The following is a 144,179-nucleotide window of genomic DNA, read 5'->3' on the forward strand; positions in this document are numbered from 1 at the left end:
TATCTTAAGCCATACAAAAAACTTAACTCAAAATAGACTGAAGACTTGAAAGTAAGATGTGAAACCATAAAACTCCAAGAAGGAAATATAAGCAGTACACTCTTTGACATCAGTCTTAGAAGAATCTTTTTGAATACCATGTCTACTCAGGCAAGGGAAACAAAAGAAAAAATTAACAAATGGGACTACATCAGACTAAAGAGCTTCTGCAAGACAAAGGAAACCATGAACAAAACAAAAAGGCAACCCACCAACTGGGAGAAAATATTTGCAAATCCTATATCCAATAAGGGGTTAATCTCCAAAATATATAAAGAACTCATACAATTCAACAACAACAAAAATAACTCGATCAAAAAATGGGCAGAGGACATGAAAAATTTTCCAAAGATATACAGATGGCCAATAGGCACATGATAAGATGTTCAACATCACTAAACATGAAGGAAATGCAAATTAAAACTACAATGAGATAATCACCTCACTCCCCTTAGAATGGCTATAATTACCAAGACATAAAACAGCAAATGTTGGAGAGGATTTGGAGAAAAGGGAACCTTTGTACACTACTGGTGGGAATGCAAACTGGTGCAGCCTCTATGGAAAACAGTATGGAGATTTCTCAAAACATTAAAAATGGAAATACCATACGACCCAGCTATCCCACCACTGGGTATTTACCCAAAGAACATGAAATCAACATTTCAAAGCAACTTATGCACCCCTATTTTCATTGCACCATTATTCACAATAGCCAAGACGAAGCAACCCAAGTGCGCATCAACTGATGACTGGATAAAGATGTGGTATATATATATACAATGGAATACTACTCAGACATGAAAAAAGACAAAATCGTCCCATTTGCAACAACATGGATGGACCTTGAGGGTATTATGTTAAGTAAAATAAGCCAGACAGGGAAAGACAAACAGCATATGATTTCACTCATATGTGGAAGATAAACTAACACATGGACAAAGAGAATTAGTGGTTACCAGAGGGGAAAGGGATTGGGGGTGGGCATAAGGGGTAAAGGGACACATATGTACGGTGACTGACAAACAATATTGTACAACTGAAATTTCACCATGTCATAAACTATTATGACCTCAATACAACTTAAAAAATAAATAATCAGCCTAAAATAATCCTCATGTTAAAGAGACACATTTTGGGGTGGCAAATTTTGATCCCCTTCAGTACACTCCATGATGTTCACACGACAGTGAAATCGCCCAATGACGCATTTCTCAGAATCTATCCTTGTTGTCAAGCGACTCATGACTGGAGATCTGGGGTGAGTCCCAGAGAGCTGTATTTTATTGGTCCACAGATTTTTTTAAATGAAATGGAATTGAATGAAATAGAACATAATAAAGATATTTTCCTCATGAAACTTGTTTTGTAGTCACGTGTATTGGGTGGCAAAGATAAAATATATTTCTTACGTTTTCCAGTCAATGTTTGAAAGCCCTCCTCTAGGAAACTAAGAGAAACTCCACTTCTGTGGAAGTATTTGTTGTTAATGTGAGCCTATTTTCTCTTTTTTTTTTTAAATATTTTTAGAATAGTTTTTATTTTTTTTTTAATTTTATTTATTTATTTATTTATTTATTTCCCCCAAAGCCCCAGTAGATAGTTGTATGTCATAGCTGCACAGCCTTCTAGTTGCTGTATGTGGGACGCGGCCTCAGCATGGCCGGTGAAGCGGTGCGTCGGTGCGCACCCGGGATCCGAACCCGGGCTGCCAGCAGTGCAGCACCCGCACCTAACCGCTAAGCCACGGGGCCGGCCCCCTCCTATTTGTTTTCAAATACCACTTTCCTAATTCTATCTACCTTGAGCTCTAGAGAGTCATGAACTGTGGAGACACATGCTTTTCCTTTTGCCATAAGTGGCTAGTCAAAACTAATGTGGATTATTTGAGATAGACCTATTTCTCTGCCTGTTTTCCGTAAGTTTGAGGCTTTTTTGTTGTTGTTGTAAGAATGGCTGTGGGAATAAGATCAACATGTACTAAATCCATCCCCAGGCAATAGGTCCAAAATCTGCATTTTAACCAACTTCACAAGTGACTTTTACGGGTTTACATTTTGAGCACTACTACAAATCATCAAGCCCTACATCCTAATCCCCTTGGCCCTCATAAATGGAAGGCTCCAGGTACTCAAGTGGTACTAGCATATGCAGGGCAAATCACACACACAAACACAAGAGACAAGTGTTCAAAGGCACACCAAAAATTAGGCGCTATTTCATGGATCACAGGTCCTGCTTTCAATGGTTCTTTTATTTTCAAAGTTCTTGAATTTGAAAGTACTTTTAATCATTAATTCATTCAACAACCATTTCTTAACATCTAGTATGTGCCAGGACCTTCTCTAGGTGCTTGGGATACAACAGTAAACAAAAAAAAACTGCCTACCTCCATGAGCTTACATTCTAGTGAAATATATTCTGCTCTTGCAACATGGTGGCTGATGAAAACTCTATCAGTTTAACACCAATTTAAACTGAAACTGAATTGAAAAGACTAATAACCTTTGAGAGCCTTCAGTGTGGTAGACGTTCACTGCCATTTTCCAGTCTGCCTCTCTCTCTCTGCATCCTAAGAGCGGTTGGCACCTCTCCCTTTCCGGAATCCGAACTGGATTGGTGTAATAGAGAAATCTGTAACTGCAGTCAGAAGTCAGAGTTAGGCTGAGAATACGACCTCGATAAATTACCTGACCTGAGCAGTTTCTTTACTTTATAATACAAGTGATCGTGCTCACTAAGGCCTAAGTCTCTATGTTATTCTGACATTCCATCACACTTTCATTTCTCCCCAACTAGACTAAGTCTTTGCGAGGAGGGCCTGGGTCTTATATCCTATTGTGTTCCCAGCACCTGGCTTAGTGTGCCTGAAAGAATCATCACTCAAATTTTGTTGAATGAATAAATGATTGGTTCCATGACTTGACTGCAGCTATTCATAAAGGTGTATCATCTTCATGTAAAATAATGATGCTACAAATATTGAAGCAAAATGGAAAGTAAAAGAAAGCAGTTATTTTTAAGTTTCAGAATTCAATAATGGTTCTAGAACTGCCATTTATATATATGCCTGTTCTATGCATCCATTGCATTTTTCTTTGTATCAAATATGCAAATTTTACAGAGACTTCAGTTACTCTACCAAAACTAAGCAATAATAAAGTACTCGACATTTTATTAGAAGGAAAATACCAGATCTGACATTAGTTTTTACTACAGGTCTGCAATTCCTGTTAACAGCAATTCTGAGATCTAGAAGTCTGGAAATCTAGTTTTTCCTGTTTATGACAAAAACTGATCTGAACTATGTAAAGCTTTCTCTAGCCATACATACTTTACCCTAGTTACTACGAATATCTGATTTATTGCTGCAGAAATATTGTTTGGTGCTACCCCAGGCCCCATTGAGGGTGTTATGTAATCTACAAGCACATATATTTTTGAAAAGAGAAAATTCTGAATTCTAAAACCCCCAAGGACTTCTAAATGATAAAGGATTATAGTATACTTACATAAACAAAGAGCAATTGAAGTCTTGTGCTGTGTACTATTGCCATCTGCTGACATCAATTTAGAACTACAAATGTATTCTAATGGAAAGCTTTAATCTTGCTTATACGGTTAAGAGTAGCACACCCATGAGTTAGAAAATATTTCAGAGATTCTATTTTCAAAAGCAATTGCTATTAAAAAATCCTTAGTGGATAAAGTTTTTAAAAACATCCATAATACATTGGACCTTGCATGTTCCATCCATACCATATAACCTGAAAGTTGAATTACTCACCTTGATTCAGTGTGGTTTAATACCTTCTAGAATCCTCTCTAATGCATAGTGAGGGTACCCCAGCTACCCCTTTGGGTGCTATTTTTAACTACTCTTGTAATGAGTTGGTCTGAAAGCCAGAGATAAGGACTAATGCCATCAAAAGAGAACCATTAAAATAATCAGAAATTGCTCCACTGACCATTTCTAACAGAGCTAAAAGCAATGTCAAGGTTACAAGAATATGTTTGATAAAACCACAGGTGATGGTAATTCAATGAAACCTACTCTAGATCATAACAGCCTTTTACAGTATTTCTTAGTGTCCATAGTCTTCTCTGTCATCATCTAGTATGAATATACTCTCTATATATTCCCTAGGAGTTAAATATATGTACAGCAGGATATCTTGTTTACTCCCATAATTTTAAGCATTGGAATACTAATGCCTTCTTAATCTTGTCTTTTCTCTTCCTCCCTAACTACCAGGGTTGGCAGTGGTTCTTTGTCACGAAGGAAATATGTAACAAAACTTTGTTAAGTTTTGTGATAATGAATTTTCATGTGCTGAGTTTACTTCTGAAGAGTTATCTGAATAGGACGTACAAAATTAGATCTAACACTCTCTGTGTAAGGCTATTTTAAGAAAGATTTTTCCCCTCTCCAAGAAAATGTTTCTAAATAAATAAGGACTCAGACATAAATCTGCATAATTCACTACGAAGGATCTTCAGTATAATATCAACTGTGATTAATTTTAAACTCCAGAATCAGAAATCAAGGCAATGCCTTCATTTTACAGATGAAGAAACTAAGCCCAGACAGAATCAAGTGCCTAGTCGCAAGTCCCAGGAAGAGCTCTAATTGTTCTTTCCATTGCACTACAATAGTTAGGATTTCCACCTCCCCTCACTCAATGACTCTGACATGGACCCACATGGCCTGTGGCCCTCTCTTTGGTTCTATTCTTAATATTTTATTTTACAGATTAAATCTTAGCTTCTCTTCAGTTCTTGTTTGTCAAAAGGCCGAAATTCGTGAACTTGCTTAACTCAGTAATTAATTAGGACATTATCTGCCCAGACTTTAGGAACAACTTTCTCTTGACCAGTTCATTATAAGGCAGAGGATCACAGCAACTCATTTTGGGTATTCCTCTAAGATCTAGCTTCTAAGTAAAAACAAAATGGTACAAATTGAGAAACCCCTTTAAGTGTTTCTACTCTCAGACCCAGAGTAATACAGTTAACCTGTGCTGGACATCAACTTTTAAATTTGTAAGATTTTGTTAGTAGTATCATTTTCAAGTATGATATAGCAAGAAACAACAAAAAAGTACTTAACACTGGAAAACAGCATTAAAAATGGTGTATTCCTAAGAACACAGTAGAATGGAATAACTGAAATTCAAAGAACTTCTCTAAAAATGATTAAGGGGACTATTAAGGGGGAAAATCCAGAAGTACTGTAATTTAATTAAAGAAATTTATTCTTTAAAAATATTTTCATGTACACTTTCAGGACTATGTTGTTCGAGGGGAACAAGATTATCCTACAGCCAATGTTAACTTAGAACATAAGTGACATATGTATAACAATACATTTTGGAAATAACTGGCAAAATATAAGTGTAAATTTTTATAGTGATTTAAGACTGCAAGATATTTAAGATCTCAGATTAAATGGACCCACATTACAGCAGTACAAACCAAAAAGTTGCAATTTTATGACTTCTCCATTACTGTAATCCTTGATACTGTGCATAAAAGAGGGACCCTTCCCAAATCACAATTGGCCAGAACAAAGTGGAGTTCATCAGAAAAACAGTGATGAAAGTTTGAATGCATAGTACAATATGCATCCTCTTCTGATCTCCATATGTTTAACACGCTGCTAACAACTGCATATAATAAAAGAAACAGTTGAACTACTACTTAAACAAAAACTATTTTTATGGCCAAAAAAAAAAGTTGAGCTTCTTGCCTAGAAAAATCCTTTAATATCTTATACGTATTACCTAATACAGTTAAAAGCCTAAAAAAATGTGTTAACGAAGATTCAATTTGCATGGGAAATTCACTATTCTCAACATGGATAAAAACTTTTTCATTGGTTCACTTTAAACCGCAAAATTGTCTTCAGGAAAAAACATATAGCATCTCCAATACACATCCAAAGATAATGAAGTTATATTTACAGGATGCTATAACCAGAAATCACTAAGAAGCAAAAAGAAACTGCTATCATTTTACTGTCCTTTTTCTCAGCAGTTAGCTACGACCACACAAACTAAGGAGACTCAGGAAGTATAAACGTGTATTCTAGGCGAAATAAGCTTCACAGGACAATTAATTCTCATAAAATAGTATCTTCTTTTTTCTTTTCCCCCTGAGAGTCAAGTTTATCATTCCTTGGATTGCAATTAAGACAAAGACAAGAGCTCTAAATCCTCACTCATGTCAAGATCAAAATTATGTAGCCATTTCTGTTTAGAAAAGTGACAATGTACAATAAAGGAGCTGTAAATACCAAGACAAGGTGCTTAACAGTAGTACCATGGCAGAAATGTATGGTTTTTGGTAAAATATACAGTAAGTGACATTTGGGAAAAACTTTATTGCTCTCGATGGAATATAATAGCACCATTTTGAAGAATAAAAGACGGTTAGGATTAACCACCTTTTAATCAACAATATGCATTTATAGGAAAAGTGCTTAAAGTAGTAGTTCTGGAAAAAGGTAAGTATGTGGAAACTTTTGTGTTACATATTTTAAATAGACAATGAGCAATCTATTTTAATAAAGTAATATCAGATTTGCTACTGTCAGTCTGATTATCAAATCAACAAATATAAAATTAATTAAGGGACAAAAACATTATTCAAACTTATAAAACAAGTTAGAACATTATAAAGTAATTTTTATGCCAAAAATATTTCTGATAATTATTGCTTAAATATACAGTGATTACACTTGTGAAATTTTCCAAACCATGATTGAGAAAATTTTTTCTGAATTTAACATTTATCCTAAGGAAGAGAGAAATATCTAAGGGATGGGTAGACATTGCCTAACCCCTGTGGAAAATAGCCCAATTTCCCCCCAACAATTATAAAGACTAATGTCACCATGGTGATTCACAAATTAGAAACAAGAAAACAATATGATTACACACATGCCATATGAAGTCAGCCAAATTATTTACGGTAATTTGCAGCTAGCATTTTGCTCATGCTTTACAAAGCAGAATTTTAAAGTTAACTTCCTTGTTCTAAATGAAAAGGTCTGAACGGATAAATTGCTATGCAGAAGCAAAAAGTTTTTTAAATGTAATCTTCTATAAGAAGTAATTAAATTTTAAAAGCCAAACAATCTAACAACAAATGTGATTTCCTTTGAGATATAATTTATCAGTTTCTTTCCTTGTTTTTCAATCATCTGAAATAGCAGAATTACTACACTGGTAATCTTCATGGTAAAATGTGATACTATCTTATTTAAACTAGTTTGACTTTCTATAACAACTATTTCAGGAGTGACATTTCTAAAAATAATTTTATCCAATGTATGTATGCATCAGTCATATTTGAGGGCAGGCACAAGAATTCTAATAAAATTGGTAAAGTTTTAGAGTACTACTCAGGTATTACAACATGATCTGTATCCTCGTGTGGGGGGGATCAAATTTCTATAAATGAAGGGAACTTTGGATACTTAATGTTTGGCATAGAAAAGAAAACAGGATTTTATACTCTCAACAGACATTTTTACAAAGAAAATGTCTCGATGTTTTCAACATTCTTCATATATATATGTGTGTGTGTGTATATATACACACACACATATATACATATACATATATATATATATACACACACACACATTTTATTATTGACTGGGGTAATGCAGAAAGCCACAAATAAGAAAAGGACACTAAGGTTTTAATAAGGGGCAAAAAAGTTGTTTTCACCAGTATAGATTCACATTACAGTACACCAATATCGACAGCATTCTCTTGTCTATTTTGGTACAGAAGATGGTATCTCTCTACATAATCTTGTAAGGCTTCAGTAACTAAAATGTAAAACAAAACAAACAAACAAACTCCCAAAAAACAAAACAAAAAACCCAGCCTATTAGTTTACAGTTTATTTAAAAAATTCTGAAAGACACTGCAAGTTCTAAACTTTTAGTAGTGCTACCCATACACAACCATCTGGTCAAGAACCCAGTAAAAGAGTCCCCTTTTCAAGGAAGCTTTGCAACAGTAAAGTTGTGCAATATGGATGTTTCTTACTACAAGAAAAAAAAATTAAACATGGCACATTCTCATTCATATTTTGTAATGTAAAAAGTTACAAACATACCTAATCAAATAAATAATAATAAAAAAAGAATTTGAATGTATTTGTTAAGTATCCTAAAACCACTACATAGAATAATGGCAACTTGCACTCACAGATTATTTACATGGTAATACCCAGTGTGGGTACACTGCTACAAAACTCAAAACAGAAGGAGTAAACTTGAAATGTTTTCTGTAATAAAGATCTAGCAGCATGACTATCTAATGCTGTTTTATCCCGATTGCTTCTGAAACGCTCCTTTTTAGTCTGTGTCTTCATCCAGTTCATAATTGTCTTTATCATAAATATCTTTTACTAAAAGAACCCGTACGAGCATATTTTCCAAGGTATTTCGGTCCAGTGAAGTAGATGTATACCAGACAGGGCTATCTGTAGAACCAGAGCATTCTGGTTGCAAATAAAAAACATCCATTCTCTGATTAAGATTCTGTGGACTTGGGGAGAAAGGAAAAAGTCAATTTCACAGTATATATACAAAATTCCCCAAAACTTTCTTTTCTTAAGAATAATTCCACTACCACTAACAACATTATGTGGTCAGACTATATGCCCCATTACCTACATTAAATATTCTATCATAAAGATATTTTGAAAGTTAATTTCTGTGATAAAAGATTATTTTCCATCCATAATTTAAATTCTGTATTTCTCTGAATCCAAGAAACTACCAATAGAAACCTTTTTTTTTTTTGGTGAGGAAGATTGGCCCTGAGCTGACATCTGTGCCAATCTTCCCATTTTGTATATGGGACGCCGCCACAGCATGGCTTGATGAGCAGTGTGCAGGTCCGTGCCTGGGATCCAAATTCGAGAACCCCAGGCCTCCGAAGCGGAGTGTGCAAACTTCACCACCACCCCACCAGGCTGGCCCCTAGAAACATTATTTTTAATCATTATTTTAATAGTGCCATAAACGAGTAAAATGCTGCCAATTATAATTAAAGATGCATCAACTATAACATCCCAGTCAACTGCATCCCATCAGTTATGCATCCCAGTTTCAGAGATAGTAAAATGTGTCTTAGAATTGATGAAATATGGTAGCACATGAAATAAAAATACTTAATAGCATTACACAATAGAAACTTAATTTTTAAAATACCAACAAGATAATATTGAGATAAGGATTTCCAACTAACAAATAGTTACTACCATTGGAAGATCCTGATACTGTTGCAGCCAAATAGCGCCACCCCAAACCATCCTCAGAAATATTACTATCATCCTATAAATGACATTGTTTTTATGAGTTCTTGAGAGCTAACCTGATAATATATAAAACTGTTTACATAAGAAAATGCATTCTGAGTTCATGCTAACCTTTTGAAAATTACAGAGTGCACTCTTAAAATAACGGACAAGCATAAAATACTTTATGGTCTAAACATTTCACTAATTTAAAATTTTTTAAAATGTCTGTTGGTATCAGATTAAGGGAAAAAGCCGTGGTATAGTTCAAAAGTATGGTATTTTCAGAACACTATTATCTCTCTCAGACCTTCTTAAAGGGCTATTTTCTCTTAAATGGAAGTACTTCATTTTCATCCTCACCTATCTATCCTAACTTTCAACATACCTTTTCATCAGGCGGTGGCAAACTATAGCCTATTAACTTGTTTGTGTAAAGTTTTATTATAACACAATCATTTATATATAGTATATGGCTGCTTTCTGGCTCTAAGAGCAGAATAGAGTAGCTGTAATACTCTATAGCCAAAAAGCCTAAAATATTTACTATCTGACCCCTTACAAAAAAGGTTTGTGCCCCCTGCTTTAGTCATTGGAATTGCTATAATTTATAAGATGACAATAATAGTAGTAATTTCATTAGAAGAGAGCTATTTCTTAACATATGCTTGAATCCTAAAGCATGAAGTAGAAGCTGGGTATTTTATAAAAATGAGACTAAAAAAGTTATAACTGAATGGACTTAGATATAAATGAGCATGAGAAGAGAGAGAAATCTAAAAAAGGATCAGTAAAAAAAACGTCACCTCAGGGCCAGCCCCGTGGTGTAGCAGTTAAGCGCGCACGCTCTGCTGCTGGCAGCCCAGGTTCGGATCCCAGGCACGCACCGATGCACCGCTTGTCAGGCCATGCTGTGGTGGCGTCCCATATAAAGTGGAGGAAGATGGGCACGGATGTTAGCCCAGGGCCAGTCTTCCTCAGCAAAAAGAGGAGGATTGGCATGGATGTTAGCTCAGGGCTGATCTTCCTCACACACACACACACAAGAGTCACCTCTTGATAGTGTTAAATTCAAGGTAACTAACTTATACTACCATTTAAAAAATTAAATATCACTAACACTTACCTTTTAGATAAGTAGCATTCAAACATTTTCACAGGACATCTAGAAGGATTGGCTGTATTTTCAATTTGTTCAAATACTGGCTCATCATCTTCATGTTTTCTTTTTCCAGTAGTAATTTTATCTTAAAAAAATATAAATTACATAAACTTCCTAAGACCAATCTTGAAGATAGACAGTACTTTTACTCTATTCACTCCTAGTATCTGCTACACCAAAGAATGGGACTAGGTGTCCTTCAGAGTTCCAAGCTGTGGCTTCTGGTAATTTATAATTTTTCAAACAAAATGAACTGATATGTTTTAAGAAGATATAAGTTGTCTTATTTTATGAAAATGACAGTCCTTAGGTTCTTAACAAGTGACCCAGGTGGTCTTTAATAAGGCAAGGTTTGGCTAGCCCTGCCACAGACAATCTCAAAATAAAAACCTGTTACACTACCTTCATTGTCTGTTCCACATAAGGAAGACACTTGGTATCGAAGACATGCTTTGTTTTCCATCGTTAAAGGATTTTTTTTCCAATGCCTAAACACAGTGCCAAAGGAAAGTCTTAAGTGTTGTTCCACTGTTTTCAGGCCAAAATACTTAGTGTTAAAGTAGAACAGGGTGTTCAGAAGAGCTACTGGAGAGTGTGATCCTAGTTGTTTTATCCTCCAGAGATAATCTTCTTCAACTCGAGAAAATATTGACCCTTAAATAGAGAAATATTTTAAAACAATTATAATAAACAAAGTAGTTTTCATTTAACCATCTAGAAATAAAGTTAATTCAAGAACAAACCTATTCTAATCCTCCATTCACATTAGGTCAACTGGAATGAATTTCAGAATTACCTATGCAGCTCTCTAACAACACAGAGGCTAGCGAACACACTAGATTAGGGAACTAGCATCTCTGGAGTAAGGGACTAGATGTTTGCTTCTGTTCTTCTGCAGGACAAGCAGACAATGGTTAGAAAGGAATTTAAATCTGTAGAATTCCTGAAAAAAAAAAATAGGTGATTTCCATTCACAAACACATTTTCTTTACACATATAAAACAGAGGTTTCTTAGAGAAATTTACATCAGAATCTCTACCAGAGGGCTTAAGAAATAAACATCTAGTTTCTTACTCCAGAGAAAGTAGGACACATTTATTACAAAGTTCTTCATAAACACTAGTTATCAACCATATTCATTTCTAGTTCAACAAAAGATGAACAGATGAGTTCATGAATAAGTACTCTGAAAAATATGCTAATTTAAATTATTTCTTAATTATTTTTAATATACTTTCTGTAAAAATAAAAATTCCAGCAGCAAGTTAGCAACATTTTCATTTAAAAGAGCATTACCATCTGGAAGAATGCTTGGTTGCCAACTTCGGAGTATTTTATTCAATTCTTGCTCAAATGTCTGGTATCCTGGATCAATAAATATGTTGTCTTTTCGATTACTACCACACAAGTACTACAAAAAAAAAGAAATTCTTGAAGGAAAACCAGCTAATTATAAATAGTGAATATATTACTTATACTCTGTATTTCTTAAGAAAAAAATAAAGCTTATGTGTAAGAAAAACAAGCATACTAATATAACACGAGAGATTATTGGCTTTATCTATATATCTAGAAATCATAAAGAATCATGAATTACCAATTAATCCTTTGCTTAAAAAACTCAAAGCTGAAATACACCCAAGAACCTAGAACGTAAGAACTGGATGAGAATCTTCTCAAAAAAACAGAGTATCTGGCTCCAGTGTTCACTATATAGTACATGGAGGAAATAAAATTAAAATTTAAAGTAAGAATAATTAAACTATCAATAATTAAAGAAAACTTCTGAATGGTAAGGATGGGATGAAGTGCTCCTTTGTAGCTGTCTGAAGACCTCTTCTAGCATTCGGATTTTGTAAGGCTAATGCTTTTTTCCTTATTGCCTCTCTATTCATAACCCTCCTGTGAGTCATACAATTTACCAATCTTATTACTATGACAACAGTGCGAGTTGTTAAAAAATGATTTAAACACTAAAGTTTGCAAAGTCTGTCTCCAATGGATTTAAAAATAAAAAAATAATGTAAAAATAAAATGTATGACAACACTAGCACAAAGAATGGGAGGTAAGAATTGGGAATACATCGTTGTAAGGTTCTTACATTATACATGAAGTGCTACAATAATATCTGAAGGTAGATAATGATTAATTGAAGATGCATATTGTAAATCCTAGGGCAACCACTAAAAAAACATTTCAAGAGGCATAAATAATAAACAAATAGTGGAGATAAAATGGAATCACAAAAAAATAACTAATTCAAAAGAAGGCAGAAAAGATCAAGAAAACAAAGAACAGATACAACAAATATAAAACAACCAGCAGGATGATAGATTTTAATCCCATGATAGCAGTAATTATATTAAATGTAAAAGGTTTAAACCAGGGTCAGCAGAGCCTGGAGCCAAATCCCCACTGCCTTTTTTGTAAATAATGTTTTCCTGGAACACAGACATACTTGGCATTTGCATATTGTCCAAGGCTGTTTTCATACCACAATGGCAGAGTTGAGTGCTTGCATAACACAAACAAGTATGAGTGTAAAGCCTAAAACATTTACTATCTGGTCCTTTATTTTTAAAAAGTTTGTTGGTCTAAACACACCAAGACAAAAACAAAAAAAAAACCAAGGCCCAACAACATGCTGCCTACAAGACATCTACTTTAAATATGGAGACACAGATAAGTGAAAAGTAAAAGGATGAAAAAATATATACCACACATACACTAAATAAAAAATTAGACTAGAGTATCATCATCTGAGTTGACCTAATGTTACTCCTACTAGTCAGAAGGAAGATTAGTGAGCATAATTTCAAGATGATAGAAAAAAAATCCCTAACTAATGCCTTTCAAAGAGAATGTCAGTTAGTCCAATTGCCTGACAATCAATGAAGTGACAATGTTAGATCTCTCTTCTGCTTTTGGGTTAGTCAGAGGGCAGAAGTTCTAAACATACCATTTCCTAAATTATCTGGAAATCCTCAACGTTATCATTGCAGCATTAACTGGTTAAAATACAATACCATGATCCAATTATTTAATGGGACTAGAGATAGTTGTGTGTTTTTTTTTTTTTTTTTTTGGTGAGGAAGATCGGCCCTGAGCTAACATCTGCCAATCCTCCTCTTTTTGCAGAGGAAGACTGGCCCTGGGCTAACATCTGTGCCCATCTTCCTCCACTTTTTATGGGACGCCACCACAGCATGGCTTGCCAAGTGGTGCGTCAGTGCGCGCCTGGGATCCGAACCTGCGAACCCCAGGCTGTTGAAGTGGAGCTCACGCACTTAACCGCTTGCGCCACCAGGCTGGCCCCAGAAATAGTTTTTTTAAAGTTGGGTTCCTAGGTTTTTTTAAAATGTAAACTTAGTGCACATTATATCAAACAATCACAAAAATGAAATCCTCATGTTTTGAACAGTAATTTCTATTTTTGTTCTTACCATAAAGCAACACATAATAAAAAATGAGGGAAATGATCCTGAAATAATTTTCAGCTACAAATCTAACAACAAGGGGAAAATCATTTCCATGGACATTCAGAACCATAACAATAACAAGCCAGAACTACGAAGCTCCCAACACAGCTCTACTCAAAGCAGGTCCTAAATGAAGTGCCACACTCGGTCCTTCTGAAAAGGTTTCCTTAGCAATTCAGGATAAATTAAAAGATCTGCTCCCATTATTGTTACAGAAGGAATGATGATAATATGCTTTATTAGTCGTTGTTGTAGTATGAGAAACAATACCATATAATTATTGTTGTTGTTATTTTCCATTAAAGGCAGTCTCAATTTATCAACACCTAATCTGTCCCATCATTAAAGCCCTGCAACCAATGGAAATCTGGTGAAGCAAAAAAAAAGCTGTGGTTTCAGAAGCAGAGCAAAGGAGAAGCCATCAAAGACAGCAGCACCTTATAGGAAGTAACCCTGGAGAAAACACTCTGACAGAACAGGCCTGTCTGAATAGTAGTAATCTTAAAAATTTTTTTTTTTTTAAAGATTTTATTTACTTATTTTTTCCCCCCAAAGCCCCAGTAGATAGTTGTATGTCATAGCTGTACATCCTTCTAGTTGCTGTATGTGGGACGCAGCCTCAGCATGGCCGGACAAGCGGTGCGTTGGTGCGCGCCAGGGATCCGAACCTGGGCCGCCAGCAGCGGAGCGCACGCACTTAACCGCTAAGCCACGGGGCCGGCCCTTAAAAAATTTTTTATCTTCACAGGAAGTCTTTTATTTGAAGAAATAAGTATCCTCTTTCCAGAATATAAATTCCTTTATAAAGGTTCCGGTCTCTCATTTTACTTAGATTGCTTTGGAACAATATTTGAGAGAACTAGAGATCCATAGATAACTTTGGAACCATTGTATAGAACAGCATTAAACAATAAAAATATAGTGGGGTCTACACATATAATTTTAAATTTTCTAGTAGCCACATTAAAAAAAAAGAAAAGGAGGAAAGAAACAGGTATAATTAACATTTTACTTAATCCAATATATCTAAAACACATAATTTCAACATATAATATAAAAATTAATGAGATATATTTTTTTAAATACAAATTCTTTGAAACTTGTATTTTATACTCAGAGCACGTCTTACTTTGGACCACCTGAAATTCAAGGGCCCTGTTTTCTTACAGATTAAAAATGCAAAGCAGCACACTGGTAGATATCTATTTACTTAAGTAGAAATTCCGGTATTGGGATTTGAGAAGTAGAATGAAAATCTCACATAATATAGTTAACAGGTAGTTGGAAAGCGAATATTTTAGAAAATAAAAGACCATTAACATGTTTGTCTGCACATGTACTGTCACCAATATGGGAAATATGTAGTGTTTCAAAGAATATTTTGAAAAGCTAGCTAAGCAAGAAACCTATTATGTGTAACAATATGCATAACAATTTATAAAATAAATGTTGGCAATATAAGACACTCATAATTTGAGGGCTATTAGATATATTTAAGAGATATATTTAAGAGATTCTACTTATAAGTCTCTAAAATTGGTTTTTATTAAATGCTATTTGCATAAAGCTTCATTAAGAACAATGTAAAATAATCCACCATTAATTTAGCTACAAATCAGTAGTTCTGCGCAATAATTTGCTTCAATGATAATATTCCAGCCTTCAGCTGCCTACCTCCAAGAAAGAATACCGAGTATGATCTTTAAAAACGCTTAAAACCTTTTCATGTTTCACCCTGGATAAAAGATGAGATCTAAGCATTTTATCAAGGAATACACGACCTTTGTGACATGACTCTTACTTACTTCATACCCCATCCCACCCCCAAAGCTCTCTACACTTCACATTCTGTATTCCAGCCATGCCAAGCAGTTCCTGGAAAACTCTGCCTTTGCATATATTTCTCTCTTCTTGGAAGGCCATTGTTCTTCCCTCATCCTTTCTGCCTAGTAAATTTCTATATATACTTCAAACTGAATTTAAAAGGTCTTCTCTACTGTTCTATTTTCTCACATTACATTCTTAGGTAGAATCGATTAGTCTCAGTTCTGTGCCACCAACACACTATACCATGAGTACAGCACTGTTTAAATATTACTTGTCCATATACTTCAAATCCTTGAGCAGAGCATATTATAGTGGCTTTTAAGTCAAACTGCTTACCGGATTCAAAATTTATGAGCTACTGAACTCTGCTTCTTCATCAAAAAATGGTGATAATAGTAAGGTTGCTAAGAGGATTAAATGACATGTCAAGTACTTAGCACACTGCATGGAAAACAGTAAACAGTCAAAAACTGTAATCTCCAAAGTCTACTCCAATGTTCAATGTTCAGCATAAAATAAGCACTTGACTAACGTTTCCTGAATGAACCAATTAAAGAAGGATTAGCAAAACTCTGAATCCACCACATCATTGCTATGAAAAATAAGGCAAATTTAAGGCCCTTCTCAATCAAAAAAAGATTAAATAAGTTTTAAAATGTTATATGTATTTTAATAGAATTTAATTATCAGAAAACTATTTACATAGAACTCAAATTAACAAGCCATATAAGTGAGCTTACCACATTTTTTAATTTGGTTAATGGAGTTGACACTCTTCTTAAAAAAAAAAAAAAATTCCTCCAGATAAAAGACCCAGCACGTAAAAAAAATAAAAAATAAAAAACCTTGGAAAAAATGTGGGGATAACAAAGAATTACATCTAGAATAAACAAGGAATTCTCACGAACTGACAGGGATAAACAACCTAACAGACAAAGGAATAATTCACAGAAAAGCAAATCTAAATGGCCGATAAACATCAATAGATCCTCAATCATTTTGGAAAGCAATCTGGTGATATCTTTTAAAATAAAAAATACCTGTTTCTTATGATCCAATAATAAGCTCATAGAAATAAAGGCACCAACTCTTTAGGATAATTATATAAGATTTGAAGGAGAAGGGGAAGGAGGGTGTACACTGTTTTTTTATATCAGCGAAATTTTATAAAACATGCAGTTAAGTCTGTTCCAGCTGACTCAGAGGGACTGTCACAATGTACTGGGAAAGAGAGGGAAGGAAAGTAAGACACAAGCGTGTATAACATGGTTCCATGTCCTTAGCTGACAAAACTTCTATATCTTTTGCCATGTTCATAAAAAACAGAGAAGCATACACATCTAGCTAACTGTGATGGGGTAGGGAAGATTAAGGAAAAAGGGTATCCACAATTCCACTTAAATTTCATGTGAGGGGCAGGTGTTTACATATGTAAGACAGTCTATGAAAGAATGATCATGATTGTGGGATCTCATATAATTTTCTTTCTTTCTTCCTCAAACATTTCCATATTATGCGAACATTTAACAATAACCATCATTCCTTACGCAATGAGAAAAAAAATGAGCTATTTTGTTTGTAAAGGAGGGAAAAAAAAAAGCTCTGCTCCCCTTTCATATGGTAGTAAATATACATAATTACGTCTACTTTCTCAATACACAATTGAGTATAAGTGAGTACAACTGAGTATAATACAAAAGGCAGAAGTGGCTACCTACTTCCATGTACATTCACAAGATCTAATCCTTACAACTAAAGATGTTATTCCTTCTACAGACATATCTAATAAAAGCACACTTCTTCTTCAACATTATCTTATTTTTATTGTCAGATGTGGACAAAATCAATAGATGAGACAGAAAAATATGCACAATCTTCCAAAAATAGCTTCTGTTTCTGTACACACCCTTGAAGTAACATTAAACAGCAATGATTTCTGGAAAGTTTACTTTATCTTATTTTTATATTGAGTTTTAGGATTATTTTTAAAGCTGCTTATAAATACCACACAGTCTTCTACAAAAATTAAATCAAGTCTCTGAAAATATGTCTGATGATGAGAACAAATAGTAAAACAAGTTTTTTCCAATTGTGGCAAAAATACACAGAACATGAAATTTACCATCTTAACCATTTTTAAGTGTACTGTTCAGTAGTAAAAAAATTTTTTTGAGGAAATATTTTTTTAGTACATAAAGAACCTATTTAAAAAAGGAAGGAAATTCTGACATATGCCACAACATGGATAAACTTTGAGGACATTATGCTAACTGCAATAAGCCAGTCACAAAAAGAGAAATATTGTACGATTTCACTTACATGAGATACCTAGTCAAACTTATAGAGGGTAGAATGGGGAGTTACTGTCTAACGGGTATAGAGTTTCAGTTTTACAAGATGAAAGAGTTATGGAGATGGATGGTGGTGATGTTTCCACAAGATTATGAATGTACTTAATTCCACTGAACTGTAGACTTAAAAATAGTTTAAGATAGTAAATTTCATGTTATGTGTAGTTTACCACAATAAAAAACTGGGGAGAAAAATCCTATTTAAAGACATATCTTATAATCATTCATTATGCAAACCAGTTAGCTCTGAAACCTCTAATATAATTTAGAGTTCTAATATTTAAATAATCCATCCAATAAAAAGCAATCCAGAGATTCAACTTCCTGTAATAGGGTTATGAGGAGATCAGCCAATTCCCTTTACTTAAGGAAAACGAAAATACAACATATAAAAATTTGTGGAATGCAGGTAAACTAGTTCATAGAGGAAACTTTATAGCTTTAAATGCTTTATTAGAAAAGAAGGTCTAAAATCAATGATCTTAAACTGGAAAAAAAGAACAAATTAAGAAAAGAAATAGAGATCAGAGACAAAATAAGAAGAGAAAACAGAAAAATAATAGAGAAAAATCAATGAAACCAAAAGTTGGTTCTCTGAAAAGATCAATAAAATAAAACCAATAAACCTTTAGCTAGATCATCAGTACAGGCAAACTACAATCCTAGCTCCATTGGGCCCAATCTCACTAGCCATTTGTTTTTCACAGCCTGTTAACTGAGAACTGTTTTTTCACATTTATAAGTGGTTACATTTTAAGTTGCTATCTATATAGCTACATAATATCCTAGATTGTTGCCTCTTGGCCTGCAAAGCCTGAATTATTTACTAACTCACCCTTTAAGAAAAAGTTTGCTGATTTCTGATTTCTGAGCTAGACTGTTCAAGAAACAAAAATAAGGCACAAATTACCAATATTAAGAATGAAAGAAGGATAAGCACACCCTACAGACATTACAAGGACAATAGGTGAGGGGTTGGCCCGGTGGCATAGTGGTTAAGTTTGCATGCTCCGCTTCTGGCGGCCCGGGGTTCGCAGGTTCAGATCTTGGGCGCAAACTACGCACTGCTCATCAAGCCATGCTGTGGTGGCGTCCCACATAAAGCAGAGGAAGATGGGCATGAATGTTAGCCAGGGCCAATCTTCCTTAGCAAAAAAGAGGAGGACCGGCAACAGGTGTTGGCTTAGGGCTAATCTTCCTCACACACACACAAAAAAAGATAATAAGTGAATATTATCAACTTTAACAAATTTGACAACTTTGATGAAACGCATAAATTTCTCAAAGGACAAAATTGCCAAAACGGACTCAAGAAAAACAGGAAACCTAAATAACCCTACACCAACTAAAGAAATTGATTTTGTAATTTAAACCATGCCCTAACTCTGCCAAGAAAAAAAAAAAAAACAAAAACCCCAGCACCAAATGGCTTCACTGGTGAATTCTATCAAACACTTAAAGAAATAATACCAAAACTCACAAATTCTTTCAGAAAATAGGAGAAAGGAACACTTCCCAATTCATTTTATGAGTCCAACACTATCCCAATACCAAAGCCAGGGAAAGATAATACTAGAAAACTATGGACTAGTATCCTTCATGAATATGTGCAAAAAACATTAACAGTAAATTAGCAAATCTAATCAGCAATATATAAAAAGAATAATATGTCATCATCAAATGGAGTCTATCCCAGGTATTCAAGGTTGATTTAACACCTGAAAATTAATTGATATGCCATTATTAATAGAATAAGAGAGAAAAACCATATGATTGTCTAAATAGATGCAGAAAAAGCAGTTGACAAAATTCAATAACATTTAAGATAAAAACTCTTAGCAACAAAATAAAAAGTTGTTAGCCAACTAGGGATAGAAGAGAACTTCCTCCACCTGGTAACATGATGCTGCCGAAAAACCTACAGGCAGCATCATAGTTAATGGTGAAAGACCTTCCCCTAAGGATTAGAAATAAGGCAAGGGTTTCTGCTCTCACCACTTCAATTCAAAGTTGTGTGTGTGGGTGGGGGAAAGGTCCCTAACCAATGTAATAAGGCAAGAAAAAGAAATCAAAGACATGCAGATTGGAAAAAAAGAAGTAAAACTGTGTTTATTCATAGATGACGTGATTATATATGCAGAAAATTCTAAGAAAAAGAAAAACCTACTAGAACTAATAGTGAATTGGTACACACAGAATATAAGATGAACGAATATACAAAAATCAGCTGTGTTTCTATATGCAAGCAACGCCAGAGGAAACAGCTAACAGAGCAAAAAACATCTGACTTTAGGGCAAGCAATTAGGTAGACTAGAGATGGGTGGGGCAGGGAACCCCCATTTTGTTGTCTTTTATTACTCTTTAAGGTTATATTATCTACATACTAGTTTTTAAGCTCAATGTCCAGCAGAAGCCATTTTTATATGAAATTTCATACAGAACTCCAAAACACATCAAAAAGTAAAGCTGGATTAAAACAACAGAATAAAAGCCCAGAACTCAATCTCTCCTTCCTGCTGAGTTAATTTGGCAGAATCTTAGTGCTTTCTTCAACATTTTAAAAAACGGTTGATCTAGACAGCAGAACTATTTCTAAAATGATGATATAAATGTTCTCTTTTATTTATTTTTTTTAAAGACTTTATTTATTTATTCCCCCCCCCCAAAGCCCCAGTAGATAGTTGTATGTCATAGCTGCACATCCTTCTAGTTGCTGTATGTGGGACGTGGCCTCAGCATGGCCGGAGAAGCGGTGCGTTGGTGCGTACCCGGGATCCGAACCCGGGCCTCCAGCAGCGGAATGCGCACACTTAACCGCTAAGCCACGGGGCCGGCCCTCTTTTATTTTTTAAAAAGGCACAGAGTTATTCTTTGTGTCCCACCATGTTATATAAGTACACACACATGCACACACACACACACACACACACACACACACAATAAAAAGCAGTAGAAAACCAGATCTATAAGTCTACTGTATAATAGTCATGAGAATCGTCCAAGTCAATGAGTGCCTACTATGTGTTCAGCATGGTGCAAGACACAAGAGTAAGACCCAGCTCCTATTTGCTCTTAAGGGGATTTATATGTAATAAATAACTTATTCTGAAACCAGAGGATTGAGATGCTTTCACCTACAGCCAGCATTGTATTTATAAATGCTATTCTTGCTCTTTTTTACTACTAGGTATAATAAAACAGAAAGGGGAAAAACACACAGGTCTACAAACCCTGAGACAGAACCACTGAGGCCAGATAACGTTTTGCAAATCATAATGTTTTCGATTTTACAGAGGAAACACAGGGCATGTACGTAATTATATAACATTCCTAGAGTCTTCTAGGGAAGGGCCCTATACTTGTTTAGAAACACTAACATTTCTCTCTCCAAGAACTACCACAACAACCTTTCTTATTAACATTATATATATTCAAAAGTAGCCATTAAGTTACTGACCTCCTGTATTCCAAGGCAAAGATAATAGATGCTGTCAGGAGCATAATTCTCTCCATTCGGCCGTCGGATCTCATTGACAAAATGGGCTAACCCATAGTTAAGCTCAGCTGTGGTGTGAGAGAGTAGATCCTCTTTTAACTTTACTGATTTAGCTAAAAAGAAATTAAAAACTTAGTAATTATTATTATTCACTGTCAAGATTAAGAAACTTTCTGAAATTTATTCTACATAAGAACTTAGTAAAATAAAAGCTACATTTAAATGTACTTAAAATGTTCTAACCTACATGTATTTTTTTTAGTTAAAGGTAGTTAATAAATATCTTGATTTTAAAAATGACGTAGGGGAAACAAAATCAGAATACTTACGAGATTTTAGCTCATCTAATACCAGAAGATCTTCATCAAGTTGCCTAGTTTTGACCCAGTGTTTCCACGCGTTTACACCATACGTATATTTGAAAGGAAAGCTGCATTCTGAATTGTCAGAACTATCATCATGAGACTGGTATCCTGATACAGCTTTTCTCTTGGCTCCCTATTAGTAAAACACCACTGTAAGATTTTCTTTTTTTAAGCCTATATTATTTCACGACTTCATGTAAGCCATCTCTCAACAAATGCAAATCAAATAGAAATATATTTATATGCTTAAAATTGACTAGTATTCCTGAATTTGAGAACAGTTACCTATAAAATTACTTGAAATATATCTCCAAGAATGCCATATTTCTACATAAACCACTTTGTACAACAAAATCATATTAACTTCTGCTGTGAGAGTCACTAATGAGGAGAAAATAATTAAATATAAGACGTAATTAATAAACTAAAAATCTAAAATAAAAGGATTCTAAATATTAATGTAAGAGAGAAACTGAAGAACTTTTCAATGACTCTACTTTATAGAGAATGACCACTCAACTCCTTTTCACTGTTTTTGTTTTTTGGTTTTTTTTTTTGGTGAGGAAGATTGGTCCTAAGCTAACACCTGTTGCCAATCCTCCTCTTGTTGCTTGAAGAAGATTGTCCTTGAGCTAACATCTGTGCCCATCTTCCTCTATTTTGTATGTGGGTCACCACCACAGCATGGCTTGGTGAGTGGTGTAGGTCCGCACCGGGGATCTGAACCGGTAAACGTGGGCTGCTGAAGTGGAGTGCACCAACCTTAACCACTCCACCACTGGGCTGGCCCCTCCTTATCACTTTTTTGATGGCATTGTTTGCTACACAAAAGTTTTAAATTTTGATGTAGTCCAATTCATCTATTTTTTCCTTTTATTCCTTGTGCTTTGGGTGTCATAACTAAGAATCAACGCATAACCTAAGGAAATAATGAAGATTTAGGCCTATGTTTTCTTCTAAGAGTTTTATAATTTTAGTTCTTAAATTTAAATCTTATGACCCATTTTGAGTTAATTTTTGTGTGTGGTGTTAAGTAGGAGTCCAACTTCATTCTACTACAGGTACTCCTTTTTCAGTTTTCTTTCTTTTTGGGGGGAGAAATTTGTGAAACTCATCTTTCTTTTCTTTCTTTTGATCTTTCTTTATGTTGGAAATTAGACATATAGAAAGTTGTTGATAAAATATTTAAAATAATTACACCTGTTAATACATTTAGATTTGGTCTGCCTGAATGATTAAACTGTCTAGCATGTCTTCCTATGTGTTGGCATGCTTAAAAAAGACCAGATATAATAAACTGTGTACCTCAATCTCACTGATTAGTCTCATCAAAAATAATGGTAGAATAAACAGCTCCCTGAAAATAGACTCAATTCGTGTCAAAGAATTGAATTCTTTTTTAACAACTATGTCAACCTTTTATCAAGACAAAATTAAAAAGAAAAAACTAAGTGGCAATAATATTCACTCTTCTTCTATGAAATTACAACTAAATCTGAGACATTTTTATAACTTAGAAATGAAATAATAAAGACTTTACCTCTCAAAGTCTTTTTCAATCTAGAAAACAAAAATAGCTTCCCATATTCTCAGGCACCACGGAAGATGACTGTATCCTCACTCTATAACTATATATAGAGAGATTAGGTAAATGCAAAAATACTATTAAATTTTATACCTTTTTTTTAGATCCAGGTCTAGGCTGTTCCTCATATTCTTCTCCAAAAACAGGTGGTAATAAAAATTCATTTTCCATATCAAGCTCCTCAGCAGCTGACAATTGAATCAGAAGAACTTTCATTGCAAACATAATAGCACAGGCTTATGTCACACAGCCAACAAAGAACTAACCACAGGATGTAAACAGGCACTTGTATATGGGGATAACCTGTGCTGGTGTGGAGAGTGAATGATTTTCTGTACCTATCATGGTCTATGAGTTATGCTAAACCTGTTCAGACTATTAAAAAACACGTATAATGAATATCAACACAGAATTTTCACGGAAATGTTTAAGACATCAGGCAAATTACTACAACCCAAAATTCAATTATAAGATCTAAATGATTTCAGCACAAATCTGTTTCAATTTATTAAATCTTTTCAAACATAAAATGCTTTACATTCTATTCAATGTGCATATTCAGGGGCTGGCCCCGTGGCTTAGTGGTTAAGTGTGCGTGCTCCGCTACTGGCAACCCAGGTTCGGATCCCGGGTGCGCACCAACGCACTGCTTGTCCAGCTATGCTGAGGCGGCGTCCCACATACAGCAACGAGAAGGATGTGCAACTATGACATATAACTATCTACCGGGGCTTTGGGGAGAAAAAGGGGGGAAAAAATGTGCATATTAGCCATCCATAGATTAAGAAAATAAGTAATGAAAAATAGAATACATTTCTTTTACAACAAAAGGTATGAAAATAATTTTTTACCTTTGAAGGTAAACTTAATTTTCAAAAAGGTCTTAAGAAAAATACTATCAATATTTCTTTGTGTGTGTGTGTGTGTGTGTGTGTGTGTGTGTGTGTGTGAGAGAGAGAGAGAGAGAGAGAGAGGAAGATCAGCCCTGAGCTAACATCTGTGCCCATCTTCCACCACTTTATAATTTTTATTTATTTATTTATTCCCCCAAAGCCCCAGTAGATACTTGTATGTCATAGTTGTACATCCTCCTAGTTGCTGTATGGGGGACGCGGCCTCAGCATGGCCGGAGAAGCGGTGCATCGGTGCACGCCCGGGATCCGAACCCGGGCCGCCAGCAGCGGAGCGCGTGCACTTAACCGCTAAGCCACGGGGCCGGCCCTTCCACCACTTTATATGGGACGCCGCCACAGCATGACCTGACAAGCAGTGCGTCGGTGCGCGCCCGGGATCTGAACCCGGGAACCCTGGGCCACCAAAGCAGAGCGAGCGCACTTAATATGGGCCAGCCCCTACTATCAATATTTTATGCAAATTGTTTAAAAAGACACAAACACTTCTTTATTCTTTTCTCTATCTTCAAAATTTTCTATAATGAATTACTTTGAGAAAGTTTCTTTTCAAGGCTCTAAGAAATTCTTTTTAAGTCCCTACAATTCAATCCTGTGCCTCATTTCACAAGTTAACTGTTGAGTTTTATTTGGGTAAAAAAGAAAAGACAAATATGAACAACAAAGGCAATGACCCAAACATTAAATGGTTAATGATCAGAACGAGAGTTACGGCTCCATAACTAAATTCCACAACCATAGCTCACACTGAAAGAATAATAGCATTTTGAGTACCTCTGGGAAAATCTATTTCAATATCCAAATCTGGTTCATATGGTACATCAGGCATGTTGGACTGTGTCTCTGGACCAGAGTTCTTCAAGAGATCTGAACCAATTATGTCTGTTTCAATAATTATACCTGTAATCAATCCACAATATCATAAGAAATCAAAATAGAAAACCTCAACAGTACCTGTATTTAATCTGGCAAAAGGAACTCATTTAACTGTAAATACAAAATAAGAATAAATACTTATATAAACATGTCATAAAAGGAAAAGGCATATAGCTATCTTGAAATGTAAACTACTATAAACTTTATTAATCACGAGTACACAAAAAATTTTAATCCTCTAAGTTTTTGACTGCCTCTCTTCAAAAGTTAATAGGCGTGCTTCGATAGTAGAACAACTCTGATATGTAGAGTATTTCTAAAAGCAATTTCTTGTCAAAAATAAACTAATGAGGGTGGATAACTGTAATTTTCAACATTCTTTTTGAATTGTGACCTAGGTTTTCCACATCATTCAATATATGCTTATTTACAACTGTCTTCTAATGTTCTGATCAGTTGCTTTCAAATGTTTTTGTATTGCAATCCACAGTAAGAAATGCACTTTATCCAGTTGAGGGTGGTAGTAGGAGACAGAAAGACAAACGCAGACACATGCACACACACACTGGAAACAAAGGTTTCACAAAACAATACCCTTTCTATGACGAATTCACACTGATTTTTTTTTTCCTGTTCCATTTCATTTTTTTAAAAAACTGGTTGCTACCCACTACATTAATTTCCCAACTCCCTAACCAAGTACTTTACAAACACTGTCACATTATGAAATAATTAGAATTTATAATGTTTCTACTGTGCTCCAGGGTAAAGGGAATTAAGCAGCTCATGGTTGAAATAGGACTCTGGGTGTCACCAGAGAATTAAGGGTAGGACTAAATATTCTAAGAGAAAGAATCATCCACAAAACATTCATCATGCTATATATCATCTGGCAAGCACTAGCCTAAGAGAAGTTAGGATCAACACTGGTTTAGACAATGCAAATTACATTATTAGCATAATCAATAAAACAAAGTTGGGAACAACCATTACATAATAAAGAGTTTGGATCACTGTTAAAGCCTACTACAAGTTAGTTTTGTGACTGAGCTAGTCCATTAAAACAAGAACAATTTTGAGTTGATTTCACAACTCAAATCCTGTTACAATTAAAACAGAGACTGTACAAATTCCTGCTGGAAACGGGGCTTGGCATAATAGAGCACCTGGCTAGATACAGTGCGGATCTCTTGATATAAAACACATTTTTGTTGCAATGCTTCCCCGACTCCCACATCAAGTTAAAGCACAACGACATGCCCTGGAACAAACTATATCAATTACAACACATATTAAAAACCCAAGGCGTAATAGAGTGTAGCTCACTGTTGATGTTGGCAGCTTCTGTTTTCCCCTCATCTTCAGTCATCATATCTGTCATTGTAAGCAACTCTGCATCAAGAGGATCTGAAGAAACTTTGCTTTTTAGCTCCTCAACTGCTGCAGGGATCTTCTCACTGCTGTCCAATGAGGCAGGCAGAAAAACAGGAACTGGCACCTAATTAACCAAAGGATTTACTGTTAGGTTTACTCAACACTAATAGGTATTTTTCCAAATTAAAAACTACTCTGACATATGATCTACTTTATAATACCATACTGGATAAAAGCTTTGGAAAGAATACATATCAAAACTAAGATGTCAAGAAAACTCAGAATACAAGCAGCTACTTTTTAAAATAGAAATAAAAATTAAACAAAACAATTTCTGAGGTATTTCTGTCCCCAAGGGGTCTACAGTAGCCAAGCGCTGACACAGTGTCCTGAGTATTGCAAATGACCTAGGATGAAATAATGTAATGACATTTTACATGGAACTCTATTCCATGTTTCAGTTCTAAACCTTACAGCTTCACAAATCTTTCTAAAATGAACTCAAATGTAAAACACAGTATGCGTAAAGCAGTCATAGAAATCTGCTAAACTTCACTCTCAAGGATGAACATATACCTGATTAAACACAAAGCAACAATGACAGAGATTCCATCAAACCTAAGTTAATTGTTGAAGAAAGGCAAAGACTCAACCCTCTGCTTTTACTAGCTTCACTAAGGTAGCAACTGCAACAACATTCTCCCACCTATGCCTGATAAATCTCAAAATGAAAAAGAACTTAAAATATGACTTACAGGAACAGGAACTGTAGTGGGAACAGGAATGTTCTGACTGTACATGTGCATAGGTACTGGGATATACACAGGCACAGGGATAGGCACTGGGACATATTCTGTCTTCCAATTATCATCTAAAAGTACAAAGTGTGTTTAAGGAGCAATGTTAACTAACACTGAAATATAGCTGCTCAATATTAAAATAATTTGGTAACAAAGAAAATTTTAAGTGCCTCAGTATCCATTTAAAAGAAATTCCCAGTTTTCATAAAATTAGGTAACTTAACAAAATTGAATGCAGTAGCTGTTCTAACTTATAGAAAGCACAAACAGAATTTAGACTTTTTTTTTAACAGAAAGAAAATATCTTTTAAAAACTTTATATAGTTTCAGACACCCTACCAGATTCGCCTCACAACTGCTGCAAAAAGGTTTATTTCATCAAACAATTAGAACACAGCTAACATCTAAATTAGATGAAAACATATTTTAATTACTTCATCTCACTCTGACAAGGAAACAGAATTATCTTCATTACAGACCACACTTAAAGATGAATTTCTCAAGAGAACACAGTCACTTCAGTGGGTCTTGGCCTCAAGAACATTTTTGATACAGCATTTTTTCACTTGTGACATAATTTGTATTCTAGGCTTTTATCAGAGATTGATTTTCACTGATGATTTTAAACAATATGCTGTATTCTCAAGGTAATATATAAAATTGGATAAGCAAAATCAAAAGAAAATGACCAAATCTATTCTGCAGCCTGTTATTTGAGAAAAAGCATGAATTTCTTTAGGTAAGGTATAGGTATAGGGAAGCATATAAGTCAGATTTTCCTAAGTTACCTGTCTGACAAGATTTGGTCTGCATGTGAGGTTTACAGTAAGTAGCTTTTGTCATTGTTAAAGGTTTGCAAAGAACTGCTTTGTTCTTCATCTCTTTGTTAGGTGTTGGAGAAGGAGGTGGTGCTGAACCCTATAGAGAAGCAAAGAGAAACACTGTATTTTTGCCTCTAATTTTTATTACTTCCTGGTGTTAATGAAATACTGGTTTCTAGGTCCTGCAGAGGGAACACACAAGAGTGGAAGAGTACAACCAAATTATGCTATTATTACTATGTTTACCATAGTCTTAATCTGGTAGCATCAAGATGAATCTATCTTAACTACTGGCAAAGCAGTAGTAATCATTCATTTTACAGATTTGTGTTACCTTCAAAGGATACCATCAGCATATTTGTAAAAAAACATTAAAAGACAATTCTCACTTTTAAGTACAAAAGCAAGGTTGTTAACCTGAATTTTAAAAATAATGAGACTCTTTTAAATTTATTTGAGAAAGAAAAAGGTTCCTGCAGTTACCATGGCTATCTGGTACTCTATCTCCCTCTACTGGATAAACAGCTTATATATGGTACTAAATTTGAAAAGATGAGAAAAATGAAAATAATTACCAAAAATATTATCAAACTTTAAGTTGTGTATTTCCTGTGTCCCAGCAATTGCAATTTTAGAAACTTATCCTGTAGATACAGTCTCTCAGATGTTTTTACTATGTTCACCATAGCATTTATTTGCAATTGACACACACACACACACACACACACACACACACAAATAAAATCTAAAATAAGCTGAAGACCTGTCCATAAGGAACTAAAGATAAAGTGCTCTCCATACCACCTATTGATATGGGGGAAAAGGTACAGAACACTAATACAGTCAATTCTCAACATCTGGGGTAGTCAAGTTCTCTACAGTTGTCCCGAACAGTCGCCATGAACACCAAACCATTGCTCCAAAAGGAAATACAGGGTTAGGGTCCCGAGAGCCTCTGGTCACAACATTCTCATCAACAGATCAATGCATAACCTTGTTTATGTTGAAACACACTTTATTTAACATCTATTTCTTACAAATATTTAGATGCAGTATTTCTTTATAATATATTACGATTACAGCATTTTTGTGTAATGTTCTCTACCATACTGTGATTATTGACTTTCACTCAGACATGTACATACACATGCAGATACAGTACACACATACTGTACATTGTATAGTAATGCAAATAAAGTCCTGAAAAAAACCCAAAGATGAAGCATTTAACGTTTTATAAAAACATTAACATCTTACTATTGGTAGAGCTGCATAATGTACAATGGGGCAGTGCACTGTGTGGCTAAACCTCTCAACCTTGGTGTGCCCCAGGACAACCAAGGGAGATGTTGATGGAATTTGTTCTGCAGAAGAGGAAGATGTCGATGAGGGTGGCATGGTGACACCTGGCAGTTCTACCTCAGGAGTTTGGCTCTTGCAACTTGTTGACAGTGTCAGCGATTTTCCCTCCCAAACTGGCTTCAAAAATTAAGTCAGCTTTGTCTGCTTGGCTTTTCACCTCAAATCTTTTAAGCATCTTGATATAAGACACAAACACAGTAGTGCTTAAATTTGAGGCTTTGCTCAAGCGTAGAGTCACATTCTTCCATGTCACTGACAATTTTTCCCACAGCAGAATTCCATTCCGATATTTTAGCTGCTGTTAGAGGGACAATTTTCGGGAGCCTTAGGCTGACTTTCGTCACCAAATCTGACACCTTGTTTTGCCATCTTGTCCAGGTCTTCATTGGTGGGCTCTAACTGCCTTCTCTGCCAAGACTTCATCCACGTCTTCTTCCTTCATGTCCCCAAAGCCCTCTCCACTTATTTGCGTACAATACGCATTACGTTTTTAACACTGTTCTTTTTATTTTCTTCTGTAACACCTTCAAAGACTTCGAAGTTTTTCACACAATCTGGTGAAACATTTTCCTAACAGTTATTCACAGTAGCCTGCTTGATGCTGTCCTAAGCTGTGCCGGCACAATCAATAATGTTGCATATAGTGACTGACTTCCAGTAGTCTACCATGGTGGTTTCCTTGTTGGTGTTGAGATCCTCCCAAGCTCTTTCATGAAGCAGGCCTTGAAAGCTTTAATTATGTCCTAATCAAGAGTTGGATGAGAGACAGAGTATTTGAGGGCATGAAAAAGAACTACATTGAGGTGGGCATTTTGGAGTTCTTCATGGCAATGGGTATTATACAACAATAAAACCTTGAAGGCAAGGTTTTCACTCTGGAGATAGTGTTCAACATCTAGGATGAAGCTGTTGTGAAACCAATTCTGGAATATTTGAGACACCAAATCATGCTTTTTTGTCCCACCTACAATGGATTGGCATACATTTAAGTTTTTTCCCTTTAACTGCTCATAGATTTTGGGCTCTGTACAGCATAAGAGGTTTGCACTTAAAGTTACCCTTGGCACTGGCACACAATAGCAAGGATGCAGGGTTTCTGAATGATTTGAAACCAGGGGCTTTCGAGACCACTTGTATTATTTCGGTTCATTTGCCAAAGATTTTACAAAAAAAACAAGTCAGTCTCATCAGCGTTGAAAAGCTGCTTGCCCATATAACCCTTTTCCTGCAAAACACTTAGCAGTTATTCTTCCACAGCATCCTGATCTGCAAAATCCGCCTCGCCTGCAACTTGAACATTTTTTGCACCATATCACCTTAAAATGTGTGAGCCGGCCTGCACTAAGCAAGAAAGGTTTAACCTTTTCCTGATCCTAGGTAACATACTGTGAGCAGAAAGTCTCAAAATAATGCTGTTCACTATGCTTTTTTTAAAATCAGTCATAAGCTCACGAATCCACAAATTTGGTTACTATCTCATCTTTTCCATAGCTTCATCACGCACGACAGATTTTACTTTAGCACTTGGAGTTGCCTCATCTACAGACTGGCGAATTTCTCATTCCTTTTTCTGGATGTATCATATTGTTGATTCATGAACACTGAACTCACACCCAACTGAATGAAGTTCACCTAAGACACTTATTTCCTTCCTAAGGCACACAGCAGCCTCCTTGTGCTTAGGAACACAAGAGAGAACTATGTGTTCTATGAGAGAACTATGTTAGTACTATGCTTGGGGGACCTTTTGAACAGCAAAATCATCAACAAAAAGCACAAAAATACATAAAACGTGGCACTAATTAGACTGTGAAAGGGATACTTGTTTATGGTATGAGCTGAGACAAGAAGGTAAAGCCTTGCCCTGTCCGACCTTGGCAGGAAGATGTGCCTCAGGTGACTCATTTTTCATCGCTCTGCACATGTCTATAAATGACTTCGAAAAGTGCCAGGGGTATTGATTAGGGGTTACAAATAAATTTTAGGCAGTACGAAAATTCGCAAATATAAATAATGAGGATCAACTGTACTAAAACAAAGCACTGACTATTTAAAAGTTTATCTGTGCATATTTAAAGGTCTGGAAGGGTATAAATAAAAAAAACCTGTTTATGGTGATTATCTTATGAGTTACAAATAAATACATAAGCCAAGGGGGCCAGTACTGGTATGAGCTTATTCTAGATTCATCAGGATTTCAAACCACATAATTAATCAAGCTATAAAAGATAAGAGTCGTGAACAAAGAGCTAGGGAACTTGGTTCTAACACTGCTGCTGTGTAACGTCAAGCAAGTCACTCAATCTCTTGTGCCTCAATTTCCCCAGCTGTAAAATGAGCAGAAAAATTTAACAATTATTGAGTATCTACTACATACTAAGCACTGGGTAAGTTTGGTCTGAACTGGAAAATACTTTAGAATCCCCACTTAAGAACAAGGGGTCCAAAATCACAGATGTTCTAGATTACTCAATGTTTTGTCTCCTGTCATTCTGCAAATATTACATTATGTCAATTGAACTATGCCACCTGGTGAAAACCTACACTTGATAATGCTTCTTACTTTTCTACTAGTCAATAGTCAGGATCTATACCTATTTATAATGAATACTGAATAAGGACACAAAATAATAAAAATTATAATGGCAAAAGCCATCACCTGTTGAGTATTTGCCATATGCCAGGGACTATGCGCTAGAGACAATGTTTGTGTCCCCCTAAAATTCATATGTTGAAATCTAATCCCCAATGTGATGATATTGGAAAGTGTGGCCTTTAGTTGCTGATAAGGTCATGAGAGCAGAGCCCTCACGGATGAGATTAATGTCCTTATAGAAGAGAACCCAGAGAGATCCCTTACCCTTTCCACCATGTGAGAACATAGCAAAAAGATGGCCATCTACGAACCAGGAAGCAGCCCTCACCAAACACCATATCTGCTGGCACCCTGATTTTTAAGACTTCCCAGCCACAGAACTGTGAGAAATAATATGTTGTTAATAAGCCACCTCATCTATGGTATTGTTTTATAGTAGCTCAAACAGACTACGATACTATGTAAAGCACCAAAGTTACCTAACTCATGATAGGAGTTATTAAATCCTCACAACACCATAAGAGGTAGGTCTTTTTGTCACTCCCATGTTACAGATGAGGAAACTGAGGCTCAGAACTTACACAACCTGGTAAAGGTGACAGAACTAAAAGTTCGAGTAGATTCAACTGATTATATTCTTAATCTCTATATATACTGTCTCTATGAGGTCTCGAATATAACAGCTACCATGTCCTTAGCACCTACTGTGTGAGAAACCTGGGGTAGGTACTATCTTCATCCCCATTTCACAAAGAAGAAAATTCAATCAAAGAACAAGACTTGCCCAAAATTATATGGCTAAGCTCTCATCTTTTGAAGTTTATGGGGGGGGAGGGGGGATAATTAAAAGATTCCAAAATCCTAAAAAGAAAAGATGGGAGAGGACTTTGTAAGACAAAAGGCAGTAGCTGCAATGGCAGACTGACTTATCCCTCCCTACTAATAATCCTCCCTCCATCCTTCTGTCTGTCATATAACATGGTTCAAGTGCTGTGACAGGAGAAAAGTATTTAATATTGTGCTGGTAGAAGGGATTTCTTGAAGCCTTGGTCAAAAGCGTGCATGTCAGAAACAAGGTTGAGGGGTTGCTTTTTGGCTGCACCAAGATAACAAAATAGGGAGCGATCATCTTTATATTCCTCAGCATGGATGAAAAGTGCCTGCTATTAAAATGAGATGATTCAGCTGAATACGTTTATGTACTTCTGAATTACCTGACTTAAAAATACATTTCCACAAAGTGGGGACACACAGGGGAGGAAGCAAAGGAGAAAGCACTCTTACTTTTCTAGGATTCTATTAACATTAAAAATAAGAACTGAATGGAATAACACAAAAACACCAATCTTTCACCTATATCAGTGACCCTAAACTGTCGTTACATATTAAAACCACCTGAAGAAATTTTCAAACATACAGGATTTCTCAGTTGGGGCCCAGACACTGAAAAGTCCCCAGGTTATTCTAATGTGTAACCAGAGCTAAGAACCATTGATTTATTCTTTCTTATCAGGACAAGAACGAGCCCAGAGAATTACTGTGATGCCAATAAATGACTCCTGTAGAGCTCCCCCTGGACACAGATGCCAGAAATACCAGTATCCCAACACTGGTGATTATTGCTAGACTTAGCACGCAGAGGGCAGGCTCACTGCTGTTCAAAGTGTGGAAAAATGCTCCCTCTTCTCTTTCTTCACTACACACTAATGGCCACTTTAAAACCTACAAAAGTCTTCAATTGCTAACATAAAAGCAGAATTTGATGTATTACACTAAAAGAAAGGAAAAGACTAAAGAAAAAAAAAAAAGCAAATAAAAAAACCCAGGACACATTATGGAAGTATTTCTCAAATTTTAAAAGTCACGAATCCCAGCCCCAGCATAGATCCTCAGATCCCTACTTGAGAAATAAATGCATATCTGGCCCAGCCTATCCTTTCTCCCTCATTTCCCATGATTCCACCCCCTTTAAGCTTGGCACTAATGAACAGTTTTGCCAAAAATACATGCCCTTTGCACATTATTACTCCTTCTTTTCATCCCTATCTACCTGGAAACCTTCTACTCAATTGTTTAGAAGACTTTTCACAGCTGCCACGAACAGATACAGTCAATCACTTCAAACATACTATTGCTACTGTCTTAAAGATGCATCTATTATGAGTGCTTCAACTCAAATACCATTTATATGTCTATCTCCCCCAGTGTAGGTTTAGGCCATAATTAATTCACCTTTATATTCCCTAGCATTATGAAAGTACCTGTTTTAATACCAGGTAATTCAGCTGCATACTTCAACAGTCTCAACAGAGGAAAGTAAAAAAATCTTTTATTATGATCAGATCAAATTGGACTCATTATTTTTTTATCCCCACATTATCAAAATCAATATTTAGCACTTAAGCAATACTTACTGTCATTTTGGTTCGGGACGTCTGACAACCCTGATCTAAAAACATAAACAAATTTAAAATAAGATAAATATTACTTTCTTCAGAATTTTCTAAATCCGTATTTCTCATTAAGTTTTAATGATTTTTACAATAGTTACTGAAGAAAATATTTTAAGCTATTTTAAGTAAAGAATATAAATTTGAGAGCTGAAATACATAGCTAAATAAGTGGAATTAACTCTTTTCACATTTTGTCCTCTCAGAAAGTAAACATTGCTTTGGGGACGATATTATGTTCTTAAATTTAACTCTTAAATAAGTCACAACTTCTAAACAATTTTTATCGTTCCTCATAACCTACCCCCAAGCACATACAATTTGCTAAAAATAGTTTTCATTTAAAATTGAAGATGAGGAGCCGGCCCCGTGGCTTAGCGGTTAGGTGCACGAACTCTGCTACTGGTGGCCCGCGTTCGGATCCCGGGCGCGCACCGATGCACCGCTTGCTGAGGCGGCGTCCCACATACAGCAACTAGAAGGATGTGCAACTATGACATACAACTATCTACTGGGGCTTTGGGGAGAAAAAGGGGAAAAAAAAAGGAGGAAGATTGGCAATAGATGTTAGCTCAGGGCCGGTCTTCCTCAGCAAAAAGAGGAAGACTGGCATGGATGTTAGCTCAGGGCTGATCTTCCTCACAAAATAAATAAATAAATAAAATAAAATAAAATTGAAGATGATACATGATAGGTAGATGAATTTTTAAAAATTTTTGTTATAATTCTGTTTAGCTTCTCTGCGTCTCCAACTGGACTCTATTGCTTCAACTAGCACTAAGTTTTTAGAAGAGAATAAAATAAAAAGCAATACATCTAGAGAAACATCATATAGGGCACTTCCACCCAAAGAAACTACAGAAGTTGCTGTTAAACTATCTTCAAAGTCAACTATTCATTATCATTACTTTGAATTCAGATCTAAGAAACCAAAGGATACTGTATAGGTTTTTCAAGTTACTACTTAAATTATTACATACCATAATGTAAGTTTTCAGGTCCTTTCTGAGTTGTCATGTTGGGCTCGTTTTGCTGACAGTAGAAACGTAATAAGCAATGTTGATCACAGAAATGTTTCATTTCCCCACGCCACTGCACTCTCTCTTTAAGAGATCCTTGAGATTTACAACAGTCACACCTTGCAGCCTTAATAAAAAAAAGAAGGTATCAGACATTTCGAGTTAGAAGGTTTAAAAAGTCAGATATGTATTTTTAAAGATTTCTAAGTTTATCAGTGATTATTGCCAAATGATAAAACAATGTCTGATAAAGAAAAAATAAAATTATAATATAAATCGTAAACATACAGTAAAATCCACAATAAAAGTAAAAAAAAAAAAAAAAAAAAAAGGTAGCAATTTACCTAATTGTCAAAATCCCTTTCTATACTTACCAGAAGTCAAAGACCAGCAGTACAAACATAGGATAATCAAAAGGGGAACATTGGCAGACCAAACTGATACAATATATTTTAATGTTTTGAGGGCCATAATGATATACTGATAGAAGTCTCCTACAATCATATTACATTGAAAATCTCTGATTAATGGATTAATTTCCCAGGTTCAACTGATAGCTCATAATAAATCAATTTAAAGAAGTTGTATAAGACCAGAATAATTTTGAAGCTCTTATGATGAGAAAATGATGGATGTTAACTTAAATTATTTTTGTTTCTCAACAGTTTAATATAACAAATCTGAAGAGCTCTAATAAATACACTAATTTAATTTTAATAACAAGAACTTCAGTTCATGTTTTAAAACACTCCATGTTTAATGTTTAATTAATTAAAAAACAATTACATTTTAAGACAACAAATTTGATCTATATCTAGGAAAACAACCAGCACTGACTGGTCTGCCAATATGCAAAATAAAACTGACTAAAATTCATACATTAAGAGTTATACTTTATGATGATGAATCAATAATCTAGAGACAAATTTTTATCTTTTAGTATCCCCTTTTCCCTCCATTTCGCCCATTTTCACTATTTCTTAACATCTTAATGAGTGAACCAAAAGATATAAATGATTAATTTCAAATATAGTTCCTTTAATAATTAAGTTTCTGATCTAGTTAGAGTAGAAATAAATTACTATAATTTTTTAAATTATCCTTTGGTTTAACTAACAACTTAGAAGTTTTGATAAAGCAATAAATACTAAATATGTTGTAGTTCATAATAATCATGGCTATAGCTTTTCCTCATTACTCTAAATAATCTAAAGGTTATACTGTGGGCTTTGAAACCTCTCACTTTATGTCTCAACAGGAGTTCAATGAGTACATACTATGTCAAAATTCCTAGTCAGGAGTATTAACAAATGATTGTGTTGGTAAACAGGTCTTATATAACAAACATACCCCAAGGTTAGAACACAGGCTCTTTTTTTTCTCCAGGTCAGGTATTTCTCCTGCTGAATAAATGTTAAATGAATGAAGATTTGTAGTATAAATTATGACTATTACGTGATGCCAATATCACATCTCTTGTCCAAAAAACTGAGCTCAAATCTTACACTGCTGCTAATATTATGTGGTAACCTCAATAACATTAACAACTTAATATCAACCAAGTCATTTTTACTCAATAATGAAAAAAGTCCCTATGTAAAATTTTCACCAGTCAAAAACTGTTCCTTAAAATAACCATTAAAAGATTCCAGGTTTCAAGTTTTTTCCCTTTTTATACTTTATACTCAAAGAAAAGACAAGGGCACAAAGGAAGGAACTGAAAGCTTAACACTCTATTCAGGAGTCTCACCAGTGCAAGAACAGAGCAAAAGTGAAGCTGTAGCCCAACTACCTCATTCATAGAGAATCTGAAAAATAAAAGCCCAGCAAGCTATATCTAATCTCTATAATCCTCACAACATTACTAGAAACTAAGGTCCAAATAGGTTAAGTGATTTGTCTAAGGCAAAATATTAAAAATGCAAAGACACGATTCAAAGCAGGCAATCCAAGTCAAAACCTGGACTTTATTTAGTACACCAAGTTATAAAGACAATGGAAAGACAGAATGAGTAAATATAACTAGAGAATAAAAATCCTAATAAAAGTAAAATGCTGCAAGAAGGTTCTCAATGTACCATCTAAAATCCAAATCAATTTGTATAAAACATATTCAAATCACTACATGTACTAGGCTGACTCTTAGTATATGTATATTACATATCACATCTCTTGTTCAGAAAATTGTGAGCTCGAATCTTATATTGCTGGTAATATTATGTGGTAACCTCAATAACATTAACACTTAATATCAACCAGGTCATATTTTACTCAATAATGAAAAAAGTCCCTATGTAAAATTTACACATTTACACAATATTTAGAAGGCCGCGGGCATAAAACCAAGCACATTCCACCCAAAGAATTGGAACAATGAAATCACTTCATTATTTTGTAATTATAGACATTTGGATTTTGTAGTAACAATACTTAAAATTCCTTTGTTCCAGAAGATTCAAAATAAATTTAGATGATTTCTCTCTATCCGGAAAAAAAAGGAAGCAAGATTAATGCCAATTTGCAAATGGAAACAAAATGTGTATATATTTTTTCAGGAAAGAATAATAACAGAACTCAATACTGATTCCAAATTTAATGCCATAACCAAAATTTTAGAGCTTGTGAACCTCTTTTGTTTCTTGTTTTTTCTTTTACAGCCACTAATGCAAACTCCTGGTAAGTGTTTGGAACCGAACTAAAATACAATGACTAATCTGAAAACATCATTAATGACCATCATTCCTTACCAACACCACTCCCAACCACAAGAGAGAACTCTTACGAAAGGTTAACATTTCTATAGCATAAGAACTGAAGTGTGACTTAAGTCTCTGGTTTAAAAGGTTTTCCTGAGCCGGCCCCGTGGCTTAGGGGTTAAGTGCGCGCACTCCGCTGCTGGCGGCCCGGGTTCGGATCCCGGGCGTGCACCCACGCACTGCTTCTCCGGCCATGCTGGGGCCGTGTCCCACATACAGCAACTAGAAGGATGTGCAGCTATGACATGCAACTATCTACTGGGGTTTTGGGGGTGAAAAAATAAATAAATAAAATCCTTAAAAGGTTTTCCTATCACTGTGGAAAAGTGGGAATTGTATGTTATTTTGCAAAAAAAAAAAAAAAAAAGGCCAGTGATTCAAACAGATCTAAATAATAGGCAGGTACTAAACTCTTAATTCAAAAACCTTAATCCAACCTCTCAGCTAATACAGAAATCTCTTCTTAATAGACAAAAGATCATTCAGCCTGTACTGACATAGTCCCTTACATTATTGGACAGTTTCAACTTTTCATTTTTAGTTGATGTATATATACACACACACATCCTTGTAACTTTCCCATCCACTTGTTCCCCATTTCATCATTCACATCTAGTTTTGTAAGGGGGAACCATGAACATAAATGAATTAGGGGATTTTACCGTCATTGTAAAAAGGCATTCTTTATGATGTCCCAATATATCTTTCTGAGTACAACAGAGTTATTAAAAAAAAAAAAGACTGCAGTGATAAAAGAGTAGGTGATTGGGCACTATGCAAAGCATTTAAGTGATAGGAATTCTTCAGTCACCCAAAAAGCACATTTAAAGCAAGAATATTAGATATTCTTTCTCAAATTAATTTCAAAAAACAATTGTTTTTAAAAATCAGTATTTCTAGCAATTTATAGACAAAAACAGAAAAAATTTAAAAGCCCAATAATATTTTTCATTCAGCTATCCTTTTATAACTAAAATTTACTAAAACTTTAAGTATTCATTTAATTAAAGCCCGTAAGTCATACAGTTAGACTCTTACAGGGTGTTTGCACTAAAGAATTTAATATTGCTACCATTCACTATGGGTTTGTAAAACAAATCAAAACTTGTGTTAAAAAACTGTAATCTGAAGTGACAAGTTTAAGAAAAGCTTAGTAGTAGTAGTAAGAAGTACTCGTACTCGACGTACTAGTACTTTCTTGGGAAACAGTGGAACTTTTGAATTATCTTCGCTATATATCAAACACCTGGCTATTACTGCATTACAATACTAAATCGTTTTTCTCCAGAAATTTTAAACTTACAGAAATCAAAAGAACTATCCTCCCATCTGGTTTCACATTATGCCTGGAAACATTTACTTTGAGGAAAAGTAAAATCTACTTCCTTCTACAGAGTTATCTGGGAGAAGAAAAAAACAATTTTATTCTCAGCATTTTTTGGTTGCATGTTTTCAACATATTTTATATTCCAATTTAGAAGAGCGAGTATTTAATAATCCTCTATTTTAAATCCAAAAGCAAACCATTATACAGACCAGAAAACACAGATATTCAAAACGTCTTGTCAAGTAAAAGAAACATAAGCAGTTAACTTCAAAATTATAATACTAAATATTTAAATTAAATTTAAATAAATGAAACTGTGAAGTTATTTATACTCTAGGTAGTCTCTCAAAATTGAAGCACAAAGACAAGAGAAAGTAAAACTCAATGCATATGCTCCTTCATGTGCAGGCAGCAAATGCTCATGACTAAAGATAAAGTAACAACTGAACTGGCTAGCTGTTGCTTTTAGTTTCCCTGATGGGGCACTTTTTTTTAATTCCTAATAAAAGCTGGACTGACTTTTTTTTAATGAACTAAAGGACAATTTAATGAAAGTAAAGGACATTTTTTAATGAACTAAAATCTAAAACTCTGTAATCCTAAAGTGAAAAAGTGGAAGCAGAAAGAAGGTCAAAAAATAATTTGGTTGGGACTCAATTTACCACATGTTCAAGATGATATGATGCTAGCAGTGAACAGAAGGGACTCATGAGAGGTATAAGAAAGTACAGTTTGATTAAATTAGAAAGCACACGGAACAAAGTTATTCTTTGATTATAATACTGGCTGCCTCCACAGAGAGGCCAACGACGAATCAGGAGGGACAACTCTTTTCTTCATTTTGAAAGTTGTATTCCTATTGATCATATATTTAATAAAACATCATTGTTACTTGCTTTACAAATTCACCGAGTGACAAAAATTTTCTTACCTTTATTCCTCAGATTAGTACAGTATGTAATAGTGCTATTGTGTATATTATACAAAGATGTATTGGGTTTAAAATAAGAAGAAATAATAATAAACATGTGTTTAATGTATAGAATACTGACATTAAACATAAACATAATTGTAACTGGTTATTTAACTAACATATTCTTATGTGCTGAAATGCACTGCCTCACTGAAATTTCATCATTGCACGATGCATGAATAAAAACATTACATGCAATTATCCTTTAAAATAAATAACAGAAGGGCCGGGCCGGTGACTTGGTGGTTCAATGCACGCGCTCTGCTACTGGCGGCCCAGGTTCGTATCCCGGGCACGCACCGACGCACCGCTTCTCCGGCCATGCTGGGGCCACGTCCCACATACAGCAACTAGAAGGATGTGCAACTATGACGTACAACTATCTACTGGGGCCTTGGGGAGAAAAAGGGAAAAAAGGGAGGAGGATTGGCAATAGATGTAGCTCAGGGCCAGTCTTCCTCAGCAAAAAGAGGAGGACTGGCATGGATGTTAGCTCAGGGCTGATCTTCCTCACAAAAAAAACAAAAATTAAAGTTTTAGATTCATGATTACACAATTAGGAAGAAATTTGTATAATAAAATAATGACAGGGAAATCGTCATTATCACATGGTAACAACTTCTGTATCAAACAATAAAATAAATGATGAAAAAGGTAACAGATAATAATAAAACGGAATTTTCACATTTGTAGCCACTAAATAACAATTGTTTTGAGATTTATCCAATTTTTCAAAAATAAAACCACATAAACAACGGAGAAGGTGTATTTGTGTACGCTAAACTAAAATTGAGCATTTAAAGCCATTCAAGTAACATTTTCTGAGTGATTTCTCAAAATTGCTACTGTCTATAATAGAACAAGACATTGGTTTAGACTAAAAGGTATGTACAGAGGGCATTAGTATATTTGTCCTGTGTGTTTCTAAAATTTGAACCTTAATTCTAAGGCTTAAATTACTTGGAAGCAACAGTAAAATAATGAAGTAACTTAAAAGTGCACCAAAACTCCTAGCCGCGACAACCTCTTACAATTTGGAATGTATCTTCCTCTTTAAAAAAAAACAAGTTAGTTAACATGTGGAGATATCTCGAGTCAAGATGGCGGCGTAAGCAGACTTGGAACTCACCTCCTCCCGGGGACACAGCCAATTTACAACTACTCATGGAAGAACTACCGGAGACAGAACTGAAAACTGGATGAGAGGAACTCCTGCAACAACGGACGATCCTAATTGAGGTGGAAGAGGCAGAGACTCCCTTCTGGAGAGGAAAAACGCCGCCTTCACAAGCCACCAGCTTCACGGCCGCCAGGAGCAGCTCACAGGTACGCAGCACTCCCTGGAGGCGCGGGGCCCTGAGCCGGGGAGCGCCCCCACTGTGGGCATTTTGTGGACCTAGCACAATCCAGACCAGCGGCATAATATCTGACTTTGCCTGCTACTAAAACATTTGGGAGCACCCCCAGAAAACCCGGTTCACAAAGAAACTAAAACCGGCTCTTAAAGGGTCCACGCGCAAACTCACTCGTTTCAGACAGCATCCTAAAATCACCAGAAAGAAAGCTGCAAAAAGAGACTCACCTAATAGGCCCTGAGTGCATTTCGGTGAGGGGTGAGACCTCTCTGGTGACTGGGACATTGGCGGCGGCCATTGTTGTGGCCTGGTGTGGGCGTGCTGACACAGACGCCATTGGAGTTCTCCCTGAGGCCTGCTAGCCCAGGGTCTACCCCACCCGCTGGAGCACCGATTTAATCCAGCTCAGCCAGGGCGGGCAGCCCACCCTAGAGACTAGCCCCACCCAACAACAAGCCCTCAGGCAACTTGTGGGCCTGCATAGATTGGTGACTGGATTCTCTGCAGCCTGGCAACTGAGGCCACATTAGCGGGGCAGGGTGTGCACAAGGAGCGAGTGGAGAGTGTGGGGCGGTGGCGGAGTGTGTGGGGCTCCCGCCGGGGAGAGACTGGGTGCGCTTGGGGAGGTCGGGGCGCGCACACGGGGCAGGACTGTGTTGACTGTGTGTGTGGACCTGTGGGCGGCAGGGCTTGTCAGCTGCATAAGACTTGTGCTTCTCAAAGACCCACATAGGGGGTTTGCTGCACCTTCCAAAGCCTGAAACTATTGGGTGCTCCTGTGCCTGAGGCCAGCCCCACCCAGCTGCAATCCTCAGAGAGCTGACAGGAGACCTAAAAGGCTAGAGGCTTACAGCAATTGGAAGGCCCTGAGCCTAACAACCTGCCACGCTGGGGGCCTACTCAAAAGAAATACTGCAACTCAAATGTGGTATTAGAACTTGCAGCCAACTGTGCTGGGGCTGCCCACACCTGATAAAGAGACTGAAGGGCCCACAACAACTACAAGCAGCTGAGCATTACAACAGCTAGCCAGGAGCATAACTCAGCCTCCCTGGGTGCCTACAGGGAGAGCAAACAGGCCACAACAGAAGGACACACGTAACCCACATAGGGGTCACCCCTGGAACACTGAGAACTGAGGAAAGCACACTGGAAGCCTCCGAAGGCATCACTTACATAAGGTCACCTATCCAAGAGCAGGAGACATGGCTGACCTACCTAATACGTAGACACAAGCACAGGGAAAGAAGCAAAATGAGGAGGCTAAAGAATACATTCCAAGTAAGGGAACAGGACAAAACTCCAGAAAAGGAACTAAGTGAAACAGAAATGAGCAACCTACCTGACAGAGAGTTCAAACTAAGAGTGTTAAGGATGCTCACTGATCTGTGGAGAAGAATAGATGAACTCAGTGAGAATGTCAACAAAGAAATGGAAGATATAAAAAAGAACCAATCAGGGGCCGGCCCTGTGGCTTAGTGGTTAAGTGCGCGCGCTCCACTGCTGGCAGCCCGGGTTCGGATCCCGGGCAAGCACTGACGCACCGCTTCTCCGGCCATGCTGAGGCCGTGTCCCACATACAGCAACTAGAAGGATGTGCAACTATGACATACAACTATCTACTGGGGCTTTGGGGAAAAACAAATAAATAAATAAATAAAATTATAAAAAAAAAAAAGAACCAATCAGAAATGAAGAATACAATACTGGAAATGAAAAATTCATTAGAGGGACTCACAAGCAGAGTAGACGATACAGAAGAAAGGCTCTGTGAGCTAGACGAAAGACTAGAAGAAATTACCCAAGGTGAACAGGTAAAAGAGAAAAGAATTAAAGAGAGTGAGGACAGTCTAAGGGACCTCTGGGACAACATCAAGCACACTAACATCCGTGTTATAGGTGTCCCGGAAGGAGAAGAGCGAGACAAGGGGGCAGAGAATCTATTTCAAGAAATAATAGATGAAAACTTCCCTAACCTAAGGAAGGAATCAGACATCCAGGTACAGGAAGCACAGAGAGCACCAAACAAGATAAACCCAAAGAGGCCAACACCAAGACACATCATAATCAAAATGTCCAGAATTAAAGATAAAGAGAGAATCCTAAAAGCCACAAGAGAATGTCAAGTTACATACAAAGGAAACCCCATAAGGCTATCAGCTGACTTCTCAGCAGAAACCTTACAGGCTAGAAGAGAATGGCACGATATATTTAAAGTGCTAAAAGGAAAAAACTTACAGCCAAGAATACTCTACCCAGCAAGGTTATCATTCAAAATGGAAGGAGAGATCAAAATTTTCCCAGACAAGCAAAAATTAAAGGAGTTTGTCACCAAGAAACCAGTGCTACAAGAAATGTTAAAGGGACTGATTTAAGGGGAAAAGAGAAGACCACAAATAGGAAAAATTATCTATTTCCATGATAAGAACGTAATGGATACAAATGCACAAAAAAGAGGTTAGATATGATATCAAAAACATAAAAGGAGGGAGGAGTGGAGTTAATGAGTACAGCTTTCAGACAGAGGTCAAACTAAAGTGACCATCAATTCTGTATAGAAGAAGAAAGGAACAGAGAAGGACTACTAAAACACTGAGGAAAAAAAAAAAAAAGTTAAAAAATGGCAGTAAGTACATACTTATCAATAGCTACTTTAAATGTCAATGGACTAAATGCTCCAATTAAAAGGCATAGGGTGGCTGACTGGATAAAAAAAAAGACCCATATATATGCTGCATACAAGACACACACTTCAGACCTAAAGACACTCACAAACTGAAAGTGAAGGGATGGAAAAAGATACTCCACGCAAATGGCAATGAAAAGAAAGCTGGGGTAGCAGTACTCATATCAGACAAAATAGACTTTAAAACAAAAACTGTAAAAAGAGACAAAGAAGGGCATTACATAATGATCAAGGGAACAATCCAACAAGAGGATATAACACTTGTAAATATCTACGCACCCAATGTAGGTGCACCTAAATATATAAAGCAATTTTTAACAGACAGAAAAAGAGAAATAGACAGTAACACAATAATAGTAGGGGACTTGAACACTCCACTTACACCAACAGATAGATCATCCAAACAGAAGATCAATAAGGAAACATTGGCCTTAAATGACACACTAGAACAGATGGACCTAGTAGATATATACAGAGCATTCCATCCAAAAATCGAAGAATACACGTTCTTTTCAAATGTACATGGAACATTCTCCAGGACTGATCACATACTAGGCCACAAAACAAGTCTCCATAAATTTAAGAAGACTGAAATAATACCAAGCATCTTTTCTGACCACAATGGTATGAAACTAGAAATCAACTATAGGAAGAAAATCAGAAAAGCCACAAATACGTGGAGATTAAACAAAATGCTACTGAACAACGACTGGGTTAACGAAGAAATCAAAAAATACCTGGAGACAAATGAAAATGAAAATACAACATGCCAGAATTTATGGGATACAGCAAAAGTGGTTCTAAGAGGGAAGTTTATAGCAATACAGGCCTATCTCAACAAACAAGAAAAATCTCAAACAATCTGACAATGCACCTAAAGGAACTGGAAAAAGAAGAACAAACAAAGCCCCAAATCAGTAGAAGAAGGGAAATAATAAAAATCAGAGCAGAAATAAATGAAATAGAGACCAAAAAAACAATAGAAAAAATTAATAAAACCAAGAGCTGGTTCTTTGAAAAGATCAAAAAAATTGACAAACCTTTAGCTAGACTCACCAAGAAAAAAAGAGAGAAGGCACAAATAAGTAAAATCAGAAATGAAAGAGGAGAGGTTACAACAGACACCTCAGAAATACAAAAGATTATAAGAGAATACTATGAAAAGCTATATGCCAACCAATTCGACAACCTGGAAGAAATGGATAAATTCTTAGAATCATACAACCTTCCAAAACTGGATCAAGAAGAAGTAGAGAATTTGAATAGACCAATCACCAGTAAGGAGATCGAAACAGTAATCACAAACCTCCCCAAAACTAAAAGTCCAGGACCAGACGGCTTCCCTGGTGAATTCTACCAAACATTCAAAGATGACTTAATACCTAACCTTCTCAAACTCTTCCAAAAAATTGAGGAGGGGGGGAAGCTCCCTAACTCATTCTACGAAGCTGACATTACCCTGATACCAAAACCAGACAAGAACACAAAAAAAGAAAATTACAGGCCAATATCACTGATGAACATCGATGCAAAAATCCTCAACAAAATACTAGCAAATCGCATACAACAATACGTTAAAAACATTATACAACATGATCAAGTGGGATTTATTCCAGTTATGCAGGGATGGTTTAACATTCGCAAATCAATCAACGTAATACACCACATTAATAAAATGAAGAATAAAAATCACATGATCATCTCAATAGATGCAGAGAAAGCATTTGACAAGATACAGCATCCATTTATGATAAAAACTCTGAATAAAATGGGGATAGAAGGAAAGTACCTCAACATAATAAAGACCACATATGACAAACCCACAGCTAATATCATCCTCAATGGTGAAAAACTGAAAGCTATCCCTCTAAGAACAGGAACCAGACAAGGATGCCCACTGTCACCACTCCTATTTAACATAGTACTGGAAGTCCTAGCCAGAGCAATCAGGCAAGAGAAAGAAATAAAAGGGACCCAAATTGGAAAGGAAGAAGTGAAACTGTCACTATTTGCAGATGACATGATTTTATATATAGAAAACCTTAAAGAATCCACCAGAAAACTTTTAGAAGTAATAAACGAATATGGTAAAGTTGCAGGATACAAAATCAACATACAAAAATCAGTTGCATTTCTGTACACTAACAACGAAGTAGCAGAAAGAGAAATTAAGACTACCATCCCATTTACAATTGCAACAAAAAGAATAAAATACCTAGGAATAAACTTAACCAAAGAGGTGAAAGATCTGTACACCGAAAACTATAAAACATTTCTGAAAGAAATTGAAGAAGACACAAAGAAATGGAAAGATATTCCGTGCTCTTGGATTGGAAGAATTAACATAGTTAAGATGTCCATACTTCCTAAAGCCATCTATAGATTCAATGCAAATCCTATCAAAGTTCCAACAACATTTTTCACAGAAATAGAACAAAGAATCCTAAAATTTATATGGAACAAAAAAGACCCCGAATAGCTAAAGGAATCCTGAGAAAAAAGAACAAAGCTGGAGGTATCACACTCCCTGATTTCAAAATATACTACAAAGCTATAGTAACCAAAACAGCATGGTACTGGCACAAAAACAGACACACAGATCAATGGAATAGAATCGAAAGCCCAGAAATAAACCCACACATCTATGGACAGCTAATCTTTGACAAAGGAGCCAAGAACATACAACGGGGAAAAGAAAGTCTCTTCAACAAATGGTGTTGGGAAAACTGGATAGCCACATGCAAAAAAATGAAAGTAGACCCTTACCTTACACCATACACAAAAATTAACTCAAAATGGATTAAAGACTTGAATGTAAGACCTGAAACTGTGAAACTTCTAGAAGAAAACATAGGCAGTACGCTCTTCGACATCGATCTTAGCAAAATCTTTTCAAACACCACGTCTGACCGGGCAAGAGATACAACAGAAAAAATAAACAAATGGGACTACATCAAACTGAAAAGCTTCTGCACAGCAAAGGAAACCATCAACAAAACGAAAAGACAACCTAACAATTGGGAGAAGACATTTGCAAACCATACATCTGATAAGGGCTTAATCTCCAAAATATATAAAGAACTCACGCATCTCAACAACAAAAAAACTACCAACCCAATTGAAAAATGGGCAAAAGACCTGAACAGACATTTCTCCAAAGAAGATATACAGATGGCCAACAGACACATGAAAAGATGTTCAAAATCACTATCTATCAGGGAAATGCAAATCAAAACTACAATGAGATACCACCTTACGCCCGTCAGAATGGCTATAATTAACAAGATAGGAAACAACATATGTTGGAGAGGATGTGGAGAGAGGGACTCCCATACACTGCTGGTGGGAGTGCAAACTGGTGCAGCCACTATGGAAAACTGTATGGAAATTCCTCAAAAAATCAAGGATAGAACTACCATATGATCCAGCTATTCCACTGTTGGGTATTTATCCAAAGAACTTGAAAACACCAGTGCATAAAGATACATGCACCCCTGTGTTCATTGCAGCGTTATTCACAATAGCCAAGACTTGGAAGCAACCTAAGTGCCCATCAAGGGACGAATGGATAAAGAAGATGTGGTATATATACACAATGGAATACTACTCAGCCATAAGAAACGATGAAATCCAGCCATTTGTGACAACATGGATGGGCGTTGAGGGTATAATGTAAAGCGAAATAAGTCAGAGGGAGAAGGTCAAATACCCTATGATTTCCTTCATTAGGTAGTAGATAATAACAACAATAAACAAACACATAGGGACAGAGATTGGATTGGTGGTTACCAGAGGGGAAGGGGGTAGGGCGGAGGGTGAAAGGGATAATTCGGTACATGTGTGTGCTGATGGGTTGTAATTAGTATTTTGGTGGTGAACATGATGTAACCTATGCAGAAATAGAAGTATAATGATGTACACTTGAAATTTTTACAATGTTATAAACCAATGTTACTGCAATAAACAAAAAATTATTAAAAAAAAAAACGTGGAGCTGTAGATATTCAAGAACTACACTGAGAATTCTTGCAATTCTCCTAAGTACATAGTATCATTTTACACTAGTCACTTTCATTAAGTGAACTAAATATTCTACATATTTCAACCATTTTACTGTTTGTTTCTTTAGCAGTATTTCACAATTTTGAAGTTATGATGACATCTGTATTCACACGCTTTAGAACCGCATCCTTATTGAAGCTTTAGCATTGAGATGGTTTTCCATGTTATGGACAGAGGAACTAATAACTTTTTCTTGGGTAAAAGCCAAGAAACTGAAGCCCAAATTTGCACTCATTTTCTTATCCAGAAAGAAACCAATGCAATGAAGCAGAGGCGGTTATCTTAACTTTTTTAGATTTTAATAAGACACACACATCACACACATGCTGATTTACAGTTTCAAATTAAATGTTTTTGGTCTCTATCCATATAGTGTCCTTTCAATTTGAAACTCTCCAAAGATCCACAATTAGAAAGACAAAAAAGAACAAAGTGTTTTAAAACATATCCTAAGTATCCAAAACAATTACCTGCTAATGTTTAATACTGACAAAGCAATCATCAAAAATATTTCTATTATGTGAAATAAAGACACAACAAATTTTAGAGAAATAATCTATTTTGTTAAACTACACTGCTGGAAATACAGATATATCCTAATTTGGGGTAATATCTAAGTTATAAAACAAGTAATAACACTATTTCAAGTTATAAACAACAAACTGAAATGACAAGAATTTTAATGAATTGTATCATCTGGGCCAGGCCTAATGTGTGTGCATTTTAAAAATAAATAACCTACCATACTCGTAATGGTAATAACTACAATGTTTTTTTTAAACACTGGTTAAGGTAGCTGCTATAATAAAAATTTTGAGTTACTTGCCTTGTAGTACCAATCCTGAAATTTTTTACAGCAGTCTTCACTACAGAAATCTCTCACAACACCGTCAAGTTCTTTGGTTGCTCCCTTCTTACACAGTTGAGAGCAATAGTTGCAAGTAACACATCTCAATCCCAAACGTCTTGCAAAATCCTGTTTGTATAATAGTTTGCAGCCTGAAAAATATAAGGTTTTAATATTAAAACAGAAAACACTTTTTGAGGTGAGAAAGAGCTTATAAGTCAAATAGATCATTAGCTTAGGAAAAGATCTATAAATTCACATATAAAGTCCTTTCTCTCCTGATCCAAACTGTGAAATCTACTGTCATCAACACCAACCTGTAAAAATTGGAACAGAACGTGGAATACTATATTAGATATCACATGGGTTCAAATAATTAATGCTCTAAGACATTCAAATCTAGTAACATCTCAGAACTTCGCTCTATTTAAATATAACGTTGCTTAAGTATCATAGAGTAAACACACCATAAATAGGCATTTTAGAGAAATCAAACAATGTAGTCTGTTGATAGGCATTAAGTAAACAAGATATATTTGGCTAAGTAGGCATTTTAGCTGAATTTTTCTAGCCTTACCTGTCTCAGTCACCCTACATGGACTCTCAGGGAAGTATAACTGGTTTATTGACTTGTCCAGAGAAAACATTTTGTTATTCCATTCCTCTAATAAAGTATTTCTTTTACCTACTACATAAATGCATTATTTTAAATGTTTTTACATATCAATCTTATTTATTCCCTATAATATCTCTATAAAGATTAAATAATCTTCCACGCTTTTATTCATGCTATGCCACGTAAGAATAACCTTCCACTCATGTATTTACTGAAATTCTACCCATCCTTTAATAAGGAGCTCAAATTACACCTCCTCCACAAACTCTGCCCTCATCAACCTAATCTTAAATGATCTTTCCTACCTGTGAACTCAAACTGCAATTGTTTTCTATATAATTTATTTGGTAATTATTTACATACTGTCCTATAACTTCTTTTCTGTTACCTTCAACTATAAAAACATTTTTAATATTTTACCTTTATTAGCTTTCTCTTTCTAACTAGATTTTGATAGCAGTACCAGGCATTATATGTTTTGTTATTTCTGACAGGTTCCAGCAGAGAACTAGGTGCACTTAGAGAAAGCACAAAATATATTATTAAACAGGAAAAAGACACATATCCTTTTTAACCTTTTATTACCCATCTAAAGTTATGAGTCCCTCCAACTGAAAATTATGTTCTTAAATGTCAATTATCTAGTGCTGCTACTTATCTATTCATTCTAGTAAAATCCATATAATCCAAATGGTACAAGATCATTGATATGTATGTTAGCCATCAACACCAATACATTTAGACTTATGAATACATTTAGACTTATGAATAACTAAGAGTGTCACTGCACAAAAACTCAGGTATAAAAAGAGTTAATGCAGAATCAATCTGTTCAAAGAAACATGTCACTTTTGATTATAGCTGTGATCTTAACAGTAAACATGGTTACCTTTCATTCCAGATGAAATATACCAATTAAACCTATATAAACAGGAACGTCTTGTTTTATAAGCAGTACTCTCTTACATATATAACCTTATACGTGATATGTATGATATATAAACGGAGGCACTAGTTGAATGGACTGATCATCTTTTGATATTGCTGTCATTCTCTACTGCTGGCATTTGGGATTTTCCAACCTTTTTCTTGCCCCTAACCAGCAGTAGAAATCCATAAAAAAAAGTGGATCCAGGAAAAAAAAAACTAACTGGAAAATAATAGATAAGGATAGCAGATAAGAAAGCTGGGAGTTTAGTGCCTGGGGCCAAAAAAAAAGAAGGAAAGAAAGTGAAAGCAGCTTAGACCAAGAATGTGACTTCTGGGGAAAAGTAATAATAACAAGAGCCCAAATCCCATAGCTACAATCCTGGTTTCCTCTCTCTGCAGAATTAGAATGAGAACTGGAGTTCATTTCTATAATTTGCTGCCTGACACCAGAGCAGCAAAAGTATAAATGAGAGGAAAGAGAATTCTCCAATGTACTATTTAAAAAGCCAGTGTCAATCCTTATTCCCTGTAAGTATTCACTTACTATATAAGTAGTGGTGCCACATGTGATTTTCTTTCTAGTATATTGAAAACCTTTGTAGGCTAGGCAGTAAGCTGGGCAAGGAAATGGATCCAATGGAACATAATTCTCATCCACTTGGAAAAACAACTTTCAGATCACAATTTGTAAGTTTTGAAATGACACGGTATGATAATGCTCTTATTTTATCCTCAAAACTTCCTTTTAAAGGAAAAATAGGTTACCAAATTTTTAAAGATAAAACACCTTGAGGCCCAGAGGTCTACAAATACATATAAAATTAACAAAACAAGTCTGTAAAAAAGCGAACTCAATTTTTTTGTTCAGCTATGCTAATCTGTACAGCTACACTGGACATACGTAGTTATATATTTTGGCAAAAAATTAACATTTAATATTAATAAGAGTATGAACAACAGTGTATATACACTTGCCTTCACTACAGAAAGGTCTCTTAACGCCAGAGAAATTTACTGTTTCATGAAGAGTCTTCTCCTCTTGACAGTATTCGCAATATGTAACTATGCAATGCAACTTCTTATAGTCATCTGAACAAGTTTTGCTGCAGAATTGATGCACTTTGTTCTAAATGCACAATGGGAACCTTGGTAAGTATATGACAACCACCTCAAGAACAAGTTTAAGAAATAAACAAGCCACTTTTACAGAAACAAAGTTAAATCATTTACCTACTTAATGTTGTAATCTTGGAGGATATATTTCCTATACGCCACAGACACCTTGTGTAACTAATTCACTGCTATATTTAGAGACACCTCCACAAAATTCTATACCATTAACTACCCTAAAATTACTCCATGAAAGAGTTCAAGTATCACTAAAACAAGATGGCAGTCTGGTGTTGCTAAGAGAACTGGAAAAATGAGAAGAAAGCAATTGAAGATATAACATGGGTATGCCACAAAAAGATGAGAATTATGACATTAATAATGTTTTCACTCAAAAAGAAATATTCTTTGTTGAGTATAGTCAAGTAGGCTCAATCACATTTCTATCACTGCTTAATAGTAAGAGACCTATTAGGGGTCAAGTATTCAATTTGGGGCCATCATACAGTGTGCTGCTAAGCTTAAGATGGAGTTGGTTCCCTTGAACAGAGCAAGGTTAGAAATTATTTAGTTATTTCTCCTGGCCCCAAACCCACAATAGCCAGAGCTACTTTTCAAATATCCAGCCAAACAGGAACAAGTTAAAACTTGCGGGGCAGCAGCTTATCCCCCTCTGTTATTATGGAGGATGTAGGCTAGGTCTAAACCATCTACCTAACACTTAGAAAAGATATGTGAAGACCGAAACAAGAAAGGTGAAAGAATCTAGGAAGCTACTCAAGTAGTAAGGCAATCATCATGGAAAGTTGCCCCATCATGGACATATAACTTATAAGAGGAAAAGAGCAACAAAGAAACCACAACTGCCAACCATGGAATGAGAAGCAAGAGGCCTCTGAATTCTCAATCACCTGGGCAACAGGCTCAACTCTTATTCAGTTTGATAATGTTTCTTAACTCCTTTCAACACTTAACCTCCACGTAAATAAAAGCAACACAGCAATGAGACTACAAAAGCGGAGTAGCACTAACACAGAGATGGTGGAAACGACTTCATTTTCATCTAGTTATTATCAAAATTCAGTTTATGCAGGATCTTCATTTCCTACATGATACAATTCTATGTCCTTGCTTATGGATATCTTTCCTCATTCCCCACCATTCCTTTATTCTCTCTTATTGGGGCTTCAATATTCTTCCTGTTGTGATTTAAAGAGGGTATTAGCCACTAAAAATCATCACTAGGTGCCAACAACAGTCTCAAAGAATAACTGGTTTAAATGCTCGAGACAGCACCAAACAAAATAACAAACTAAAAAATGTTCTAGGGACTAAAGTGTTAAAACAATAAAATTTCATATTTCCAAAGTACTTTAGAAATCATGTAGTCCAGTTCTGCCTATCACCTTTTGCCTAACGCTCACATACTAAGTGACTTGCCAACAGCCACTAAGAAGTTTTGGCTCAAGAGCAGTCTGTTGTTAGTACTCCATCTTATACACCATTTTATTATATACTCCATGCCCTCAAAAAAGATGAAAATAAAGAGTGGCCAAAGATGACATTGCTCAAGAAAGAAATGTTCAGCCAGAGCCACCTTGTCCATCCATCCATCTATTACTGCCCTCTTATTGAAACAAAAATTAATGATCACAGTTTTTGCAAAAAGATATGGCAAAGTAAATTAACAGACTAGTGAAGGCAAGAGTGATGAGAAAAGAAAAATAAATTTACATTAGGGTTCTTTTATTAAAACACAATTATAAAATGTCAAATGACAACATGGTACATGACTAATAAATTCTAATTTTTACAGGTAGCAGGCAATACAAGATATAGTTCACAGAAAATATTTATAAGGATGGGGGGAAATATGTGAAAAATACTGTACAGATACTCCAGATATGTAACTAAGCAAAATGACATTCTGTACACTATTATGAACATAATATACAGTGAATATGATTTCAATAATTTTTTGTGTGACCTAAAAAGAAACAGATCCTTTGTTGGTGCCACTCTCACATAAATAAGTAAATAATCCAATCATCACAAAATCTTAAAAAACTAATCTTTATCCACTAAGGAATAGATTCTCAAACGGAAATGCACAATTATTTTACTAGACTTTTATTTTAGCACTAAATAATGTACATAACAAAATATGACTTGCCTCCCATTCCAGGATTTCTGGCTTTGAACAAAAAGAATTTTTGCAATAGTTGCATTTCAACTGAATATCACTTGGGGCTACAAACTGGCCATTTGGAGATGACTGCATACTTAGAGCCTAAAATAAAGAACAAAACATACTGAGTCCAACATGGATTTTAGCATTTTTATTTGTGACTGTTGTCAAATACCAACTATGTCCAGAAAATAGTATGTATTTTGCTTAAATATTTCCTCAATACATAAAATCACATTTCTGAATTTTGTCTTTAAAAATTATACTAGGATACTAACTTAGTTTTACGAAATTGAAATTCATTTTTTACCACAGGATTACCGCTATGTATTTAAAATAAAATAATATGAAAAAGGAAAAAACATCATACCGTTCAATTATAATTTTTTCTCTTTAAGAAAATGTAAACAAATAATAGTGATGCTAGTTAACCAAGTTCTGAACTAGTAAATAAATGCTTAAAAAACCTAGCTCCTAGTTCTCTCTCCAATAGCTAATTTACTAATGATTTGTCCCACTTGCCTTATTACCACCATTTTCATTCCAAGTCCATCAGTGAAAACAGTCTATATTACTTTTTAAAATTGATCATTTCTTATACAAAGGTAGAAAAAAAAGATTTGCAGACTGGTATTGATACCAGGAATTTATTTTAGTTTTATTACATTTTTAAAAGTTAAAACAATTTACAGAATAGAAAAAGATATAAGCATATATGGGCTTAAAAATTTCATTATAATTTCCAACCTGAGTGGTGTGTACACTGATATTTATCATTCTTTAATCCATATTACATACAATCTTGTAAATGTGAAATAGTTAATGAAAATTTTTTCAAGCTGGCAGTGGAGGGAGAAAATAACATTTATCATTTTAAAAACTTCTATAAACGTTGTACAATACAATTAAAATTTGTGAAAAAATAAAACATGCAGATTTAAGACACTATCAGGTGAATAAATTTTTACAATAAAAACCAGCAACATTACCCCTAGTGTTTCCAAAAACTTGAAGTCCCCCGAAGTTAATTATTCTTTCAAAACAAATGAAATACTATCCTATTATCTTACTTTGAAATGGAAAAACATCTAATGAAGACAAAGTTCAAAATCTATGGTTTGCTTTAAGATAAGAGAAAGGGAAAAATGCTGCTTTTCTATTTGTCAACTTTGTACTACTTTAATGCAGAGTTACAGAGTGATGAGGCTGCCGATAGGCTTATCTGGATGCCTATCTCCTCAGAAACGAGTCTAAATCAAGTGTTTCTTTAAAATATACAATGTATATATATGAATGGTCTCATTAAATCATGGATAGTAAAAGTTTCAATTAATCAAAAAAAGTAGTTAAAACATTTTTAATCAACATTTCAGTTCACCCAACATCAAAAAGGAATAAAGGAAATTAAAATCTGACAAGTAGCATGTCAAGTAGAAGCACACTTATTCTCTCATCTAATTAATCCTTATTCCTTAATTTCTAGTTTAAGAAAAGCCAGCAAGGGGCCGGCCCCGTGGCTTGGTGGTTAAGTGAGCGCGCTCCGCTGCTGGCGACCCGAGTTCGGATCCCGGGCTCCCACCGGCACGCTGCTTCTCCGGCCATGCTGAGGCCGCGTCCCACATACAGCAACTAGAAGGATGTGCAGCTATGACACACAACTATCTACTGGGGCTTTGGGGGAAAAAATAAATAAATAAAATCTTAAAAAAAAAAAAAAAAAAAAAAAAAAAAGAAAAGCCAGCAAGTCAGAAGGAATATTTACCACTCTAAGGATGTTTCAATGGCCATGAGTCCAACTTTCAAAATAAAAGTTTAGTCTTGAATGTGGTTTATCACCTAAGCTCAGTAGAGGATATAACTATTAACAAAAACAACATTCATCTGGCTGAATTCAAAATCACCTCAATTTAAATGCTAGTAACTGTTATAATAACTATTGTAACATAATTTAATTAAACTGAAAATACAGTTTCTTAAGTAACATAGAGCACAGTGCCTGCAATACAGTAGAATTGTTGGATGAATTAACTCATGAAGCATGGCTTTATGCACTCATTTAAACCTTTGAGTAATATTGTGAAATTTTCACATGAAACAGGTAAATCTACTCATACCACTTAACTAATGCTGAATCCCCTCTAAACTATTCCTTCCTAGTGGTCAACTGGTTTAAGTTTGAATACTTCCAGTAATACTACCTTCTGAGACTAACTGTGCTTCAACAATGAAGAAGAACTATGTCAGAAAGTTCTTCTTTACATTTACCAAAATGAAAAATGTCTCCCTGAAACTGATCTTGTACTAAATTAGGGCCTATTGTAACAAGTCCAATCCCCTTTTTACATGGCACATTTATAACATACGAGGAAAACATTTATGCTTTTCACTTCCAGGCTAAATACACCTATGTCCTTCATTCATGTATCATAAAACAGAATTCCCCATAAGAGTCACATGTTATTCAAACCACCTACTAAGAAAAGACTACATGTAAGGCACTGAGCTCAATTATATTAAAACTTATTTAACTTCTAAGTCTATATCATAAGTAACACTTAAAAAGTTAATTAGATTTTCTGTCGTAGTAGAGAGCTGGTGCAACTGTTTACTGTGACACTAGAATCTTCACCCTCCAATTTGACCCTCAACAAAGTATGTAAAAATTAGCACATTAAATAAAGATAAAGCATATTACACTGTTTATTTTCTATGTGTAGTTTATTGGGGGCGGGGGTAACAATAACAATAACAAACCTGAAATTTAGCCACACAACTGGAATTGCAAAAGTTATACAGTTTTCCATCAGGCATTGTGGCTTGATATTGAGGTAACGAGTTTCGCTTACAAAAATGGCAAATAATTCCCAAACCTAGGAGAGAAAAGGTACATATCTGATTTTTTTATAAAGCAATGAAAGGTTAAAAAAAAAAAAAAAAGCAAACTTAATTGACCTCTGAGAATAGTTTAATGGAACCTTCCATAAACTATTCTTTTATAAATTACCAAGATTATTTATACCTTAAAAAATACTGTCATAAAAGAAGAGTCTGCAGAAACATGAAACAATCTCGGTGTTAATAATGTTTGGATGGAAAAACAATTTTAGCTAAGAACATTGACATGGACAGAACTTCACCAATAAGTGAAAAATTAAAAGAAATATGGACTAATCAAAACTTTATTAAAAATCTTTGCAGTAAGAAAGTTTAGTGTGATAATAAAAATAAACAGTTTATGCAGTTAAAAACAAGCATAAAAACAAAGTTAAAGGTGAAAGAGTAGTTAAGAAATTAGTCATGTTATTACAGTTTTTTAACTTCCAAATACCTGAAACTTACTTTGTGATTTTGCATATTTTGTCTTGTGACTGTTCATGCAAGCAGTTGAACAATATGGCTCCATATATCCATTAGGACCTATACACTGAGTCATATCAAAAAACCTGCACTGTGTTCGGCAACCAGTACAGGTGGTCAGCTTTCCATATTTCTAAAATTGGAAACATAAAAAGATAATTAAGAAAAACACAGTTTAACTAGGAAAAAAAATACTGTATTTTTCGTTACACTTGCTCTTTCTGCAAAACAATTCTGTTTATCTCTAATCAAGTCTGGTGGGTCAGAAGTCCTCATCTGGATGCAAACTGTTAACTGCAATGTAGCTAACCTAGCTTCTAACAAAAGTAATGATCTCAGCTAAGTCTCCCTCAAAAATAGTGTTTTTCTCCATAAATTTAGTTTAACACAATCCCTACAAACTGGCAAGTAAAAACTGAAAATCAAAGAAACGTACAGTGTTTTCCGTTTACAATGACATATTTCCCTGTCATTTGACAGAAGAAATTAATGGACCTACAAAACGTAAGGCTTACTAATCAAATGACTACAGTCTTTCAGAGGAATAATTTGAAGATGTTAAATACTTTTTCCATTGAGTCACCACTGTTACAAGCACTTTTGGTACTTCTCTTAAAACTGTTTTACCTAACTACTACTTTTAAAACCTCATTTAACCGAATAAAGTATAAATTTTTTTCCTCCTCATTTTATCTTTCTATTCCATTCCATTCCTTCTCCTCTTTACTGTTTCATTTTATTTGTATTTGTATTCATTTTATTTGTTTAAATCACAAATTAGGAATGCTGGCTAGTCTTTTTCATGTATTTTTGCACAGTCCTTAGTACTCCAGCACTTAGTACAAACTTTGCATGTTTGCAATAAATATCTATGTTTTTTACTGTGGTAACATTGGTTTATAACATTATATAAATTTCAGATATATAAATTATAAATTTTTTTTCTACTTTTTAAAGTAAAAAAACCTCATTCAAAATGATTTTTTGGCTATTAACTATAAGTTAATAATTAGTCAATAGATAATAATAAAGTCAGTCCTTCTGGCAAGGGTGAATATTTGCCAATACTGACATAATTCAAAGAAACGAAATAAAATACAGTCACATGCTGCATAACATTTCGATCAACGACTGACCACATAAACGACAGTGGTCCCGTAAGATCAGTACCACAGAGCCTAGGTGTGGAGTAGTCTATACCACCTAGATTTGTGTTAAGTACACCCTATGATGTTCACACAATAATGAAATTGCCTAACAACACATTTCTTAGGATGTATCCTGTTGTTAAGCAACGCATGGCTCTACATGAAGGTAAGACCAAAGGAGGTATACTTTGAAAATTACTAGACAAAAGCAATATCATGGAAATATAGACAGTCTACAAAAATACAATTCAGATGAACCGACGTGCTTGTATTAAAAAATTAACTTGACAGTCACAATTAGAAATCAAACAAGGAAAGGCAAGCCTTTAAGTGCAACTTCTATTTGATCTCTTCTGAGTGGTTACAAAACTGTCATAATCAGTTAAATCAAATATCACAGATCATGTTGCAAAAAAACTGTATCCATCTTTCCACCCTACGTTAAGATTATTTTACTCATCTTCATACCCAACAGCATCTAGTATAATATGATGATATAAGAAGCCTCAAAATGTTCCACGGATGGATGAATAATAGATGTCAGGGAAGATGACAACCAGGCCAAAAATAACATAAAATGGGCAAACTGCATGGATAAATTTCATGAGCACCACAGCATTTTAGAAAATAAAGGTAATAAATTGAAGGTAAAAACAAATAACTAACATCAACATCAAAAAAAGAAAAAGTCTTTCTCAGCATATAAGAAATAGAACAGGTATGAGAAAACATAGCTATTTATTCACCAGGAATGTACATTATATTCATTCTGGTACCACAAAAAATAACCCATGCTGCCTATTCCTCATTTACTCAAATGTCACTTAAAGGAAGCCCTAAGTTTTACTTTGCAAAGTGAAAATCAACTCATTCTTCAATCTCTGATAGGCTCTTATCAACAGCAAAAGAATGGTAACAAAGAACAAATAAGAACAACTGCAAACAAGGGCCAGCCCAGTGGCATAGCGGTTAAGTTCGCGCGCTCCACTTAGCCGGCCCGGAGACTGCAGGTTCGGCTCCCAGGCGCACACCGACCCACCGCTTGTCAAGCCGTGCTGTGGCAGCTTCCCATATACAGGAGAGGAAGATGGGCATGGATGTTAGCCCAGGGCCAATCTTCCTCGGCAAAAAGAGGAGGGTTGGCAACAGATGTTAGCTCAGGGGTGATCTTCTCACAAAAAAAAAAAAAAAAAAAAAAAAAAAGAATAGCTGCAAATACATTAAGTCCAATTACAACTCTCCCAATTTACAAGGACAAAAGAGGAGAATGCTCTGTATTTTTTGTTTGGAATAACAACACGTTTTCCTGAGACCTATATTATAATTTAAGTTTTTATATTGGGAAAAGGATCAAAGAAAACATATCAATAAAACAACAGAAGATAAAAGAATGTTTAAAATCTGGCACCACAGTACAAATTAGGAACACTAAAAATATCAGGACACTTGCCATTGTATTGCAGGATTACAGAGAGAAAAATAAAGCAGTTCCCAGCAGATTTACGTATGAGACCTCCATGTAGCAGCACCTATAAAGTATTCTTTTACCAACATAAGTGAAGTCTAACCATCTAATCTAATCTTGGATTAGATTTTTTTTTTACCTTATTAGAAACATCCTTCAAGTTGACAATGATTTTATTGGGAGAATGGTTAAGTAATTAGTAAGCTTTATAACGTACCAATAAAAAGTAGACCAGTTGAATTGGGTCAAGTAAACAAGGAGCTAAGCAACTGGTCCACACTGACAAATACTTTTATCTGAAGAGAATGAGAAAGTACTATCAGAAAGATAGAATCATTAATATTGAAAATATTTTAACACAGCCACTTTCATAGCCACCACTACTTCAAAAGCAAAACGACCCATTTAATGGAAGAACAGAAGCAAAAAAAGAAATATACATTCATGCCATGTTTTCTCTGCTTCATATGTAAACAATCAAAATAATCATATTTAAACTTTATGCATCCTATAAACATGCATTGAGTGATTTAAAGGAATGAAATAAAGTGGAACAAATTCACAATTAATATACTCCCCATTCAGGCATGGGAAAAAATAAACCTACTTATAAATTCAGTGAAAAAAATGAGCTAAAATTGATTGACACAAGATATAGTAAGGTAAATATAAGGAGGAGTTTATGGCAAATTGGCTCATTTTCAGTCTACTCACTGAAAAACAGTGCCTTTCTTTTTACTTTAACCAATTCCACGTGAATAACAAAATTAACTATCACATGATTTTAAAACTTCCCAATTTTTCCTTTTACACATCAGTAATACATTTCATTTAGTACATTTTGACCAAGTGAGTGGACCACATGGGAACGTGCTCAAGAGATAAAGGCTTGATATACTTGTTACTGCACATCTAATCTAGGAAACGGGTACAAAGATACGGTCTGCACAGAACCTACTTCCTAGCCATGTTCAAATACAACTTAAACTTGGGTCCATGACGTTGTATAGAAAAAAATATTATCTTTATATTCATTAACATCTAAATTAAATGTTACATTCTCGTTCATTCTAATTGGAGGCAACAAACCACATCAGTCTTGGCAGAACCTGTGCCTTTGTCAAAAATAAAAATCCCCAGCTTTTCATGTAGTACTGGCAGACAGCTCAATGCATCATTTGTGTTCAACATTACTTCAAAAAATTATAGTTATTAACCACTATATCTTATTACTTAATGCATTGATAAAGTATATATATTACATTTCAAAATTTTAAAAAATATTGATAACTGTATTTTGATATAATTGGTTCTAATTATAATCATAGATATTTTATTTTATGCATTTAATAATATTCTGATAATTAGCCTATCCATATTACCAAGGGAGTTCAAAGTACAAAAATAGTGAAGAATTCTGATTAGAAGGAGATAAAACTTCAACAATGACATGATATTGTACTAAATTTTATACTAAGTGAAGATTAAGAGACAAATTCAATAAAACTTATACTCCATTTATTCACTAAAGTCCTGAAATTAACCTGTTGCAAGATGTTTGTGCAGAGAAAAAAAGGTCTAAAAGATATACACACAATAATGTTTTACTTTTCTTCACTATTGCATAGTTTACAATTTTTCTTTCAACACATATATACTACTTTTGTAATTTAAAAATTTTTCTAATTGACAATGGATGCTAAAAATAGTGAGTGAAAAGTTTGCTGAGCAACAGGATATTTACATAGTTATCAAATATATCATCCCCAAAAACTTAATAAATACAGAGGGAAAAACAGCAACTTTACCCTAGAGAAATCTGACAGACCTCCCCTTGACCAAGTGAACCCAAGTAACATACAGTCAATAATAATAACAAACAGATATTAATCACGTGCCTCCTGGTAGAAGGAAACAATATCACTTATGAGGTATTCACGCCAAACAATGCACTACCTCAATCTAATCTTGAGAAAATATCAGACAAATCCAAACTGAGAAGCACTCTACCAAATGTCCTAAAGTATTAAAAAATGTCAAGGTCATTAAAGACAAAGACTGGGGAACTGTTTCAGATTAAAGCAGACAGGACTTCCACTCCCAGCCATGAGTAAGAGACTAGATTTAACCTCTCACCTTTAATAACTGGAAAACTAGACAAAACATATGAAACAATGCACTGCTCAAAACATGACATAACTCATTATATAATTTAAAAAAATCAACCTGTAGAAACAGAATTAGAAATGACAGATAGGAAAACAGTAGACAAAAAAGTTAAAAGAGCTATGATAAATATGCTGGTATATGAACGAAATTAGTAAAGAAAACATGAACATAATGAGGCAAGGAAGAGAAGATATAAAAAAGACCCAGATGGAACTTTTAGAGATAACAAATACAAGATCTAAGATGAAAAATACACGGCATGGAACTAACAGTTGATTAGAAAAGATTAGTAAAACTAAAGATACAACAAAACAAACTATCCAAAATGAAGCAAGGAAAAAAAGACTAAAAAATACCTCAATAAATAGAACCACAGTGACCACAGGACAATAGCAGGAAGTCTAATGTATCTGGAATTGGGGGTCTCAGAAGAAGAGAGGGGAAAAAAAAAGCCAAAAATTTTTAAAGAAATAATGGACTATGATCCTGGATTGGATCCAAGGTAAGAAATAATATTTTTCCATTTGCTGTAAGGGACATTAATGGACAAAATTTGAATAAGATATACAGATTAATAAGATAGATATTAATATAAAATTCCTTATTTTGATCATTGTACTAGTTATAATTATTCCTAATTGTATACATTTATTATTCATGTACTAATTTATTCATCTGGATTAATGGGAATATAGATTTGGAAATTTTTTTGAAAAGGTTTATCTTTCAGGTAGGCACAAAAGAGAGGGACACTTTTATATCCTATAATTAAATGCCTATTGTGGACAAGGTACTATGCATTAAAAAATTATATCTGAAAATAATTTTTTAACAACATAAATACCTAAAAGCAAATGAGCATATCACAAGAAAATATATGTAATCTTTAGTGAAATAAAAGTCTGTCTGTGTCTTAGAGATAAAGTAAGAAAACAATCATCGGACACATTTTAAGTTCATAAATTTTAATATACTTGAAAATTCCCATGATCTTTCAGATGCATAATAAAGAGAGTAGCAGTGCATAAAATTATCGGGGCCTTAACCCCAGTTACATTCCTGCTTACCTCAGGCTGCATTAAGAAAGAGTCCTGCATGTGATCTCGAACCTCCTTCAGGAAGGTTGGATGGCTACCTACCTAAAAAAAGATTTTAAAAGACTTCGTAAAACCATCTTTAAAAAACCATATAAAAACATAAAAAAAAAATCTCTGCTAAATTGAAAGGTAAATAAGCAATCTGTTAAAGTTGATTCTTAATTGCCTGTTTTGTGACTTACAAACTCATTCCAACTTTTAACAATGCCTATCTGTCCTATTCCCAATGCTACTGCCCAACTTACAGAAAAATTAATATATAATTTTGATTATCGTATAGAAGAACATCACCTAATGATAAAACAATAATATAATAACGTGGTAAGGAATTAAAAATAGACCCTTAGATTTGACTCACCTCTAAGTGGACCTTGCAAAAAATCTCTTATTTCTCTTAGATGATAATGTATTCTAAGATCTCATTAAAGTCTATTAATAATACTTCTCATGATATCTCAAAGTCTTCTAAATTACACGATTTGGAGATTACACAGTTACAATTTTCATCATCTGCATATACGTTGTTTAGGGAAATCTTTTTAAAACACATGACGGGGCCGGCCCCGTGGCTTAGCGGTTGAGTGCGCACACTCCGCTACTGGCGGCCCGGGTTCGGATCCCGGGCGTGCACTGACCCATTGCTTGTCCGGCCATGCTGAGGCGGCATCCCACATACAGCAACTATGACATACAACTATCTACTGGGGCTTTGGGGAGAAAAAGGGGAAAAAAAAAAAAAAAAAAGGAGGAGGATTGGCAATAGATGTTAGCTCAGGGCCTGTCTTGCTCAGCAAAAAGAGGACTGGCATGGATGTTAGCTCAGGGCTGATCTTCCTCACAAAAAAAAATAAAACTAAATTAAATTAAAAAAATAAATAAATAAAACACGATAGGTTCCAGCACATTCTTACTCTTTGCAGAAAGCGTCCTGCTTTCCATGAAAGTCAAAATACTACAGATGAAAATGGAAAATACTGAAAGACAAGTGTTAAACATTATACAGTCTCCACTGCCAGGATCTAGATTATTAATTACCTGTATCAATATACTCCAGAAACTAATTAAGCAATGGGAACATAGATAAACAATAATGGTAGCCCTGTTAAATGTTAGAAAGACAGGTCAAAAGATGAGGGGAGGGCAGAGTCAAGAAAAGATCACCATACAATTTTAGTTCCCAGGCTACAGGAACAGAAGATATTCACTAGAACACCTTGGGTAGTGGCCTCCAGACGTGTCTGATTGCGTCCTTTATCAGTAACACGTATGCATGATTTCTCATTTATTTACTTATAAATTATGAACACACAGTATGCGAATTATAAAACATATGAAAGTAATATTTTAAAGCATGAAACTATTTTTAAATAATTTTTATTTTATTTAATGATAGTACAAAGATTATTTTCCATATCCACTAGAGTGGAATCATTTGGTGTCAGTGGAGGCTCTATGGAGCACAGTAAGGAGATACTCCCTACTCCTCCCAGTCAGGGTGGAATCAGTCGAAGTGTAGAGGGGAGCTGGAACTCCACACTCACCCAGCAATAACAAGGAGCTCCTCTCCCCTCCATGGGTATCAACAGAGGCCAAGTGGAGAGCCTGGACTTCTAAATCAACCTAGTAATAATGAGCTCGAGCCCTCCTTCCCCTGCCAGGCAGTGTCAAACAAAGCTAGCTAAAGAAGAAGGTTTAAATAAGATCCAGAGGGCCGGCCCCGTGGCTTAGCAGTTAAGTACACACGCTCCGCTACTGGCGGCCCGGGTTCGGATCCTGGGTGCGCACCGACACACCGCTTCTCCGGCCATGCTGCGGCCGTGTCCCACATACAGCAACTAGAAGGATGTGCAACTACGACATACAACTATCTACTGGGGCTTTGGGGGAAAAAAAGGAAGAGGATTGGCAATAGATGTTAACTCAGAGCCAGTCTTCCTCAGCAAAAAGAGGAGGATTAGCATGGATGTTAGCTCAGGGCTGATCTTCCTCACAAAAAATAAATAAATAAATAAATAAATAAATAAGATCCAGAGTGTCATAACATAATACCCAAAACGTCCAGGTATCAATGAAAAAAATCACTTATCCTACCAAAAACTAGAACAACAACAATTTAAATGGAAGAGACAATCAACAATGCTAATACCAAAAGCGTAGAGATGTTAGGACTATCTGACAAAGATTTTTAAAGCAGTCATAATAAAAATGCCTCAACAAGGAATAAAAACACACTTAATGAAAAAATAAAAATCCTCACCAAAGAAACAGAAGATATAAAGAACCAAATGGAAATTCTAGGACTGAAAAAAAACCAATAACAGAAATTTTTTTTAAAAAATCAGTGAATGAGATATGTCAAAAGACCACAGTGAAAACGCTCCCAATGGCCAAAGCCAGAAAATTTTGAGCAACAAAATAAATAAAGGAGTACTGAATCACAACCTAAAGTATAAAATAAAGATCCATGAGTCCACACAGCTATTAATAAATGACTGAATAAATTCTTAAGTATAGGAGAACAGACAAATCTCCTATGCAGAAAAATTTCAAGTATCTATGTGCTCTACCCTTAAAAGAGTGAGTGACTTCCTTCCAAAGAGTACAACAGGGAAATGGGGTTGGGGGTGGGAGGGTAAAGGAAAGTGTTAACTTTACAATGGAGAATCTTGGCAAACGCTACGTCAGCAAGGTAATCAATTTCAACAGTCATAAATCACATTGATAGATGTACCCTTGTTATGTGATGAAAAGGGCAAAAGTGTGAAAGGTAAACACCTCTGTGATCTTCCTCTTAAAAACCCATAGCCCCAGTCTGTCTGATGATGAAAAAAGAACATCATATGAATTCCAATAGAGGGACATATTACAATATACCTGACTCCTAAAAACTGTCAAGGTTATCAAAAGCAAAAAAAGTTTAAGAAAATGTCACAACCAAGAGAAGCCTAATGTGACAGAATTACTGAATATAATGTAGTTATCCTGGATGGGATCCTGGAACAGAAAAGGGATGTTATGTAAAAATTAAGGAAATCCAAATAAACTATGGACTTTACATAATAATAATATATCAATATCAGTTCATTAATTGTAACAAATGTATTATGCTAATTTAAGGTGTCGATAAAAAGGGAAATGAGGAGAGGTTTTAACATGAGAACTCTGTACTATCTGCTCAATTTTTCTGTAACACTGAAACTGTTCTAAAAAATTAAGTATTAGTAAAAAACAGGTAACAACAATAACAAAAACCCCAATGGATGGAACCAGGAGCAGAATGGAGAAGACAGAGGAAAGAACAAGTGAAAGGGAAAATAGAAATTATCCAATCTGAATAGAAAGAAAACAGACTAGGAGGGAAAAATAAAGAAGAACAGAGACTCAGGGATCTGCAGGACTATAACAAAAGATGTAACTTGCATGTCATTAGAGTCCCAGAGGGAGAGGGTAAAGAGGACACGGCTGAAAAAGTACTCAAAGAAATATGTGAAAACACTGTAAATTAAAAGAGAAGCCTAACAGATAGAAGAAGCTGAGCAAGCTCTAAGAAGGAAAAACTGAAAGAATCACCACAATACATCACAGTCAAATTTCTGAAAAAAATTAATAAAATAATGAAATTAAAATTTTAATAAAAATAAAGACAAAGAAAAAAATCTTGAAACCAGCAAGAGAAATGACATACCTATAAGAGAAATACAAATGGAATGACAGCTTAGGAAGGCAGAAAACTTTTAGACAATAGCCCCTCTCCGTCATCCAAACACCACAGAAAAAAATGTAGCACTAACCTCACCCACACCAGAAAAGGCCAAGTGGAGGGCCTAGTCTTCCATCTTGGCCGGGTTGCAATAAGGTGCCCCACCCCAGCAACCCAGCCAGGGTGATGTCAGAAAAGGCCAAGTAGGGAGCCTGAACTTCTACCCCATCAGGAAGTAACAAGGTACCCTATCCACCTACCCCCTCAATATGAGAACTAGTAGAGAGAGTCAAGACTCTCACCACAACTAGCAGTAACAAGGCCAAAACTGAACTTACGGAGTCTGAGGAGAACAAAAAAAAGAATCAAGAAAAGTGAACAAAGCCTACGGGACCTATGGGACAGATCAAGCAGATCAACATGTGCATTATGAGAGTCCCAGAAGAAGAACAGACAGAATAAGACAGAAAGATTATTTGAAGAAATAATGGCTAAAAACTTCACAAATTTGATAATGGACACAAATCTACAAAGCTAAGACACAAAACAAATTACAAGCAGGACAAACTCAGAGAAAGACACAACAGAACACATTATAATCAAACTTAAAAGACAGAATCTTGAGAGCAGCAAGAGAGAAGCTATTTGTCAAGTACAAGGAATCCTCAATAAGATTTTCCACCAATTTCTCATCATAAATCATGGAGGCCAAAAGGCAGTGGGGCAACATGTGGAAAAGGCTGAAAGAAAAAAACTTTCAAACAAGAATACTATGTCCAGCAGAACTATTATCCAAACATGAAAGAGAAATAAAGACATATCCAAATAAAAGCTGAGGGAATTTGTTACCACTAAACCTACCCTACAAGAAATGCTAAATACTCAAAAAGACTTACGCTGAGATGAAAGGTAACTAGACAATAACTCAAGCAGAATGAAGGAATAAAGATCTTTTTTTTGTGTGAGGAAGACCAGCCCTGAGCTAACATCCATGCCAATCCTCCCCTTTTTGCTGAGGAAGAACGGCCCTGAGCTAACATCTATTGCCAATCCTCCTCCTCTTTTTCCCTTTTTCTCCCCAAAGCCCCAGTAGATAGTTGTATGTCATAGTTGCACATCCTTCTAGTTGCTGTATGTGGGACGTTGCCTCAGCACAGCTGGACAAGCGGTGCACAGCTGGACAAGCAGGGCGCGCCTGGGATCCGAACCCAGGCCGCCAGTAGCAGAACGCGCGCACTTAACCGCTAAGCGATGGGGCCAGCCCCAGGAATAAAGATCTTTAGTAAAGGTAATTACATAAGCAAATATAAAATGCAGTTATTATTGTTTTTTTGGTTTGTAAATTCGCTTTTTATTTCCTACATATTTTTAAGGACAAATGCACAAAAAATAACTGTATATCTATGTTATTAGGCACACAATGTTTAAGATGTAACTTATTAAAACACAAAGGGAGTGGGGCTATATAGGAGCAGAGTTTTTAAACGCCAGTTATTATCAAGTCATATTGGATGGGTATAAACTTAGGATGTTAAATGTAATCCCCGTGGTAAACACAAAGAAAACATCTAAAAATTATACACAAAAGGAAATGAGAAGGGAATCAAAACAATTCATTAAAAAAAATCAACTAAACATAAAAAAAGGCAGTAATGGAGGGACTGAGTTACAAAAAAGATATTAGACATATAAAAAACCAAAAAGAATAATGGCAAAAATAAATCTTTCCTCATCAGGAATAACTTTAAATGTAAATGGATTAAATTTTCCAATCAAAAGGAAGAGACTGGTAGAACGGAAATAAAAAATGATCCAACTATATATGCAGTCTCCAAGAGATTCGCTTTACATCCAAAATTACAAATAGCGACATGATGGAAAAAGATACTCCAATAGTAACTAAAAGAAAGCTGAAGCTGTTAGACTATATCAAACAAAATAAACTTTAAGTCAAAAACTGTTACAAGAGACAAAGAAAAACAATATATACTGATAAAAGGGTAAATTTATCAAGAAGATATAACAACTATAAACAATATTGTAGACAATTCTACATAACAGTTAGAGAATCCAATACATACACCACTTTCAATAATGGATAGACCATCTAGACAGAATTTCAATGATTAAATACAGGATTTGAGTAACACCATAAAACAACTAGCATGTAGAGTACTCCACCCAACAACGGCAGAATAAATATTCTTCTCAAGTGCACATGAAATATTCTCCAGGATAGGGCCGGCCCCGTGGCTTAGCGGTTGAGTGTGCATGCTCTGCTGCTGGCAGCCCAGGTTCGGATCCCGGGCGCGCACTGACGCACGGCTTCTCCGGCCATGCTGAGGCCACGTCCCACATACAGCAACTAGAAGGATGTGCAACTATGACATACAACTATCTACTGGGGCTTTGGGGAAAAAGAAATCAATAAATAAAATTATAAAAAAAAAAAAAAAGAAAAGAAATATTCTCCAGGATAGACCATATGTTAGGCCACAAAAAAGTCTCAATAAATTTATAAAGATTGAAATCACACAGAGAAATCTTTTTGAATCATAATAGAATGAAACTAGAAAATGAACAACAGAAGAAAAACTGGAAAATTCACTAATACAAGGATATTAAACTACACACTCTTAAGCAGTGGGTGGAAGAAAAAAATCACAAGGGAAATTTAAAAATACTTCGATGAATGAAAGCAAAACACCACAAAATACCAAAAATGATGGGGTGCAACGCAAGCAATAACCAGTGGAAAATTTATAATTATAAATACCTATTTTTAAAAAGAAGATCTTAAATCAATATCCTAATTTACATCTTAAATAAACTGAAAAAGACAACTAAACCCAAAGCTAGCAGAAGAAAGGAAATACAGACAGTCCTCAACTCACGATGGTTCGACTCAGGATTTTTTGACTTTATGATGGTGCAAAAGCAATATGCATTCAATAGAAACCATAGTTCAAATTTTGAATTTTGATCTTTTCCCAGGCTAGCAATATGTGGCACAACACTCTCCTGATGCTGGGCAGTGGCAGCGAGCCGTAGCTCCCAGTCAGCTACGAGATCACAAAGGGAAACAATGGGTACACTTACAACCATTCTGTACCCATACAGCCCTTCTGCTTTTCACTTTCAATAGAGTATTCAAGAAATTACAAGAGGGGCCAGCCCAGCGCCGTAGCGGTTAAGTTCTCGGGCTCTGCTTCGGTGGCCCAGGGTTCGGAGGTTTGGATCCCTGGTGAAGACCTATACATCACTCAATAAGCCATGCTATGGTGGTGTCCCATATACAAAAAAGAGGAAGATTGGCATTGATGTTAGCTCAAGGCCAATCTTCCTCAAAGAAAGGAGAGAGAGAGAGAGAGAAACAAAGAGAGAAAGAAACAAAGAAAGAAAGAAATTAACATGAAATATTCAACACATTCTTATAAAATAGGCTTTGTGTTAGATGATTCTGCCCAACCATACGCTGATGTTAAGTCTTTTGAGCACGTTTAAGGCAAGCTAGGCTAAGTTATAATGTTCAGTGTATTAGGTTTATTAGATGCATTTTCAACTTATGATAGGTTTATCAGGACATAACCCCATCGTAAGTCAAGGAAGATCTGTAATAAAGACTAGTGTGGAGATAAAATAGAGAATAGAAAAATAGAAGAATCAATGAAACCAAAAGTTGGTCATTTGAAAAGATCAAAAAAGTCGACAAACCGTTTAGTTTAGACTAAGAAAAACGAAAGATACAAAGAACAAAACAAGGAAATGAAAGCAGGGACAATACTACGGACATTCCTGAAAAAAAAGGATTGTGAGAAAATGCTATGAACAATTAATATACCAACAACTTGGATAATCTAGATGAAATAGACAAATTCCTTAAAACACACAAACCACCAAAACTGACTCAAGAAGAAAGAGAAAATATCAACAGACCTGTAAAAACTAAAGAGATTCAATCAGTCATCAAAAACCTTGCAATACAGAAAATCCCAGGACAAAATGACTTCACCGGTGAATTCTGCCAAACATTAAAGAACTAACAAATTCTTTTCAAACTCTTCCAAAAGTCAGAACAGGATGGAACACTTCCTATCCCTATTCTACTAAGCCAGCATTACCCTGATTCCAAAGATAGAAAAACATCACAACAAAAAAAATTACAGATCAATATCCCTTATAAATATATATACAAAAATCCAGAACAAAATATTAGTAAACCAAATTTAGCAGCACATCAAAAGTATTATACACAATAACCAAGTGGGATTTACCCCAGTAATGCAAGAGTGGTTCAATGTAGGATAAGCAATGTAATACACCACATGAATAGCACGAAGGTAAAAACCACATGATAATCTCAAATGATGAAGAAAATTATCAACAAAATCCAACACCCTTTTATGATAAAAAATACTCAACAAACTAGGAATAGAAGAAAACTACCTTAACATAATAAAAGCCATTTATGAACAACTCACAGCTAACATCACACTCAATGGTGAAAGACACAAAGCTTTTCCTATAAGATCAGGAACAAGACAAGGATGTCCACTTTTGCCACTTCTATTCAACATAATAGTGAAAGTTCTAGCCAGAACAATTAGCGAAAAGAAATAAAAGGCATTCAAATTGGAAAGGAAGAAGTAAAATTATCACTATTTGCAGATGACATATAGAGGAAATCCCAAGGGATCCACAATAAAGCTGCTAGAGCTAACAAATTCAACTAAGTTGCAGGGTACAAGATCAATACTCACATATCAGTTGCATTTCTAAACACTAGCAATGTAAAACCTGAAGAAGAAATTAGTATAGCAATTCCATTAACAAAAGTCCCTGAAAGAAGAAAATACCTAGGAATAAATATAACCAAGGTGGTGAAGACTTGTACACTTAAAACTACAAAAGACTGCTGAAGGACCATAAATGGGAAGACATCTCATGTTCACTGCTGAAATGTCAACACTACCCAAAGCAATCTACAGAATCAATGCAACAATTATCAAAATTCTAATAGCCTTTGCTGCAGAAAAGGAAAAGCCAATCCTTAAATTCATATAAAATTGGAATGGGTCCACAATATCCGAATGAACTTGAACAAGAAGAACAAAGTTGGAGAACTCATTTTCTGATTTCAAAACTAATAGCAAAATCAACAGCAAAGTGATCCAAAAAACTACTGTACAGCCCAGTGTTCTCTTGTATATGGTTAAGCACTAGCTCTTGGGAGGTGAGGGAATGCATGATAATTTGTAGCATTTGCTGTGAAAATACTCCCACTATGGCTATTTTCAGGCTACCAAGAAGAAACTAAACCATGAAATTGGTAAGAGATGCACAGAAGCACACCACTACACATACTATTTCCATCATACAAATACAAGAGATGTAAATAACCTTAAGAGCACAGGTAATATTAAAATGTAATAAAATAATTAGGAAGTGTTAAGTTTTGAGTGTTGTTTTATTTGTTTTCAATATAGTTATGGTCTGAATTGTGTCCCCCCAAAATTCCTATCTTGAAGCTCTAACTCCCTAAGAGCCTATATTTGGAATAGGGACTTGAGGAAAGCAGTTCAAGTTAAATATAGTCCTAAGGGTGAGGTCCTAATCAGATAGGACTGATACCCTTGTAAGAAGAGAAAGTGATACCAGAGATCTCTGTCTCTCTCTTTTTGCACACAGAGGAAAGACCATGTGAGGACACAGCAAGAAGGAGACTATCTACAAGCCTGGAAGAGCGACCTCACCAGAAACCAACCCAGAAAGGCACTTTGATCTTGGACTTCTAGCCTCCCGAGCTATGAGAAAACAAATCTCTGTTGTTTGAACCCTCCAGTCTTCAATTTTGCTATAGCAGCCCTAGCAGACTGATATAAATATAATTTATCCAGCTTCTATAGTTTAATTTTTCACAATGGGCGTTTTTAACAACTGGCTCACGGAATTCCTGAAAATTTAACTAATGCAGCCATAAAAAGAACGAGGAAGGTCTACATACACTGATAAGGAATGATTTCCAAAATACGCTGTGAAGTGAAAAATGGAAGATGCAGTATAGTACATACAGTATGCCACCTTTAAATAGAAAAAAGAGAAACTAAGAATGAATTATGTATTTAATTTTTCAGAAAGAACAGAAAACATAAAATAGTAAGAAATGAAAATCGATACCTATAAAGGATGAGTAGGAACCAAGAAGAGAAGATAGAAATGAGAGCTGGACTTCTCTAAGTATATCTTTTTATGCACATTTTACTTTTGAACCATATGGATAAACTCAAAAATAAACTAAATAAAAAAGACCTTAAAATTGAAATTAACCTTAAAATTGAAATATAAATAAGATAACCGGGGCCGGCCCAGTGGCGCAAGTGGTTAAGTGCACGCGTTCCGCTGTGGCAGCCCGGGGTTCGCTGGTTCGGATCCCGGGCGCACACTGACGCACTGCTTGTCAAGCCATGCTGTGGCGGCGTCCCATATAAAGCAGAGGAAGATGGGCATGGATGTTAGCCCAGGGCCAGTCTTCCTCAGCAAAAAAAAAAAAAAAAGAAAGAAAGAAAAAAAGAGCAAGATTGGCAGACATTAGCTCAGGGCCGAACTTCTTCACAAAGAATAAAAACAACAAAAAAAAAAGATAACCATTCCTAAGCTCAGCTTAAGCAATTTGAAAAGCCATATTTGTAACCCCTCTCCATTACCCAAAGAAAATTCAAAAGAGGAAGCATTCTGGTAGCATCTACCTTTATATATAAAATCACAAGTTTATTTCCAATAATCTACACATATTCATTTGAGATATGTCATTTCCAACATGTGAAGACAATAATGGAATTAAATGAGATTCCAAGATAAATCTTGCTAATAAATGCTGTTAGAGTAAAACTATTACAGCAATTTAAAACACATTCAAAAGAATGGCCAATTTTGACTGGATCATGAATTACCTGTTTGTATTCACTGACACAACTTTGACAGCAAAACCTTTTCTGTTGACCATCAATCACCAAGACATTGTTTCCAGCACCTTTGCTGGGCAAGTACTCTCCACACTGTTCACAGCAATTCATTATTAAACCATTGGCCATTCTGTATCTATTAAAGCAGTGGTCACTGCACAGCTTATGAGTCATATTTTTAAAGCTAACTTCATGGCGAATCTAAAAGAAAAAGAACAAGTAAAATTTTAAAAAACAAATGAGTATGACAAGTAGCTAAATAACAAGGTGCTCCAACAGAAAGAGAATGCCTCAATAATTTCTCAGTGGAAGGTTTCTTTATGGAAAAGGAAAGACAAAGTACATTTTCACTATTCTTTGAACTATTTTTATACACACAAGGAATACACATATGGCCCAGGGGGCAGGGAAGGGAACCACCAGTGACATCACTACAAACTTCTCTAGAGGTATCTAAAACTTATAGGAAAAAATCCAGTTTGGATAGTGCTAGTTTTGAACAGACTGGAAATCTTTAGACATCCAAAAGGAACTATAAGTACATTGCTCTAGAAAAGGGAGGAGAGAGAGAACCAATGTTATAAATAATTTAAATGAGGTATATATACACAAGGTTTCTTTTTCTTTACTCAAATGCAAAAACTTTAATACCATATTAACAATGTGAAGTTTATCAAAAAATATTCCCTCCACTTGTTCTACTTCTTAAGCAAGATTGTTGTCTTTCCTGTGTAATCAGCCTATTTGTGTAAACACTCTGGTTTTGTCTAGAAGTACTGCCAACCTCAATAAAAAAGTCACTTAATACTATATTTTAATTTTTCTTAAATCATTCTCTCTATGGAAGAATGGGATTACATAACGGGATACTGGTAAGATAGATTTTATATATTCTCACTTTTAAGGAAATATATGGGCCGGCACCGTGGCTTAGCGGTTAAGTGCGCGCGCTCCGCTGCTGGCGGCCTGGGTTCGGATCCCGGGCACGCACCAAGGCACCGCTTCTCTGGCCATGCTGAGGCCATGTCCCACATACAGCAACTAGAAGGATGTGCAACTATGACATAACAACTATCTACTGGGGCTTTGGGGGAAAAATAAATAAATAAATAAATAAAAGGAAATATACACTGATGAAAAAGTATGTCATAACTGTTCAAGTTAAAAATATTCCCATTAGCTAGAACTAAGTGATAAAGCACAAAAATACAAACCTCTGTTAGTTTACCACAAATTGTACATCTTGATTTATTTAGAGCTCCTTTAGTAGGATTCTGCTTGTCTTCATAAAGAGACAAACAAGACGTACTACAGAATTCCTGGAAGGACTCACTTGAATCCACTTGAGCAACAATGGTTCCTTTCATTGTAGTTATATCTCTGAAAAATGAGAGGAATAACTTAAGTAAAATTCTATTTTAAAATAAATCAAATACACGAGTAATAACTGACACTCTTAATTTTCATAGATTGAATTCTGGGAATCAAACACCATTTTTAGATCCATTAAAGCATTTTTACTATTTAAAAACTCTTGGCAATAAAATATGAATACAGAAGATTGAGAAGCAAGACTACTTTATACTATTAAATCCTTGCCACTACCGAATTTATCTTCAAACAAGGCTTTCGGATATTGGGGGAAAAAAAGGCTGTTATTATTTATATTGAGTTTAATGTCAAGGCCTAATTTACTGAAGTATAACTTTACAATACCTATTCCTTTCCCACGGGTAAGCAGAAATCATGAGATATCTAGGTTACAGGAATATGACATACATTCTACAGAGGATAATTAAATACACCCCCATAACCCAAAATAACTCCACCTACCATTCTATACAACTTTCCAACTGCAATCAGAAATGTCAGTAAGTGACCATATTGACAACCTTTGAAGTTTCCCTTAATTCTGAATTTCAAGATCGCAGTATACAAAGCAATCTAAAAACTGTATAACAATTGTTTCAATAATTGAATTCATTAAACTTGTACAGAGCACTAAGCCCTTTGCAAAGTTTTAAGATCTAAAAATATCTTCACAAGCTTGGGCTGCTCCAAGAGATGGTACAGAAAATGCACCTGGTTTGACCTTGCACATAATATACCATTATTCCACTTACTTTTAACTAGTGAAACTAGGCCTAAAAAATAGCAGAAGAGAAGATTCCGTCTCTCCAAAGCTGTCAAAAACTGGTACCTAAGTCTTAAAACACTGAGTATTCTAATAACTTAATGTTCAAAACAAACATAAACACATAAAATCCAAAGACTTGCCAATTTTAAATAATCTGAATATAAACATAGTATAAAATTTGACCTATACAGAACTAGTCATATATAAACTGCTTAACAATTTGACCCAGCTAGAACTAAATTCTTATAATTAATAATGTAAGTAAGCATGTATGTATTTTCACAAATTCAAGTTCAGTGAAGATTACAGACAAAATTAAAGGGCCTAGAGTATCTAAATCAACCCCAAAGCCAATCCAAATGCAAAATCTTTTAATCATAAGCCACCTGGGCTTGACAGAGAACCCTCCAAAGCCATTACAAAAGAGTTTGGCTTTAAGATTCAAACAACTAGCTTACCAATTTTTAAAACACAGTAATTCACCTCAAGACATTTTATACCACCAACATTCAACCATATGGAATTATGTTGAAAGGTAAACCTTACTTTTTACACATAACACAGAGTTTCTTTGGAGCAGGCTTGTGGGAGAAGGAGGAAAGGCAGGTGGTAGAACAAAAGAGGTGAGCAGATCCTTTTCGTTGATAAGCTGTCTGTCCCTTCTGTAAAGGTTTTTTGCAGTTTGCACAAGTGACTTTAACTGGTTTAGTGGGTTGCTGTTGGGCAGAAGGCTGGAAAATCTGTTTAGGAAGCGAGGCCACTGGTGATAAAGAATCCACCCCTGGCTGTTTCTGATTACGGGGAAATGAAGCTGACTGGGAGATCCAAGAATCTTAAAAACAAAATGCACAAGAAAGAGTAATGAAACACGTATTTACAGACATTGAAATTTACATCAGAGAAATAGTTTTAACTTCCTATTTTGTACAAGTTTAAGACATTAATAAGGCAGCAGTATAGCAAAGAGGTAGAGGACAGAAGTTTTGCAGTAAGAATGGCTGGCTGACACTCAGGCTCCATCACTTACTGCACTAGGAAGTTACTTAAACTCTGTGCCCAACTCTTCTCTAAACTGGAAATGGTACCAACCTCCTACAAATGATAACATTAAATAATACATGTAACAAACCATAGTGACTAGCATATAGGAAACACTAAAAAATATTAGACGTTAGTTATTAAACAGGAAAGATTAATTTACAGAATATTACTTTAAGCAAGGACTACACACACCAACATAAAAGTATAACAAAATCTTGACCAACCAGAACCTTTGGCAAATATGATACAGGTCTGATAAAGTTTATGTATGATTATATTCAAAACATCTTTTTAAGAACAGCTTTTCTATATATATGTTTAGTTCCATGGCCTCTAAATATACCGCATAATATCAAAGAAATTAGAGTGTTACAGAGAAATGATGATGTTAAGGCAACATAATGTGACCAATCCAACACCATATTATGCTACCACTACGAGCAGTTTCAGCAGAGCTCAGCAATAAAAGATGTCTAACATTAACACTAGAATGCAGAGTTATTCATCTTTTCTCTCTCTTTTTTTTTTTTTGTGAGGAAGATCAGCCCTGAGCTAACATCTATTGCCACTCCTCCTCCTTTTTTTTTTTTGCCCCCAAAGCCCCAGTAGATAGTTGCATGTCATAGTCGCACATCTTTCCAGTTGCTTATGTGGGACGTGGCCTCAGCATGACCGGAGAAGCGATGCGTCGGTGCGCGCCTGGGATCAGAACCCGGGCCGCCAGTATCGGAGCATGCGCACTTAACTGCTAAGCCACGGGGCAGGCCCCATCTTTTCTCTCTTTAATAGTAAGCTTCTTTGGTACTTAGCAGGAAGTCTCCAGCTTACAGTACTATTACTGTTCCACAGGCCTCTCAGCACACTACCAACACCACAACATTTTTTCATTTTGAAACCTTTCAAGCCATTGCTTCTAATTTCTTCTAAAAAGAGAATTTTTTTCCTGTCTAGTGTCTTCTGAATTTTAAACTTCCATACAGAAAAGCTGCACTTGCATTTGAAAAACAATTTTCTTTTCCTTCCACAAGAAGAACAAATACATCCAGAGCTCAGGAAAACTTCTTTACTACCAAGACGGCAATTTCCGGGTTCTGACCCAGTCTTATCAACCGAATGGTTTCAAGGGGCTACATACACTGCTATTCAAATTGTACCTTACTCCACAATATCCTTCCAGAAAAGTATACACTTTACACAGAGTAAACAGAGTGCATTCCGGGATCCTGCTATTCTGCTATCATCAGGGTATCTGACCAATTTTAATAAATAGGTAAAACTACTAATGAACACAAAGAAAGGAAATCACCGAAAGAACTGGCAATTCCATCTTATAAAGGACCTTCAACCAAAAAATTATATTCCAACATATGCTAGAAGGAATAGCTTTTTGCAACACAAATAATGGCTCCTTAGGATTATTTTGTAGGCTAATTATTTGACTTTATATTCAAAGGAACCTATCTAAACGTAAGGACATCTGTTAATTTTGAAAAACACACTTTCTTTTTTTTCCAACTTAGTTTTAGGCCCTATATAAATAATGTAATGGCTCTCTTTATCTATATTTCAGCTCTTATATTTCCCCTACTTTCAAGTTTTCTCATTTTCCAACATCAAAATACTTTTAGGAATAAGAAGGAACCTAATCACTTTATCTAAACCCTCTATTTTATAAGGGACATCAAGGGATAGCATTTTAATTTGCCCAAGTCACAACTAGTCCAAGAGGCAGCATAAATAGCCAAGATTTTATAACTCTCTATTACAAATAAAAACAGCACACAAACACAAGTCTAATTCATAAACGCAAGAGTAAGAAGTGTATTTATTTAGTTTTTCTGATGAGTACTTTACATTCCCTTGTCTAAGAGTCTGAGTAAACAGGAACACAATTCTTATAACATATCCCTTTGACCGAGCAATATTCCTTAAGAAATAAGTATCCCAAGATACATATCCTCTTAAAGGGAGCAAGAGGGGAGAGTTTGCAAAACTATATTATATTATGATCTCAGGTTAGAATTAAATGTACCATTCTCAATGGTGAGACTGAATATTTTCTTTTTCATACTCTTAGGTTTTTAATACATTTATAATTACAAGAAAGATAAAGTAGTTATTTTGAAACTAATTTGAGCATTATCATTTCTTAAACTTTTATGTGATCCATAAGTTTACAATGAAAGACACTCTAATATACAGCTGGTAGTAGTATAAATTGGTAAGAACTTGTGGAAGGCAATATGACAATATATTTCCACAACTTAGAAACACTCATACAAACTCACACATACATCCCACACATGCACTGACCTACTACAAATATATATATACACATATAGGTGGAAAGGGTCTTGGAGAGCATAAGAAATTTTCAAAACTGAGAAATCGGGCCGGCCCCGTGGCTTGGTGGTTAAGTGAGCGCGCTCCACTGCTGGCGACCCGGGTTCGGATCCCGGGCTCGCACCGACGCGCTGCTTCTCCGGCCATGCTGCGGCCGCGTCCCGCATACAGCAACTAGAAGGATGTGCAGCTGTGACACACAACTGTCTACTGGGGCTTTGGGGGGAAAAAATAAATAAAATCTTTAAAAAAAAAAAAAAAAAAAAAAAAAAAACTGAGAAATAAGGAATATATTTCTTTCAAAATCACTATAAATCAGATATATTTTTTAAACCAAAAATCTTTGGAGGGACAGGGGTAGTGATATCCTTTGGCCCACTAATTTCACTTCAAGGAATATACTCTAAAGAAATAATCAGAAATTTGAGGGCCGGCTCCGTGGCTTAGCGGTTAAGTGCGCGCGCTCTGATGCTGGCGGCCCCGGGTTCGGATCCCGGGCGCGCCCCAAGGCACCACTTCTCCGTCCAACGCGAGGCCGAGTCCCACATACGGCAACTAGAAGGATGTGAACCTATGACATACAACTATCTACTGGGGCTTTGGGGGGAAAAATGAATAAATAAAATCTTAAAAAAAAAAAAATTTGAACAAATATGTTCATCATAGATCTGCAAATACCAAAATATAGGAAACAACTGTAAAAGCCACACATGGGAATCGTATATACAGACCCATTGTGCAGCCATTAAAACTTTTGTGTATAATGTTAAAGGTATGAGAAAATACAATGTAATATTAAATCAGGAGAAAACAGGAAGCAAAATTATACAGAGTTGCATTTCAACCAAGTTAAAAAATACAAAGCAAAAGGACTGACTCCAAGTATTAACAGTGGTAATCTTTAGTTAATAAGACTATAAGGGATTTTTTTCCTCTTTTTTGTGAGGAAGATTAGCCCTGAGCTAACACCTGTTGCCAATCCTCCTCTTTTTTGCTGAGGGAGATTGGCCCTGGGCTAACATCTGTACCCATCTTCCTCTACTTTATGTGGGACGCCACTAGAGCATGGCTCAACAAGCGGTGCATAGGTCCGCACCCAGGATCCGAACCTGTGAATCCTGGGCCACCAGAAGCAGAGTGTATAAACTTAACCACTATGCCACCAGGCTGGCCCCATCTTCATTTTTTAATTATAGATTTTCCAAACATTCTTCAATAATTAGACATGAATCTCGTAACCAAAAGAATAACTAAAAAATAAAAATGATTAGCATTTCATAGAGCATTCTACACTTACTAGGTTTTAGTCATTTCTTAATATTCTCCACAATTCCTAGGCTGATAAAGTTGCTAACGAGCCTAAAATGATGAAAGAATGAAGCAGACACAGAGAGAGGGATATGAGAAAGACAGAGGTAGACAGACAGGCTTGGGGGCAGAGGTGAAAGGAAAAGGGACATAGACATGGTCATGAAAAAGCCACAGAGTTCTTATAACTTCCCTATTTTAATGTTTTCACAGAGCAAAGCTGCCCACAGAAAAATTCTTCAAATCGTCAAGAAATTTACCAAGCTTCAAATATTAAAAAGAAAAGTAATACAATGCTAATAAGTAAAAATTAAAATCAGATAGGCAGTCAAAATTAAACACAGGGAAAGTAAAGACAAATCTAAACTCAACTATTATATAATATTATATTGCTCCTTAAGTGTGCTATTTATCTTACTATTCTCTATTTACATATTAAAACAATACTACTAAAAATATATTAACAAAAAATGAGTATATGACAGATAAGATATCAAATTGTTAGACTTTAGTGGTGGTGAATGTAAAGAGTATTCTTAAAAATTCTTTAGATCTAAATTTTTGTGGTTAATTTTCTAATAATCTGCAGAGAAATACTCTACATGGTTTGACATCTCTTATTAGCTAAAATTTCAAACTTAAAAGTCAATAAAATAAATATATCTTACATGAATAAAACTAACTAAGGTAGCACCAATTACTACAATAAAAAAGAATCAGCCAAAGTTCAAATTCATTTATATGGGGTAGTAGATGACTTACTGCTTACCAGGATTATGATGAGTTGCAGATTCTCCATTCTGAAATACATCTCCTGCCACATTCATTCTACCAGGATTAAAAGGTCCTACTGCAGTCTTGGTCTGTGAAGTCAAAGATGGGGTGTATGTTTGTATATTAACACCAAAATTACTTGACTGCAGTCCGTTAGAGACATCTCCCAAGTTGGTATTCTGCAGTGATGTTACATGTGTAATCATTAAGTTCATATCTCGCCCGTCAGTATTTTCTAATTGGCCATCATTCACAGAGCTTACACCTGTTTCTAAGGTTGTAACATTAGCAATCTGAATTTCAGAGTCTGGTTCTGTGGTGATACCACTATTACCCATTCCTGCATTTACCTTACTTCTTGAAAAACTGGAAGTAGAGAAATCCACATCATTGGTTCTGTTTTTAGTCTCAGGAGGTCTCCGTTCAATAAAATTGGAGGAATTTTTCTCTTGCCCTTGATTTGTTTCTATGTCCTCTTCATCATCAATGACAATTGTCTCACTTATATTTCCCTTCTGAGAAGCCAACTCTTTTGAGGAAGGAAGAATTTTGGAATCATTTCCTTGTAGTTCTTCATTTTTTGATGATGTAAATGTTATGTTTCTTGGATCAGTTACCACTGGTGCAGAAGGTGCCGGAGGTTGTACAGGTTCGATAAAAACAACATCATCATCATCTTCCACTGATGAGTTTTGAAATTTATTAGATCTAGAAACTAAAGGATTAGATGGACTACTAAATGAATTTCCTACATTCGTGAGACTAGTTGCCATGGCCGTACTCCCTAATAAAACAGGAGTCTTATCAGTCAATTCTAATCCTCCTACTGAACCTGTGTCCATGCCAAAGAACCTGTTAAGAGATGGAAAAAAGAAAAAGAATACAAATGTCAGTATGATTTTTTATGTTATTCTAATTGAAGAATTTTTTAAAGGTACTTTTACTTTCTTTTTTATCCTAAATGAGAATGATTCTTATCTAACATCCAGGAATACTTTGATATCCATTCTGTGATCTTCTCTCATTCACTAATCATTTCATATATTTCACATGTGAACTTCTTGCAATATAAAAAGGTAATTCTCCAATTTTCAGTAATATGCAGTATATTCTCACCTCCATCATCTCCTTTCCACCACTCTATTTACCCTATAAACTTTTAACACTGAAAATACAGATAAATCCTCCTACACACATCTGAACAGGAAAATAACCAAAAGCTGACAATAAAAATCCCTTCTCTATACATTTATCCCATTTATCCACTGTATTAAATAAAATGATATGGTCTAATCCCTAATCCCTTACTTCACCTTTTTTTTTTTAATCCCTTCTTCTCATATTCCCTGTCCCCCATGTAACTGTATGATTAAATCCTTCTGGGAATCTGAAATCTCTCTTGACCCTATCCACAAAGTTTAAATCCTTACTTGCCAGACACTATGCTGTGTGCTTAATATCCATGTATCAGGCTGAATAATGGCCCCCAAAGACATCAGATCCTAATTCCTGGAACCTGTAAATGTTACCTTATATTGCAAAAGGGTCTTTGCAGATACGATTAAGGTTAAGGATTTAAAAATGAGATTACCTGGGTGGACACTAAATGCAATCACAAATGCCCATATCAAAAGGAGTTGGAGGGAGACTACAGACACAAGAGAGGCAATGTGACCATGACTGGAGGAGACCAAGACAAGGAAGAGATTCTCCCCCAAAGACTCCAGAGGAAGTATGGCCCTGATGACACCTTGAGCATGGGTCAACTGATTTCTGACTTCTGACCTCCAGAACCCTGAGAGAAAATTTCTGTTGTTTTAAGCCACCAAATTTGTGGTAATTTGTCACAACAGCAACAGGAAATTAATACAATCCACTTCTTAGTTACATCTTCAAAACAACCCTTGATATAGCTAAAATATTTGTCCCGGGCCAGCCCTGTGGCTTGGTGGTTAAGTGCGCGCGCTGCAATGCTGGTGGCCCGGGTTAGGATCCCGGGTGCGCATTGAGGCACCACTTCTCCGTCCATCCTGGGGCCGAGTCCCACATACAGCAACTAGAAGGATGTGCAGCTATGACATACAACTATCTGCTGGGGCTTTGGGGGGAAAAAATAAAATAAATAAAATCTTTAAAATATTTGTCCCATTTTAACGATTAAGAAATTGTGGATTAGAGATGCTACCTAACCTACCCAGTCACACAGCTAGAACGCATACCTAGGTCTTTATAACTCAATAGTCCAAACTCATCATTACCCTGCTATATTCAACTAATATTTTCTCAGCACCTACTATATACGCAGGGCTGTGCTGAAACCAAAGAGACAGTAGAGTTGACAGTAAAGAGATAGAAAAGAAAGAAAATAAGTTCTTGACCAGATGGAGACAATGAAGTCATGGGCACAGGTGGGAGCAGAACTAATCTTGAACATGAATCACCTCAATCTCAGAGACTAAACAGAGGGAGAAACAAAAACAACAACTAGAAGGGAAAAAAATGAAGGGTGAGTATATATAGCAGGTAAATTTGCAGATGGGATGGATGGGAATTTGACGTTGTTTATACATGGTAGCCTCATTTTCACAGAGTAGGTTTATCTGAGAAGCTGATGAGACAGTGGTTATACCAGTCTTAAAGACTGGTTTAAAAGCCCCAATGCCAACTCTTAAACCCTTTGTAATCCTCTTTCTCTAATAAAGTCACTTAGTCCAGTTTAAAAAAAAAAGACTGGTTAAAGAACACTTACTACTTCATATATATTGCCATTTGCTTATATTGCTATAAAGAGCCTCTGGAAGGATAAAGAAGACAGTAATATAATTATCACTTTGGCAGATGGGTGACAGGGATGGAGAAATTGTCCACTGTATATTTTGTTACATTTTCTTAATTTTTGAACATGATTTCTCACTTCTTTTTAAAGCTAAGTTTACATTTTTTAAAAACAAAATGATAATAGAGTGAAGAGTAACTACTTTACTTTGGTGATCAGAGAAGAACTCTTTGAGCAGATGACATTTACACTGACATCTGAAAAGAAAAGAAAAACCCAACTGTGGGAAAATCAGCAGAAGGGCATTCCAGGCAAAGAAAACAGCTCCTGCAATGAGGTTGGTGAATTCAAGCAAGAGAATAAAGGCCAATGTGGCTGGAACAAGGTAGGTGGGGAAGAATAGTATGAGATGAGATATAAAAATAGGCACAAAAAAACTCACCAAGGCCAACAAGTTAAATCATTAATTGCATACAACAAAGATTTACAGAGCACCTAGTATACAAAACACTGCCTTAGAAAAATCTGTAAAGAAAACAGGTAAACATCTCTGCCATCAGAAATCATGAATTCTGAAGGCAAGAGTTTGGATTTGCCGAAACAGGAAACGTCACAGTGTTTTCACCAAAAGGCTGACATAATCTCATTTATATTTTAAATAGATCACTCTGGCTGTTATGTGGGAAATGGATTATAAGAGAGCAAGAGTGGAAGCAAAGAAACCACCTAGATGGCTGAGATCCAAGTGAGAGATGACAGTTGCTAAAACAAGGGTGGTGGTGACAGGAGATGGAAAAAACTGAATAAATTAGGGTTTTTTAAAGAGAAGATCTTGGGGCCAGGCGCCATGGCCTAGTGGTTAAGTTCGGCACGGCCCAGGTTTGGTTCCCAGGCAAGGACCTACACCACTTGTCAGCAGCCATGTTGTGGCAGCAACCCACATACAAAATAGAGGAAGACTGGCAACAGATGTTAGCTCAGGGCGAATGTTCCTCAGCAAAAAAAAAAAAAAAAAGTAGATCTTACTGACATGAAAAGATCTACAAGATATCCTGTTGATTGAAAAAAGTTACAGAACACAAAGAGTATTACTACAATGTTATGCATTCCCCAAAACCCATACACAGACACACTATAATCTTCCTGAAGTACGTATATTTTTATGCAAATTCATGAAGGAAAAATACTCTGGGAGGATCACACCATACTGATAGAAGTAGTTTGCTGAGGAGCAAGGAGTTTGAGTAGGGGAGGTGATCAACAAGTTGCACTTTAATTCTACATTAATCTAGAAAGAATTTCAGGCAGCTCAGCACCTAAATGAAGAACTGAGAAAAAAGAGGAGTCGGTAACAGAAGATGATAGGAAGTTAACAAAGCACTAGTTAAAGATGAAGGGATTATCAATCTCCAGACACAAGAGGGATAGAGAACAAGCACTTTTCACAGACATTAAATACAGGTACACCAATTTTTTAATGAAACACTGTGGACAGACCATAAGTAACTTGTCTTCTCCTTGAATGTCTAGAGCCTAAAACAGTGCCTGGGGGCAGAGTAGACTCAACTGTCTCAAATATTTACAGAAAGGCCAGAAGGCAAAAACCACTATGTTCACTTTAACTATCAGAGTTATTTCTAAGAAACATCATTATTTAACTGTGAAGGTATACAATCTAGTCTCTTATTTTACATGTATTGTGTTATTCTCTGACCATTAAGGATCCTAGTTAAACCAAGTTCCAGTGTCTGGAGGGCACCATATCCCATTCAACGTAGTAACAAAAAATGAAATGTTTTTAATAACTTGTACAATATTTTATAGGAAACGTTTCGTTTTATTTTCACTTAACTATGACAACAATCCCTTTGAGTTAAATAAAACAGATATTAACTTTTTTCTATAATAAAACGGTAGCTCAGACATTAATTAAAACTGCCCAAGTTTCCAAGACAACATCAGGATTCAAACACTGTGTACAAAGCTCAGTTCTAAAACTAGTCTTCATTCCTCTTAGAGCAAGAGCTGTGTCTGTGCCAGGTTGGAAGATATGCTAATATTGGAAAAGGGCAAAAGATACATTTATATCTGCTTTAACAAAAATGGATAATTCTATTTTTTTAATTTTATTTATTTATTTTTCCCCCAAAGCCCCAGTAGATAGTTGTATGTCATAGCTGCACATCCTTCTAGTTGCTGTATGTGGGACACGGCCTCAGCATGGCCGGACAAGCGGTGCGTTGGTGCGCGCCCGGGATCCGAACCCAGGCCGCCAGCAGCGGAGGGCACGCACTTAACCACTAAGCCACAGGGCCCGCCCAGGATAATTCTATTTAAAAACTTAAGGGGTTGGGCCGGCCCCGCACCTTAGTGGTTAAGTGTTCGCCCTCCGCTGCCGGCGGCCCGGGTTTGGATCCCGGGCACGCACCAACGCACCGCTTCTCCGGCCATGCTGAGGCCGCGTCCCACATACAGCAACTAGAAGGATGTGCAGCTATAACATACAACTATCTACTGGGGCTTTGGGGGAAAAATAAATAAATAAAAATTAAAAACTTAAGGGTGACTATCTGCTTTACCCAAAGATCTACAAATTACCATTCTATATGCTAAGACAATTTAAATATATTTTCAAAACTTAAAATATATACACCATTAGTCTAAAACAGCTCCTCAATAAAGAAGACTGCTTTGTGGTAAAACAATAATGTATGCTAGGGGAAACATTCACATAAGGCTTTCACTTAAGTACACATGAGAAAATTTTTAACATTACTGCTATAGAAAGTTTTAAAAGTTGAAATATGCTGACTAACACTTTGGTTCAAAATTTTCATAATTTATTCGATTAAATTTTTTTTAAAAATACAAGTACGTTCATCCAGTAATAGTCAACATTTATTTAATGCTTAGTAAGAGCCAAATATTCATGTCAGTTAAACATTAAAGCAGCTCCATGAAGTAAAATCATTATTATCTCCCTTATACAGACTCAAAATAAAATACACAATCCTCAAAAGTAAGCTGCCTAAGACCGCAGCAGGGGAACAGTAGAGGTCAGGATTTGAATACTCATTAACTACTAATATGTAATTAAGTATTGAACCATAAAATAATATAGCACAGCTCTGTTTAAAAAAAAAAAAAAAAAAAAGACTGCAGCCATCCAATAAAACAATAACCAAATCAATATTAAAAATACACAAGTTTCAAAAGGAAGAAATATCAAGCCCAAAGTCCCAGGTTAAAGGGGATTTAAAAAACAAATGAAGCTGAACTTGTAGTTAAGATTCATTTGCCACAGGTAGGAAGTATCCTCATAAACATAACAATTTTCAGAGGAATGAGGCATAAATCTACTGATGTTTGAAATGCATAGGCTTTTAATGCATGAGTTCTCTGGATCCTTTCTATGTTTTAGTGTACCTAAAACAGAAGACAACAATTTCCAGGACAGAAAAGCTAGAAGTGACTTCATGGCACCCTCTTGTGGCTGCTAGGTATCAATTCACTCTTCTCAGAAGAAAACAGTGGAGCACAAAATACGACTTTTGTTACCACACAGATAGTTCTACGTAGTAATTCACTTCTCAAAACAAAATAACTACTCAATTATAACAGTTGTTTTCAAATGCTAGACTGTAAACAAATTTGGTCACTTCTATACACTAATGAGAATATGTTTCAACCACCAAACATTTATTTAGTCCTATAAAGAAAAGACAATCCAATTAAAAGTGGTCCATTCCACATTATCTAAACAAAATCTACTCCATCTCACGTTTCTACATCAAGTCCATTCTAATTAGCTATTTTAACATTGAGCACATTTTAACTTCACTTTAACTTTAACTTCACTTTAGCTATTTTAACTTCACTTCTCTGAGCTTCAATTTTCCCTAGAGTAAATGGTATAAAAATAGTTCCCAAGTTTTTCTTAGAATTCAAAGAGACAGGGCCGCCCTGTGGCTTAGCGGTGAAGTGTGCCCACTCCGCTACTGGCGGCCCGGGTTCTGATCCCAGGTGCACACTGACGCACCGCTTCTCTGGCCATGCTGAGGCAGCATCCCACATACAGCAACTAGAAGGATGTGCAACTATGACATACAACTATCTATTGGGGCTTTGGGGAAAAAAAAGGAGGAGGATTGGCAATAGATGTTAGCTCAGAGCCAGTCTTCCTCAGCAAAAAGAGGAGGATTAGCATGGATGTTAGCTCAGGGCTGATCTTCCTCACAAAAAAAAAAAAAGAATTCAAAGAGATAACTGGATGTGAAAATTAGCACACTGTTAACTCCTAAACAATCACCGGCTAATTTTTGCCTGTACCCCAAAATTTTAGTAAATTTACTGTAAGTAATTTTTAAGCTCCTTTGTGATACTCCATCATTCCTACAGACCAAATGTTTGTCCCCCTCCAAAATTCATATGTTGAAATCCTAACCTCCAATGAGTTGGTACTAGGAGGCAGGGCCTTTGAGAGGTGATTATGTCACGAAGGTGGAGCCCTCATGAATAGGATTAGTGCCCTGTTAATAAAAGACACCCCAGAGAGCTCCCTTCCCCATTCCACCACGTGAGGACACAGCAAGAAAACGGCAATTGATCTAAGAACCAGGAAGCAGGCCCTCACCAGACACCAAATCTGCAAGAGCCTTGATCTGGGACTTCCTCGCCTCCAGAACTGTGAGAAATTAATGTTTGTTGTCTATGGTATTTTTATTACACCACCAGCCCAAATGGACTAAGACAATCATCATAAAGTATAAATTCTTTCACAGTTTTATTTGGTGTTTATTTTGATTCAACGAGAATCAATTAACACAATACCTGATGCTCTCAGGGAAAAAACAAAGGTGGTAGTTAAAATATAAAAGTTGACATTCATAACAAGAAAGTATCAGTATTTTCTGAGAAAAGTTTATGAACTTTCAAAAAAACAAAATCACAAAGGCCGGCCCTGTGGCTTAGCGGTTAAGTGCGCGCGCTTTGTTGCTGGAGGCCTGGGTTCGGATCCCGGGCGCGCACCGACCCGCCGCTTGTCCGGCCATGCTGAGGCCGCGTCCTACATACAGCAACTAGCAGGATGTGCAACTATAACATATGGCTATCTACTGGGGCTTTGGGGAGAAAAAGGGAAAAAGAAGGGAGAAGGACTGGCAATAGATGTTGGCTCAGGGCCGGTCTTCCTCAGCAAAAAGAGGAGGATTGGCACAGATGTTAGCTCAGGGCTGATCTTCCTCACAAAAAAATAAAAAAATAAATATAAAAATAAAGAAAGTTAAAAAAAGCAGAGAGAAAGCATTTCAAAGTGATTCAACAAAAACATTCATCCTTTTCTCACTGATAAGCTTATCTAAGAGCTTTCTAGGTACCATGAGAGTTACAAAGAAAGCTAAGGTAAACGCATCTCTATAGCAGAGAGTATTAGCCAATATGTGTTCATGGCACTTATGACAGTTCTGAGCCAGTATGACAAATTTAAAATTTTAAGAATAAAAATTCTTAATAAAATAGGAATAGATTTATAAATATACATAAAATATCAAACCAAAAGATATCATCAAACTTAAAGAGAAATATTAAAAGCATTATCATTTAAGTCAAAAATAAGATGAGGATATTCTTTATTATTACCATATATAGCACTGTTCTGGAAGTACCAGCCAGTGTGATCACAGTCATGCGCTGCGTAACAACATTTCAGTCAACAATGGACCACATATATGATGGTGGTCCCCTAAGATTAGTACCATATAGCCTAGGTGTATGTAGGCTATACCATCTAGCTTTGTGTAAGTATAAGTACACTCTATGATGTTCACACGACGACGAAATCACCTAAGGACGCATTTCTCAGAATGTATTCCTGTCGTTAAGCGGCGCATGACTCTATGTGAAAAAGAAATAAAGAGATATAAAAATTTGAAAGAAGGCAAAGTGTCATTATATGCAAATTATATTAGTCTTTACCTCAAAGACCCAAAATATTTACCTGAAATACTACTACAGTGAGATAATTTAGTCAAGTGCTGTGTATAAAACTAACACGTAGAAATTAATATTAAATTAACTGGATGGCCAATTAGAGACAGATATAAAACTTACTTCCATCCAAAGACCAACTAAATAAGATTAAAAAAAAAAGACAAACCCACAAGGACAGGGAGAACAGGGGAGAATTCAACAGCACCAAAATTTTGGAAAAGGGAGAGCAGATGAGCATGGATTCATGGTAACGGATTTAGGAGGGCTCAAAAAGGCAAACTCTGAACGCACAGTAAAGAAATTTCTGAAACGACTAGATTACAAATGAAGTTAAACTCGCAGTTAACATTCACTTATCATGAGATAGGAAGTATCCTGATCAACATAATCATTTCCAGAGGAATAAGGCAACAGGTCTTCGTAAGTATGACATAAAAAAACATAGATGAAGACAGATAGGCAAAAGCGGAGGGGGAAGCTGTAGGTATGGGTCCCTCCATTGAGCTGCATGGAGTACTGGAACCAACTATACTGGATCTCTGAAACCTGACTGGACACTTAAAACAACCAGGGGAGTGCCTGAGAAAGAGCCTGGTGATCATTCATAAGCAAGCAGCATGCATGATCCAGTGACTATCTTCCATTCCTCACTCCAGTTTGGTTATGGGGATAGCTTCCTGCATTCCTGGAGGGTCTGGCTGGACACAAGACTGGCAGTGAGGAAGTTCTAACAAATCTGGGATAGTGCATCTGGGGTGGGTGGTCTGAAGCAAATGCTTCTCTTGGTTTCAACCTTCTAGGAAGTAGCAGATTTCCCGGTGGCATCTATCAGATTTAATTAGACACAACCCTTTATTTCATTCTTTTTTTTCATCCAAACATTTAAGGAAATTTTTGTCAGGTCAGTAGCTTACCACAGGGATAACAGAGCAGGAATTTTAATGACCATAAACAACAAGAAGTACACACTTTGCGAAAAAAAATAGTTTAGAAAAAGTAAAAAATGAACAGTGCTATACCTCAACAACTAAAAATCAGCAATCTAGGAAGATATCAAGAGTTACACATAATATACTCAGAATGTTATAAAACATACAAAGAAACAGAAAAGTATGCCCAATTCACAGGAACAAAAGAATGTGACTGAGGGCCCAGCCCAGTGGCATAGTGGTTAAGTTCTCGTGCTCTGATTTGGCGGCCCAGGATTTGCAGGTTCAGATCCCAGGCATGGACCTATATATCATTCATCAAGCCATGCTGTGGTAGGTGTCCCACATACAAAATAGAGGAAGATTGGCACAGATGTTAGCTCAGCGCCACTCTCCCTCACAAAAAGAAAAAAAAAAAGAATTTGACTGAAACCATTCGTAAGGAATCTCAAATATTGGAATAATTAGACAAAGACATTAAATCAACTATTTTAAATATGCTCAGTGAGCTAAAGGAAAGCATGAACAAAGAACTAAAGGAAATGAGAAAACAATGTAGGAACAAAATGAGAAAATAAATAAATCATAAGTAAGCAAGCGGAAATTCTGGAGATGAAAAATACAATAACAGAAATGAAAAATTTATTAGAAGAAATCAACAGCAGATTTGAGCAGGCAGAATCATCAGTAAACTGAAAGACAAAATAATTGAAATTATCCAACCTGAGGAGCAGGAAAAAAAAAGAATGAAGAAAAATGAAGAGAGCCTGAGGGATCTGTGAAACACCACCAAGCATATCAACATACGTATCATAAAAACAGAAGGAAAGGGACAGGAATACTTTAAAAAATAATAGGTGAAAACTTTCCAAATATGATGAAGATAAATATACACAACCAAGAAGCTCAACAAACTCCAGGCCTGATAAACTCAAAGATATCCACACCAAGACACATAATAATCAAATTGCGGACCCCAAAGAGAGAATTTTGAAAGTAAGAGAAAAGTGACTCATCATATGCAATGGATCCTCAATAAGATTATTTAGATTATCAGCTTATTTCTCATCAGAAACCAGGGAAGCCAGAAGCTAGTGGGATGACATATTTAAAGTGGTGAACAAAAAAACCCTGTCAACCAAGAATTCTATATCTAGCAAAAATTCCCCCCAAATTAATGAGAAATTAAGACATTTCTAGATAAACAAAAACAGAGGGAGCTAGTCACCTACCCAAATGAAATGCTAAGGGAGTCCTTCAGGCAAAAACAAAAACACACTAGAGAGTAAACTGAAGCCAAAAGAAATAAAGAACACAAGTGAAGTTACTATACAAATCAACAGAAAGCCAGTATTAACATACTTTTGGTTTATACTACTTGTATTCCTATGACTTAAAAGGCAAATGCATAAAACAATAATTATCAGTATATGTTAATAAGCACACATATAAGGCTGACCCAGTGCGTAGTGGTTAAGTGCACGCACTCTGCTGCTGGTGGCCCAGGTTCATATCCTGGGCGCGCACCAATGCACCGCTTGTCAGGCCATGCTGTGGCAGTGTCCCATATAAAGTGGAGCAGATGGGCACAGATGTTAGCCCAGAGCCAGTCTTCCTCAGCAAAAAGAGGAGGATTGGCATGGATGTTAGCTCAGGGCTGATCTTCCTCATAAAAAAAAAAAAAAAATTAAAAACGTTTGCACTAATAGGAAAATATTGCCAACCAAGAATACTATACCCAGCAAAATTTTCCTTCAGAATCAAAGGAGATAAAGAGTTTTCCAGACAAACAAAAGCTGAAGTTCATCATCACTAGACTAGTTTGATCTTACAAGAAATGTTAAAGGGAGTTCTTCAAGCTGAAACAAAAGGACACTAATTAGTAACAGGAAAACATATGAAAGTATAAAACTCACTGGTAAGGCTGAAAAAAATATTTTAAATTTTGTGCAAAGAATACCACTAAGACAATGAAAAGACAACCCACAGAATTTGAGAAAATATTAGCAAATCACATACCTGATAAGGGATTAATATCCAGAATATATAAAGAATTCTTACAACTCAACAACAAAAAAAAACAAAACAATTAAAAAATGGTCAAAGGGCTTAAATAGATACTTCCCCAACCCCAAAGAAGATACACAAATAACCAATAAGCACATGAAAATATGCCCAACATCATTAGTCATTAGGGAAATGCGAATCAAAACCAGGAAATACCATCTCACATTCATTAGGGATGGCTACTATCAAAACAAACACAAAGTGGGCCAGCCCTGTGGCTTAGCAGTTAAGTGCTCGTGCTCCGCTACTGGCAGCCCAGGTTCGGATCCCGGGTACGCACTGATGCACTGCTTCTCCAGCCACGCTGAGGCCGCGTCCCACATACAGCAACTAGTAGAACGTGCAACTATGACGTACAACTATCTACTGGGGCTTTGGGGAGTAAATGGGGGAAAAAAAAAATGGAGGAGGATTGGCAATAGATGTTAGCTCAGGGCCAGTCTTCCTCAGCAAAAAGAGGAGGAGTGGCATGGATGTTAGCTCAGGGCTGATCTTCCTCATACAAAAAAAAAAAACACACACAAAGTAATGAGTGTTGGTGAGGCGAAATTGGTTGGCTGGTTGATTCGTTGAAGAAACTTGATCCCTTGTGCACTGTTGGTAGGAATGCAAAAAGGTACAGCAACTACAGAAAACAGTATAGAGGTTACTCAAAAAATTAAAAATTAAATATATGACCCAGCAATCCCACTTCTGGGTATATATCCAAAAGAACTGCAAGCAGGATCCTGAAGAGGTATTTGCACATTTATGTTCATAGCAGCACTGTTCACAATAGCCAAGAGGTGCAAGCAACCAAAACGTCCATGAGCAGATTAATGGATAAACAAAATGTAGTATATACATACAACGGAATATTATTCAGCCTTAAAAAGAAAGGAAATCCTGTTACATAGCTACAACATGGATGAATCTTGATGACATGATGCTAAGTGAAAAAAGACAAATACTGTATGATCACACTTACATGAGGTATCTAAAGAAGTTAAATTCATACACACAGAAAGTAGGATGGCGGTTACCAGGGGGTGAGGAGAGGAGTAAAGGGGGAATTGTTGTTTAATGGGTATAGTTTTGGTTTTTCAAGATGGAAAAGTTCTGGAGATCTGTTGCATGACAATGCAAATACACTTAACTACTACTGAGCTTATACAGTTAAAAATGGTTAAGATGGTAAATTTTATGTTTTTTACCACAATTGTAAATAAAAAATAAGAAAAAAAATGAGAGGGGCTGGCCCAGTGGCGCAGTTAAGTGCACGTGCTCCGCTGCAGCGGCCGGGGGTTTGCCGGTTCGGATCCCAGGCACGCACCGAAGCACCGCTTGGCAAGCCATGTTGTGGTGGCGTCCCATATAAAGTGGAGGAAGATGGGCACGGATGTTAGCCCAGGGCCAGTCTTCCTCAGCAAAAAGAGGAGGATTGGCAGATGTTAGCTCAGGGCTGATCTTCCTCACAAAAAAAAAAAAAAAAGAAAAGAAAACAACGAGATACCATTTCACAGCAATTAGGATGGACATCATTTTTTTAAATGCATTTCTCTTTAAATGCACTTCTGCATTGCTGGTCAGAAGATAAAATGGTGCAGCCACTGTGGAAAACAGTTTAGAAGTTCCTCAAAAAGTTATATATAGAATTAACATATGATTAATCAATTTCACTTCTAGGTATATACCCAAAAGAATTGAAAGCAGGGACTCAAGTGAATATTTGTGTACCAGTGTTCATAGCACCATTATTCACAATCGCCAAAAGGCGGAAACAGCCCAAGGGTCCATCAATAAATGAACGGATAAACAAAATGTAGGTATACACATACAATGAAATATTATTCAGCCCTAAAAAGTAAAGAAATTCTGATACATGCTACACCATAAAGGAACCTTGAAAACACTATGCTAAGTGAAATAAGCCAGACACAAAGGGGAAAATATTTTATGGTTCTACTTATGTGAGGTACCTAGAATAGGTAAATTCATAGAGACAAAAGGTAGGAGAGAGGTCACCTAGGAGCTGGGAGGAAGGGGTATTGGGCATTATTGTTTAATGAAGTACAGAGTTTATGTTTGGGATGACGTAAAAGTTCTGGAAATGGACAGTGGTGATTTTTGCAAAACATTTGTGAATACACTTAATGCCACTGAACTGTACATGCAAAAATGGTAAACTTTATGTTAGTATATTTTACCAGAATTTTTTTTTAAAAAGGAAAAATCTATATGAGGGAAAATAATACCACAAATACAATGATTAAATACAAAGAAAATATCTGCAACTCATATTCTAAAAAAATCAAGACAAAGCAGTACTACAATCAATGAGATAAACCAACAACCAAAGAGAATAAAGGGCACAAAAAATGAACATAGTTCACAAGAAAAGGAAATACAAATGGCTCTTAAATATACCAAATATTTAAAAATGCAAATTTAAACTTTAAGGGGCCACCAATTTTCTCAACACTGACAAAGATCAAAAGGTTTAACTATGAGGGCCGGCCCAGTGGCACAGTGGCTGGGTTCACACGCTCCACTTCGGCGGCCCGGAGTTTGCAGGTTCAGATCCTTGGCGCGGACTGACACACCACTCATCAAGCCCTGCTGTGGTGGCATCCCACATACAAAATAGAGGAAGATGGGCACAGATGTTAGTTCATGGCTACTCTTCCTCAGCAACAAGAGGAAGATTGACAGAGGTTAGCTCAGGGACAATCTTCCTCACACACACAAAAAAGGTTTAACTATGTATTAAGAGACTCATACCAAAAATCTGTGTAAATTGCTACAACTTCTATGGAGGGCGACTCAAAAGAATATTTCTTTGACCAAGCAATTCCACTTCTAGGTATCCTTCCTACAGATATATTATCTCATCCTTTAAAGAAAGAAACATAGAAGGATATTCATTGTAAAGTTAAAAGATTGAAACACCCTCAACGTCTCTCAATAGACAACTGATAAAATGAATGATGATAAAGACCAACAATGAAATACTATGCAGTCCTGGAAATGAGGCAGCTCTAAACATCTTACACACTAATATGGAACAACCTCTCGTATAAATTAAGTACAAACAAGGTACAGGACAATGGATAAACACAAACACACATGCATAGAATATCTCTAGGTAAATATCTAAGAACATGACAACAGGGGCTGGCCCCATGGCCTAGTGGTTAAGTTCAGCACGCTCCACTTCAGTGGCCCGGGGTTCTCTTCCTGGGCACGGACTCACACCACTCGTAGGCAGTCATGCTGTGGCAGCGACCCACATACAAAATAGAGGAAGACTGGCACAGATGTTAGCTCAGGGCAAATCTTCCTCAAGCAAAATGAGGAAGACTGGCAACAGATGTTAGCTCAGGGCAAATCTTCCTCAGCAAAAAAAAAAAAGAATATGACAACAGTGTTTGGCTTCTAGGGAAGAGAACTGTGTGGATGGGTCAGGGGAAAGAGGAAAGAGTCTTCTCACTATTTACCCTTTTTTACCTTTTAAATTTGGTACCATACGCATATACACTTGGATTTGACTAGCGTTTCAATGAATTTAGAGATTAATCTGGAGATTAAAAAAACCTAAATTTTCACATTATCAAAGTCTTCCCATCCAGACATATGTATATCGTTCCCTTCTGGTTTTCTTGTATGTCCTATGGCATTATTTTATAATTTCCTTCATAAAAGTCTTGCATATTTGTTTTACTTAGTCCCATTTCTTGCAATAATGAAATGGAGTCTTCTCATTACATTATAAAATGTTTACATAGCAAAGAAACACCATAAATAAGGTGTAAAAATATGCAAAATGAAACTATATATATACATACATATTTATAACAGATATAACAAAGAATTGATATCCATACTTTAGAAAGGACAAAAATTTAACTGTTTGATAATTTCCAGTGTTGGCAAGAATGTGGAGAAGCTAGTGGAAATATAGTCAATATAGTGGTCCAATGGAAGGCAACTTGTCAGTATTTATTAAAATATATAATACACATATACTCTGACTCCGCAATTTCTATTCTCACAATCTCCCCTGAAGAAAACACACATGAACCCAAAGATGCTATGCAAATATTCCGTGCAGCAATATCCATAACAAAAAATTGCAAATAGACTAAATGTCCATCAATAGAATCAAATTGTGTTAAATCCATGACATGAAATATCAGACAACAGTTAAAAAAGAGGTAGATATTTACATACTAACTCAGAAAGCTATCGAAGACATACCATTAAGTGAAAAAAGCAAGTTGCAGAAAGATACGTACAGCACACAGGTTTTGAAAATGCACATACAAGGGTTCGGCCCAGTGGCGTAGTGGTTAAGTTCAAGGGCTCTGCTTCAGCAGCCCAAAGTTCACAGGTTCAGATCCCAGGCATGGACCTACAAACCACTCGTCAAGCCACGCTGTGGCAGCATCCCACATATAAAATGGAGGAAGACTGGCAACAGATGTCAGCTCAGGGACAATCTTCCTCAAGCAAAAAGAGGAAGATCAACAGACGTTAACTCAGGGCCAGTCTTCCACATCATACATACATATATACATACATACATACATACAAACATAAATAAAATGATTAAAAAAAAAGAAGAAACCATATCAGTATCCTGTCAAAGAAAACAGGTAGACAGATTATTAAAAAAAAAACACGCACACACAAAATTACTGTACTTCTTATGGGTACATGTTAGTATATGCACAGAAAAGAATTTGGAGTAATACACACTAAATTAATACTACTACTAACCTCTGGGGAAGTGAGGAAAGGGACCAGGGGACCAATGATAGATGACACAGATTATGCCCTCATGTTGCTTAAAATCTAGCCACAAAATCTTTTTCTAACATATCCTTATCAGACATCTAAAACAATGCTACTCTGGCTTTAGAAGCTGATAGGAATCATTTAATTAATATACTAAAAAACCATTCAAGGATTATGATAGAGTCTACACAAAAATCCCCTTTGATCTAATAAATAAGGGAATACATCAATTAATTCATTCAGGTCATCTCTAGAGCATAGAATTTCTAAGGATAAGGAATAATCTCTTCTTTCCCATAGGACCAAAATTTAACTCCAAGGTACTTTCAAGTAATTTTAACTTTCTTTGGGGATCTCATCCACTCCCATACTTTAAGTAATACTTAAATACCCTAGACTCCTTAATTTATCTCAGTCAAGATGTTTCAAACCCCCAACTGCCTACTCCCTACATCTAGTTATTTTAACTTGCTCTTTCACTCTGCATCTGCACCTCCTCCCACCTTTGCCATTTGGGGAAGTTATATGTCTAGCTACACATACCAGAAATCTGGAGGTCATTCTTTTTTGTGTGTGTGTGAGGAAAATCAGCCCTGAGCTAACATCCATGCCACTCCTCCTTTTTGCTGAGGAAGACCGGCCCTGAGCTAACATCTATTGCCAATCCTCCTCCATATTTTTCCCCTTTTTCTCCCCAAAGCCCCAGTAGATAGTTGTATGTCATAGTTGCACATCCTTCTAGTTGCTGTATGTGGGACGCGGCCTCAGCATGGCCGTACAAGCGGTGCGTCGGTGCGCGCCCAGGATCCGAACCTGGGCCGCCAGTAGCAGAGTGCGCACTTAACCGCTAAGCCACGGGGAGGGCCCCTGGAGATCATTCTTAATTTCTTCTCCTTTCTTTACCTACAACCACGCCATCCCCATGTCCTACCTACTTCCAAAAAAAGTCTTGAAACTGCCCACTTTTATCCACCTCTTCTGACACCCATCTAGCCCTAGAAATGCACTATCATTTTTCTGCTAGATTACTGACATTACCTACTTTATTCCCAAGAATATCTAAAGATCTTTTTAAAAATTAAATCAGACTACACCAGTCACTTCTTACATGGCTTTCCAGTGCACTTAAGAGAAAACCTAAGATTCTTCCCCTGACCTGTAAGATTCTTGTGCCTGACTAGATCCCTGCCTACACACTAGGCTCAATTCCAGCACTATTTTTCCCCACCTTGCTCATTAAGCTTCTGCTAAACTAAGACTTCTTTTAGTTCATGGAAGGGTCTCAGTGGCCCTTTGTACATACTTTTCCTCTACCTGAAAGGTTCTTTTCCAAATTTCTTTCTAGTCTCAGCTTAAATGTCACTCCCTCAAGATCCTTCCCTATCAAACACTTCACTAACCCATCCCTGGTCTAAATGTCTTCCTTGTTATACTCTCATATCATCACACACATTTCCTCAGCTGCACCTATCCAATCTATAATTATGTTTACTTGTAATCTGTATCCTCCATTAGACTGGATGTTCCAAGAGGGCAAAGACCTATGTTCTTATTGCCTATCACTGTATCCTCTGAACTTAACATAGTGCCTAGCCAATAAATATTTACTGAATGAATCTTTTTCTCTAGTAAAAAGAGACAACTTTTCTTGGTTGTTTTTTGCTTCTCTCTCCCCTACTGACCACCCCCCCACCAATGGAAGTCTAGCTCTATCCCTCCCCCCGCTTCTTGTGTGCCAAAGGACAATCGCTTCACCTGGAGCCTCGGTTCCCCCACTGTAAAACAGGAAATTAGGATAATTTCCTCAAAAGACGAAACAAGAGGCCAGCCCCGTGGCTTAGTGGTTAAGTGCGTGAGCTCTGCTGCTGGCGGACCCGGTTCGGATCCCAGGCACGCACCGAAGCACCGCTTCTCCAGCCATGCTGAGGCCGCGTCCCACATACAGCAACTAGAAGGATGTGCGGCTATGACATACAACTATCCACTGGGGCTTTGGGGGAAAAATAAATAAATAAATAAAATTTAAAAAAAAAAAAAAAAGACGAAACAAGAAAAAAATCTCTCTGCCCTATGTCTTTGGTCATGATTTTTTATTACTTCTATACTCAATCTACATAATTAGTAACATGGCCTGATCGTAGTCCCTAATAAAAGGTTATCATACCCTATCCCTTTCTTCCTCTTGACCAAAGTAGCTAAATAAACCCACACTTCCTTCTCCAAACATAGCTTAAAAACTACAACACCACAAGTAAACTTCAACCACATACATTAACTTGGAAATAAACATTCATTTATTCTTATGACACTTGGTATTCCAAATCTATGACCTAGTTAATGACTATTTTTGATACCAAATTTTCTATTTTTGATTTAATAATATTTCCCTGTTTTCCCTGTTTTTGATATCAAATTTTCCCATGTTTAAATACGATAGAGGGCTTTAAGAAGGATATTACCTTCTTTATATAAGTTCAAAAGTTCCATGATTAAGACCTCATCTAACCTAAAGAAGCAACAATACTTGCATCAATAAGCAAATGAGACCACAGATTCAAAAAAGCTAGACTTCAAGTACTAAGAATTTATTTCTCCAATACAGATCATTTCTAAATAAAAATCTATTGCCTCAGGGCTGGCCCCATGGAGTAGCGGTTAAGTGCGCGCACTCCTCTGCTTGTGGCCCAGGTTCAGATCCCGGGCGCGCACCAATGCACCGCTTGGCAAGCCACGCTGTGGCGGCATCCCATATAAAGTGGAGGATTGGCATGGATGTTAGCTCAGAGCTGATCTTCCTCACACACACACACACAAAAAATCTATTGCCTCCATTTCATAGGACTCAAAACTCATAACAATTTTTACCAGCATTCTTTCCCAGAGATATGTTCCTTGGATGTTCACTGATTGATCTTAAAAATAAAAGGAATACAAAAAGAACATGGAGGGGCCGGCCCGGTGGCGTAGCGGTTAAGTGCACATGCTCTGCTGCTGGTGGCCCGGGTTCAGATCTCGGGCACGCACCGATGCCCCGCTTGTCAGGCGATGCTGTGGCGGCGTCCCACATAAAGTAGAGGAAGATGGGCACCAATGTTAGCTCAGGGCCAGTCTTCCTCAGCAAAAAGAGGAGGGTTGGCATGGATGTTAGCTCAGGGCTGATCTTCCCCACATACAAAAAAAAAAAAAAAGCACCGAGTATACCAAAGAAAATCTGTGTTTTTTTCTCCCTTAACAAATTTCAGAAAGTAAATGGACAATCCTACATATCATTTATAATTAATGTAGTTTTGTTTTCTAAATTATCTAGTAAATATTTAAAGCTCTGAAGCAAAGGCACTCAGTAAGTCTTGCTTCACTTTTCCCTTTTATTCAACCCCTTCATAACCTGAGTTTGGCTTTTTTGTCTCTGAATTTCATCACATGTCTAGCACAATAACAATAACAACTACAAGCATTTATAAAAGATATACTTGGGACCACACTCATCACAACTACCTTAAAATGTATCTTATAACAGATATCCTAAATATATTATTATTATCCCATTTTGCAGATGAGTAAACTATTCTGTGTAATCAGGTAGCTTTCCTATGGCATATAGCTCTTAGGTGGCAAAACCAGAGTTTGTACCTAAAATCCACATATCTTTCATTATACCACATTATCCCTCAATCATATAGAACTGAGACTTGTACACTGATCTAAATACACTGACCACTAGAATTCAAACACTAATCAGCCAAAACTTTTCCCCCACAAGAACAGGGAAGAGATTACAAGAATGTCAGACTCGTGTCGAAAATGTCAGTTGTTGATAATAATAGTATGTATGCAAAATATTAGTATGATGAACAGGGAAAAAAATCATAAGAATATATTTAAAAATGTAAACATGGGCTTCAAAAGAAATGGGATTATGGAGGAACTTTCATTTTCTATGTCACATATTTCTTTACTACTTGAAGATTTTAAGGGCATATTTCATTTGTATAACCAAAATATTCTTTTAACAATTGTCTTTTCTGGGGCCAGGCCCAGTGGCCTACTGGTTAAGTTTGGTGCGCTCTGCTTCAGTAGCCCAGGTTTGGTTCCCAAGCACAGACCTACACCACTCGTCAGTGGCCATGCTGGGTCACATACAAAACAAAAAGACTGACAACAGATGTTAGCTCAGGGCAAATCTTCCTCAAAAAAAAAAAAAAATTGTCCTTTCTAATATGCATACAACTATTCATTTCTGTATATTGCATATTATGCTTCATTGTTTATATTTATTCATTTACATGACTGTCTCCCCAAACTGAACACTAAGAACCTACCTAAAAATCACCCATAACACATTTGCTAACTGATTTCTTCGTTTTAAGGGTTTTAAAATTCAGGCTTAGTTTGCGTTTAGTTTCACACGCCAACAAGAATCTCTCAAGTTTTTGCAAAGTGAGTGATGTGATCAGACTGGGCTTTAAGAAAAAGGAACGTGGCTGTAGACTGGAGTAATAAATAGGATGAAAGTGTCTTGTAAATATAATTCCCTATTTTCTAACACAATGGACTAAGGTCAAAGTACAAAACAAAACAGGAGAGAGCTGGGCCGGCCCCGTGGCTTGGCGGTTAAGTGCATGCGCTCCGCTGCTGGCAGCCCGAGTTCAGATCCCGGCGCGCACCGACGCACCGCTTCTCTGGCCATGCTGAGGCCGCGTCCCACATACAGCAACTAGAAGGATGTGCAACTATGACATACAACTATCTACTGGGGCTTTGGGGGGAAAATAAATAAATAAATAAAATTAAAAAAAAAAAGAAAAAAATACTAAAAAAAAAAAAAAACAAGGAGAGAGCTGAATACCTTAGGAAACAAGGACACTTAAAGGTCTCAACATTTGAGTCTAATGAGGGCAAGTGAGGGAGATGGTCAGAAGTATGACACCATGTTAAGTTCAAAGTCCCAGAAGTCAAGAGAATTTCAAGGAATGTAATATTAAATTTCAAATTTTACAGAATTAAGAGGAAAAAAAAGGGACTTAAAGATTTGGCAATTAAGTCACTAGTGACCTCAAAAGAGCAGATCTGGTATAGTGTTGAGAGTGCAAATCAGTGAATTTCTTTTGGAAAGTATGAGAAAAGAACAAGTTTGGAAGATTGAAAAAGGTGCATAGATTCTGCAGGATAGAGCACTATAGCATACTAAATAACAATAAACTAATAAAGGAGTCAGCAGAGGGAAGTCAGTGGAAGATATAAATCCTTCTGTCTACTATCAGCATTCAGTGAGCTTACCATATCAATGGTGGCAACAAATTCATGATGTTTGGTCCATAAGGACAGATTAAGAACCAAACTGCTGTTAACTGAGCACCTACTACTGGCCAGTCATATACCATACATTATTTTTAATCCTTATCTTGTAGCAATCTCAGGAAAGCAGGCATTACTATACTCATTCATCAAATAAATAAACTAAGGCTGAGAGAGGTAAAATGACTTACCTGAGATCACAAACTGGTAGATGGTAGAGCAAAACTGATTTTTCAGTTTTACTGAGGCATAATTTACATATGATAAAATTTACTTATTTTAAACAAAAAGTTTGATAATTTTCAGTAGATTTATACACTTGTACAGTCATCACCACAACCTGCTTTTAGAACACTTTCATCGCCCCAAAAGTTCATTTGTGGGCAGGGTAGATTTGAACCCCAAACTGTCTGACTTCAAACTCATGTCATACTGCAAATCCCCTAGTAACACGCAAGTGACAAAAATGGATTTTTTAGACAGAAAAACTTCAAAATTAAGTCCTACTAGTTCCCTTTCCATGTGAGGCCCCAACATACCACTAGAACCATACCCACATTCCATGATCTCACCAAATTTAAAAGTTTACTTAAATTTGGATAAGCCTCATGTAAGTATAGCAAAATTAGACTCAGAACATAGGATGCTATTACAGACACTGTGTGGTGTTTTTCAAAAATGCAAAAGGAATTAGGAAAGGGAAAGACAAACACTTAAGTCCAGGAGGAAGACAGGATGAAAACAGCTGGGCAAGGACATCAAGGATGGAAAATGTGATATACAAATGAAGAGAATAAGGAATAATAGAAATCAAAAGTTTGTGTCATGGAAGACAAAGACTAACTTAAACAGAAACCTCTCTTTGATGAGCAATGTAAAACTGTTTGGAGATATAGAATGGAATGACTTCCTAGACAAGAGTTAAAACTTATTTGATTAAGAAACAGGATGATACAATATTAAAACAAAGAAACAAAAATAAAAATAGAAAGTGAGACAACATTCATGGTAATGAAAGGTGTAAAGCTAAAACTAGTTTAATTTTATAGTAATGATTTTAAATGTTTTTTTTTATTTATTTATTTTTTCCCCCAAAGCCCCAGTAGATAGTTGCATGTCATAGATGCACATCCCTCCAGCCGCTGTACGCGGGACGTGGCCTCAGCATGGCCGGAGGAGCATTGCATTGGCACGCGCCCGGGATCCGAACCCGGGCCGCCAGCAGCGGAGCGCGCGCACTCAACTGCCAAGCCACGGGACCAGCCCTATAGTAATCGTTTTATATAATTAAAACAAGGACAAATTTTTCATTACTTCAAACAAACAAACACAGAACCATGAACATATAAGAAATCAGATACCACGTTAGGGCCGGAAATAATTAAAATAAACTAAAATAATTAAAATATGACAAGCTTTGAAGAAAAAAATACAAATATAAATCTAACACAAAGGATAAAATAAAAATTTAATTTAACCTAAATTTTCACTTCCACTCTAACATTTCTTTAGTTCTATAGAACTGCAAAACACAAGCCACTAATTCGATAGTCATTGGGCCAACCAAAAACCTACAAATTCCAGATTAGGGTCCTGGAGTACAGCATTAGAAGTCTAGATGAAATGCTCTTCCAAGCGTAGAGCCAAAGAAACTGCTAACCAACTCTTAACAGAACACATCTTTTATGACTGCTTGAGATACAGTACATGTTATAATATACAATTTGCCGAATAAATTAGCTAATAAATGATTTCTACAGCACCCCGACTGATTACCCTGAACTATTATTCTCAGTCTGGTCCAGCTCAATAGTCCAAGAAACACCACTCTCCCTAGGCAAAAGACATGCCTCTTTGAAATGAATAATTATAAAACTGTTCTAATATTACAAGAAAAAGTTTCTTTAATGTTTTTAAGTTACAAAACCATAATTTCAGTTTCAAATTCTTACAATAATAAATCCAGACAAGGTATCTAGGTGACTACTGCTAAAGTAATAATATACACACGGCATTGCTATAAAGTAAAAAAAACTGAAGAATTTGTCTCATTGTATTAGTCACATTTTATAAACCTTCTTCTGTCTGAAACCTCTATCTGTGCATCACGATTTTACTTAAAATCGTGTTTTAATCATATTTTTCTTATCTAAATATATAGTTAGAAAGAAGTTTACTGTAGGAATTATAACAGGTCTTTCCCAAATTGTTTTAACAAGAGGTTGCAATAATTAATTCTATTCCTAGTAAACTTATCTTAAAATTACAATTTAACATTAACTTTTAATATCAGAATCATACTAAAAATTTAATAACTTAAGGACAAAATATTTTAAAACCTTTTTTTTTTCATTGAGATAAAATTGACATACAACACTGTATTAGTTTTAGGTGTATTTTTTTTAACCTTTGAACTTTAAATTCACAAAAACAACTCTGACCTTCAAATTCACTAGGAACACTTAGAGAGAAAAAAAATCTAAAACCCTCTGGAGAAGTAAGAGAAACCTGATCCATCCTTAGCAGCCTTCTGATATTAAAGAGAATGGTTGAAATTCTGTAACAATAATTTGGTAACTCTTCAAGAAGGATAAACAAAAACAAGATAACATGTAATACTGAAACAAATATGCAAAAGCTTTTTTTAAACCAGACATATTAAATATTCATTACCTATTTATCCTAATATCCAAAGTTTAGTCTTAAATCATTTCTTGAAATACTAAACAATAATTACAAGACATTGATCAAATCAATAAAAATAAAACCCCCAATATTCACATCCTTCTTTCAAATTAAAGACCATGAATTTTTCTTAAATTTTATTACTTCTAATTTTCAGTGGACTGCTATGAAGTTAAAAATAAAATTAGAACTAAGAACAAATCCCCAACTAGTCATGTGATCAAGTGATTTTTGCAAACCTCTACACATTTTTTAACTCTAAAATAGATTTTTCAATGGTTTACAAAAATTTATTATGCAGTTCCAAAGTGCTTCAGATGGTACATATAACTTGATCCAAAACATTAATATATTTTAAAATATGCAATAAAACAAAAGATACACTCAGATGTGTTGTAATCCAAATTTTAACACACTTTAAGACGACCAACTTATCTTGTTACCAAGTAAATGTTTGCTGCTGGCCTTAATTCTCTTCCTATCTCTATTTTAATAACAGAAACCGGATTACAAAGTGATTTGTTTACAAAACAACTTGCAGATAGAAAAATTTGCAACTCCAACTATGTGAAACAGAATTTTCTTGCTGGTATACAACCAAAATAAAAAATAAAAATAAATTACAATTGTTACCCAGAGCCCCACAGTTCAAAATTATGGATTTATCCAACAGCAATTTTTCTCACTGACAACTTTATAGGTCTTACATATTGGAATTGTGCAAAAGAACTTTTAGATTTGAATATTTCAAAAGTCCTGTTTAATTCCATGCACTGACAGGAACAGAAGAAAATTAACCAAAACTGAAATCAAAAAATGGAAAACACATGGAGTCAAAACAATCTCTCTGTCTCCTTGTTTCCAAACTTAAAATACCCTACATAAAATACTGTTAGAAAACCCAATGAGAGAAGACATTTGTATTTGGGTTCACCTTGTATTCCCTAAAAAAACACATGCAAGTTAAATATGCCAAAATCTTCTTATAATAAATGTTACTAAATATAATATATATGTTAATATTATTAAAAGGGGCAGAAATAGATATTAATGCCTAGAAAGACAAAAAATATAAAATCTCTAATTATACCACACCTTTTGACAACAAAGATAGAGCTCCAGCATTTCATACATATTCTTTCCTATAAAGTAATACCACAGCATCTGATTAAAGGTAAAGATTCACTTTGTCTCAAATACATTAAGTTTATGCACTTTTGTACCTCAAACAAGGGCAAAATACAACGAAACTTTAAGAATACGAGCACCACTGTACAAAGTGGTACATCAAGTTCTATATCCACACAAAAATCTGAAACATTCATGTCAGCACCTGGGTAATATCTGAGTGATTCAGAATTGTCTCACCACATGAAGTACCAAAGTCCAGCCCATGAAATTACATAAAAGTAGAACATGGAAAAGTAGGGACCACCCTGTATCTTTCCCCCAACTATTTAAAAGGACAGGTGGGAGAAGTGGGGAATACATACTATTAAGGATGCACTAAAGAAAGGTGCCATAAATATGCAAAGTATTTTTAACTGTTAAAATATGAACTAAATACCACATCTAAAAGCACCTAATTCACATTAAGTGCACAATAAATATAAGTATAATAAAAAACTTATTTAGTCAAGGTCAATTAAAAATTGCCAGGTTATCTTCATTTTACTGTCTGGCACCATTAGTTGGTGTCTTTAAGTAAAGGAACTTTTAATTCTGAGTTAAATCATTAGGCAAAACAAAATGTTTTGTTATTATTTGAAATTATTTGGTTATTATTTGAAAATACCAAAATTTTGGTATTATTTGAAAGAATCATAGCTTTCATTAGTATACATGTGTTGACACTACAGAAAAGTCCTGATTATACATTTGCATGTCCTCATCTCCAAATGCCTACTAAACATAACCAACTATTAACATAAATGTCTACCAAACATAACCAACTATCAAAATTCTCCCTATAAACAACACAAGTAAGAAGAAAGAAAAGAATCTGAGAAAGGTAAATCTTTTGTGAAAATATTTGATAATAAAATAAGCATTGCCCATTATTTGAAAGATCTGATTCTTGATCCATTATATCTGAATGATCTAATGCCTGTAAAGAGCTTTAAACTCATTAAAGAAGTTATATTCATTCAAGTTACAGTCTTTAGGAATTGTGACAGACCCTAAATTGTACACAAGACATTGAAAAAAGACAACATATTATTTCTGATTCAAACAGACCCTGCTAGTTTTAAAATAAGACAGTAAAATAATCTAATTGATAACTGTGGTTCTATTATTTTTTAAAAAGGTACTCAGTAAGATTCAAGCATTTATATTTGTTTACACACTGTTCTCTAGGAAAAGAACACAGGCTGAGAAGATTCTAACCTTGGATTTTTTGTGTGTGTGAAAAAGATCAGCCCTGAGCTAACACCCATGCCAGTCCTCCTCTGTTTGCTGAGGAAGACTGGCCCTGAGCTAACATCCCGGCCCATCTTCCTCCACTTTATGTGGGCGGACGCTGCCACAGCATGGCCTGACAAGCGGTACCTTGGTGCACGCCAGGGATCTGGACCCAGGCCACCAGCAGCGGAGCTCACACACTTTATCGCCACACGACGGGGCCGGCCCCAAACCTTGGATTCTTTTTACCATTTCAATTTCTAAATTTGTAAAACAAGCATATTATGTAGTTTAAAACAGGACAGCAAACTTGCTGAACTTAGGCATTGTAATCAAACTGCTTAAGTGCAAATCCTTGCTTTACCAAATACCACTTCCTGGGTTTCTGCCTATGCCTGTTACCTCCTCTACAAATTAGGAATAAAAACAGTAGCTACATCACTGGGTTTTCTTGAGAATTAAATTAGTTAATATACATTAAAAACTAGTTTGGACATGTGTTGATAATTACAGAATGTAAATGACAAGTACACAGAGGTTCAGTATATTATACTCACTCCTAAATGTGAAAGTTTCCATAATAAACCTTTTTTTTAAAACTTAGATTTGTCAGCGTATACAATAAGGGCTCAATACAAGCAATTTTTATTACCCTGCAGGCTACTTGCTAAGACTAAAGGAAATAATTCATGCAAGTTCCTGCACTGTGCCTAGAATGGTGTCTATTTGAGTTGCCATCCTCTCATCATCCTTCACATCAGTATTCAGCAAATATTCACCATCAATTGTCTTTGGATTCATTTGAGACAATGTTTAAGCATAAGCTCCTATACTTACGACTCACCTCTGACAGAGATCTACAAGTTACAATATCAACTGTCAATAGGCTCAAGAAATACAATGTGTCCAGAATGCTAACGTCACTGATATTTTGTAACTAATTTCAATGGACAGAAATTTTGACTGGTTATGTTTATCTTACCATCTAGCACATCACAAGACTGCCTTAGAAGCAACAAATTACAAGCATCAAATGATAACTCTCAGTTAACACATTCAACAATGACTCAATTGAAGACTAATGAGCACAGAAGATGACACTAAGAATGTAACTAGAGCAGTGCACTTGTCTGATCAGCATACTAGTTGCTGAACTAAGAGTATCAGGAGTGGACTTCACGCTCTTTCCTAAGCAAAATATGAAAGAGACCTATCAACTCCTAATCCCCAAGAGTCAAAATTTGTGTTTTAAATCAGACACAAACAAAAAGTTAAGTGGTTCTTTCTATTTTTCCAATCTCTTCAATCAATTATCCATTGTAAAGGAAGAAAAAGTGTTAAAGATGGTTGCACGCATAGTATTTAAAAGGAAATACCTTCAATTCCCACTTTGGAACTCTAGAGGGCACCAGAAATATGCCCTCCTTCACACCACCCCTCCTCCCGGTAACGTGAGCAGCTGCAGGAGCCCGTCGTCTGGTTGCTGAGGTTGGTATTGCAGCAGCAGGAGACGTCTGCAGCGGTGGAAACAGCAGCGCCCACTCCCAGCTGCCTCACCAGCCATTACCCAGGCTTCACCTAGGGGCAGCTGCCACCCAAGAGAAAGCTCGTACCCCGAAAAACAACGGGGAGACGCAAGTCCCATGGCTGAACCACTACAACCTGACAACGTCCTCTAAGAGAAACAAATTAGAGGCAAAGGACTCACAATGGGGGTGTTTTCCTTCTCAGCTTCTGCCAGAAATGCACCAGATAGGGTTGAAGGCGAGTTCTGGTCCTGGGGTAAGAGGAAAAATGAAAAATGGATCAAGAACATCTAACTAGGTGGGAGAACCAAGCCCTTTCCACCAGGAGGAGGCATAGACGAGAAGAGATCAAGGAGGTTCGGCCCTTCTATTATCACTCCCCAGCACGCGACTAACAACTCCCTCCTACATAAAGTGGAGCAAAACGGCGTAAAATACATATATGAGACCAAAACCCACGTGAAAGGCAAAATCTGGAGGGAGGAGGCGGAAGGGCACCAAGCCTGCTCCCGGGAAGGGAGAGGGGGAAGGGCAAACGTTGCCTCGACGCCAGCAGGAGAATTGTATTTCCTTCTAAATTTGCCCACCCAGCGTCATCCCCGTCACTCCGGGCGCCGAACTGGAGGTAAGGGGCGGCTCCCGTCGCCGCTGGGCTGAAACCACCCCTATTTGCCCCAAGCAGTCGCCCTGGGCCCGAGACTTGCCCCCCCCCCCCCCCCGCCTGCAGTCGGCGACCGGCAGCGCTGCCTCCCCGTCCGCCATTAGAGACCCAGCCAAACAATACGTGAGGAGCAGGAGCCGCGCAGCGCAGCGCCGGGGAGGAGAGGAGCGAAGGAGGGGACCCGGTGGGGCAGGAGGCAGCACCCTCGCCCCGAAAAACTTGGGGACCTCGGGCCACGGCGGAGAGGGTGGGAGCGCAGCCCCGAGAGCGGGAGAACGAACTGAGGCACCCCTCCCCCCCCCCGCAAGAAAGAAAGGAAAAATACCCCGCGACCTCCCACCGCCCCGGCCCGGGCAACCCCCGCCCCCGGGCGCCCCCCGCCTCTGGCGTCCGCCTCACCCAGCCCTCCCGGCCTCGCCCTCACTCTCGCAGCCCTTCGGGCCGCACGCGAAGGCGCCTCTGACATGAGCGGAGCTCAGAGCAGCCCCCGAGGCCCCGACGCGGAGCGGCGACGGCAGCCGCGCCGCGGGGTATTGCTCCTGGGGCGGTGCGAGCCACCGGAGGCTGCCCTCACCCATCTCCGCCTCCCCCGTCGCCTCCGCCTCCGCCTCCTCCTCCGGAGGCTGCGCTGCTCCCGGCCACCCCCACAATCGGCGGACCTGGACTGGAGAGACAGCGGGGATAAGCCTCACCCGGTTCTGGCTGCGGCTCCACGGAACGAACCTCCCCTCCCCCGGCCCACCCCCCTTCGGCAACACGCACAACTCCGCTCGGTCCAGTCCCGGGTTTAGCGCCGGTGAGGAGGAGGAGGCGGAGAAGGCGGAGGAGGAGGCGGCGCGGCCGAGCCCGGGGAGGCCCCGCCCTCCACGCCCCCATTGGCTGGGGGGGAGGGCGGGCCGGGGCGCCTCAGGCACGTCCATTGGCTATCTCTGCCTTCCTTCAGGACGCCCCTCGAAGGGGTGGCCCGCGAGGCTGTCCATCAGGCGCAGGCCACACCCCCGGCGTTTCCCTTCCACTCCCCTCCCCGCCGCCAGCCCTCCGCTCTCAGCCGCGTCCCCTCCCTCCTTACCCCCGCCTCCTTCCCCGCCCCCACCCCTGGGTCCGTCAGGGTCAGGCAGCGCGAGCTTCGCTGCCCGTTGCACCGGCCACGGGCTCGGTCCCTGGGGGCCGGGGTGGGGGGCGCTCTCCGGGGCCTGGAACAGCCCGAGAGACTGAGGGCAGGGCCGCCTGCCCTCGCTCGGGCCTGGGCGCCCAGGCCGCTGCAGCGGCTCCCAACGACCCTGCCCGAGGAGAGACGCGGCCTCGATGTCCCCAACGCCCTCCCTGTCCAGCTCCTTGAAGCCCCCCCATGAGGGGCGAGCCCGGACAGGGGCTGGAGCGAGGCAAAGTGGGAGGTTGGGTCAACAGGTGAAGTGGATTCCCGAACGTTCGGAGGAGAGTGGAAGCACTTCCACCCTCGCCTCACCCCCGTGGGGAATTGTCCCCCCACCTCCCGTCATGGCTGCTGGAGGAGACGACGTCCTCCATTTTGTCGGGACTGCCGTGGGAACTTGGGACCAATTCAAAACCAAACCCCGTGGGGCTGGCAAACTTGTCCCCGGGAAGCCCCAACTGGCCTCCGCCATTCGGCGGAGGGAACAGCCCCTGCCTCCAACATCTGCATCCCAGGGGCCCTGGGGGACAGGCGCGACGGTGGAGAGACCCAAACGCCGCTGCCCGCCTCCATCAACCAAGATGGAGGAAGCTGCGGGCTCCCCTGGAGCTGGGCTCCCGCCTGCTGGAAGGGCTGAAGCCTCCCCTCGGGGTGTCCGTCGGCGCTGCCGTCTTCCTCCTCCGCAGCCTCTTTCGGTTGCCCTCCCCCAGCCTCTACCCAGCCTCTCCACCGCCTTCCACCATCTCCTGGTCCTCAACGGTTGATGGAGGCTCCACTCCACAGTCTGCTCAATCGCTTCGCCCACCCGGGGCCGGCCCCGCTGCGGAGAGCGGAGCGAAGGTGCAGACTGCTGCCGCGCGCCCCGGGGCGGCCGTGCACCGAGACGCCACATCCACCGTGGGGTTTCTCTTTTGTTCATCGTCTACACCTACGTCTTCGGCGCACGTCATGGTGCTGTGCCATTTCCAAGATTCCACGTTAAGACGGAAGAGAGGCCTCTTTCGTCTCACCCTAGCGGTTGTTAATGGGATTACAACGGATGCTGGTGGGGAAATAAATGGATGGATAAATTAGACTTCTCAATTTCACGATTATCTAACAGCACTGCCTATTAATAAATAGACATGTGATGTTACAATTTAAAGTTTAACACGATGATGATGAACATGAAGTTTTTAATGAAATTAATCTTCCATGAAGGTCTCAGTAAAGACTGACGTTGACCTCTAATTACAGAGCATAATCTAGTAGATGTAAGATTCATTCATTCGTTGTGGGAAAAAAAAAGTAATCTAGGCCTAAACGCGGTAAATATACTGCTCTTTATTTAAATTGAAGAATGTACAACAAGTATTTCAACGAGCTTTCTCATAATAGTATCATTTTTATTTTTCAGCAAGCATTTTGTTTCATAATTGTAAAATTTTTCAGTTTTCAGTACAGTAAAACATCTTTGTAAGACTTTCTATGTAAGACTTTCTATTACACAGTACTGTTTTACGTTGACATTCTTGATGTCACTATCTTCACAACAAAAACGTCCTCTATTACCAAATGCAGGGCAACATTGTAATGATTCCATGAAAATGTACACCATCTCTTTTTTGTTACCATGTACCATTGCAATAGCTTCTGCTCATTGAGTTTATAGTTAGAAGGCTTGAGTAGAGATAATTCCAAATAAACTCTGTTATCATAGACTTAAGTGATAGATTAGGTTGCCACATGCTGTTCTGTTTGAGGAAGCTCTATACGCTACCAATTCCTTGCGTTATTGCTGTTTTATAATTAATTAACAACAAGAATAATGATTACAGTGGTATATATCATTCGCATTTTGTATTTCTTCATTCAAATCCACTTTCCCATGAAAATGTTCGCTGGGTTGCCTGCATAATATCAAGAAGAATTTTAGTTGAGAGTTTAGAACTGGAAAAAAAGAAGTTTTGTGTCATAATTTAAATAAAAATTATAGGGGCCAGCCCAGTGGCGTAGTGGTTGAGTTTGCACGTTCTAGTTCAGCGGCCTGGGGTTTGCTGGTTCGGATCCTGGGCAGGGTCCTATTCACCACTCATCAAGCCATGCTGAGGCAGTGTCCCACATAGAAGAGCTGCAGCTCTACAACTATGATATACAACTATGTACTGGGGCTTTGGGGAGAAAAAAGAAAAATAAATAAAAATTACAATTAATTTTATATAAAAGTACTTTTAAAAATAAATATTTGAATGTTCATAACAGCATTATTCATAATTTCCAAAAGGTAGAAACAACCCAAATGTCCATTAACTGATGAATGCATAAAGAAAATGTGGTATATCCAGACTATGGACTATTATTCAGCCATAACAAGGAATGAAGTTCTGATACATGCTACAACATGGATGAACCTTGAAGATATTATGCTAAGCGAAATAAGCCAGACACAAAAGACCACACACTGTATGATTCCATTTTTGTGAATTGTCCAGACTAGGCAAATCTATAGAAAGTAGATTAGTGGTTGCCTGGCCTGGGGAGGTGGGGAGTGATAGCTAAAGTGTATAGGGTTTCTTTTTGGAGCAATGAAAATGTTCTAAAATTGATTTTAATGATGGTTAGACAACTCTGAATATACTAAAAAAACATGGAATTGTTCACTTTAAGTGGGTGAACTGTATGGTATGGAATTATAACTCAATAATGCTGTTACTAAAAATGTGTGTGTATAGAGTTATTCTGTACTAATCACAAAAGCATACTAAGCATTGCAGGAAGGCAACCTGAAGACTTGAGCAGAAGACTTGCATTTGAAATATTTGTTTGGCCACTCAAAACCTTGTCCAAGTTACTTTCTTTCTAAGCCTCAGTTTAGTCATTTATAAAATAAAGTAATATAGCATTGTTTTAAGGACCAAATAACTTTTGTGAAAGTGAAATAAAAGGTTAGAAGTTGCTAAGAGAGTAGATCTTAAAAGTTCTCATCACAAGAAAAAAAAATATGTAACTGTGTGGTCATGGATATTAACTAGATTTATTGTGATCATTTTGCAATCTATACACATATTGAATCATTATGTAGTACACCTGAAACTAATATAATGTTGTATGTCAATTATATCTCAATTTACAAAAATGTTAGGGGGCCGGCCCCGTGGCATAGTGGTTAAGTGCTTGCGCTCTGCTACTGGCGGCCTGGGTTCGGATCCTGGGCGCGCACCAATGCACCGCTGGTCCAGCCATGCTGAGGCGGCATCCCACATACAGCAACTAGAAGGATGTGCATCTATGGCATACAACTATCTACTGGGGCTTTGGGGAGAAAAAGGTAAAAAAAAAAAAAAAAAGGAGGAGGATTGGCAATAGATGTTAGCTAAAGGCCAGTCTTCCTCAGCAAAAAGAAGAGGATTGGCATGGATGTTAGCTCAGGGCTGATCTTCCTCAAAAAAAAAAAAATTTAAGTATAACTGTATTTTTGGAAACCAAGAGCTCATCAGCAATTGAGATGCAATATAACAGTTATTCTGAGCACAGCTTAGGAGCCCAAGTTTGAATTCTGGCTATACCCACAACTAGCTGGGTGATTTTAGGCATGTGTTAACTTTCTAAGCCTTAGTTTTAACATATGTAAAATGTAGATAATCATTCCACTCTCTTAGAGTTTTTGGGAGGGGGGATTCAATAAGCATACACATATAAAACCTGCACTTCATACTTGGTAAGACCTCAAAAAATGTTAGCTGCTTTTATTATTAATAGTTGACTTAGTGGAATATTAGAAAATTTCTTCATAATATTTTATGACAAAAAGAAGTATATTGGTATTTCTACCATCAATACTGTGCTAGTGCATAATCCAAAAAGCATCATCATCATCATCACAGTAAATGGGTCGAATCTTGGAAGACGTGTACGTCAAATCAAAGTTCAGATAAAAAAATTGTTTGGGGCTGGGGATTGCAGAGCTAATGTAGACCTAGCATTCTAACTTTTAATATTGAAAAGAAAAGAAAAATCAATATTTAACTTTTGAAATTCTTAGGAAAATTTTCTGTGGGAGAAGGAACAAAAGCTGAAGGAAGCTCAACATGTCTGATTGCTACATAAAAATGGTACCTCTGGGTAGGATGCTTCTAATAGAAATAAACAAAAATAATTTTATATAAAAATTGTTAGTTTTAGCATGTTTGACTTTTATTAATTTGCTTACACTGAATGATATTTGATATCACATTATAGCAATCATAAATCTGAATAATGTTGTTCTACCATCATGGAAAAGGGTGAAATCCTGATAAAGTATGTGTCAATTGTGCACTTTCACTTAAGAAACTTCTTGTATAGTACTTATAGTGCCAGAAATTACTCTGTGTTCCTTATGAATAATAACTCATTATCCTCTTTTTGGGTTTTTTTTTTTTTTTTTGGTGAGGAAGATTGGCCCTGGGCTAACATCTGTTGCCAATCTTCCTCTTTTTTTTTTTGTGAGGAAGATCAGCCCTGAGCTAACATCCATGCCAATCCTCCTCTTTTTGCTGAGGAAGACCAACTCTGAGCTAACATCTATTGCCAGTTCTCCTCCTTTTTTTCCCCCAAAGCCCCAGTAGATAGTTGTATGTTGCACATCCACCTAGTTGCTGTATGTGGGACGTGGCCTCAACATGGCCAGACAAGTGGTGCGTGGGTGCACGCCCCGGATCCGAACCCAGGCCGCCAGTATCGGAGTGTGTGCACTTAACTGCTAAGCCACAGAGCCGGCCCCTACCAATCTTCCTCTTTTTGCTTAAGGAAGAGTGTCTCTGAGCTAATATCTGTGCCAATCTTCCTCTATTTTGTATGTGGGATGCTGCCTCAGCACGGCTTGATGAACAGTACGTAGGTCTGCGCCTGGGATCTGAACTCACAAACCCTGCTACTGAACTGGGCTACTGAAGCACAGTGCATCAATGTATCCACTACGCCGCCAGGCTGGCCCTCTAGAATTTTATTCTAGTGCATGAAGAAGCCATAAGTTGGGTTTTTAAGTGAAAAAGTAATACAATATGATGTAAATTTTAAGCAGATAATTCTGGCCACTTTGTGCAGAATGGCTGGACGGTAGCAAGAGTAGAATTTGGGAAGCTGTATGTGGTCTGGGCAAGAAGTGATGTTGGTAGCCTCAGTGACAGAGATGGGAGAAGTAAATAAATTGGATTTAATGATGGAAGGATGTAGGGTACAAAATGCACACCAGAAGTCATTTCTAACCTTTAGAAGCTAGTTTAAAATTTACATACAAAGAACTTTCTGATATTAAATTTTTAGCAAATCTGATCAATTTTGTTCAAGAAAAGCTGAGAAGATTCACAAAAAATAGAGGCTGTCTATCAAGAAGGGTAGCTGATAGGACAATAAGTTAATCCTAATTTGAATTGACTGGGTTTTTGAAAGAAATATAGTCTAAAATATTATAAGTAAAACATTACTGAGCATTTTGCTTATGAATGCTTTTTACTTTTTCTACAAACTTGGAAAAACAGCTGGTAGGACTACATTAATGCTTCTGAATACAAATAAATAACTGTTGATTATTTGTAACTAATTTCAAAACTGTACAAGTTCTGTTTTTCCAGTTTAATTATTTTCATATATTCCCATAGTAGTTCTTTATAACATTAGTGAATAAGCTTGGAGACTTTTCTCTTTCATTTTGTTCTTCTGTTATGTGTTTCTCAGTTAATTTTTTTCCAAATTGTGAAATATGTACATGGAAGGAGAGGTGATTTCCTTGAAGGAGAAAAGAGAAAGAAAATTCACAGTGAAAGGTAAGTCTTCCCCACCACTATCTTCCAGTCTTGCAGTCAGCTTCCCCAGAAGCAACCATTAGTACCAGTTCCTTGTAACTCTTGCCAGAAACATTCTCTCATGTAAAAACATATATTCTTCTGCAACTTGATTTTTTTCATTCAAGACTCTATCTTAAAGTTCAGTCAATGGGTCGAGCCCGGTGGCGCAAGCAGTTAAGTGCGCATGCTCCACTTCGGCGGTTCGCGGGTTCGGATCCTGGGCTTGCACCCACCCACTGCTTGTCACGCTGTGCTGTGGCGGCGTCCCATATAAAGTAGAGGAAGATGGGCACAGACGTTAGCCCAGGGCCAGTCTTCCTCACACACATAAAAATAAATAAGTAAAAAGTAAAGGATTTAAAGAAGAAACTTAAAAAAAAAAAACCTCAGTCCACATCAACAAGCACAGATACACCCCATTTTTTCAAGACTGCATAATATCAATTGTACTATAACTTATTTAAACTATATCAGTCATTGACAGCATCACATTACCATTAAAATCATTTCGTTATTTTGTCCTTAATATCTAATTCTAATAACATGATGTCATTTGCAAATTGTGTTACTTTATTTATTTATTTATTTATTTATTTATTTATTTATTTATTTATTTATTTTTGTGAGGAAGATCAGCCCTGAGCTAACATCCATGCTAATCCTCCTCTTTTTGCTGAGGAAGACCAGCTCTGAGCTAACATCTATTGCCAATCCTCCTCCTTTTTTTTTTCCCCCAAAGCCCCAGTAGATAGTTGTATGTCATAGTTGCACATCCTTCTAGTTGCTGTATGTGGGACGTGGCCTCAGCATGGCCGGAGAAGCGGTGCGGCTTGCGCGCCCAGGATCCGAACCCGGGCTGCCAATAGTGGAGCGAGCGCACTTAACCACTAAGCCACGGGGTCAGCCCGGCAAATTGTGTTACTTTTTTAATCAAAGTACCACCTTTTAAAAAGTATTTTATCCTAAGAAAAGGGTAATGTTTTGATTGCTAAGTTTTCAGCTCTGTGGCAATTGTTCTTGTTTCTTTTGTACTATTGTTTTAAATATTTAAAGGGTCCTTCGGTATGTTCATATAAAAAGAGAAGTAGCAAAGAAAGATCCGAGTCTTCCAAGGCTGTCTGATGGCCCCCATTTGCCTAAAGTATATACTAAAATCCAAAGTTCTTTTCATGGCCCCAACTATTTTACAATTCTGTCCACCAATCCAGCCTCATCTCCCCTCTGGTTCCTATCAAACAGCGGCCACTCTAGGCACTTTGGATGGTTTACTCTTCCGCAACCATTCCGCACACTTTTAATAGTGCCTACCTTTGTCCTATTTCCTCAAACTAGTGAAAAACGTGCCTTCCACTCAGTCTAGTGAACTATTTCAATTTCAAGGCAGAAACATTCACACCTGGGTACACATACCCCTGGGGTTCACAAACACTTTCCAAGGGGTACAAGGGCAAGAACAGTTTCAGAGAAATCAGTTTCCAGATCCTCAAATTCAGTTGTACTCTTTTCTAAAGTTGACCTGCCTGAGAACTCCTTAGGGGAAAGCTGCCCTTTCACATCCATCCTTCTCCCACTTTAAAACAAAAGGCAGGCATGGTGCCCATCAAAATGACAATTTGAAATACTGTGTAAGTTTTAATGTAAATCAATGACTCATGATTGGGTAAAAAATTTTTCAATTCCTTGTTTTCAACAAAATTAAAGGAAGACACGGTTAGGGTGTCAGCTGATAGGTCCTTAAAATAATTTTTGATAATAGATAGTGTTTTGAGTTGAGTAGTGTCCCCCCAAAAATATATGTTGAAATCTTAATCCCCAGTACCTTAAATGTGACCTTATTTGGATATAGGGTCTTTATAGAGGTAATCAAGTTAAAAAGAGGTATTAGAGTGAGCCCTAATCCGATAAGATTGATCCCCTTGTCAAAAGGGGAAATTTGTTTGTTTGTTTGTTTGTTTTTTTAAAGATTTTATTTATTTATTTTTTCCCCCCAAAGCCCCAGTAGATAGTTGTGTGTCATAGCTGCACATCCTTCTAGTTGCTGTATGTGGGACGCGGCCTCAGCATGGCCAGAGAAGCAGCGCGTCGGTGCGAGCCCGGGATCCGAACCCGGGTCGCCAGCAGTGGAGCGCGCTCACTTAACCACCAAGCCACGGGGCCGGCCCAAAAGGGGAAATTTGGACAAAGAGACACGCACATAGAAGAAAAAGACAACCGGAAAATACGAGGGAGACGACTGCCATGTGACTGGGAAGATGCATCTCCAAGGCAAGGAACACCAAGGATTGCCAGCAGATAACAAAAGCTGGTAGAGGCAAGGAAGTGATACTGGCTCGAGACAAGGTTGACATAAGGGAAGCCATTTTGTGGAAAAGAAACCCCATTGTAAGTTTGAATGGCCTCTGACTGACTAACCCAGCTGGATATGCACCCTCCAGGAGATCTAACTGCTCTGTAGATTTTACGACCCCTGCTTGTGCATGTACCTCCCAGCTGCGATAAGATGATAACTTTGTTCTTTTGAGTTCCATAGGAATGTGATGACCCCCCAACAGCGAGTCTATGCTGATAGCCATCATCAATGAAAACTGAAAGATCTGGTGTGGCAACTCCCAGTCTGTAACACCCGAGGGTCAACATTCCTAACCCCCTCCCTTATAAGCCACTGGCCTGTATAACTGCTGTAAGATTTTGTGCCCCCTTAAGATGGTTCTTTCAGACATTAGTTGGCCATCTTCCCCCTTGCTTGCAAGCTGTAATAAATTGCCCTTTCTTTCCCACCATCTTGCCTCTTGATGACTGGCTTTAGCAGATCAGGACCTTTGTGCAGTAACAGAAGGAGTCTTCTCTGGAGCCCTCAGAGAGCCAACAACTTGATTTCAGACTTCTAGCCTCCAGAACTGTGAGACAAAAAATTTGTGTTGTTTTAAGCCTCCTAGTTTGCAGTACTCTCCTACAGCAGCCCTAGAAAACTAACACAGATTTCTATATAACTTTCAGCATGTAATTCCTAGAGCGCTCAAAATAATTGAGAGATGACATTAAACAAAACTCCTTCTACTGTTTTTTTTTTTTGGTGAGGAAGATCAGCCCTGAGCTAACATCTGATGCAAATCCTCCTCTTTTTTTTTTTTTCCTGAGGAAGACTGGCTCTGAGCTAACCTCCGTGGCCATCTTCCTCCACTTTATATGGGACCCCACCACAGCATGGCTCGACAAGCAGTGCATCGGTGCACGCCTGTGATCTGAACTGGTGAACCCTGGGTCGTTGCAGCAGAGCGCGTGCACTTAACTGCTTGCGCCACCGGCACGCCCCAAAACTCCTTCTACTTTCATCTACATATTTATGTTAACCAGTTTTCTCATCATTTACATCCATAAGACTGAAAAAGGGGAAATAAAATCTGGCCCATTCTAGGAAAAAATAATATTCATCCAAAGACTCATGAGCTATTTTTAAAATTACTTTTTATACCATTAAGTGAGATATTTTTATAAAATTTTACCTTTCATAAATTATTAATTAAAACGTGTAATACATTGTGTTGGCTTAATCACAGAGTTAATAATTAATCCATATTTCATTGAGAAGAAATATTTAACACTTAGCTTTATGGGCCTAGAAATTTTTCAATTCAAAATTTTAATTTATTTACACAGTTTTGTTGCAGAGCAATATAGTAGGGCAATTGCTAAAAGTCTTTGAAGAATAAATATATATTACACTAGGATAAAATTCTATGGGGAAAGTGGAATTGTCGCTGACTAATTGCCCTGAGGCACTCAAGGGAGGTTTCAGAAGCATTTAACTGTTTCTCCAAATTGTTTTGTTGTTGTTGTTATGTTGAGAGGTGCAATCACCACCCACCCTGAACCAGACCAAAGCCCACCAAAAGAGCAGCACCTGCACAGAGGAGCCAAGAAATGACCTGAAGTCACCCGTTGCTTCATTTTAATACTCAAGTCTCTGCCCCAGGAGGAGCCTAAGCCTTCTTACCTGTAACCTGCAGTGTATGTGGAAGCATGTTTTCCAACTGAGCCTGCGCAAGTGAATACTTACCTCTCCCTTTTAAATATTCATTCCCCATCTGAAATAAAAGGGATCTGCTTTCCCATGCTTGGGGAACCAGGGCTGTTGGAAATAATTCCCCGTGGGCTCCTTATTTGCTGCAAATAGACTTTACTTTGTAATACAAAGTAAAGGTGAAGGCTCTGATTTCAGCTCACCAAGAAGCGGACCCACTTTGGTTCGGTAACAGTGAAAATGAAGTTCAAATAAGAAAAAGGAACCAGGGCCTGCCCGGTGGCGCCGCGGTTAAGTGTGCGCGCTCTGCTTGGGTGACCTGGGGTTCACAGGTTCTGATCCTGGGCACACACCGACGTACCACTTGTCAAGCCATGCTGTGGTGGCATCCCATATAGAGTAGAGGAAGTTGGGCACGGATGTTAGCCAAGGGCCAGTCTTCCTCAACAAAAAGAGGAGGATTGGCATCGGATGTTAGCTCAGGGCTGATCTTCCTCAGCAAAAAAAAAAAAAGAAAAGAAAAAGCAATCATAGAAAATTTCCTACTACAGGGGCCGGCCCGATGGCATAGCGATTAAGTGAGCACGCTCCACTGCTGGCCACCCAGGTTCAGATCCCCAGCACCCACCAATGCACCGCTTGTCAAGCCATGCTGTGGCGGCATCCCATATAAAGTGGAGGAAGATGGGCATAGATGTTAGCTCAGGGCCAGTCTTCCTCAGCAAAAAGAGGAGGATTGGCATGGATGTTAGCTCAGGGCTGATCTTCCTCACAAAGAAAAAAAATTTCCTACTACAAAGAATTTCTTACATTTGAAAAGAGTGACGGTAAGTGCCAAATCAATATAGTATTCGGATGCCATTGAATACATTGCAAAAAGTGATTCAAGATTTTTATTTTTAAATGTATATATTTGCACTACACAGAAATTATTAGATGTCACTTTGTGCAAATGGGTTTATAGTTGATAAAAATCTTTCAAGAGACTATATGAGCAAAAGAAGTTTGAAGACCATTGCTTTAAGTTCCAGCTGAAATACTATTTCCTCTGTAAAGTCTCCCCTGTCCTTCCTCTCTCCTCTTCCTCAGAACTCATTTGCAGTTTACTATAGCATATAAAATATTGTAATACAGGTTTAAGAATTAGTTGTTTACAACTCTTCTCCCTATTCTCTTGGAGGGCAGGAACAATATGTTATCTATCTTTGTATTCCCACCCGTGGCATAACCATAGGTGCAGAATATATACTAATTTATTTCTATTATGTAGTTCATAAAAATTTTCATGTCCTAAAGGTCATGTCCTAAAGTTTACAGTAGAAATAGATTATAGCATTTCTCTGGAAAAATATACATTTTAATCCCAAAATGCACTGAGAAAATATCTGATTCTACCTAAAGAAATTAAATTGAAGCCAAGTAAAAGGCCCCAAGCCATTTGAAATATAGTCTAATAGGTCTCTTTTACAGAAACACCAGGAAAGCTAAGTAAAGATGTTACAGAATTATTTGGGACTAATTGACTTAAAGAAGCAAATCTTTTGTTGTTCTTTTCCGAAAGAAAAAAAAACCTGGAGGCTAGTATTGCAAATAGAGAATGGAAAGAAAGTTGGCGTGGTAGTTACCAATTTCTAATGTAGTAAGTATCAGATCATATAATAAACAGCAAGTTTGGGAAAAACTTAGTGATTTTGTTTAAATAATCTAACGGAAAGAGTTTGCTTTGAATGCTTCCAAATTCTGAGTAGATTCATACCCCTTCTTCTCTCCATCACTAGGTGGAGGAAAAGAGCTATTGAACACATTGTCTAGCCACCAGTTTTGGCTCACTATTGAGGATGAACTCTATTTAATTTCTTTATTTTACTTCTTTCTTTTCCTTCCTACTCTTCTTTCTTTTAAAATTGCCGATCTGTTGCCAATCTTCCTCTCTTTGCTTGAGGAAGATTAGCTCTGAGCTAACATCTGTGCCAGTCTTCCTCTATTTTGCCTGTGGGACACCACCACAGCATGGCTTGATGAGCGGTGAGTAGGTCTGTGCCCAGGATCCAAACCTGCTAACCCCCGGCTGCCAAAGAGGAGCATGTAAACTTAACAACTGCATCGCCAAGCCGACTCCTACACATTTATATTCTTAAAATATAAAATAGAGGGGTCGGGCCCCGTGGCGTAGCAGTTAAGTGCGTGCGCTCCACTGCTGGCGGCCCGGGTTCGGATCCTGGGCGCGCACCACTGCACCGCTTGTCAAGCCATGCTGTGGCGGCGTCCCATATAAAGTGGAGGAAGATGGGCACAGATGTTAGCTCACGGCCAGTCTTCCTCAGCAAAAAAAAAGAGGATTGGCAGATGTAAGCTCAGGGCTGATCTTCCTCACACACACACACACACACACACACACACACAAAATATATATATATATATATAAATATATATATATTTATAAATATATAAAATAGAATTACATTACTCATATCACTCTTATGTTTGGCTTTTTCAATTAACAATGTGTTATAGACATTTTTCCAGATCAGTACAAATAGATCCACTTAATTCTTTTTTAGTTTTTTTTTTTCTTGTGAGGAAGATCAGCCCTGAGCTAACATCCATGCCAATCCTCTTTTTGCTGAGGAAGACTGGCCCTGAGCTAACATCCGTGCCGATCTTCCTCCACATAATTCTTTTTAATTACTGCATCATAGTCCATAGTATTGCAATGCCATATTGCCTTGGTCCCTTCACTTGTAAGATAGGTATAAATATAGTACTTGCCACATAGGGTTGTAATGAGAATTAGAAGAGTTAACATATGTAAAGTGCTCACTATTGTTCTGGCACATAGGAAGCACTATATAAGTTTTGGGGAAAGAAGCTGTATATAGGCTGATAGTAGATATTCCATAATAAATATATTCCCTAATTTGTAATTATTTGTATATTGATTAATGTTTAGGGTATTTTCAATTTTTTGCTATCACAAATTAAGCTGCAATGAGCATCCTGAAACAAAAAGTATACAATTTTTCACTTCTTACTAATTTTTTGCTTCTTAAATAACAAACAATAACAAAAAATTGTTAACAACCAGTGCTGATGAAGTATGAGAAAAGAGTTTCTGTCATATACTAATACTTGGAGTGTAAATTAATAAATGAGTGCAAATGTCTATTAAAGTTTGCATATACTATGATCTATCGTTCTGACTTTAGGACTCTAATCTACAGAAACAGATATCTAAATTTTTAAAAATTAGTATACATGTTAGATTTTACCTACTAAATTAAGTTATTTATGAGAAAGCTTTTTAAAATTAATCCAATTGCATCTTTTTCTGTTTTCAAAGTGGAATAGTAACTTTGGTCATTTGTTACCATATATTATTTCATTTTTAAGAGGTTGCTTATTGGGAAAATCTACTTATATTTCATATTACTGAAGCTAAATACTAATTGAAAATATAACAGCTTATTAAAAGACCCAGTTGAAAAACTGTTTAAATTAGAAAATCTTGACAATGTTAATATTTTTTGAATGAGTATCAAATTCTAAATCAATTCATTTGGGGGCCATCCCCATGGTGCAGTGGTTAAGTTCTGCACACTCTGCTTTGGCGGCCTGGGTTCACAGCCCCAGATCCTGGGTGCAGACCTACACCACTTGTCAGCCATGCTGTGGCAGTGACCCACATACAAAGTAGAGGAAGATTGGCAAAGACGTTAGCTTGGAGCAACCTCAACAACAACAACAAAAATAAATAAATAAATTCATTTGTAATCTATTATACTGTGAAAACTAAAATCCAGAATTACTATTAACTTTTTAATAGAAAATTCACCAACCCATTTTTTTTTTTGTGTGTGTGAGGAAGATCAGCCCAGAGCTAACATCTGAGGCCAATCCTCCTGTTTTTTTTGCTGAGGAAGTCTGGCCCTGGGCTAACATCCATGCCCATCTTCCTCTACTTTATATGGGACGCCGCCACAGCATGGCTTGACAATCGGTGCATTGGTGCTCGCCCAGGATCCCAACCTGCGAACCCAGGCCACCACAGTGGAGCACGCGCACTTAACCACTTGCGCCTCTGGGCCTGCCCAACCAACCCATTTAGAATATTATAGTAAACCTATGAAATTATAGCTATTAGTAGATACTAGGAAAGAAAGTAAAGGAAAACCTCTCTTCCTTGACTACTCATCAATTCTTTTTAAGTTTTTTTCTCTTCTTTTTTTTTTTTTGTGAGGAAGATCAGCCCTGAGCTAATATCTATTGCCAGTCCTCCTCCTTTTTTTCCCCAAAGCCCCAGTAGATAGTTGTACGTCATAGTTGCACATCCTTCTAGTTGCTGTATGTGGGACGCTTCCTCAGCATGGCCGGAGAAGCAGTGCGTCGGTGAGCACCCAGGAGCGAACCCAGGCTGCCAGTAGCGGAGCGCGAACATTTAACCGCCAAGCCACGGGGCCAGCCCTTTTCTCTTCTTTTGAAAAAATTATATACCTTTTCCTGACTTAGAAAATCCCTCATCTGTAAAAATAATCTTCTAAATAGTACAATCCAGCGTTAAATGAGCAGACAAGATAAAATATTTTATATACCAAAGCTTCAAAATGTTCTCTCTAAGGTCCATGCTTTGAGGTTATTTTGTGGGGAAAATTACATACAACACAATCCTTTAATTCTAGAAAAGTCTGAAACAAACTCTCCTCATGATACAGTTTACTCTGTAGAAAATAGTATTACAGAGAAATTCTTCTATTCATATGTTATATCCTTTACATGTTGGACTTGGAGAATTAACTAAAAGGCTGAGAAGAGACTAAGATTTTCAAAAACTTCATTGTTGCTAGCTAGAGTGGCCCTCATTCTATCTAACAAGTACAAATCATGCTTAGAATTTTAAAGACTCTCTTGAAACCTTCCTCATAATGTTTTTTGATTACTAACATAGAAGCTGAAAAGAGTTACAGAGAGGTTAAAACTTTTGCAGTTCACACAGCTAATTTGTCTTTGCTAATAGTGTCATTTTTCATTTCAATGAAGAGGAACTCTAGAACAGATAGTCTAGATCTGTATATTATTTGATAACCCTTCCTAGGATATTACTCTAGATCCTATGTCAGGAAAAGTTGCTGCAGATTATCGAGCACTAACTCCAGAGAAATGGTAAGGAAAATCTTAGTCTAGCGGCCATTATTTATGGCTAAGCTGGAGATAATGTGACTTAGGGACCAGGGAGGAAAAAAACTTGATGTAGATGGGATTTTACATAGTAGCCAAGATATCATTCCCTCATCTGAGATCCTCTTTAACTACTGTGGGAAGGTACTACAATGCTTGAAAAAATTAAGCTAGTATCTTGTTAAACAAGAGTGTCTCAAAATGGACAAAAATAATTTATTTCAGATAATCAGCATTTGGAGGATTGAAAGTTGCCTGTACTTGAATTTGCTCCTTTCCTGATGCAAAGCAACTAGAAAAAGACAAGTCATACTTGGGTTTCTTTTAAGATGGTAAACTAGCACAGGATACTGGCTTCCCTCACCACCAAAATCAATTTTGGAAGAATTTTAAATCACAAAAATTTTGTTAAAATATTACTGGGATGGTCTTGGCACCCTTCTAAATCATTTAACAGTATATGCAAGGGTTTATTTCTGGGCTCTCTATTTTATTTCATTTGTTTTTATGTCTATCTTTATGCTAGTACCACATTGTTTTAATTACTGTAGTTTTATAATAAGTTGTGAAATCAGGAAGTTTGAGTCCTCCTGCTTTCTTCTTTTTCAAGACAGTTATGGCTATTTGGGGTCCCTTGAAATTCTAGATAAATTTTAGGATGGATTTTTTTCTATTTCTGCAAAAACATTGGGATTTTGACTGGGATGGCGTTGAATCTGTAGATTACTTTGGGTGGTATTGTCATCTTAACAAGTTTAAGTCTTCTAATTCATGGACACTGGATATCTTTCCATTTATTTGTTCTTTAATTTCTTTCAACAATGTTTTGTAGTTTTCACTGTAAAAGTCTTTCACCTCCTTCATTAATTCCTAATTCCTTAGTATTGTACAGTCATGTGTAGCTTAACAACGGGGATGTGTTCTGACAGATGTGTCATTAAGGATTTCGTCATTGTGCAAACATCATAGAGTGTACTTACACAAACCTAGATGGTATAGCCTACTCCACACCTAGGCTATGCAGTACTAATCTTATGGGACCACCATTGTATATGCAATCTGTCGGTGACCAAAATGTCATTGTGTGGTACATGACTGTATTCTTTTTCGATGCTATTGTAAATGGAATTATGTTTATTAATTTCCTTTTTGGATTGTTCATTGTTAGTGTATAGAAATGTAACTGATTTTTGCGCGTGATTTTGTATCCTACTACTTTCCTGAATTTGTTTATAAGGCTTGTTCCTGATTTGAAAGGGAAAGTTTTGAGTCTTTCACCATTGAGTATGATGTTAGCTTTGTGTTTTTCATAAATGGCTTTCATTATGTTGAGGTGGTTTCCTTCTATTCCTAGTTCATTGAATATTTTTATCATAAAGAGGTGTTAAATTTTGTCAAATGCTTTTTCTGCACCAATTGAGATGATGGAGTGCTTTTTTCCCTTCGTTCTTTTAATGTAGTGTAGTACATTGATTGGTTTTCATATGTTGAACGTTCTTGGTTTCAGGGACAAAATCCCGGTTGGCCATTTGTTTAATCCTTTTAATATGTTGCTGAATTCAGTTTGCTAGTATTTTGTTGAGTATTTTTGCATCAACATTCATAAAGGATATTGGTCTTTAGTCTTTAGTTTTCTTTTCTTGTAGTGTCTTTGTCTGGCTTTGGTATCAGATTATAGTAGCCTCATAGAATGAATTAGGAAGTGTTTCCTCTTCTTCAATTTTTTGGAAGAGTTTGATAAAGATTGGTGTTAGTTCTTCTTTAGATGTTTGGTAGAATTCACCAGTGGAGCCATCTGGTCCCGGCCTTAGCTTTATTACAAGGTTTTTGATTACTGATTCAATCTCCCTATTAGGAGATCTAATCAGATTTTCTATTTATTCTTGATTAAATTTTCTTGGATTGTGTATTTCTAGGAATTTGTCCATTTCATCTAGGTTATGCAATCTGTTAGTGTACAATTCTTCATAGTATTCTCTTATAATTCTTTTTATTTCTTAAAATCAGTAGTAATGTTCCCACTTTCATTTCTGATTTTAGTAGTTCATTTCTGATTTTAGTAGTTTAAGTCTTCTCTCTTTTTTGCTTAGTTAGTTATCTAGTCATAAATTTTGATCTTTTCAAAGAACTAACCTTTGGTTTGTGGATTTCTTTGTTGTTTTTCTAGTCTCTATTTTGTTTATCTCTGCTCTAATTTTTATTATTTCTTTCCTTCAGGTAGCTTTGGGTTTAGTTTTGTCTTCTTTTTCTAGTTACTTATGGTGTATAATTAGGATAATGATTTGAGGCCTTTTTTCATTTTTAATAGGCATTTATGGCTGTAAATTTCCTTAGCACTGCTCTTGCTGTATTCTATAAGTTTGGGTATGATGTGTCTTTATTTTTACTTGTCTCGAAGTACATTCGAATTTCTCTTTTGATTTCTGATTTAACCCATTGATTCTTTAAGAATGTGGTGTTTAATTTCCACATATATGTGAATTTTCTAGTTTTCTTAATGGGTGTGAAAAGTGGCTTCTCATTGTGGCTTTCCTTTGCATTTTCCCAATTATCAGTGATGTTTAGCATCTTTCATGTGCTTCTTGGCCATTTGTATATCTTCTTTGTACAAATGTCTATTTAAGTCCTTTGCCCATTTTTTAAATCAGGTTGTTTGTTTCTTTGTTGTTGAATTTTAGGAGCTTTCTATGTAGTGTAGATTATAATCCTTTCTCAGATATGTGATTTGCAAATATATTCTCCCATTCTATGGGTTACCTTTTTATTCTGTTAATAGTGTCCTTTAAAGTGCAAATGTTTTTAATTTCTATGAAGTTTGATTTGTCTGTATTTTCTTTTGTTGCCTGGACCTTTGGTGTCATGTACAAGAAATCATTGCCATATTCAAGGTCATGAAGATTTAGTCCTATGTTTTCTTCTAACATATTTATAATTTTATCTCTTAAATTTAGATCTTTGAGTCAAATTTTGTTTATAGTATTAGGTAAGCACCCAACTTCATTCTTTTACATGTGAATATCCAATTTTGCCACCACCATTTGTTGAAAACATTTCTTTTTGTTGAATGTTTCTGGCATCCTTTGATTTTTCTTTTGTTTCTTTTTTTGGTGAGGAAGAGTTGCCCTGAGTTAACATCAGCTGGCAATCTTCCTCTTTTTTTTTTTTTGCTTGAGGAAGACTAGCCCTGAGCTAACATCCATGCCAGTCTCCCTCTACTTTGTATGTGGGATGCCTCCACAGTATGGCTGATGAGTGGAGTAGGTCCACACCCAGGATCCAAACCCACAAACCTGGGCCACCAAAGCAGAGCACACAGAACTTTAACCACTCAGCCATGGGACTGGCCCCTTGGCATCCTTCTTGAAAATCATTGGACCATATATGAAACTGAATTCAGCAGCATACTAAAAGGGTTATACACCATGACCAAGTGGGTTTTATTCCTGGAATGCAGGGAAGTTTCAATATATAAAAATTGATCAATGTAACATACTATATTAACAGAATGAAGGAAAAAAAACCATGATCATCTCAAGTGATGCAGAAAAAGCATCTGACAAAATTAGCACCTTTTCATGATAAATACACAAAATATACTAAGAATAGAAGGAAACTACCTTAACATAGTAAAGGCTATATATGAAAAATCAACAACTCAATGGTGAAAGACTTAAAGCTTTCCCCCTAAGAGCAAAAATAAGATGAGGATTCTGTTTTCCCCACTTTTATCCAACCTAGCATTGGAGGTTCTAGCCAGAAAAAATAGGCAAGAAAAAGAAATAAAAGGCATCCAAATTGGAAAGGAAGAAGTAAAACAATCTCTGTTCACAGATTACACAATCTTATACGAAGTAAGCCCTAAAGATTCCATGAAAAAAAAAAACTGTTAGGGCTAATGAAAAGATTCAGCAGGGGCCGGCCTGGTGGCATAGTGGTTAAGTTCACACGGTCTGCTTCAGCGGCCCTGGGTTTGCAGGTTCGGATCCCGGGTGGACCTATGCACTGCTCATCAAGCCATGCTGTGGCAGGCATCCCACATATGAAATAGAGGAAGGTGGGCACAGATGTTAGCTCAGGGCCAATCTTCCTCAGCAAAAAGAGGAGGATTGGCAATGGCTGTTAGCTCAGGGCTGATTGTCCTCACCAAAAAAGAAAAAAAGATTCAGCAAAGTTTCAAGATACCAAATCAACACACAAAAACCAGTTGCATACACTACACTACATACACTAACACTAAACAACCTGAAAAGGAAATTAAGAAAACAATTCTATTTATTTATTTATTTTTTCCCCCAAAGCCCCAGTAGATAGTTGTATGTCATAGTTTCACATCCTTCTAGTTGCTGTATGTGGGACGCGGCCTCAGCATGGTCGGAGAAGTGGTGCATCGGTGCGCGCCCGGGATCCGAACCTGGGCCGCCAGTAGCAGAGCGCGTGCACTTAACCGCTAAGCCACGTGGCCGGCCCAACAATTCTATTTATAATAGTCAAAAATAATAAAATACTTAGGAGTAAATTTAACCCAGGAGTTGAAAGACATGTATACTGAAAATTACAAAACTGCTGAAAAAATTAAAGAAGAAACAAACAAATGGAAAAATATCCTGTATTCATGGATTGGAAGATACAATATTGCTAAGATAACAATAATACCCAAGTGATCTACAAGTTCCATGCAATTCCTATAAAAATACCAACAATGTTGGAGTTTTTTAGTAAAAAAATAGAAAAAGCCATCCTAAAACTCATATGGAATCTCAAGGCACTTGAATAGCAAACACAATCTTGAAAAAGAACAAAGTTGAAAGATATGCAGTTCCTAATTTCAAAAGTTACTCAACACTACAGGAATCAAAAGATTGTAGTACTGGCATAAGGACAGATATACAGACCAATGGAATGGAATAGAAAGCCCAGAAATAAATCCTCATGTATATGGGCAGTTGATTTTCAATGAGGTTGCCAAGACCTTTCAATGCGGAAAGGACAGTCTTTTCAACAAATGGTGATAGCAAAACTGGATATCCACATGCAAAAGACTGAAGTTGGATTCTTTTTTATTATTAAGGTAAAAAACACAGCATAAAATTTATCATCATAACCATTTGAAAATGTATGGTACTGTAGTGTTACCTACAATCATGTGTCACTAAATAATGAGGATACATTCTGAGAAATGCATCAGGCGATTTTATCCTTGTGTGAACATCATAGAGGGTACTGAAGGGGAACAAAATTTGCCATCTCAAAATGTGTCTCTTTAACATGAGGAATATTTTAGGCGGACTATTTTTAAGAGACAAAAGACTCGGAAAGTTTTTCTTTTTACCTCCCTCTTAACTGCCTATAGCAATTCAGATTTAAAAAACCTGTCTCAGTAAGTGAGCTATTACCTCAGCATAACATGAACTAGATGGTAGACAGCAAGGAATCTAGAAAAACCCAATTGTGTGAGCAAAGTCACCTCTGTGTTCTTCTGTTTCTGTGTGGCCAAACACTTATTTTCCAAACGTTTGCTCCTGTTCACCTCCCTGTGAATTGTCTTCCTTCCCTTTGAAGTCCCTGACTCTCCCCATCCCCAGCATCTTCTTTTGTCTTTTGCTGAGGATGGTACTTAATGTGAGGGCTTTGGCCATTTTGACAAGTTACTTGGTTTTCCAGGGTTTCTCCCATGTATACATGTTATTGAACTTTTGTTTGTTTTTCTCCTGTTAATCTGTCTCATGTCAATTTAATTCTTAGACCAGCAAGAAGAATCTAGAAGGGTAGAGGAAAATTTCTTCCTCCCCCATAGTACTTACACAAACCTAGATGGTATAGCCTACTACACACCTAGGCTTTATAGTACTAATCCTATTGGACCACATAGTATGCAGTCTATCATTGACCAAAATGTCATTATGTGGCACATGACTGTGTATGCACATTGTTTTGCAACAGATGTCTAGAACTTTTTCATTTTGCAAAACTGAAACTCTGTATCTATTGAACAATTTTCCTTTTCCTTCTCTCCAAAGTCACTGACAATCACAATTCTACTTTCTGTTTAAGATTTTGGCTGCTTTAGATACCTCATATAAGTGGAATCATGCAGTATGTCTTTTTTGTGACTTGCTTATTTCACCTAGCAAAATGTCCTCAAGGTATCCATATTGTACCACATGACAGAATTTCCTGCCTTTTTAAGGCTGAATAATATTTCATTGTATATATATACAACATTTTTGTTTATCCATTCATCCACTGATGGACCTTTGTGTTGCCTCCATCTCTTGGCTATTGTGAATAATGCTGCTATGATTTCAGTTCTTCTTTTTGTGTGTGAGAAAGATCAGCCCTGGGCTAACATCTATTGCCAATCCTCCTTTTTTTTCCCCCTTTTTCTCCCCAAAGCCCCAATAGATAGTTGTATGTTCATAGTTGCACATCCTTCTAGTTGCTGTATGTGGGACGCTGCCTCAGCATGGCCGGACAAGTGGTGCATTGGTGCGTGCCCAGAATCCGAACCCGGGCCACCAGTAGCAGCGGGCACGCACTTAACCATTAAGCCACAGGGCTGGCCCTGATTTCAGTTCTTTTTGATGTACTCTGAAGTGGAATTGCTGGATCATAGGCTAATTAAGTTTTTAATTTTTTGAGGAAGCACCACACTGTTTTCCCTACTGGCTGCACATTTTACATTCCCAACAACATTGCACAAGAGTGCCAATTTTATTTTATTACATTATGAATACTTAACATGAAACCTACCCTCTTTACAAATTTTAAAGCGTACACTATATTATTTTGAAGGATTTCTGTATATTCTGGATATTAATTCCTTATCAGATATATGGTTTGCAAGTATTTTCTCCCATTATGTAAGTTGCCTTTTCACTGTATTGATTGTTTCCTCTGCTATGCTTAAGTTTTTAAGTATGATGTAGTCCCATTTGTCTATTTTTGCTTCTGTTGCCTGTGCTATTGGTGTGTTGTCCAAGAAATCATTGCCAAATCCAATGTCATGAAGTTTTCCCCTGTTTTCTTCTAGGAATTTTATAAATTTGGGGTCTTACATTTAGGTCTTTAATCCATTTTGAGTTAATTTTTATATGGGGTAAGGTTAGGGTCCATCTTCTTTCTTTCACATGTAGATATCCAGTTTTTCCAACACTATTTGTTGAAGAGACTGTTAAAAGATAAACTGAGGCATATAAACATTTTAAGAGTTTATTTGAGCAAAAATCAACTCAAATCAGGCAGCATCTAATCCAGCAATAGAAAGGAGCTCCGAGGAGCTGTACAAAATAAGACTTTTATAGGCAGAAGGGAGAGGGAACAAAGAAGTTACACTAGGTAAAAAAGCGTGTTGGTTATAGAAAGGTCACTTTCCTTTAGAGGATGATAGGGGTCTGTCAGGCAGATCACCTAACTAGTGCTGATCACGTGATTCTTAACTGACTGGTTTAAGATTCCGTTTCTGGGAGAGCCAAAACTGTGATTAAATTAAGTCTCAGTTTGGTGATGTGGGGCTTAGCATAAGTAACTCCACTTTGGGCCTGTTGTCTTGTTTTTAACAAGAATATCCTTTCTTCATTGTGTAGCCATTGCACTCTTATCAAAGATCATTTGACCACATACTTGAGGATTTATTTCTGGGCTCTCTACATTTAGTTCCATTGCTCTATATGTCTATCTTTATGTCAGTACCATACTATTTTGATTATTGTAACTTTGTCTTTTTTTTTTTTTTTTTTGGTGAGGAAGATCAGCCCTGTGCTAACATCTGCCAATCATCCTCTTTTTGCTGAGGAAGACTGGCCCTGGGCTAACATACGTGCCCATCTTCCTCCACTTTATATGGGACGCCGCCACAGCATGGCTTGACAAGAGGTGTGTTGGTGTGCTCCTGGGATCCAAACCAGCGAAACCCAGGCCGCCACAGCGGAGTGTGCACACTTTAACCACTTGCGCCACCGGGCCGGCCCCTGTCATATGGTTTTAAATCAGGAACTATGAGGTCTCCAGCTTCATTTTTGTTTTTCTTTTTTTTTTTTTTAATTTCCTTTTTATTGTAAACACCACATTAACTTGAAATATTAACAACATCTGTGGACTTTGCTATGATAACATTTAAATTTTTTTTTTTTTTAGGAAGATCAGCCCTGAGCTAACATCCATGCCAATCCTCCTCTTTTTGCTGAGGAAGACCAGCCCTAAGCTAACATATGTTGCCAATCCTCCTCTTTTTTTTCCCCTTTTTCTCCCCAAAGCCCGAGCAGACAGTTGTATGTCATAGTTGCACATCCTTCTTGTTGTTGTATGTGGGACGCCACCTCAGCATGCCCGGAGAAACAGTGCATCTGTGCGCGCCCGGGATCGGAACCCAGGCCACCAGTAGCAGAGCACGTGCGCTTAACCGCTAAGCCACAGGGCCGGCCCCCCAGCTTAATTTTTCTTTTGGAGTTGGATTCTTATACCATATAAAAAATTAACTTAAAATGGATCAAAGACCTCCACTGAAGAGCTAAAAGCATAAAACTTAGAGGAAAGTTTCATGACACTGGATTCGGCAATGATTTCTTGGGTATGACACCAAAAACATAGGCAACAGAAGCAAATATAGACAATGGGACTACATCAAACTTAAAAGCTACTGTGCATCAAAGGAAACAATCAATAGAGTAAAAAAGCAACCTGTAGAATGGGAGAAAATATTTATGAACCACATATCTGATAAGGGATTAATATCCAGAATATATAAAGAACTCCTTCACAATAATGTATTGTATACTTACAAATGTGATCAAGATCCCTGTGAACTAAATCATGACATAGGGCTGGAGAGCTGATATACCCATGAGGTAGGACAGTGAGGGTTCTTTGCTAGCTTTGGCAGCTGAGAGCAAACTGCTCTGGTGAGCCTTATTGACAGTGATGGTAAAAAAACCTTTTGCCAGCTCTCAGTAGCTGCATACTAGGTACAAGAGGATTTATTTGCTCAAGCAATGAAGCGACATGTGATACATCAGCTGCAATTGGAGTTACTACCTGGTTAAGATTACTATAATATATTGTCATTCTCCAAGACCCATCTGTCTTGTGCATGGGCCATATAGGCAATTGAATGGGAAGGTGGTGGTAATCACCACTCCTGCATCTTTGAAGTCCTTGATGGTGGCACTAATCTCTGCAATCCCTACAGAAATCCAATATTACTTTTGATTTATGATTTTTCTAGATAGAGGCAGTTCTAGTAGCTTTCCCTTGTTCTTTCTAACCTAATAGCTCTCACTTCACAGATCAGGGAACCAGTAAGGGGATTCAGCCAGTTGCTTAGTATGTGTATCCCAATTATGCAATACAGAACAAGGGAAAAAACATAGGATGTGTTTAGAGACCCACTGGGCCCACTGTGTGACACACTCCAGCTAGAACACCATTGATCACCTGACTACCATAAGCCCTTACTCTGACCGGTGGACCACAGTGACATATTGGGTTTCCTGGAATTAGTGTCTACTCAGAGCCAGTGTCCAATAGTCCCTGAAAGTTCTGATTATTTCCTTTTCCCCAAAGCACAGCTACCTTAATAAAAGGCCATAGGTCCCTTTGGTGATGGTTAGGAGAAAGATTAGCAGTATAAATTTTTGGCAGTATACTGGTGTCCTTCATCACGAGGACCTGCCTCTCCTTCATTCAAGGTGTTCTGGGTCTGTAAATTAGCTCAAGTGTGGGAAGTGATTGAGGGGACATGACTCTCTGATTTTACAATTCAGGTTAGACTGTTATTCAATTGACCCAGAAATTTTCTGATTATACAAATCAAGGAAGAATTTAGTAGGCTTTTTGTCTATTTCATTTTTAGGAACACCATGATCAACTAGCCAATGCCATGGGTCTACTAGAGTTAGACTATTCTGATTGTTGCTTTGACTCTGCTGTCCATTACAGTAACCATGCTCATCTTGCCTTTGGCAGTTGAGTGCCACCACTCGGCCCTTCCCACCTGGGATCCAATTACCCCCATTGCATTTAAGTTTCCCAATGCAGTGACTGCAGTTCCCACTGGAAGCTCTGGCCTACAGAAAAGAATGATCACAGAGCTCTTCAAGGATGCCAGGGCTCCCCTCATAAATGTGTTACTCACAGTATTGGGAATAGATATGTTTTCTGAACCCTCCCAGTGTTGGTGAGTAAGTCTTAAAAGACAAATCCACAGGCCAGCCCCCGTGGCTTAGCGGTTAAGTGCGTGCGCTCCGCTACTGGCAGCCAGAGTTCGGATCCCGGCTGCGCACCGACACACCACTTCTCTGGCCACGCTGAGGCCGTGTCCCACATACAGCAACTAGAAGGATGTGCAACTATGACATAAAACTATCTACTGGGGCTTTGGGGGAAAAAAAAGGAGGAGGATTGGCAATAGACGTTAGCTCAGCGCCGGTCTTCCTCAGCAAAAAGAGGAGGATTAGCATGGATGTTAGCTCAGGGCTGATCTTCCTCACACACACACAAAAAAAAGACAAATCCACTCTGATGTTTTAATCTCCCTAAGCCTCTGAGTTTCTTTTTTTTTACCTTAAACTAAAGCAAGTCTGGCATTTCCAACTCACTTACTATGGGCCACCTTTTGGTCCATGTTTCAGCCAACCAACTATACAGAGCCTTTCTAATTCCCTGAGCTGCAACATTAAATGCAGAATCTCTGCTTAGTGAGCCAATATCAATAAATTCACCCTGATCGAACCTATGTTCCTTCCACAATTCTTCCACACTCTTAGTATCCATTATCACACTTTTCCCCCAGATATTCTGTCTGTATAAATTAGAAAATTCAAGTTGTTCTTTTGGAGTATAGTGCACCGCCTCATGGGTCATTCTTTGTACCTTACCTTTAGGTGTCTGCTGGGACTTGAGCCAGTTGTAGGTTTAGAAGCAAAGCAAAGAGTGGCAGTGGGGTTGGGTCCTGAGGAGAATCAGTATTGTCTTGCATGGCAACTACCTCAGGGGAGGGCATTACAATTTCCTCAGGCAATACAGGGTTATTTCTCTCAGACAGGGGAGAGAAAAGACTAGTTCCACTGGGGGTGGGGAGGCTACTTCCTCTGTGGATGTGGGCTCTTGTTATCAAACCTCTTAATCTCCAGTTCATTTGCCTGATGCACAATAAGCCAATCAGTGAGACATTGGTGCTTGGAGATGGAGAAAGTTTTATTCAAATTGGCCAAAATGGGAAGGTGGGAGGATAGGTTCTCTCAAATCCACCTTAACAAAGGAAGAAAGCAGGGAATTTTATAGAGCTAAGGGACTTGGGAGGAGGAGTTTCAGAGAAACAAAGGGGAAATCCTGGTTTCCTTCACTCCAGGTAAGCCCTTGGACATCAGATTTCTGGTCGTCCACTGCAGCTGGGGGCTGGTTATCTAGTGATTGTAACTTCCTTGAAGATATTCTCTTTCTTCTACAAAACAAGTTCATAAATCCTTGTGACCCTTGAGTCACCCCTCAGGTTAAAGAAGAAGACAGCAAATTAACAAGATTATCTTCTTTTCATTAGTGTCTGTGTTGGGAACAAGGTCCAAGGGTAATCATGTACTTATTGAATATTTACAGTAACCCCCAGGTACTCAGCTTCAGTCTCTTCATCTGTCAAAAAAGACTTATCAGAATATAGGGGTGCAATGCCCTCACCTTCATCAGGGTCTTCCCACACATCCCCCTTCCAACTTGCAGTATCTCATCCTTCCAAAGCAGTGTCCTCACTTTAACAGCAGACACACTGCAAGGCTGGCAGTTCAGCCTGCATTGTAATCCAGCCAGTCACAGGATGAGATTGTGCATTTGATTTTCAGCAATCTGTGGCTACATGAAATAAGGGTCTTCTTCACAGCATACATAGAAGCCTTCAGGTCATTATACAGCACTTGAGCTGGGAATTGGAATCCCTCAGCTCATCCTTTTATTTCACCACTTTGTCCAGGGCCATTAGGAGCAACTATTTAACCTCATTATATTCATGAGTTTTACAAAAATGCTCAAAATATCACATACACAGTCACCTACCTCCTTGCTTCTTATAGGTGATTTATTAGGAGTATCCAGTAGAGATATTTTGTGTATCTCTGTTGCCAGATCACAACATGGACTATCAGTATGCTCTTTACTACTGGAAATAGAGTAATTAGCATCTTTATATTATATCTAATTAGATTAGAGAGCCAGTTCCAGAAATCCAAAAACCAATTCAGAAAACTCATCCTTAACATTCTGTTCCTTTAGAACCACACTTGGTACTAAAATCTGTATTAGTTAGGGTTTTCCAGAGAAACAGAACCAATGGGATGTGTGGGGAGTAACAGAGAGAGAGAAGGAGAAATTTTAGGGAATTGGCTCACATGACTGTGGAGGCTGAGAAGTTCCAAGACCTGTGGTAGGAAAGCTGGTAATCCAGGAGAGCCAGTAGTATAGTTCCAGTTCAAGTCTGAAGGCCTGAGAAGCAAGAGAGCCAATGGTGTAAGTCCTAGTCCAAGTACAAAGACCTGAGAACCAGGAGAGGTCATAGCGTAATTCTAGTCCTAATCCTAGGGCCTGAGAACAGGAAGAGCTGATGGTATAACTTCTCATCTGAGTCCAGTCTGAAGACAGGTGAAGATCAATGTCCCAGCTTGAAGAGAGTCCTGCAGACAGATGGAATTCTCCCCTACTCAGCCTTTTTTGTTCTACTCAGGCTTTCAATGGATTAGATGAGACCCATCCACATTGGGGAGGGTAATCTGCTTTACTCAGTCTAGATTCAAATATTAATCTCATCCAGAAATGCCCTTAAAGACACACTCAGATAATATTTGACCAAATATCTGGGCACCCCATGGCCCAGATAAGTTTATACATTAAATTAGCCATCACATCCTAGTTTCCACTCCTCCAACCCTTCCAATGATGTTAAAAGTGCCTAATTCCTTCTATCGAATGCTGTATCAGTGAGGGTCCTGATAAGAAACATGGCACATTGAAATTCAGTAGTTGGAGGACATTTTAATAAAGGTACTATTTTAAAAGATGAAGAGAAACCACAGGGTGGAGGAAAACCAAGAAGGATAGTATAATAAGTAGAGCTAGGGACAATGTGTGCCTTGAAGAGGCTAAGGGATGGAGCAGTTACCAGAACCCTAAGAGAGAAAGCTGAATGGAGAGGCTCATATGATGAAACTGTGACCTTTGGTCAAGGGACACAGCCACACCACAGTGACCCTACAGGGATATTCCCATTTCACTTTCCTTTCTCCCTAGGATTGTCAGATTTAGCAAAAAAAAAAAAAAAAACAAGATGCCTAGCAAGGTTTGAGTTTAGGTTAAATAACAAATCATATTTTAGCTTAAGTGTCTCTCAAATTTTGCCCGGGACACACTTACACTAAAAAATTATTCATTGTTTATCTGAAATTCAAATTTAACTGGACATCCATATTTTATCTGGCAACGTTATTCTTCCCTCCAATTTCCTTTCAAACTCAACTGGAAGTTAGAGGACATGGGAGCCTGTGTGATGGAGTCCATATAAGTTCGCTACCCAGATCATAGAGCAGGATGGAAAAAAGTGAAGAATGGGTGTTGAGAGGCAAATAGACATACAGCACAATCCTTTCCTGATTAGAATACCTAGAAGGGTACCTGTTACCTGCATCATATCCTGAATAATAAATCCTTTATTAGGTTAAAGAGCTTCCTTTTTTTTTTAAGCATTTATTGTTTAGTTCTATGTTCATAGCAAAATTAAGAGGAAGGTACAGAGATTTCCCATATACCTCCTGCCCCCACACATGCATATCATCTGCTATCACCATCTCCTACCAGAGCAGTATATTTGTTACAATTGGTGAACCTACACTGACACATAATCACCCAAAACCCATTGTTTACCTTTGGGTTCACTCTTGGTGTTGTACATTTCGTGGGTTTGGAAAAATGTATTTGGAAAAATTATAATATCATACAGAGTGTTTTCATTGCCCAAAAACTCCTCTCTGCTCAGGCTGTTCCTCCCTCTCCCCACCCAATCCCTGGCAATCACTGATCTTTTTACTGTCTCCATAGTTTTGCCTTTTCCAGAATGTCATGTAGATGGAGTCATACAATATGTAGCCTTTTCAGATTGGCTTTTTTCACTTCATAATACACATTTAAGGTTCTTCCACATCTTCTTATGGCTTGATAGTGCATTTCTTTTTACCACTGAATAATATTTCATTGTCTGGATGTACCACGGTTTATTTATCCTTTCACTACAGAAGGACATCTTGCTTGTTTCCAAGTTTGACAATTATGTATGAAGGTGTATAAGCATCTGTGTGCAGGTTTTTGTGTGGACATAAGTTTTCAATTCCTTTGGGTAAATACCAAGGAGCATGACTGCTGGATCTTATGGTGGGAGCATGTTTCTTTTTGAAAGAAACTGCCAAATTGTCTTCCAAAGAGGTTGTACCATTTTGTATTCCCACCAGCAAAGAATGAAAGTTGCTGTTTCTTCACATCATTGCCAGCATTTGGTGCTTCAGTATTTCAGATGTTGGCCATTCTAATAGGAGTGTAGTGGTATCTCATTGTTGTTTTTATTTGCATTTCCATAATGGCATATGATGTGGAGCGCCTTTTCATATGCTTATTTACCACCTGTATATCTTCTTTGGTTAGGCATCTGTTGCAGTTTTTGGCCCATTTTTTAATCAGATTGTGTGTTTTTTTATTGTTGTACTTTGTGTCTTTTATATATTTTAGATAACAGTCATTTATCAGACACACTTTTTCAAATATTTTCTCCCAGTCTATGGTTTGTTTTCTTATTCTCTTGACATTGTCTTTCCCAGAGCAAAAGTTTTTAATTTTAATGAAGTCCAGCTTATACATTATTTCTTTCATGAATTGCGCCTTTGGTATTGTATCTAAAGTGTCACCTCCGTACTCAAGATCATCTAGGTTTTCTGTCATGTTATCTGCCAGGAGTTTTATAGTTTTGAATTTTATATTTAGGTCTATAATTCATTTTGAGTTAATTTTTGTGAAGGGTGTGGGGTCTATGTCTAAATTCATTTTTTGCATGTGGATGTCCAGTTGTTCCAGCACCATTTGTTGAAAAAACAGTCTTTGCTCCATTGTATTGCTTTTGGTCTTTGTCAAAGATCAGTTGATGTATATTCTTGAGGGTACTGGGCTCTCTATTCTGTTCCATTAATCTCTTTGTCTGTTCTTTCATCAATACCTCATTTTCTTGATTACTGTAGCTTTATAGTAAGACTTGAAGTCAGGTAGCATCAGTCCTCCAACTTTGCTCTTCTCCTTCAATATTGTATTGCCTGTTCTGGGTCTTTTGCCTCTTCACATAAACTTAAGAATCAGTTTGTCCATATAGACAAAATAACTTGCTGAGATTTTAATTGGGATTGCATTGAATCTATAGGTCAAGTTGAGAGGAACTGAGATCTTGACAATATTGAGTCTTCCTATTCATGAACATGGAATATCTTTCCATTTATTTAGTTCTTTTTTTTTTTAATTTTTTGTTTATTGCAGTAACATTGGTTTATAACATTGTATAAATTTCAGGTGTACATCATTATACTTCTATTTCTGCGTGGATTACATCATGTTCTTATGTTCATCACCCAAATACTAATTGCAATCCGTCACCACACACATGTGCCCAATTATCTCCTTTGCCCTCCTCCCTCCCCACTGCCCCCCTGGCAACCACCAATCCAATCTCTGTCTCCATGTGTTTGTTTGTTGTTGCTGTTTATTTAGTTCTTTGATTTCACTCATCACAGATTTATAGTTTTTCTCATTTAGATCTTGTATATATTTTGTTAGATTTATACATAAGTATTCCTTTTTGTGGGGTGCTAATGTAAATGGTGTTGTGTTTTTAATTTCAAATTCCACTTGTTCATTGCTGACATATAGGAAAGCAATTGACATTTGTGTATTATTCTTGTCTCCTGCAACCTTGCTATAATGGTTTATTGGTTCCAGGAGTTAGGAACTTCCATTCTATTAACAATTACTGGGAATTTTTTTTAATGATGACTATATGTTGAATTTCTAAAAATATTTCTTCTGAATCTATTGAAATGATTATATGGTTTTTCCTATTAAAATCATTCAATTTACTGAATGTTCTAGGCACTTTTCTTAGAGCTTGGGATACACTAATAAACAAAACATAAAAATCCATGCCTTTCCTGGCTCCTTGGAGGACAAGAGGGGGGCTCTTCCTGTTTCTCCCCAGCTGAGGGACTATGGCCAAACCCTGGTAGGCCACATGGCTGCTTCTGGCCATTCTGGTGACAGGTGGCCTCATTTACCAAGCAAGGAAGAAAACCTTTATGAGAGTCCAAGAAGTGTCTGCAACAGAAATCAATGTGACTATCATGATGCCATTTGTGATCCACAAGTACAACAGAGAGAGTAACAACTACAACTTCCTCGCGGTCTTAGTCCTGGAGCTTCAGAAGCAGATTGCTGATCATATGGAGTATCACATTTACACCGAGATGTGGTGAGCCACCTGTCAAAAGCTGGACACTACTAACTGTGTCTTTTAGGAAGAAGAGCTTTACAAGCAAATCAAGTGCTACTTCTCAGTGTTTGTTACTTTGGTTTGAAAAGTACAAAATTCTAAACAAAAACTGCACCACCAATGGCTAGCTGTCCTGGAGCACACACCTATGGTTGCTATGAGTGGTTACTGCAATGAGCAGTAATT

The 144,179-nt window shown here is 37.0% G+C and overlaps 1 protein-coding gene across 3 annotated transcripts; it reads right to left on the bottom strand.

Moving 5' to 3' along the window:
* Positions 1–7,725: 7,725 nt before the first annotated feature.
* ZMYM2 (zinc finger MYM-type containing 2) lies at positions 7,726–112,229 on the bottom strand. 3 transcript variants are annotated; one of them, XM_087436339.1, is made up of 26 exons: positions 111,694–111,813; positions 110,816–110,884; positions 82,539–83,040; positions 82,184–82,277; positions 77,269–77,554; positions 75,800–75,965; positions 74,574–74,786; positions 63,894–63,965; positions 58,027–58,177; positions 57,442–57,557; positions 54,673–54,789; positions 52,365–52,515; positions 49,823–49,995; positions 35,799–35,964; positions 34,783–34,817; positions 28,378–28,507; positions 27,545–27,660; positions 26,742–26,913; positions 25,314–25,439; positions 23,722–23,816; positions 22,008–22,176; positions 21,640–21,791; positions 11,820–11,934; positions 10,925–11,176; positions 10,487–10,607; positions 7,726–8,606 (listed from the first exon to the last, which is right to left on the bottom strand). In XM_087436339.1, the coding sequence occupies exons 3-26, from the start codon at positions 83,028–83,030 to the stop codon at positions 8,414–8,416; spliced, it is 3,873 nt and encodes a 1,290-aa protein (XP_087292465.1). In that variant the 5' UTR covers positions 83,031–83,040; positions 110,816–110,884; positions 111,694–111,813; the 3' UTR covers positions 7,726–8,413. The 3 variants fall into 3 exon arrangements, with proteins under 3 accessions (XP_087292465.1, XP_087292466.1, XP_004435295.1); XM_087436340.1 differs by lacking the exon at positions 111,694–111,813 and adding an exon at positions 111,987–112,229 and having other exon boundaries at positions 82,184–83,042; positions 110,819–110,884; XM_004435238.3 differs by lacking the exon at positions 111,694–111,813 and having other exon boundaries at positions 82,184–83,040.
* Between the last annotated feature and the right edge of the window lie 31,950 nt (positions 112,230–144,179).

This window comes from Ceratotherium simum, chromosome 10 (assembly GCF_057802395.1).
Source record: "Ceratotherium simum simum isolate JZ-2026a chromosome 10, ASM5780239v1, whole genome shotgun sequence".
Taxonomy (NCBI): domain Eukaryota; kingdom Metazoa; phylum Chordata; class Mammalia; order Perissodactyla; family Rhinocerotidae; genus Ceratotherium; species Ceratotherium simum.

Bases quoted from the DNA above. Each gene is read 5' to 3' on its own strand.
- ZMYM2 (XM_087436340.1), bottom strand. From the start codon at position 112,214: ATGGACGTGCCTGAGGCGCCCCGGCCCGCCCTCCCCCCCAGCCAATGG. The intron at 63,966-74,573 runs GTAATTCATGAT...ATCTTTTTTTAG, and splicing joins GTGTCAGTGAATACAAACAG to GTAGGTAGCCATCCAACCTT. The intron at 25,440-26,741 runs GTGAGCTACACT...GATTGATTACAG, and splicing joins AGAAGCTGCCAACATCAACA to GTATAATTATTGAAACAGAC.